Raw genomic sequence first — 117,037 nt, forward strand, 5'->3', positions numbered from 1 at the left:
GCTCAGCGTTCCAGCGGGGGCCTTGCCTTGGCTCTGGGTCACAGGACAATGGGCGGGAGCGGGAGGCTTTATTTAAAGGCCTCCGTAGACTGATACCAGACTAAGCACAATGCTGACTACAGTGATGCGCTGCCTGATTTCCAGAGTTGATTTATTGAGTCTATAGCTTCTCTACAGCTGGGCTGCAAATATAATCCTAGAATGCACTTATTTCTGAACACTAGAAAGCCATTTACCGCAGTGACTGGCACACACACGAGGGTTTCCTGCCAGAAACACACAATTGAAAGTAAACGTAACACAGTCGTTTATTTATTTCTGTACTGTCGTTGTAAGTCACAGATGGCAGGAACTACTGCTTGTAATACTGCACTGATGCTAAATACCCAGGCAGGGCAGAATTCAATTTGTATTTTTTTCATAATTTTGATGGAGAATATCAATGTTTATTTTTAAGCCTGTTCTCTATTTTTATCCATTTAAATTTCCACAGTTACACAAAATTATGGTTTTAGGCTATTTTATTTGGATCTATTTACATTTTCACAGCTGCAGGAAGTCTGAAGGGTCAAACAATCATTATTTATTGACAGAAGACACTGAGATATACAAAGTTAAAACTTTACAACCGTTAAAACACAAATTGTCCGCATCACATGTCAAAATGTACAAAGTAAATATTTTTAAATTAAACTTAAGTTCTCAGGCAGCATTTTCATTCACTTTATCCATCTGTAAATTTTGATTATTATCAATGGATATTTTTTTTTCATTGATTTGTATGTGTTTGGCGAAATTGACATTTACTGATAATCTAATCCTGCCAACCCTATATATATCTTTGAAAAGATAAATAACGCATTAATGTTCAATTAGTGCTTTTCAGGTAGTTGGCTTGGGGAAAACAGATTAGTCTTATTTGCCTGTATGCGTGTCCTATCCTAAAACAAGATTACAATTCCCAGCATTCAAACACTGGATATGTTATCCCCTAGCCGTGCCCCACACCCTGGCCAGCGCTCCCAACTTTCAGGGCTGCGCTGTTCAGCTGCAGACCCCCGGTAGAGCACATTCTCCACCAGAATATGGCATCACTCAGGATTAACTCAATACCCTGCCTTGTGTTGAAAATTCTACACTGGTGTGTGGCTCTTGGTGTCAGCCCTGCAGCACAGAAGGAAGGGAAAGGTGCTGTGGAAGTGCAAAGTGTTATTTACAGTGACAGAAACTTTGTGGACTTAAATTAGTAACGTTACTACTTTTGTCAGGAGCATCGTGTTTGGCAGGCTCGATGCCAGGGCTCCAGTCCCAGTAACAGCTGTCTCCCCAGTACATTGATTTATGAATCTTTATTTTACAGACAGCTTGAAAAGAACTCCAGCAGCATTTACTGCACACACACACACACACACACACACACCATTCCCCACAATTATCATGGAGGGATCCAAGTCTGAAAATGAAAGGGAATCTGTCTGCAAGGAATAAAACATAGAATGGGGATGGGAATCAGGAACGATTCTTCAAAAGCTGGCTGGCCTTGTAGGACATGGCCAATTATCATCCTTAGAGAGACACGGTGGGTGAGGTAATATCTTGAGAGACAAGCTCTCGCCAACAGAAATTGATCCAATAAAAGATATTACCTCACCCACCTTGTCTCTTTAATATCCTAGGACTGCCATGGCTACAACACTGCAAACAGTTATCATCCTTAGCACTTACACAGCAGGTGGGGCACCACATAGACAGTTCTAGGGCTGAAACTTTCCTCTGTGTTGTTGTGAAGCCCAATGCACCACTCCAGACCCCAAAGCAAGGTCTTAGGACATGAGAACCAGAAAGTGAAACTGACAGATCTAGTTTAATTATCCAAGCTGAGTGAAACAAAACAAAAAAAGGAAACAACCAGCTTCTCTGGTGAAATACACCCTTCTATCAGTAGAAACTCTAGTAGCTACCCATAGCAGCAGGTGCTGCTTTTCCTCTGCAGTGCTACAGTTTAGTTTTCATTTCTCTTTTGCCATTTTGTTTGGGGTTGGCAACTACTGTTGCCCCATTCTGGGCAACCCAACCCACACTGCGAGCAGAGCAGCTGCAGAGTGGTCCGTCATGGAAAGAGAAGATTGCTCAGTATACAAATGGCCTTGTCTGCACTAACAACCAACTGTACTACAGCCATGGATTAACACAGGTTAGTTGAAGACGTTAGTTTGAAAGTACTAATAGTACTTTGATGCCCCCTACTCTGTACATAAATGAATTTATTTTGAAGAATGCAAATAGAGCCTTTGTTAGTTTGTTTAAGGAATAAGTTGTGTAATTAATCAGTGTCCACCTTGACCCCAAAATGCAACTGTAGACACCATCATGACACTGTAAAAACAATGTAAACCCCAGGCCATTATCCAGAATAGTCTCCGAATCTACTTTATAACAACAAAACAGGCACAGTGCTATCTGTACAGGAACAAAGACAAGTTGAGAGAAATCTTTCTCCATCATCCATACATGCATCTACAATAATAACATTGAAGCAAGCTCTATCTCCACCTTTGGCATTTGGCAACTTTTCAGCTTAAGCTTTTGAGGAACCTGCCCTATGACTCGTTTGTTTTATTTGTCACGAGATGAACTTTTTTTGGATGAAAAAGCTAAGGACTTGAAAATACAGCACCTACCTTTACCTGCCCTTTACCTCATCGAATCAGAAGATTCCCTCACTGCTTTCCCCCTCCAGCCCCACTCCTCTTCCATCTGTCCCACCTTGCTGCAAAACCAGTGGATCAGGGCAACTGGTGCTTTTCACAGTAGCCCTGTGAGACTTAGTGTCAGTCCCTTAGCAGTTCTTCTCCGAGGGTTTCTTGGTGCCTTGAAGGAGCAGAGCCGAAGCAGAAGCTCTTTTCTGATGCCTCCACTTGGCCCGTCGATTTTTAAACCAAACCTAGACATTTAATAAAAGAAATGCAACATTTATCTCTAGCTTCCATGAAACGGCCCAGCCCTGAAAGCAATTGGCATTTACAACTTTGGATTTTACAGCATGACGGGAAGTGCTAGGATTTGGCAGTACGTTCTACTCTGGTTATGAAGGCTGCTCCCGCACAGGTAACTCAGGACAAGAGCCACCTGAGGACTCCCTCCCTGGAGTTCATGTTCAGTTACTTTCAAGGTGGGCAGGTGAGCCAGAAATCCCAATGGTAAACAAAAGTGTTCTGCAGAACATGAAAATGTTTGAAAGCAGGGCAGTGACTGCAGAGTTAAGCGGTGTGCGCGTGTGAGAGCGTGCGCAAGAGTGCCTGTGAGTGTGTCAGGCCATAAAAACAATGTGTGAGTGTTCTTCTGCACACATCCATTGTGTACTGGCCTTATCCTATGGCTTACGGAATTTACAATGTGTTTTTTCAATTGCACTTTGAGGTGCTACATCTGCAGCCCCCTGAGGGGGCATAAAAACGGCTCCTGAACTAGATTCCTCTTTATTTTTTTTAGTAAACGGGCAAAAATTGTTTTGATCTCTGTAGTGTGGAAGAATCTCACCTCTACTCTCTCCTCCTTCAAGTGGATGCGGTTGGCCAGATGCTCTCTGGTGATGACATCTGGGTACTGGTTCTGGTTGAAAAGGGCCTCCAGGGCCTGTAGCTGATCTTCAGTGAAGATGGTCCGGTGCCGGCGGGTCCGCCTTTGGATCTGATGGAAGGTCTGCAGCTCATTCTGGCTCCCACAAAGATTCTTACATGCCCTGGCAGTGGGATGAATTAGCCTCATGGGCCAGGGGAACCTGGTGTCTAATAAAAGGAGAGTTAGAATTTACCAGTTTGATTACAGAACCAAAACAAACTAAGCGCTCTCTGAAGAAAAGCCTGCCCCCCTTCAATTCCACGTAGGCCGAAGTTGGGGCTGCTATGGAGGCAGCATACTCAGACTCTGCTTGAGCTCCTCTGGGTGATTCATGATGAATCAGCATTGACTGGCTTTGGACAGAGCCACGTTCAGCCCCCTTGGATGAAATGAAAGCGTGGCTGCCATGATGTGAGGCCTGGGGTAGGAGACAGCGATTGACTGGAATTCTCTAGGTTCCAGGAGAGGCATAGAGTGGAAGAGCAGAAGGGACCACCAGATCATTTAGTCTGACCACCTGTATTTCACAGGCCACCAATACCTCCCAGCACCTGCACACTAAACCCAACCACTTGGAGGAAGGTATTCCAGCCCTCAGGATACTAGACGACTGTGTGCCACAGGCAGAGAACAGGAGGGACTGAGGTGCACCAGTGCCTGAGGCCTCTGCAATGGCAAGGAAATGAGATGCTCCCAGATGTCCTAGCAAGCAACCTGCACCCACACGCTGCAGAGGAAAGTGAAAAACTCCCAGTGCCCTCGCCAATCTGACCTGGGAGAAAATTCCTTCCCGAGCCCACATGTGACAATCAATTAGACCCTGAGCATGTGAGCAAGAACCAGCCAGCCGAGCACCCGAGAGACAGAATGCTTGGTGCCACCTCAGAGCCCTGGCCAGCCCCTTCCAGTGTCTCCTCTCCAGCTCTGGGACTGTCCCAGATGCTTCAGAGGAAGGAGACAAAAAGAAGAAAGAGGAAAAAGACAAAAAGGATCCGAGGATTCCACTCGGGAAGGGTGAAGGAATTCTGGCTATGTTCTCCTGGTTTACTGCCCAGCTGCAGTATTGCCACCACAAGCATTAAAATGGCACGAGTCAGGCTCCTCAAAACCATGAGATTGGATTAAAAGCTACAAGATGGTTTAATATAATAAATCTGGGGTTCTTTTTGTTTGTGTTGTGGTTTGTTAGCCTTCAGGATGCACTGGGACCACATTTTCAAGCTTTTCTCTGCAATCAGGGGGGCTAGAAACAAACTTTTCTTTTTCAAATGAAAGGTGAGATTTTCACTGAACCTCCTAATTTCAGGAGCTGGGGCTTTAAGAAAAACACCCGAAGTCATGAGAGTCAGCAGCACTCCAGTAGGGTCCCAAGCTCCATTATAGCAGATCCACCCCTGCCCTCGCCATCACACAACTCAAGGGTATATCCAAAAAATCTAACAAGATTTAACGGGAAGTCTCTCTCTTTCCCACAGAATTCAGGAGGATTGTAGAGTGCTCGGAAGCAGCAGATATCTGCATCGATTAACTCTGCAGAACTCGAGTGGTATCAAAGGGGAAGGGGGAGTTCCAGGAAGGGTCAGGAAAGAACACCTTCCAACCTGAGCTGGGTTTAACACTGCCACTATGGGTTCCCATTAGGACTCGGACAGCAATCTCAGCACATACACCAGTGTCTGAGCGCTGCTGGTCAAAAGCAGGCAGGGGAGGCAGTTCCTGACCTGTTTTTCAGAGGTCTGCAGAAACTTCCCTGTGAGGCAGATGAAAAGGAAAGCAACAGGAGAAAAGGGAGCTAGCCCCCAGAAAACAGTGACGCTGTCAGCTTTGCTTCCCCACTGTGAAATGTTACCAGCTTCTATGGCTGATGCAGGGCAGTGCCTTCATTGCCAGGGGCTTCGGGTCTTTACCCCCAGAGAGCCTCATTGGAGTTTGTAATGGCTAAGGGCCCTCTACTGCGAGGTACTGAGCACTCTCAGCTTTCACGGAGGTCACGGGGAGCTGAGGGTGCTCAGAGCCCTTCAGCCAGCAGTTGAGATGTCACAGGATTGGGTCCATGGTCACAGAAGGGTAAAGGAAAGAGACATCAGACTGGACAGCCAATGTTTGCCTTTGTGGTCATGATGGATTGTGGGACTGGCTAGGTTACAGCAAGAATCCACAGGTGGTTTTGCGGTCCCTGGTAGGAAAAGACTGTGCCAAGTAATGCAGATTACACTAGCTTTTCACATCAGGACACTCATGTTGTGGTCTCAAGTGAAACGGCTTTGGTAGTCTCCGTGCAATGGTCCATGGAGACTTCTCCGTAGCACAAACCAAACTCAGAATGTTATATGAAATTCAGTGTAAGTTCTCCCATGCTCACATTCAAAGTAATGGCACGAAACTGACAGTCATGGAGAGTAATGAGGAAAAAATGCCTTTTCCTTTGGTTTGAGCTTGTATTTGCCATCAGGTCTGCAAGTCCCATTTTGGAGGATGCTTACCAGTAAAAACCAGTTTAAACCCAAATGTGGGAGACTTCATCATAACTACTTGTAACTAAGAAATCTCTGCATGTTCTTTTTTCTTTACTGTGCCAGGAATTATACAACAGCTGTTCCAGAACTAACTGATATAGAAATATAACTTTTTTTTACATATAATGAAACGAAAATGTTATCACTTAAGTCACTCCCATAATAATGAACCAAATCCTGCATACTTTACTGAAGATTTACTCACTGGCCATAGCTTTTAGCCCAGTAAAGTGTTTAGTTCTTATACCATGTTCTTCATCTTCAAAGTGCTTTACAAATGATAACTAGTCATTTTAAAACTATGGTTACTCTGTAAAAATATAAACAATAAATTATTGCTAATAATCTAATGTCTTAAATGTATATAGCACCTTTTGTCCCAAAGCATTTGACACACTTAAACTGAGATACAAATTCCATACATGAACCACTTCATCCGCCCTGAAATGCAGCCACTCTTGGAGTGAACGACACCAAATAGGCCCTGATTCGTCTAAGCACTTAAGCGTACTTAACTTTAAACACATGCTTAAACGCACATCAGTCCTGTACAAACCACAGGCTCAAGGAGCAATATCCAGCTGTAGCAGGGATGTCGTTTGGCAGAATATAGTTACCTGAATTAGATCAACATCTCTACTGTTGCAACAAATGCCATAGGTTCATTGACGACTATCAGAATTCAGGGCCTTCCTTCTTTATCTTAGAGAGCAGCAGCCCAGTGCCACGTTTAAACAGTGTTGGGACGTTGATACAATACTGCCTCGGAAAGAAGTGTGCCAGCTACTGAATCACCTACATTATATGTTGCAACACCCGCGCTGTTCCTTGGAGCCCTGCATCTGAGAACTGACCCTTCCCAACTTTGCTGAGGTTGAGGGCTAACAAAATCCCTGTGCATGATGACAGGGCTGCAGGCCACAATGCAGCAATGTCACTATAGTCCCAGGTTTTGCTACTTAACAGTGTTGGTGCTCTCGTGAGTGCCAGCTGCAATGCCCCCCCCCCCCCGCCCCGCCACCTATGGGATCCACACAATGACTCATAAAACAGGAGAATACTTACCTAGCCAGTTTGAAGAATCCTGCAGGGAACGGGTGCTTGCATGAGAACAGCAACAGCAGCTGCACCCAACAGCTTCCAGTTCTTCTTCTTCCTCCTCCTCCTCCTGCAGAGAGCCAGCAGCGATGGCCTCCAGCCCACACAGCCCCTTGGGCTCACAGTCCAAGATCCCCTGGAGACAGAAGGGGACCAGAACCTGGGGACTTCTCTCTGTTGGGCTGGAGAGAATGTTCTCAATGGTGAACGAGCATTGCTTCTTGAGGCTTCTTCTGCTGAGCTCTGTGTCCAATGGGGCTTCTGAAGACATCCTGTTCCCGGAACTGTAGTTGTGGCACTTGGCAGCTCACATTCAGCAGCTGAAAACAGTGGGACTGGCTCTCTGGGAGAGACCAAACTGTGGCTCCCCAGCGAAAAGACGGCTTACACTTGGATGCTTTTTAAACCAGACCAGTGATGCCAGACAGAATTATTGTTTTGTCTTCTCCTGGGATTTTTATTTTATATATATACACATACATGCCTTTTCCCCCCCTTCTAAGCTAGCTGCTTTACAACTGAGGCCACCCTAAGTAAATATATATATATAATCCCTTTGGAAAGAAAACCGTAAACCCCCCTGCGAATAAAATAAATTCTAACTAATCTTGCCAGCTTTGTGAGGGGTTAGTGTGGATCTAAGATTTAGCTAATCCTACAGAAATGACTCCGGAAGGAAATCTGATTTCTCCATCTCGAGTGTAGATTTGAAGGTGGGTATGATCTCCATTGTGTTGGAGCCTCCGATCCAAGGCAGGGGGAGAATAGCTGTTCTCCAGCCCAGAAATGGACCAGAGGATTAACTCCTTAAAAGAAGCAAATTATCCCTTTCTCTGGCCAAATGAAAGCTTGCCCATCAAAAGGGAACTGTCATATCATACAATATGAGCGAGGGAGGGGAGCTGAGCTTGGGGGGGGAAATCATTTTTAGCAGCAGTGCAGCCCTTTGCTAGGTGAGGACTCCCCGTGACTGCTGATTTATTTTCTGCTCAGACCACAGGGAAATTGTATTTTTCCCCACTGTCCAAGTAATAACAATACTAAAGATACTTTGTATGTATCTCGTATGCTTCATAGGAGGATCTCTAAGTGCTTTATAAAAATTAATTAGGCTCACAACACTCCTGTGAGGGAGGCAAGTGGTATGTAAAGGGCTCAATCACCCACCATTGAGGTGCAGCCACCTATGAGGTGGAACGTGTCTGCTTTATCCCAGGGCATAGCCACACCACATTCGAGTTGAGAAGAAGTGAAGATGAATACTGAACTGCAGGGAGAATTTAGGGAGCTAGGCACTCCAGTCACTCAAGTTGGGTCATGACACCAGAGTTAACATTCCATTCTTACAAAATCTGCCATGGGAGCTTTAATGACCAGGATGTAGTCAGAGCCTTATGTCCAGTATTGTCAACCATGAGCATTCAAAAATCACGTCACAGTCCCCCAAATCATGAGATTTTACAAGTATTATGTTTTGGGTTCTTTTTTTATTTGCCTTCTTGTTTTTGAGCCGTTGGGGGGAAGGTGTCACATTTTTAAGCTTTTCTCTGCAGCCTTGAGGGCTAGAAATTTTGCTTTATTAAATGAAAGCTGGGATTCTTACATGATAACTTGGCTCCAAGAACTGACGCTTTAAGAAAAATGTCAACTATCACAAGACTTGCAATACAATCATAAGAATCGGCAACAGTGTCTCATCTAAAAATAACACTGTCTGTAGCACTGTGCCTCCCAGACCATGCCAAGGCATTGGGTGAATAATAGCTAAGAGAGAAGAGTGCTACTTAATTAATTGTTTCTTGAAGGTCTCCCATCTAGGTACCATTGCAGCTTGTCCCATTTAGCTCATCAAAACTAATGGGATCAAGGCATAAGATATGGCCACAGACAATGAGCCACTCGTAGTTCTTTCCCAAAGTCTCGCTACTTTTTTCAGTATCACCTGTTACACGTCAAGTGTTCTCTTTTCAGATGCTTCTGGCCCTACAGCTTGACACACGAGACCAGGGATGGGATCCTGCCTTCATTTGGCCTTTTCACATCCTGGAGTCTGTTGCAATTGGTCATGGATGGTGTCACTCTCTTCACACATCTGGAATTCGATTTGCTGCTCCATTCTGTCACATCAGCATTGGGGAGGGGATCCGGAGACTTAGTATTCTGTCAATGGTGTCAGATTAGGTCGACCCAGAGGGGTTAAGGCCCCTCTGTGGTGTGTGGTTGGCATGGGGCCTCATCACCAAACTAGGATGAGCCAAAGGGACTGGGGAACCTCAGTGTCATGTCAATGGTGCTGGAATCGTGGTACCAGATTAGGTTAACCCAGAGGTCAACTTAGTTACAGGACAGTGCTGGAACTGTTGCTGCACAGCAGATGAAGCAGATGACAGATAGAATGGTTTTATTCTGTTTTTTCTAATAGGAAACATGAATAAGCTGGGAGAGAGAGAGAGAGAGAGAGAGAGAGAGAGAGAAAGTTAAAGGTGCTTATCCAGTATAGGTACTTGATGTCATCAGGAGGACACCTCAGGTGGCCAGTCTGAAATCTGTCTTCTCCCATACAGATTTTTTGGCTTTCAGGAAGTGAAGTGGTTAACAAAGTCAGTCTCTTTTATCCAATTAGGAAGTTGTCCATTGGGCTGGTCACTTTCAAAAAGCTGATGTGGACCAATCAGGACGCAATTCATTCTTCTTACAAAAATCTGAAATGGCCCAACAGAACATAAGTCACGATCCATAAGTCATCTTCTCACCATCCAACAAGAAAACAGGGAACCTCTTCAGATTTTTTATTTTATTGTAATTATTTTACTTTTAATTTTATGTATTTATTTATTTTTGGTAGTTGCTTACTATTCCTCAGAGTGTTTATCCCTGGAAAAATCCATAATCCTAAAGTGCAAAACATCTTGACCACAGCAGTTTGCAGACATTTTTTAAGAGTGACACCACAGACCTTAAACCCTCTCAGATCAGGTTATGGTCAACAGCCTGTCTTCACAAGATGTTTTCCATGGTCATCTTCTGGATGTTGTCCTTTGGTCAGTGTTGCATATTTCTCTTTGCCTTTCAAGTTGCAGTTTCTCTCAGCATTTTAAAGGGACAATTTACAAACGTCCGTTTTAAGGTTCACAAGGTCATGTATGCAAACCCCTTAACAATCCTTTGCAAAAGTCCACTTTAAATTCTTTTTGTCATTATGCAGCAATATAAAGTCACTTAAGAAATTGTTTTCTCCATCAGGATGAAACAGCTGTATATATCTTCCACTTTCCGTTTTCTGAGTCAGTGATGCTAGTAGGATCTGTATATGAACTGTTGAGCTGTGTCTATGTAATTATACTAATCAAGCAGTTAGCCAGGCCTCTCTGATCATTAGCTCTATAACCAAGTTCCTGTGTAACTCATTACTTGGTTTCAGTGTCTCTTTATTACTGCCTTTTCCAGTACAGGTATATTTCACCTGACGTATAATAAATAAAAGTACACTTGATCACAAATATTCTCACTGCTTCACTCTCTCATTATTTCCTTCAAGTAAATATTAGCATAACCTCCTTTCTTCTCCTAACAGGACTCCCCATGGGAAAAATAGCACCTTGCACAAGGTTTGATTAACATTTTGATCAATTTCCTTTTACATACAACTTTGATCCACCAAAACAAAACTTGTATAAAGGCCAGTTCCTTATATTTTTTCAGGCAATGCTATATGACGTCTTCCTATTGAGTACCAATATTTCAGTTCACTGACTCAAAGCAAATTGGGTAAAGGAGAACTCCACGTCTCAGATGTATTAAGGGTGGTTAATATGTTCTCTCCTGGCTGTCCTGAGACACATTTATGTGAAGGGCTGAAGAAATCCTCCCCTCACTCCTTAGATTCTCTTTTTCTCCTGTGTGGGGTGAATACATTTTCACTTACGAACACCTGAATTTCTGGGTAATTCTGTATAACAGTAATTCACATTTCTGGGGCCATATTTGTTAAAGTGCACTTACATGACTGGCATCAACTTTTCGTTTTGAAATATTTTAAAGTCTCCTGAAGTGCAGGAAAGCGTTAGTGAGAGTGAGCAGCATATTGGTGCGGGGTCCATTCCTGCAGACGGAAAAGGCAGAGCAGAGCGTGCAGTACACAAACCGTTGAAAGATGGCGCCAAATGCAGACGGAAGCACAGGGATCGCTGGGATGCGAAGCAATGCATCACGGGGCATTGGGACATGACCCAGGATGCCCCGCGACCCCCTCCGCCTTCCCACAACTCTTAGCGGCAGAAGAGGGAGAGATGCTCTGTGGGATAGCTGCCCAGAGTGTACTGCTCCGACGACCGTTGCAAGTGCTACAAGTGTGAACACACAATTGAGCAGGCAGCTAACAGTGTGAACACACAACAGCGGTTTCCCTTTAGCGCTCTTTGAGCGGCGCTGTAACTGCCAGCACTGTAACTCTGCCAGTGTAGACATACCCTCAGAGTGAGTTTGTACTGAATGGAGGGTTCTCCAGGAAAGAGAAGCCCACTAGCACTACCCTGGGAAATCTCTCCATGTTTGAGCCTCTTTGAGAGCCACTCCATCCACATACTTCTCTACTCTCTCTACTACCTGTCTGTCTCCTTTCTCTCATCTAGCACCGACTTTCTCTCTGAGGCCTGGTCCCCACTAAGCCCCCACTTCGGACTAAGGTACGCAAATTCAGCTACGTTAATAACGTAGCTGAATTCGAAGTACCTTAGTCCGAACTTACCGCGGGTCCAGACGCGGCAGGCAGGCTCCCCCGTCGATGCCGCGTACTCCTCTTGCCGAGCTGGAGTACCGGCGTCGACGGCGAGCACTTCCGGGATCGATCCGGGATCGATTTATCGCGTCTAAACCAGACGCGATAAATCGATCCCAGAACATCGATTGCCTGCCGCCGGACCCTCCGGTAAGTGTAGACGTACCCGTAGTCTCCTCACTATCTTATCGCTGACAGAGTGAAAACCTTCTCCTCTTCCGCTCCTGATATCTGAGGAAGCCTCCCTATATCTTTCTGCCAATTGAGCCTCCCTTTCTTTTCAAATCTCACTAGAAAACACAGATCTTTTGTCTCAGGCATATAAGTATCTTTGCTCCTTTTCCTTTCTTTACCTCTTAATATCCTTCTCCCTCTGCTACTCTGTATTGGAATCATGTATTAGAAGAACTCTGTTCTATAATTCTGTAAATATACTGGGATTGGAGTGAGGGGAGAATTTCATTGTGCCCTTCTGACTTGGTTGGGTTTGTAATCAACAGAAATGATCAGGGGTATGGAACAGCTTCCAACTGAGGAGAGATTAAAAAGACAGGGACCGTCCAGCTTGGAAAAAGGGCGACAAAGGGCAGATATGATAGAGCTCTAGAAAATCATGACGGATGTGGAGAAAGTGAATAGGGCAGTGTTATTTACCCCTTCACATAACACAAGAACCAGGGGTCACCCAATGAAATTAACAGGCAGCAGGTTTAAAATAAACATAAGGAAGTACTTCTTCACACAACACACAGTCAACCTGTGGAACTCATTGCCAGGGGATGTTGTGAAGGCCAAAACTATAACTGGATTCAAAAAAGAATTAGTTCAGTTCAGGTCCATCAATAGCTATTAGCCAAGATGGCCAGGGATGCAACCCCATGCTCTGGGTGTCCCTAAGCCTCTGACTTCTAGATGCTGGCACTGGACGACAGGTAGGGTGACCAGACAGCAAATGTGAAAAATCGGGGTGGGGGTGGGGGGTAAGAGGAGCCTATATAAGAAAAAGACCCAAAAATCAGGACTGTCCCTATAAAATCAGGACATCTGGTCACCCTAACGACAGGGGATGGATCATTTGATAATTGCCCTGTTCTGTTCATTCCCTCTGAAGCACCTGGCACTGGCCACTGTCAAAAGACAAGATACTGGGCTAGATGGACCATTGGTCTGACCCAATATGGCTGTTCTTATATTCTTACCTACTTTACACAGGATGCAAGGCAGTGGAGAATCAGGCCCACTATACGGGAGTTTATTTATTATTAGAAGTTCCCTTATACAAAACACTGAAGCATAGAACAAACATCAGGAGAATCTTGCCCAGATACTGCTCTCAGATGCACGGATGTCAATCCAGACTAAAGGCACTGAAACTGGTGTAAGTGTGAGCAGAATCTTACCCTGTGTGGTTTTCGCTGTAATAATCATGCACCCTGAAACGGATTAATTCCTATTTCCCGTCTGTAACAAAGGGCTTCTTTCCCCAGCTTCCCCTTGCCGTCCCTGCCTTTCCACCACACAGACACACGCATTTAGCCTATTAGTATCTCTGCTGATTGCTTTCTTTCATTCCCCCCATACCTTTCACTTCAGAAAATGGACTGGTAATACTTCTTTTATCAAAGAATTATGGGATTTAGCACGCAGATCTTACAAAGAGACTTTCGATAGCGGCTGGTAATCAAATCCCAATCGGCAGACACTTCTTTGCACCCTGTTACCGGCAGGGAATAAAAGGAAGGGATTATTGATGTTGTGTTTACTGAGCCTCTCCAGAGATAAGATCTCAGGGCTATTTCATAGGAGAAAAGAAAAGGAAAATAAAACAAGAAAAAAAATAGACAAGGGGGAACAATGTAGATCTAGATAAAAAGAAAAGAAACGGGCTCTTATCGCTTTCTTATTGGTTAAGGAGATTCGAAAGCCATTATAGAGGATTAACAAAAAGGTTAATCTGCTTTAGCCGTTCATTTGTCAAAAGTGAATTTATAGGTTTTAAAAATCCCTCCTATGGGGAAACTAGAGAAAAATGCCCCCTTCCCTCCCCTGCCTTCTGTCGACAGCACAAGGGCTGTTTGAGCCAGATTCACACAGCACGGACACCACCAGACCCTGGGCCTGATTCTGCCCTGCCTTGCACCTCGTGTAGCCATTTACACCTGTGGGAAGTGGACGTACAATGCCACCACTAGCACACCCGTGAGCAGAGAGTTCTGACTTGGTACTGTTCCTCCCCCACTTTGCACAGGTGTAGTAGCTACACAAGGTTCAGGGCAGTAGAGAATCAGGCACGTAGGGCCTGAGTCTCCACTCACTTATCCTGGGTTTACTCTGGGGTAACACCAGTGAAATTAGGGCACTTGCACTAGTATAAAACAGGTATCCGAGGGAGCTGATGTCTGCAGTCGTTGGAATTGTGCTTCCATGTTAATTTGTAAAGCAGGACAGTGAATACTGTATAACAAATGTAGCTGCAAGCTGCAGACTGGGATTTGTCTGTGGCCATCCCAGGAAGTAGCAGTCACTACCAGTTACAGCAAGATGCCATTTTCCACACAATCGTCCCAGTTGGTCAGATTAAGAGCTGAGCTATCCCAACCAGCACCTACAGTCAATGGAACTACACCGATTTTCACCAGTGGTGGATCTGGCCCATTCTCTTTACCTGAATGTCGGGGGGAAAGCAGGCCAGCCAATGCAGCGAGGTCTTCAGTAGCTCACAAAGAGCACTGGTCCACGAACTCCTGGATGACCTTCTAGGGCTCAAAGGTATCAGCTTCAAGGATCTTGTTTCCCAGAAAGCACGCTTGTTTTGTCAGGCTGGGAACTTGGCGAGCATAGGAATACTGCAGAGTTAAAAAGCACTTCTCAATGGGAGGAGAGGAGGGTCATTTGTCAGCATCCGTCTAGGGAGGCAGGCTGATAGAGGCATCTAAAGAAATGGGCCTTTCAGGGAACAGTAAGTCTTAGGGAAAATGTGTCCAGTCTGCTGTATTGTTTTTAAGGCATATTTTCTCTGAAATGCTTGTGTTCTAAATAAATACTTTGCTTTAAGGAGGACCGTCTGGTCACTGTATTAACCACTGGCATTGTTCTAGGAGGGGACAGAACCGCAGGGTGTGAGCCTAAGTCACACCTGCTGAGGTAATCATGGCTAGTACCATGGGACTGCAACCCCAGGCTCAGTCTGAGGGTGGAGAATTGCATGATTCCACCCAGAGCCAGGTGGTGGCCAAAGGCTTGAGATCTGGGAGGTGGTGCACTCGATGAGACCAGGAGGGATCAGCAATGCCGTTCACCCAGGAACTGTGACAAGGACAGGATGGAGGCATGTGCCCGGCACGTCTACCACCTCCCGTGGGAACGCTGGAGGCTGGAAGGGGAGAGGAGGTAAGCTCTTGCCATGGAGAAAGAGATTTGTATCACACAACCTCCTGCAGCTGGGTCTTCACTGAGTGGGGGTTGACCGCACAGTGGGAAGAGTGGAAGGGGCCGGAGACAGAGGATCCACTGGTATCTGAGGAGGGTGCAGTCAGAGCCTTTTCCAGCAATGGAGGCATGATAGGTAAGACAACTCTGAGAGGAATGGGAGGTGCTCTGCAGCCTTCTCCAACAGCTGGACACAGACCCTGCCTATTTGCTGGCCGGGAGCAGGAATTTCTTCCTCCTGGCTGCTATGGGGAAACCTTGCCTTCCCCTGTGACTGACACAGCACCTACAAAACTTTCCTGTTGGCTTTGCAATCTGTGGGAATAGGGGCCCCGCACTCAGAAGGGAAGGGAGAGCTTTGAAAAACATGACACACATCTCCCTGGTTCCGTGTCATTGGTTACTGACCTTGTCTCTGTGAATGACACTTCCCTGCTAACTGCTCAGCCATCTTGGCACAGACCTCACCAATGTGTCAGCCAGGAGCAGAGATTTTGCTTGGCCTGCTCAACCATCTCAGCATGGATTGTGGTACCCTGGGACCCTACAGATCACGGTGGGAACTTGCCCACCATCAATGTCACTATTGTGTTTCATTCTGTCCTCTCTGGAAGAACCTAAAGATCTTAAAAGTTCTCACATCACGGACTTTTCCAGGCCACATGGCAGATGTCCATCAACTTCTTGTGATGATCAATTAAGGTCTGGAACACCAAATAATAGTACCCCGTCCTGTTAAAGTATTTTTGTGCCTGACAGGGAGGACAGAATGGGAAAACTAGTTCCTTTAGTGACTCCACCGCCATATGGGAAACCCAACTATTTAAATACATTAGTGATCTCAGGAATATTGGCCACCTTGATCAGTAATCCCTGCAAAAGATCCTCCAGGTCCCACAACACCACCCGTTTTGATGGATTTCTCATCACCAAACTGGTTCCCAACTGAGCAGCAGAAATCTGAGGTGGCAGCTTCCATAGGCTTTTCCATGTTAAGGGGTATTGTCTGGATCTCGGCTTGGTGACTGTTGTCAATTACTATTTATTTTCTTATGGTGTGCTGTTGTGTGTGAGAGAGAAGGCACAGTATGGCATTACTCTCTACTTCTTGCATTTTGAGATGGGTAGTATTTGCCCCAGGGCAACCCTAGACTAGCTGCCAGCAACTGGCGCCCTAGGTGAACCATGCAATCGGCGCCCCCCGCCCCCAAACCCCCAGGGCAGATCTAGGCTGAGGTTTTTGGTAAACTGGGAAACATTTTGTCCCTTTTTTTCTTTTAATGTTTTGTAAGCGTTTTTTTTAAACAGAGGCTTAATTATTCGGTTTGTCTGTCCATCCGTCCAACCAATGTTTCTGAGATCAGATAAAATAGAGACACGAAATTTTCAGAATAGATTTGTACACGACAGCTAGATGATATTTCAGTCCAATTTCAAATAAAAATGCATTAAAAATGTTAATTATAAATTTTATTATTACAAATCCAAAATCATCCATTATGCTATCCTGCTTTAACAGCCATAACCACAACATCCAATATAGAAATAAGAAAACTCTTCAATGAACTTTAACCTGTATTTACAAAACACTCCAAATAAAAAACACTCTGTGCTCTTAAAACATGACTTTTCTTTAAGTTTTGAAAATTCAGTCACTAGTTCTTTTAGATCCAGTTTTCCAGCTATTTCATGCTCTATTGACATTGTGGCAAGTCCAACAAGTGTCTCTTGTACCATTGTTGAACGCAGATATGTTTTTATCAATTTTAACTTGGAGAGGCTACGTTCCCCATTAGCTACGGAAACTGCCAAAGTTAAAAGAATGCGTAAACTATACAAATGTTTGGAAAACTGTCTGTGAGTTTATTTTCACAAACAAACTTCAGTACTTCTTCAGGAGTGGAATGTTTCTTAAGTCGTCTTGAAAAAGCCTGAAGCTCACTACACAAATCTGTAGCATCAATGTCTTTTGAATTTTCATGAGTCAACGCCAACTCCAGTTTTATGCAAAATTCTCTTATCTGTTTTGCTATTTTCTTTTGCAAGCTGTGGATATCATATAGAAAGCCAAATACTGACTCTAGCTGCTGCATCTGTTGAAATCTTTCCTCAACCGAGTGAATAGCAGTATCAAGGGCTGCGAAGTAGAAATTCACTTCGAACCTTTGTTTTGGGTTCTGAATGGGTGTGTCTTGTCCTTCATATGAAAACTGCTGTTTCTTTTGCCAAATGCAAACCGGCTCTGATTCAAATTCTGTCGGAAATCGATTTCTCCAGCAAGCTCGAGAGAATCTACCAGTGTTCTTTCGAACCCTTCATTACTTCTGAATGCCTCCAGAATATTTTTAGTTTGCTGCAGTTTTTGAATAGCAGAATGTATGTTCAGGTTCGTTTCCTGAAGCTGCTTACTAGTGAGGTTAATCTCGAAAAAGATATTATACCGCAAAAATGAGTGAAATCACAAATTTAAACTTTGAAAGGCCATTTGCAAGAGCTTCTGCATTTGAACGTGCCATATTGCCAGATGATCCAGTATAGGTAGTATCATCAGAAATTTCAATTAGGGCATCATAAATGTTTCCAAGTTCATAGCAAAGAGGCTTCAAAGCATCAATGCGACTCTCCCATCTTGTCTGACTAAGTGGTTTCACAGTTAGAGAATTCACATGGCGAGTCAGAATCTCCCAATGGTGTGTTGAGCCTGAGAAAAATACATAAACACATTGCACCTGGTCAAAGAAACTGCTTGCCTCCGAACAGCATCATTGACAACCAAATTCAGAGAATGCGCACTGCAAGGAAAGAAAAAGGCCCTAGGATTGATTTCCATCATTCTCCTTTACCCTTCATATTACTCCCATTATCATAGCCTTGGCCATGTAAGTTTTCAACAGATAATGACATTGTTTCAAGCTCTTGTAGAAGAGTTTCAGTCATAACTGCTCCAGTTGTCTCCTTCATTGGTACGAAACCCAAAAAATGTTCCTTTATGAGCACTTCAACATTATCTTCATCTGCAGACTTTTCCATATCCACAAAACGAATGATCGTCATTTGTTCAACATGACTCACATCTGGTGTACAGTCCAGTATTATTGAAAAGTATTTTGCAGAATGGGCAGCTTCTACAATTTTCTTTTTAATGGCATTTGCTGCTCTTTCACCACCCCGCTGCGCTCTTGGTCCTTAAGAAAAAGGCTCACACTCGACATGCAATGATAGCACAAACTCCCGCAAACAACCCGCTGGGAAATATTTCTGGTGCCCGCACAATATTAAAAGCTTTGTGAAAGTATCTCAGCCTACAGGCTCCTCCCTACTGCAAAGCACCGTAATTTTACCTGCACTGACTTATATCAGGATCCCTGTCTTTTTCCCATTAAGGGACTGTCTAGACTAGGATAAAATGTGGTTTTTTTTAAATCCATGTTAACCAATGTGCTTTAAAATCCTAGTCCGGATAGAGCAAGTTGTGTTTTCACATGTGTTAAAACCCCAAACCGGGTAAGTGGTGTTCAGACACAGCTTGCCCCCCTCCACATTTTAAAGCCCATTAGGTAACATGTTTTTTTTCCAATTCTCCTAATTCAGCGGTTGTCAACCTTTTTTCATTTGCGGACCCCTAAGAAATTTCAAATGGAGGTGCGGACCCCTTGGAAACCTGAGGCATAGTCCGTGGGCCCCCGGGGACCACAGGTTGAAAACCACTGCCCGAGTGCAGCCAGGCCCCCCAACCACACAGCAGATGTCAGGGGAGCCCAGGAAGGAACAGGCATGACGGGGACCACAGCCAAGCAGTGCAAAGAGGAGCAGAAACAGGGTCCCAGCCGCGGAGCTGCGCCCACGGAATTCTCCAGCGGTGGCTGCAGCAGGTGGGAGCCGAGCCGAGCTGGGTGAGGGGTGCAGGCTCTGATCTGGGGCAGGAGGGGGTGCAGACATCTGGGCTCTGGGAGGGAGTTAGCAACTCAGCACTTATATAAGAGAAAGGAGCTGCAGTGATTTCATATAGACATAGAAACTGATAGAAGACACTTTTACATATTCAAAATGTGAGATGCGGCGTTTGAGGGAGGGAGTGTCTGTACAATATTTCCCCGCATTCAGTCTCCTGGCTGGAGCAGTAACGTAGCCCTGCAACACTTGTATACGATAGAGAGGAGCTGCGGTGTCTAAGCTTTGACAGTCTAAGGGCTTGTCTATACTTACCGTGCTGGTTCGGCGGCAGGCAATCGAACTTCTGGGTTCGATTTATCGCGTCTTGTCTGGACGCGATAAATCGAACCCAGAAGTGCTCGCCGTCGACTCCGGTAATCCTGCTCGGCGCAAGGAGTACGCGGAGTCGACGGGGGAGCCTGCCTGCCGCGTCTGGACCGCGGTAAGTTCGAACTAAGGTACGTCGACTTCAGCTACGTTATTCACGTAGCTGAAGTTGCGTACCTTAGTTCGAATTGGGGGGTTAGTGTAGACCAAGCCTAAGGCTAGGTCTACACTACCCGCCTGAATCGGCAGGTAGAAATCGACCTCTCGGGGATCGAATGATCGCGTCTCGTCGGGACGCGACAATCGATCCCCGAATCGACGCTCTTACTCCACCAGTGGAGGTGGGAGTAAGCGCCGTCGATGGGAAGCCGCGGAGGTCAATTTTGCCATCGTCCTTACAGCGGGGTAAGTCGGCTGCGATACATCGAATTCAGCTACGCTATTCGCGTAGCTGAATTTGCGTATCTTAAATCGACCCCCCCCCTGTAGTGAAGACGTAGCCTAAGAATTGGGCTGCCTGTGCCCTTAAGACCCCAGCCCCAGGAACCCGCCCTCTGCTCCGGGGCTGACATGCAGCGTCCTGTGAGCACAACGAAACCAGCCTCTGCCCCCCCCCCACACCCCTAGATCTGCGAGCACAGCGGGTGGCTCATCCCACGGGGTCACTGTTCCCCCCTCTCCCCCTCCCTAAACGGGAGTTTTGTCCCCGCACAGGGTCTGGCAGCGTCTCCCTCCCCCCACCCCCCCGGGGCTTAACCCCGGCTACCACCCCCCACCCCCGATTTTCCGCCTTCAGCCCCTCTTCTGCCGCTACCTACATAGCTTGATCCCCCCCCCCGCCAGTAAATTTCTGCCCCCTGCTCAGACCCTGACAGCCCCCCCTCTGCGATCCCCCCCCCCCCCCCTGCTTTTAAACCCCTCCACAGAGCAGGCAGCAAGTGGTAAGTAGAAGTGAGGGCAGAGGCAACAGCGAAGGTTACTGGGCATGCGCAGTGCGGGTGCGCATGCGCAGTGCCCCCGGAGTCGGGCATTGGGAGCGGGAGCTGGTTGTGCGGACCCCCTGTGGCACTAGATGGGGCTGGCGCGCCCGCTGGGCAGAGGCTTCCCGTGACGGCCGCAGCCAGGCGGCCCGGCCCAGTCTGCGCCCGACTCTATGGTGGCCGCCCCAGCTGAGCGCGGCCCCGGCGCGGAGCTGCCAAGCCCACGTGCTGCGCTCGATCCCCGGGGCAGCCTGGCTCGCTTCCCGGCCGCCCTCCCCGGGCCGCTCCGTGAGCCATGGGCTCGGCGCAGGAGGCCCAGGCCTGCCTCGCCTTCTACCGGGGGCTCGGGCGGAGGGAGCCGCTGCAGGATCTCTGCCGGGCCGTGCTCGCCTTCCTGGAGAAGCTGGAGCAGTTCGCAGGGTGAGTGCTGGGCGCCCCCTTCGGGCCCCGGCCGGCCCCGGCTGCAGGAGGCCAGCTCCTGGGGGGACCCGTGGGGCAGGTAACCCCCTCCTGCCACGGGGGGCATTGGAGAGCATCTCCCCCGCATGGTGCTGACGCTCCCGGGAGGTGGCCGGGGGCAGAAGCCGGGACGGGGCCTGCGCCCCTTGCCGGCGGTCCCGCCCTGGTCCCTGCCCCTCTCCGCTCTGCACCCGGGCGCCCTGCCCGCTCCCTTCTGTGCCCCCCAGCGCTTGGGCTTCTGCCCAGGTTGCACAGCGAAGGTGGGGCCGGGGGCTCTCCTGTCGCCGGGCAATGACCTGTGACAGTTTGGCCCCCGGTGACTGGTTCATGGCAGCTTAAAGAGACACTCAATTGAAAACCAAACTCATGTGATAAGAAGCTGGGGTGTTACCTGCTTTACTAACACAGCGTGGGTGAGTCTGTCTTGACATTCCGCTTGTTGTCCCCTTTGACGCGCTGTCCCCACTCCGTGCAGTGCTGGCAGCGGGGACCAGGAAGGGTCAGTGGAATCGGTCTCACTTTGGATTAGTGTCGCTCTGGCTGTCAGGTTTCATTGCTCCCGTGTTTGGGCTGCACACTGAGCGGGCGTCTATTTCCTTGAGAAAAAGGGATTTCAGTGGATTGTTTTCATGGTGGGAAAGTTTCTACCAGGTTTAACTTCAAGGCCAAATGTAACTTCCCTTTAAGGATCAAAAGTGTTCGTTCTGTAACCATTCTTCAGGGTTAATTGTTTGTATTACTGTAGTGTTTGGGTGGTGGAGGCATGCCCCTGGACCCCCTTTTGCTAGGCACTGACAAACATAGAACAGAAAAACAGTGTCTGCCTCAAGGAGCTGCCAGTTCAACACTTCTCCTTGTTTTTAGGAGCTGGGTAAATGTGGGTTAAACACTAGCGTTCCTGAAAGTGAGGGCCTGGCTAGAACTGAGCAGCGCGGGTGGGTGTTGTGCGAGGCTGAGTACAAAGTTCACTTCTCTTCTGACCTACAGCACAGTCAGGCGATTCCAGTTTTGGACTCTCTGCCACTGCGTTTCAATCCTGAGCCTCCGCACCCCCTGCATTTCACCACCACTGCCAGCACACCTCTGCACTGACTTGCTGGGCCCTAGCCTCTCGTTTTGACCCGCAGCCCCCTTGTCTCCTCACTGCACAGACTTCCTGTCCATGTGTGTGGGGGATGTGAACAGGCAGTCGTTAGTTTGAAACCAAATTCGTTGCACGTAGCGTTTTAATCAGACTTGTACCCAGGCCAGGTCTTCAGAGGTGTAAAAACTACCTGCACTAACCCGCTGTGTGACAGCTGAGACAGAGAGCTGCAAATGACAGTAATGCAAGGACTGAAAGCAAGTCAAGGAATATTCAGTGTGCAGGCAACTAAAAGGGACACATGGATGTCTTGGCTAAACTAGTTCTGTAGGGAGAGAGGGTAATTCTTTCAATCAGTTTTACTCCTCTTTCACTTTCCCTCTCTCCCACCTCCAACTAAGCATTGTTATCCCTGATTCTGACTGGCGAGCGTAGAGCCAGCAGCACCCAGCTAAAGTCCTGCATTTGGGCCATAGACACCGCCTTACGCAAAGCAAAACGATGCTAGTTTTCAGCCTGCAACTGCTCATTTCCACTGTGGCACGTCATTCTGTTTCAGATATTGACCTGTTTCTAACGCAGACTTCCAGCCTGCAAGTGGGTCCGCAGATTCCTGCCGAAATCAGTCTTGCTGTAGGGTGCTGCCCATCTGTGGATCCAAGCCCAGGATAAGGGGGTACTTTATGAGGGGAGTCACTCTCCTCTCCCCCATGAGGTTCCTTGCTGTGTTCATGCTGGAGATGCGGCTTGGTTTATATATTTGTATCTTTGGTTATATGGGGAGTTTGGTTGATTTTTGCTTTACAAGGCTGGTGCGATAAAGCAGAATTAAATTTAACTAATTCTCTTCTATTCAGTGACATTGGGCCCTGACCCTTTTCCAGTGCTGGATTTACATTACACAGGGCCAGTCTGATCTTATTCTACCTCCCTTCTTCTGCTTCTTATCTAGAGATTTTGCAGAATTATTTTATTTTTACCAACCTTGGCCCCAGCCTTTATATACGTGTTAGTATCTTTTAAAGCAGATGGTGGAACACCAGATGGCTTTGGTGAGGAAACAAGTGAAGAACCTATAAATCACTAGTCACTTATGAAAATCTAGACCGATAGGTTTAAATGAATAAATAGAATTTAAACATGCGCGCTATACATACTATCGGGATGGGTGCTAAGCAAAAGCCAGGCAGTTTTCCCTGTCCCGCTCCGTGACTACTGACCATAGCTGCAGTCTGAACTCTTTCCCTCTCTCAGTTGGAGGTGTTTGGAACAAGTCAGCGTTAACATGACAATCCCGTGTTTAATTTTTCCAGGGGTTCTGTGAAGAGGTGTAAAGATAAAAATCTGGAGGAGGCTCTTCTGCTCTTTCAGGAGCTGAGCAAGGGGTTATGGGAGCTAGACGATGCCGACGTGCTTCCCTTAGTGCGCTGCGTGCTTGCTTTCCAATTGGAGACGACCAGCAGTTCCAGCTCCTTCCATAAGCTTGAGCAGGTAAATCGTGTTATATAGCGGCCGCTCCATTCATCTGGGGGGTCAGGCTGCAATGCTATGCCACGGTTTGCTCTACAACAGTCACTTCCATTGTTTGCAGGGGCGTCTGCAAAATAATAAACACTCAGTGCCTCTACAGCACCTGTTATCCATGACTCAGAAGGGGTGGCCACACTGCAGTTAGACACCCCGGGGCTAGCCCATGCAGCTGACTCGGGCTGGGCTGCCGGGCTGTTTAACTGCAGTGTAGAAGTTGGGGTTTAGGCTGCAGCCTGAGCTCTGGGACCCTCCTACCTTGCAGGATCCCAGAGCCTGGGCTCCAGCCCAAACGTGTACACCGCAATTAAACAGCCCGGGAGCCTGAGTCAGCTGGCATGGGCTAGCCATGGATTTTTAATTGGAGTGTAGACGTAGCTGTAAAGTCAGGGATGCTCACAAGAGCGTTAGGTAGACAGGTGTTATGATCCCCATTTTTCAGCTGAGGAAACAGAACTATAGCAATGTTAAGTGACTTACCCAAGGTCCCACAGCAAGTCAGAGCTAGGAATAGACGCCTGGGCTCCTGCCACTCAGAACTGAGACTGAGACCTGCCTGGACCATTCACTTACGGGGTGATCTTGTGCCTTAGTCTACACAAAGAACCTTACTGCAAACTAGATGTTGAATCTTAACTGAGTTTCCCTGGGAGTAAAGGTTTCAGCTTGTGCCTTCCTTCTAGGAAAACCAAGAATAAAAACAGAGGCTTGGCCCTTTGCTTAGCTACCTACACTTGACTTTTGTACTAGGGCTCTAGGAACATAGACCACATTGGCTCCTGGACACCTCTCTCCCCATTCACAACTGCACTGGCCACCCCACCTTCCCATTCACGACTGTGCAGACTACCCCACCTTCCATTTGCAATCAAAGAACATTTGGTGGCAACTCCTACAGCTGTTGCTATGTGGAAAGTGAATAGTAGGGAAAGTATTTCATTTGTTTTTAACTTAGTAATGTCATTTAATCACAGGTGATTGAGCTCAGTGCTTTAATTACCGGGTGAAATTCTCTGGCCTGTGTTACATAAGAGCTCAGACTAGATAATCATCATGATGCCTGTCTGGCCTTCAAAATCTGGGAGTTTAGCAGCTAGACATAAGGAGGAGAGCCAGCAAGTGGAGAATCACCGTTCTGTCCGGTCTCTTTCATTATGGAGACAAGGTGGGAGAGGTACACCTCTACCCTGATATAACGCGACCTGATATAACATGAATTCGCGCTGTACACTCCAGCGGATCAAAGCAAGTTCAATATAACACGGTGTGGCAGAGCTCTGACTTTGTCCCCGTGGGTCCTGCGCTTCTAGGTGGTATATGCTAGCCTCAGTGGCTCTCTGTGACCCTCCACGTAGCCCTTCTCTCTCTAGGGCCAGGGTTACAGTCTACTGAGCCCTTTTCATCATAAGCCAGCAAGGAGGTTGGTGAGAGAATTCCCACAGTCTCTGTTGTCCCTAGGGCTTGTTTTAGAACAGTTATACTCCTGTCCTGACTTCCCCTCCCAGGAGGTGTTCCTGTAGTGGTGGGTTGGGGGGAACCCAGGCCCGCCCTCTACTCCGGGTTCTGGCCCAGGGACCCTAATGGTAGCAGCTGTTGGCAGCCAACCTTTCACTGCCAGAGTTGCTACGTTTCCCTGGGCCACTTCCCCACAGCTCTCCTGCTTCTCCCTTCTTCACTCTTACCTTAGGGCTCCCTTATCAATAACTTGAGGGTGTCTTCATTAACCAATCCTTCAGCCACACTTCCTCTCCCCTGGCTCTCCTCTGCATGACTGGAGTGAGCCCTTTTTATAGCATCAGCGGGGCCTTAATTAGAGTCAGGTGGTCACATTAGCTTAATGGCCTCACCTGACTCTTTGCGGGTTAATTGGAGTCAGATGTTCTCATTAGCCTGGAGCAGCCCCTGCTCTGGTCAGTCAGGGAACAGAAAACTGTTAATCCAGTGGCCAGTATATCTGCCTTCTGCTGTACCCAGCTGGCCTGGGTCTATCACAGCGGTTTCACCTATAACTCAGTAAGATTTTTTGGCTCCCGAGGACAGCATTGTATCAGGGTAGAGGTGTAATATCTTTTACTGGACCCACTTCGGATGGTGAAAGAGAGAAGCTTTTGAGCTATACCGACCTCTTCTTCAGCTCTTTCATTATGTAAGAGAATAAATACATATTAAAAAAAAGGCAGAACAGAGGCTATGGCTACATGGCCCTGTAGTCTGGAGAGGCGAATTGCAGTGCGCACCATAGTGCGATGCTGTAAGTGCCCCCTGTGGATGCTGCGGACACAGACTAAAAGGTACCTGGTTCGCATTAACGTAGTCCTCTTTGAAGGACTTCGGTGTGCGCGCTGCCATGTGCCTATCCGTAGTCCAATCTGCAGGGCCGTGTAGACAAACCCAGAGAGGGGCCTGAACTAAAATCCCAGGTCCCAGTGCTCCTGAGCTCTGGGGAAGTTTAGAGCTCTAGCCAAATGTTGTAACTTGTGCCCTTGACTGAAAATAAACACTAACGCGGATTTTAGCTATTTAATAGAAAACCCTGCTGACATTAGACAGACTGTTAGCGTTAACTTTCCATATCTGGCACAGTGCTTGACAACATGAACGCGTTTATTAAATGGATTCTTTTTCTGAAATTCCTACCTTTTTGTTGTTGTGCATTTTTAGACGTTCACAGCTAGTTTTAATCACACATCATTTACTCAAGAGGCTGTACTTGTCTCTTTGGGAAAGGTCTGTTGTGTCTAAATCCTAATTCTGGGTTCAATAGCATATTATCTACCTAATTGAGAGCACACAGAGTATGTCTACACTGCAGCTGGGAGCCAGCCAGGTACTAGCTAGCTCACTAAAAATATCCAGGTGGATGCTGTGGCTCTGCTGGAGACTCGGGATAGCCACCTGGTCTCCGGTCCAGGGCGTTAGGTGGCCCAGCCCGCCGCCAGAGCCACAATGTCCACACTGCTATTTTTAGCGAGCTCGCTCCAGCTGAGCTAGCGTGAGTCCATCCAGGTAGGCTGGGAGGCTCTCTGCCAGCTGCAGTGTAGACAGACCCATCTTGGTCTGGGTATTTGTGCACGATCCTGGAACACCTGGACCATTCGAGGTTTCCTTTCCCCCCAGATTGTTACGAAGTTGTCGGAAGGTAAAGAATCCCTGGTTGCTGAGGAAGTGAATAAGTTAATGAGCAGCCTGACCGAGTACAAACAGGTGAGAGGAACTCAGTTCTCTTTAGAGCAGCACAGAAGACAAAGGGAGGCCCTGATCCCGCATCAGGATCCATCAGCTTGGACCCCTAGGCCTGTGCGGAGTCCTGTTGACGTCAGCGGGTCTGAGCTAGTAGATAGCATTGCAGGATTAGAGCCTTAGTGCAAAGGGCAGCATTGGATCTGGGGATGGCGATATGGCAGGAAAGGCCCAGTTCAGGCTGACTAGGACCCCTGTATTTACTCCCATAGTATTTTAAAGCTCCTGTACAATGAGACCGTGTTAGCACATTCCACGGTACCTGGCCTGGAGGTGCTTTTTGTTCCCTGTCCGAGGATTGCGGGTTCACCAGATCTTTGTGTGTAAATAAAAACAGCCTTCGGTACAGTCAGACTCCTGCTCTCTGGCTGGCGGTGTTTCAGCCCAATGCTGGGTTGGTGGTCCCCTAGGTAGTGAATTGTAACATGGCAAGTCTTTGTGATCTGTACCACGCCAAAGAGAACTTGGCAGGAAGAAGAGGCAGATTCTAAAGGAGGAAGCTGTTTACAAACAACCCCCTGTTCATCATCAGCGCAGGGGAGAAAGCAGAGAGTCTGACAGTTCAGGGAGTTGACTGAAGTGTATTAGTTTGTTCCCTTAGGGGTGAGTATGTCAGCTCTGCTCCCGCAGAACACCCAGCCGCACTGGCCCGGGACCGCAGAGACAAACGGAGGGTCTCAGCCCTGCCCCGCTGATCTGTCTGGCCCACTGGCTGTGCTGCCCTGGGTAGGGGAAACTGCGCTGTGGTTTGGGGGGAAGGCTTGAGTCTAAGTTCAGCTGGCAGACGCTTTGCTCGGGTTCTAATTACCCCTCAGACCTCTCCTAGCACACACTGCGTCCCTCTAGCAGCGATTCTGCGGCAGCTGTGCCCTCCATGAGTGTTAAACGTGCCTGCGCTTCCTTCTCCCTGCAGGTGCTGTCTCCAGGAGACCTCCAGACAGGTCAGTCTCAAAGACTCCCCTTGCCCCCTTTGAAAGCCGTGACACTAACCCCCAGAACCACACGAATCCAAATATCCACAATGGAGGCCTCGGTGGTTAATAAGAGACTGAGCTGAGACCATCCTGACGCTCCTCATGAGCTGAGCTACCGATTCATGGGGCCCACCTCAGACGAGTCCCTGAATCTCTTTGTCCGCTACTCAGTCTGACTGGGGAACGAGCCGAGCAGAAGTGTCGCTGATGTCCTGGCCCTTCTCCCACGCCAAAAGCCAGGTGCTGTCTGTGGACTGAGCTTCTCTGGGCAAATCCCCAGCATGGTCAGGAGCAGGATCGGGGCGTGAAGACACGCACTCTGTGCAGCCTTCTGCAAGTCGTGTCACTTCGGTGCCTCAGTTTCCCCACGCATACAGTAGGGAGCCTTATATTCACCTCTCTCCCCAGGGTGGGGGGAATGAATTAGCGAACACGCAGTTGATGATGAAAAGTGGTATGAGCACTAGGAATCACCAGCTCCAGATAACCATCCAAGAATGGAGAGATCAGACCCTTCGTTTGCTGTGTCCTTTCCCGGTCTCTTTTCATGAGTTAACAACACCGGCCGGGGAAGAGTCATCTCTGAATCTCCGCTCATGAGAGTTAGCAGGGATATTCACCCCTGCAGGGAGGGATTCAACTCAAACGTACGGCCTCAAAGCCTGGGACCCAAACCAACTGGCAGGGGGTTCCCCAGCCCTGCATAAGAGCAGGGCCCCCTTTTGGAGCGTGGGCGTCTGGATCAGTTTCTTTGATCATAACTCGCTGCAGTGTGCACGTAGATGCTGATGGCCACCTCTTGAGGTGTTTAACCCAGCATCTCGGGCTGCAGTGCCTGGCATCTGATGCACTGTGTGCCCCTCTCCCCCCTATCCACAGTTTCCATATTCATAGAGGAAAGCAGCCTAGGCCGACACCACTGGAGACTCAGCCTAGCCCCACTGCTGCTGCGTGTAGCTGCCACGTTGAATTTGGTGCTGCAGGACCCAACGGCCAGGAGCGGGGAGTGGAGCTACATCACGGTCAAGGTAAGATCCACATCGCTTGGGGGTTATAGTCTCCTCTGGATGCCTGTAACATGCTGAAACTCCCATGAGCACTAGGGGAAGAGAAGGGGTTAAAAAACCCAAACATTCATTGGAATTTGGTGTCCTCCCCCGTAAGACAGCAGGACTTAGGGGTTGGAAGAAAAAGTTCCCCCTATGTTGGGGGGGGGGGGGGGAAGAGGCGCATTGTCGAACTGTTAAGAAAAAGATCTAGCAGGTGACAGAGGGTTGCGCTTTATCCTTTTTCTTCCTCAGACCTGCCTGCAGCTTTTCCAGGCGATGTCAAAGGAAGTGTCGCCTCTGGTGTGGAGCGAAGCCGAGAACAGTGAAATCCTGCAGAGCATTTTGGGATCTCTGCTGCAAGTCGTCATGGGGCAGGTGATTATAGTCCAGGCAGCTACCCAACCATGGCCCAGATGAGACAGCAGCCAAGCTACTGCAGAGAGTTTGAGCCTACGTGAAGCCAGGCCAGCCTGGATCTGAGGGGAGAAGTTGTCCCCGGTTAGCGAAATAAGGATAATGCTTTACCTGTTCAAAGCACTTTCCAAACGTTATCTAATTTCACCTCTCAACACTCCTGCCAGGGAGGCAAGTTTTATTATCCCCACTTTACGGTTTCCTGGGGGAAACTGAGGCAGAAAACATAAGGCCAACATTTTCAAATATAGGCACCTACACAAAAGTTGCCTGCTACGGAGAGGTGCTGAGTATTCACAGCTCCCGTGAGGTTAGTGGAGGGGGAACAATAACTGCACTAAAGTGAAGCCACGATAGAATGCAGTGATAGTGCCATGCTAGGTGACAGCTGCTGGTAATAGGTGTCTCCGCCTTTTCCAGCTGGAGACGTACCCACGCGTACATCTGTACATGTGTAATACACGTGTTTCAGTATGTCCACGTACACTGCCGCGTAAGTGTGAATGCAGTGGAGCGGGGGCAGTTGTGATGAGAGGGATCCAGTCCATCCTATGTGCTGCAAAAGTGCAGCATAGCCCCCAGTGGCTTTGTAAGTGCCTTTTGTTTGCAGGGAGAAGGGAGGGCAGTAAGTGATGTTTAAATGGCTTTGTAAAGACAAGCTTTTTAAAAGGCGAGTTTCCTTTTCCCTGGTGACTTCAGACAGCTAACAAGGACGCCCGCCTGCTGGCCGGCACTGCCGTGAGCATGTTGGTGAACACTGCTGCTGAGCCAGAGAGAGGGGCCAGAGCCGTGCTGACTCTTTTCCAGCTAGTCGACCAAGGTGCGTGCTTGATCTTCAGTAACGATCCTTGTTAGCACTAGATCTCAAGGTGCTTTCCAAAGGTGGGGAAGTGACCTGCCCAAGGTGACAGAGTCAGTGGCTGAGCTAGGAACAGATCACAATTCCCTAGAGGCCATTCTGCCTTCCCAGGTGAAGGAAGGGGAGGAAGTCTCCAGCAAAGCCTAGATATGGGGCTCTTGGACCATGGGGCAAGGCGGCACAGTAGGTTACATGCACTGACCTTTTATTTCTGCAGATTGAGCCCCTCCCACTCTGGAGCAGGCAGCGTACACTGGATTTGGCAGGTTCAGCATGATTGGGAGAGTCTGCTCAGGGAAGGCCCTGTGTTGTATGGGCCATATTTCTGTGCTGTCTGCTCACGCTGTGCCTGGCTCTGACCTGTGCTACAATTAATACTAATGGGTGTGAAGGACTAAAGTTAACCTGAGAAACAAAAGGCTGATTTGCGGTTTGAAAGTCAGTGTCTGGATAAGTCTTTGCTCTGTCCTAACTTGGTGATTTTCCCTAGGGCCAGGAGAGCTGAGATTTGGGGAACTCAAGGTGGAGACGTCTGTCCTGAGTTCAGACTGCTTAGCGAGACTGGTGCTTACTAGGGGTTTATTAACTTGCTGCAAGAAGGAGATCCTGAGCTGCCAGCTGGACAGCTTCCCACCCCAGGTAGGAGAGCTCTAAGTTAGAACGAGATTCTGTTGGGGAATGCAGAGGACAAGCAAACTGGGCTTTGGGCGAAGGGTTTAGAAAAACCTTTCACCTGTTGCTGGGTGTTGGCTCAGCAAGTACTTGGGGTGGCTTTAGATACTGGGGGGGAGGGGGAGGTGCACGCTAATTCATTGCTGAGCAAGCCAGTTCCATTTACTTGGATCTAGCTGCACCAACCTGCACCAGCAGCGAGTTTAGCCCTGACAGTTGGCAAAGGTCTTACACTCCCGCCAGGCATTGTGTTTAAATGTAGTTGTTGCCAGGGGGCCTTTGTTTCCCTGATCAGTATGGATAGATTTGTTTCCCCAGGAGAATCTTGGAAGTCAAGCCGTGCTGTGAGTAACCCCTTCAGTAGCGGATATAGGCATGAACACACCACGGGGTAATCAAGAGAAGAAGAATGCTAGGAGTCTGTTAGCAGCACCGTGACTGTTGCTATTGCTGGTTCACCTGCTGTGGCCAGGGCCTTAGCTGGATGGAGGGGGAACGTTCTATGTAATTAGTCAATCCGCTGCTGCCATATCAGCTGTAAGAAGGCAAAGTTCAGAGGCTCAAGAGCCAAAGAGTAAAACTGCACGTGAACAGATCGGTGTTTCTTGGTGTCATGGCAAAGAGCTTTGCAGGAGGAGTCCAAGAGAGAACTGAACCTGCCCAGCTAGGGGGCATGTGGGGAAACCTCCGTGGATTTCAGCGGAGACCGCCCTGGCTAAAGGCTGTCTGACTCAGCGTATTTACACAGTGCCCATTGCTGTAGCAGCTCGGCCTGGCTCTGGTGATGGAAGCTTCCTCGCTTGAGACCGCTGCAGCTCCCCAGCTGCCATGGGGGAGCAGGGGGACCCCCGCAGCTCTCCACCATCCCACAGCTGCCCAGCCCCTTCCCATTTTATCATGGATAATTTTAGTAAAAGTCAGGGACAGGTCACAGGCTTCCTTGAATTTTTCTTTATTACCCGTGACCTGTCCCTGACTTTTACTAAAAATATCCGTGACACAAATCTTAGCCTTAATTATGACCTAGTAGGTCCTCTTTGAAGTTCTGGTGTCTAGGAATCTCTTCTGTCAATCAGCAAGAAAAGCCCAACACCACAAATACAGGGGTAGCTCAGCGGACAGCTATTGCTTAACACTGGTGTATGCTCTGCAGGCTTGTCTCTTGCTGGATGTGCTGTTTCCAGCTGTCTGGGCTGTGAGTGAAGGGCAGAAGGATTATCATTACTACCGTTTCCAAGGTAATAAAGATCTGCCCCCCCCCCCCCCCCCGAATATACACCAAGAGGGTTTTAAAGGTTTGCCACCCACTGCAGCAGGAACCTCCAAACCCCCATAGCTTTTAGACATACTGTATGGGAAGGGGAATTTCTAAGAGTGACTCGGCTGCTTGAGGAGATCTAGGGCACCTTGGGGTGGGGAGGGGAGGGGAACCACCAGCAGTGATCTTTCCCTCATTTCTGAAATTAAAGCCCAATCAAATCCAGCCTGGGCCCCTTAGTACCATCGTACTGTAACGCACACGCTTGCCTTAATCTTGCTTTGAGCCCCTGCTGCGTAAGGTACATTCACAGAGAAATCTCAGGGGAAATGGTGTTCGGAGAGGCAGGCGTTTGCCCACTACCTGGTTGCCCACTCCAGCTGGGAAGAGCTGTGGGAGGTTTTGCTGTTTTGCCTGCTGGAAGAACTCTATACTAGTCTGTTCTGTGCTTTCAGTTTTCTCCCTCTGGCTGCAACGTATCCTGGAGTGTCTGCCCGAGATCTGGAAAGTCAAGGAGAGCCGCATGCTGGCTGAGAACGCTGAACTGCTCCACAGACTGAGCCAGTTCATCTGGAACAATGCAGAAAGCCCGGTAACGCACCCAGCCTGGGGGGGCATAGCTCCTACAGGCCACACCCTCTTCCAGGGCAGCCAGAAAATATCCAGAAATCTTCCCTTCTTCCCCCCTCATCATCCCCGTCTTTCACTTGAAGAGAAGTGCACAGTGCAGCCTGGCCGGATTTTAGTCTGTCCCTACCTCATTTCACATGCACTGGGAGCAGAATACACCGCACAGTAACTAGGCAGGGTTGCTAAGATACGACTGACCTTGCATTATAGGGCTGGGCGCATTGGCATTGCCTTTTCCTCCTGGCTGACGCGACGTTCGGTCAGTGCTGGCGCTTTGCGAGGAGAGCCCAGCTGTCTTGCAGCTTGGCAGAGCCAGACTCCAACAGCCATGTTCCCACTGAGCAGTCCCGTACTGAGCAAGCCATCTCGTCAGGTTCATAAAGACAGCTTTCCATTGGCAAATGCCATTAAGGAGCCCTAACGGGGACACCGTGGGGCCGATTTTACGAAGCCCCATCAGGCTGCTGTGTTGGGTCCCCTGCCCCCATTGCTGGTGGCAAAAATGGGACTACTTAATATTGGTTATCATTTGCCACAGGACAGGCAATCCCTAGTGACAGATAAAGGAGGGTGGAGGATGTTATAAAGCCCCTCTAACAATTTCCGCCCGTGAGACATGATGGAGAATCTCTTCTTAGTTTGCGTTTCTTTTCTGGTTGTTCAGGTGGAAGGGGCGACAGAGTTCATACATAGCTCCTTTCAACATCTCTTGGAGATCTACCGCCTGGAGTGCCATCGCTTCGAGGACCTGGAGAGACCCCTCTATGAACAGTTCCTGCAGAGAATCATCACAATGCCCTGGCAGGTCAAAGCCAGATATTTCCCCCTGTGCGCCATTCTCCCCTACGTGGGCACAGAGAAAGTAAGGAAACCTGGTGGGGACATGCAGTGTCCAAGACACTTACCGCGTGGGTGGGATGAGCGAGTGCTGCCCACAGAGGGACAGGTATTGCGTGTGCCAGGCACAGCTAAGAGAGGAATGGAGGGCGTGATGCAGATGCCAAAACATCCCACAAAGGGCTAGATAAAAACCAGACACACCAGAACTTGTACTGGCCTGCGAGTCCTCAGTCACTGCTTGAAGAAAGGAGGGGCACATTGGTACACACTATGGGTTGAGGATCTGCATAGAGAGCTTGTGCTTGGATAACTTGGGTCTCCCTGCGGCCTCCATCAAAAAAATCAGAAAGATTGATAGTGTGTGCACCTTGCACCCTAGGGGATGGGATGCAGGTCGCTCTGCCATGGGTCATAGGCCCTATCCTGCTAATAGAGAATCTCTTCTGGTTCAAGTGGTAGCAGCCTGTGTTTTTGTTACTTCCCCTGTGGGACCTCGTATATCCAGCTCTCTTATGCATTGGCAGAAAAGAAATGGTTGGATCTCTGCCTAACTGTGGCCCCCATCGCCCCCAAGATCCACCACAAGGAGGTGCTCAAGGGCATGAGCCACTGCCCCTCCTACCAACCACCCTGCCTTTCTGGATGCCAAGACCCGTCAATGCAGAGATCACAGCAGCATTTTCCTGCCCCATTGTGGTCTCACTAGAGATGGGGACAGAATATTTTGCTACGATTGTCTTTGGGTTACTGGGGGTCTTCTGTTTTGAACCCAGTACTGCTGTTAGGGTGTTCCCAGTCTCTCTGACCCGGTAACCGGGAGCCCCAGGTTAGCTCTTTAGCTGTTGCACAGAGAATAGCCAGCTCATGAAAGAGGACAGAAACAATACATCAAATGCCTTTTACCACCGGGTCACTGATTTGAATGCAGCCTTAGTCAAAAGCACTGATCACTGTGGTATCTCAGCATTGCTTAGTGCCACCAGTGACCAGAAATTACCACCTGTGTTGGGATCCACCTCTCCTTGGTGGGGAAGGCAGCTGGTCCTCCACTATCATAATACAGCCTTTGTTTTAGCTACTAATAAGATGAGCAAGGCTTGTTTCCTTGGTGCGTTAGGAGAGTTCAGGGGCTGTCTGAAGCAAACAAGGACCGTAAAGTTATTTGGGGTTTTCTAGGTTCTGGATACCTACAAGGATCTTCCCCAGCACCTTCTGAACTGCCTTTCCACTAACCACCTGTGCCCAGCTGCATCAGACGTGTATAAAACCATTTTGCAACAGCAGCGCAAGCACTGGATTGCGGGAGAGGAACCTGCCACAGAGGAGGAGCTGGCTCAGAAGTGGGCACTGCACTGGCTGCCCACCTTGGCCAGTGCTTTGACCTCTCCCATCTCCTTCCTTCAGAGCAACGCTTCCAACTACCTTCTTGTCTGGACTTTGCGGCTCTTCCCCGCCTCTTACACTTTGCTTGCTGAGAGCTGCAGTGGTGGGGACTCTGCCCACCTTCGGGCGTGGGTCGCCCTGCTGAACGGCCGCAAGATCATCACCGGGGCCTTGCCCCTGGATGGGGAGACTTTGGAAAGGCTCTGCTGCTGCTTGCACTCCAGGGAGGAGAACATTCGCCTAGCAGCTCTGGGTCTCCTGTGTTGCAGCCCCAGGACCAACCAGGCCCTGTCAGAGGTGGAGGTCCGTCTACTGAAGGAGTTCTTGCCACTGAACCTGAACTGCGACTCGTCCTCTTTCCGGCAGCTGCTCCAGGCTGCAGTGAAGAAGGCTCTGGTCAGGCTGAGGGACAGCGCCCTTTCTCAGCTGCGCAGCAAGATGCAGAGCAAAGCTACTGAGCGCTCCGCCAGCACGGATCCAGAAGGAGCACTTGCACAAGCAGTAGGTGAGTGAGCCGTTCCTGACATCTCACTCCAAGCCTCTGGTCCCCATAGGCTCCCATCGCTGCTTAACTTTTCCTCTCTGCTCACCTCAGCGGCCTCCAGCATTAGGTTTTCACACATAAAGCTGCCACCTGGCACTACCCTTTTGTGGCCCACTTGAGCTGGGATGCGTGTAGGGAGCTCTGGTGGGTCGTGCAACTGGGCCTGGACAGTGGGGGTGGGGCAACTTGGACCTTTAATGGAAGTTTTATTCTGCCTTCTGGCACCAGGCCTTGTGATTCCACAGTATCTGCCAGGACTGCTCTCTTCCGAGCTCCAGTCCTGCTACTGCCGAGCCGACCAGCGGGCGTGTAACTCAGCGATACCAACTCTTGTGAACTGATCATGAATTTCACAATCTTTGGTGTTTTTTCTTAAAGCCTCAGCTCCTGGAGTCATGTGACTGTGAGACTCAGCTTTTATTTATTTTTTCTAGCCTCCCTGGTTGTGAAGAAAAGCTGGGAAATGTGACCCCTTAAAGGCTCAGAAAGCAGATGGCAAATAAATTGATTGGGGGGAGGGAGATTATAATCATTTTGTTACTCTCATAAATTTGGGGGGCTTGACGCCTGATGTTAGACTGTTTGGCACTGGCAGTACAGGTAATGAGGCTGGGCCAACATCAGTGGGTCAAACATTTGGGTTCAGTTGGGATAAACACCCTGAAATTTGGACGCTTCTCCACATTTCAAGAGTCTGAAAAACTGGAAAGCTTACAGAGGAGAGGCAGCGAGGCCTAGTGGGTTAATCCCGGACTTGAGAGACCTGGGTTTTATTCCTGGTTCTGCCATAGGCCTCATGAGCAAGTCACTTCATCGCTCCGTGCCTCAATTTCCCCATCTGTAAAAATGGGGAGAACAATACTGACCTTCCTGTGTAACGTGCTTCGAGAAGTGCTATGTAAGAGAGAGATGTTGGTCGTATTGCAACAGCCTGGGGCGATAGGACATTTTGGCATTCCTGGCCCAAAACCAAACTGTGTCTGAACATGTCAGCATGTCCAGTAATAAAGTTCCTTTCTACAAGTGGTCTAGGCTGGGGGGTACTTTCTCTGAACATAGCAAAACAGAGTGTGAACCAACGTGAAACTCATGAGTGGGTTTTCCATTACCCAGGCTGAGCAAAGCGTCACCATTAAGAGCGAAAAGTGGATTTTCAAGTAAAAAAAAATCCTCCGTGGAGTTAATCTGAAGCCGATAAACTGGCTGAGGCGTATGTCGGTGCTTTCTGTGGGACAGAAATCAAAGCCACCCGCTGGGTGTTACAGGGCTGGCACAGCTGACAGCTTTTCCTTTAGCCGCAGTGGCCGGGGCCTGTGCTTTTGGAGCAGGTGGATCCAAGTCCTAGTCCCTCTGTTGTCACAAAGTACCAGTTGACCATTAGATGCTGAGAAGCCCCTCGGGAGCCATGCACTTTCCCACCTTCTAGTCAATCTAGTGCACCCTCGTGCTCCAAAGGGCTCGCCCTGCCCTCCCTCTGTGCTGCTCACACGTAACCAGAGGTGCTTTGTCCCCCCCATGCAGGTTTTGTGGAGTGGCTGCTGCAGTTAAGCATTTCCTTTCTGACCCCCGGGTCAAACTACCAGAGGAAGAAGACGGCCCTGCTGCTCCTGGCCGCGGTGCTGGAGACCTGCACCGACACCTGGAGCCCCGCCAGGAAGAAGGGGCAGCCTCCACGTGGGTAACAGCAGGCCCCCCCTGAACGGCATGAGCTCCGAGTAGATTCCTCAGCTGGTCTACTTCTGACCCCCGTCAGCAGGGCGGCCACCTTTAAATGCCCTCACGGAATGGCCTCTCCATGTCATGGGAGGTTGTAGTGATTGGGGGGCGTGTGTATCAAATCCAGAAAAATATCCTGCAGCCTTTTACAAACAAACTCCTTCTACGTGCTTTGGCCCTCAACTCTGGGGGCCGCTGATGAGCAGATGGGAGTCTAGGTCCCTGGAGGGGTTCGGGTGGGAAAAAAAAAAAAAAAAAAAAGAATCAAGAGCCTCTGACATTATATGAGGAATGTTGGGGACTCTGCATTGACCTGCCTATGATTAGGGCCCTACCAAATTCACGGTCTACTTTGGTCAATTTCACAGTCATAGGATTTTTAAAATCACGAGTTCCATGATTTCAGCTATTTAAATCTGAAATTTCACAGTGCTGTAATTGTAGGGGTCCTGACCCAAAAAGGAGTTGGGGGTGGGTCACAAGGTTATTGTAGGGGCGGTTGCGGTACTGCTACCCGTACTTCTGCACTGCGGCTGGCAGAGGTGTTGCCTTCAGAGCTGGGCAGCTGGAGAGCAGCGGCTGCTGGCCGGGAGCCCAGCTCTGAAGGCAGAGCCGCTGCCAGCAGCAGCGCAGAAGTAAGGATGGCAGCTATGGGATTGCCACCCTTACTTCTAGGCTGCTGCCTGCAGAGCTGGGCCCTTAGCAGCCGCTGCCACTCTCCGGCCACCCGGCTTGAAGGCAGCAGTGCAGAAGTAAGGGGGACAATACCATACCATGCTATCCGTACTCTCTGCTGCTGGTGGGGCGCTGCCTTCAGCGCTGGACGCCTGGCCAACAGCTGCCGCTCTCCAGCCCCCCAACTCTGAAGGCAACAGTGCAGAAGGGTGGCAATACCGCAACCTCCCTAAAATAATCTTGTGACACTCCTGCAACTCCCTTTAGGGTCAGGACCCCCAGTTTGAGAAACGCTGGTTTCCCCCGTGAAATCTGTATAGTGTAGGATAAAAGCACACAAAAGACCAGATTTCATGGTCTGTGACGCGTTTTTCATGGCCGTGAATTTGCTAGGGCCCTACCTATGATAAGCTCCCATGTGTGTGAGATGACACAAGGCTCAGTGGAATCAAATCTTTACCCACCCAAGGGCTCATTTGATAGAAACTAGTTTGCAGCCCCCAGCCCAGTTAACTTTAACTTGCACTTCCAGCACTGACAGCGCATTGTTGCAGCCATACACTGTGTAGCAGAAGCTGTGTTGGGTACTCTGCTGTCCCGCATTCCCTAGCACAGGGGAGCCCTTTCGATGGAGGTCAGCCCTGACAACACTTACTGCCTACATCTCACCGACCTGCCTTTCTGTCACCACAGAGAACATGGCGGCATTGTTGAGCTGGGCCAGGCAGAAGGGCTGCTGGGACTTTTTCTCTAGAAGCAACTTGTTGGCAGTGCTGAGCTGCTTGCAAGACAGCACGAATGAGGTAAGCAGCCCTCTGTCCCCAACACTGCCACAGCTCGATGTTGTGGACAGCTGGAATTAGTAACAGAAGCTGCGTGGCTTGAGCAGCAGGAGTGGCCCGTTGACCTGAACGGAAGCAGGGGACCCTATCAAGATTGGGCAGGGACAGCGCTGGGGACGCTGTCCCCCTCTGTAAAGAGCCAGATCTGGCTGCCAGCTTTCCTGGCGCATGCTGCTGCCGGGAGCCTGTGTTCTTGGGCTCTGTCGGAACCCCCGTAGCCTCCCACCACCACATCAGTACAGAATAGCCAAGTAACAACGGGTGCCCCTTTTGCTTCCAAAATTAGAGGTCTGAATGGGCTCTATTGGCTCGGGATTCCAAAGCATCCTGCTCCCCAAAGCCTCTCTGCTTCCTCACCTGTGTCCTGCCATAACCTTCCCCTCTCTCCACCCTCCTCTCTTGGCAGGTCCGAGAGCTGGCATCAGAGCTGCTCATCCGCTACTTCCCACCGGCTTTCCCAGAACCCATTGCTGTGGCTCTGTTTGAGCGTGCCCAGGAGGCGGTGAGCAGCCCCAGAGTGCAGGAGGCAGAAGCCGGAGCGGTGTTGATGAAAACCATCCTCCAGAAGTACTGACTGGCTTGTCGCTCTCGTTTACTCTAGAAAGGACTTAGACAGGGGACATGTGGGAAGGAGACCAGGAGAACCGGTAGTGTGTACATAATCCTGTCTGTCCACACACACGGCTCACCATGACTTGCTTAGCTGACTCCCGATTCCAACCAGTTTGATATCACTTACATGGCACTCAAATGTCTTTCCAGTTACTCTGATCTCAGACTCTGACAGGGCATCAACATCCACCCGCTTGTTTAATCCTCTCCCTCTGTGATCCCAGAGGACAGATCCTCATGCCAGATATTGTCTGAAGTGTCTGTTTAACTGAACGGAAGCAGAGGATCCTATCAAGATTGGGCAGGGACAGCGCTGGGGACGCAAGCCTCCCACCACCACATCAGTACAGAATAGCAAAGTAACAACCCTTAGGGTTAGTCTGAAGTGGGGAGGTTTAGGTTGGATATTAGGAAAAACGTTTTCACTAGGAGGGTGGTGAAGCACTGGAATGGGTTACCGAGGGAGGTGGTGGAATCTCCTTCCTTAGAGGTTTTTAAGGTCAGGCTTGACAAAGCCCTGGCTGGGATGATTTAGTTGGGAATTGGTCCTGCTTTGAGCAGGGGGTTGGACTAGATGACCTCCTGAGGTCCCTTCCAACCCTGATATTCTATGATTCCCACCTGAAATAGAACTACTTGATTTTGCTCTCTCAGCACTTCAGCATACCCCCCTCTCCCTGACCAAATAGATTTCTCCTGCTTCCTTTGGGAACAATACTGACATCTGCCTTAGCATTAAGGATGTAGCATTAAAAACAAAACAAGAAGTAGCTATGAAGCGAGACTATTCATATTTCTTACTATTCAGAGGGGTTATTTATAATTCACCTCAGCAGGACTGGAGGCCAGACAGCAGCGGCCCGTGATCTGAAGTAACCTTACAAAGTTTGAAGGCGCTGGTGCGTTACAGTGTTAGGACACAAGGCCTCCAGCCCTTGGCAATGAGGATTGTCACTATGGCGATTAGGCGAGGGCTCCCTCTGAGCTTTGTCAATGGTGTTAGCATCTGCCTCCTCCTCCTCCAGGTCAGACGGCAGCACCTTGAAGAGACTATTCCCCGAGGGAAAAGCGGCGCCAACTCTGCAGCACCGAGGCCTGTGCTTTGCTCAGTATCTTCTCCGCATGTTGCAAGCTCACTACGCCATGGCTTGTCAAGACCTGCTGCAGGCAGCGAGCACTAACCCAATGCATGGTGCGTCCCCAGGCATCATGGGGAAGGAGACATCAGAGCTCCCATGCCCCTTCTCTCCCCTGCAGTCCTGTCGGACTACAGCTGTGTGTCATGTGATGGATCAGGTCTGTGATTCAGCAAATCATGCAGCCAGTAACTGGCCTGAGCACAGCACAACTAACTCCACTCCCAGATACGACAAAGAGATTCCCTGTGGCCTTGGGCAAGTCGCTTCACCTCTCTGCCCATGTCCCCAGCTGGGCTTGGGGCAGCCCTAGCTATGTCACACAGGCCTAGTGATGATTGGCGAGCGTTTTGAGACGTGCGTTGGAGATGAAACAAGCTGTGTATTTATGGGCTGGGACAAAGGGGTCGAGCTTGCTGTGGAATGGAGAGCTGAGGTGTTGGCTACTTGTCCGTGGCACTCTTTCCAGCTGCTCTGGCTAAATTTCCAAGCGGCTATTGACTTTTCCCTGGCCTCAGATCCCCCACAGCACAATATTCTTTCACTTCTTGTCCCAAACATCAGCCCCATTTCTGCATGCTGTTAAACAGCTCCTGTCGGAGTTATGTCTCTTACCTATCTGGTACGCCACGTCTCCGGGAAGGGATCTCGACTTTATCCCTGGCCCTCTGTCGGTACTGTGCGGATATCATCTAGGGACAGCGGTTCTTTGCCACAGGCTGCCTCTAGCTCTCACTCAACTTCAGTGACCCAGCTCATTCGGGGGATTGTATGGGAAGGGAACATGCAAGCGTCCGGCCCTGTGATAACGAGTGTTATCTGTGTAGGAGTGATGGCGGCGCTGCGGCGGTGTCTGCTCGAGGTACCGGAGGGGGCAGCCTCGATGCTGAAGGGAGAGCACGTGCAGAGCTGGCAGGAGCTCCTCAGCCATTTGGTGACCTTGCTGGGAGACATCAGCACCTTCCTCCTGGGGGTGCTCCAGAGCAGGCAGGGGCCTAACGCCAACCAGCCAGGTGAGGAAGGGTTCCCAGCCAGCCCACCCCACGGTGTCGTGCCCTTTCAGCTACGCCTGCCTTAAGTGCCAAGAGCTCTTCAAGTGTGGATTGCAGAGAGCCGGCTGGTCACAGGTGGTCTCCTTTCCACCTGCCTCTGCAGCCCTTCAGGCTCTTCTTTCCAAAGAGCCGGTCTGCGAAAACCACCTGCTTCCTCTTGTTTCCACCTAACTGCCTCTAAAAGAGGCTGCTGCGCCATAGGAGGAGGAAAGGGGACTGGAGTGGCCAAGGAGAGGAGGAATGCCCAGGGCAGGATGACACAAGGTAGGGTGCCCAGCAGGAGAAGGGGCTCAGGTAGCCAGACAATGGCTAGGGCAGCAAGGGTTAAGGCAACCAAGTGACAGTGGAGAAGGGGCCCAGGTGGCAGAGAAGAATGAGCAGGAGGAGAGAAGAGCAGGCCAGGGGGTTGGGGAAAAGTGAAATAAAGGGCAGAAGGAGACAACAATTGACTTTAAGGAGGAACACGGCACTTTAAAGACAACAAAAACCTGAACACACAACTGCAGTTACAACAGGGATGTCGTACAGTCACAACGGGAAAGCAGGGAGGGTCCACAGGATCATGGTTTGGAAGGGTGGGGTCCACACCACCACCTCTTTTTAGCTACTGGCTACAGTATGGAAGTTTTACACACACACTCTCTCCCTCTCTCTCCTCCCACAAATCAGAAGATCATGGATTTGATCCTTCTCTCAGACTTAAGCAAGACCTCAGGTGACCATCTACCTTTGTAAGGCCATTTCCATTCTCCTTTCCTCTGGATTTCATACCCATAGCAGGCTCTGCTCTACCTCCCCATCCATTACCTACGCTGTGGCTAAAATAAATCTGCCTTCTGCTTGTCTTTTTGCAGCTGCTGCTCCTTCATTTGCAGACATGGTAAATGCTATTGGCTCCCTTATCATGCTGGGGAAAGGCCTGGAGCAGCAGGATGGGGAGGACTCCATCCTGCTGTCCGAGGAGCACAACCTTATCCTGACCTGCTGCTGGGTCTCAGTGAAGGTAAGGAGCTTCCGTAAGCAGCCTGAAGGGAGCTGAGACCCTGCCCGCAGAGTTCTGTCATCAAGAGGCTTGGGACAGGGGAGGCAGCCAGGACAGGGGACACCTTTGGTTTGGGAAGCAGGGGAAGTATGCAAGGTACATATTCCTCTCCTGCATCCTCTCTGGCACTCTAGCTGAGAAGTGAACTGGGTCCTCTGCCAAAGAAAACCCAGGCAACTAAGGTGTTTTTGTTTTTTTTAAAGAATTCCCTTTACAGCTTGCCCTAACCCCAGTGCTGGAATTCCCCCTTTTCACACTCAGGGCAAACGAAAAGGGCCCTTTTCCCGGGCCTCAATCTGATTTCCTCTGTCAGATAAATAACAGGCCCAAACTCCTTTACCCCAGGGTTAAACACAAGCCAAGACCAACTCCCGGTTGGTGTGGACAGATCCGACTCACCTGGTTTCCTCACTATGGCTCGCTAGGAGTTACTGCCTCAATGTCATTGCTGCCTCCTCCTTTTAAATAGTTGACTGGTTTCCTGGGACCCTAATGGGCTCCAGCTGCTTCAGGCCCCGCCCCATTCCCCTCGCCTCTCTGCACCAAACCCTGAGTCTTCCTGATGCCGCTCCTGTACTGCTAGTCCCAGGCACCAGCTGGGGAATGGATCCCTTCCTATATAGTCTTGCAATAGGATGGCTTTTTAAATGAGGGCAGTTCTTCCAAGCATTTCCTGCTGTTGGCTAGTAAGAGCACCATGGAGCCTTTGGAACAATGTGCCAGCTGTCTGTTTGGTGTCTCTATCACTAGGGGCTTCTGTGTAATTCTCTAGAATCTCTGGCCCAGATCCACAGTGCTGTTTAGGCACCTAACTCCCATTGACTTCACTGAAAGGGGGGAGCCTAAATACCTCTGATGATCTAGGCCTAGATGAAGATACTTAACGAATGATAACAACTCTGCTGCTGAGTCATATTGTCACAGGGAACACGGCAGGACAGAAGCTCTTGGCTGCAGCAGTACTGCCCCTGTTCCAGGAGAATTTTGCTCTTAGTGATGATTTGACTCGGTGGATCAGCCAATTCCTACACTGCTCACTGAGGGTTTTGAGTGCCAGGCTCAGCTAGGAAATTATTTTTGCATGTTTGGAAAGGCAGGAGAGAGTTTTGCACCGTTCTGCGTTGCACTTGGCTGCCAGACCAGTAAAGAATTGTAAACAGCTTGAAGGAGCATTAATTAGAGCCATGTTTCTTAGCCACCTTGCTCTCCTCCTTCAAGGCCCTCCTGAACATTCACTTCTGTTAGCACCTTCTGCTACCTGTCCTCTCCTGCTTGCTTGTGCCACGCCTCAGCGTTACAAAATCAGATGGTTTTGTTCTAGCCATCCCCCCACCTCCTTTATCTGTACATTGTTTAACTCAACTTCTCAGGGCAGGGACCTGGGCTTCTTACATTAGTCTGCAAAGCACTAGTCTTAGCTATTGCCCTTTAGAAATAATAAACGACAACCTGATTGATTTGCCTTGGCGTTAAAATGCCTCCCAGAACTTGCAGGGTCCTTGCATGATAGAGACTTGCTGCTCTCTGCCTGTCTGGTTTGGGAAGCTCGTTGATTCCTGGGTACTCTCAAACATCAGTGATCAAGGTGATGGGATAATCAGGGACCTGCTCTTGCTCCCACTGAAATCAGTGGGAGTTTTTACCATTTCAATGACAGCAGGCTCAAACCTGGCTCAGACTGATCCTTGCCGGAGACTGCATAGGTAAAAATTCCCCACCTTACTGAAGCATTGACTGGGGTGGGGCAGGAGTGAGGGGAGGGGAGGGCAAAGCAAAAGACCAGCTGGAGGGGACTTTTCAGTTTGTGCCAGTGGAAACCCGGGCTGAGGCATGTCTGCCAGGCGCCATGTGCTCTCAGCAATTTAAAGCACTCTGGAACATAATGATGCTCTTAGCCAGCAATGCACCAAATCCCTCACTAGCGCCAAGGAGAAGAGGCCACGTCAATTCAGCGAGGTCGTGATCTCACGCCTAATTTGGTTTGTTTCTTTGGCCCCGCAGGAAATAGGGCTGCTCTTGGGAGGCCTAGTGGAGAAGATTCTCCCTCTGGCACCACGGGCAGGGCCTGAGCCACTCCTGCCACTCACTGTGTTCAAGATGGCGGCTAGAGTGTTTCAGGAAGTGCTGCTGAAGTGCCGGCACTGGGTAAGAACAGCGTCCGGCCCGGATGGATAGGCTGTGCCACACCCTCCGTCCCATCTCAGGCCTGACAGGGGAGTCTCCCTCCCTTCTGAATGGCCCAGGGCTCATGTCACTGTCCCTTGGGGGCAGCAAGGTCTGTCGTTTAAGGGCCATTCGTCAGGTCCCTGGGTCAGATTCTGCTGTTACACCCCGTGACGCTGGAACAACTCCACTGACTTTCATGGGGCTACTGGGGACTTACAGCAGCGCAAAGGAAAGCTCCAGCTGGTCCATTACTCAGCAGATGTTTTCCCTCCTGAGTGTGGGTCCCCACCAGTACTTCTCCATTTAACCCTTACAAGGGCCAACTCCTGGCCAAGGAGATGGCAGGGCTCCATTTGGAGCCAGTCATTACTGCTTTGGACAGTGGCAATGACCACAGAACAGCGTCCGACATCCCCTCTCTTCTTCTTCTTCCTGACCTACCTTCCTTGTGTCCCAGCAGTGAACCTGGATCCCTTTGGGTGGATGCAACTGGCCATGTCACTGCTTCTTGGATAGCGCTATGGGCTCTGTCACTCAGCCTCTGGGCTAGTGCAGGGGCTAGACAATGTGTGGTAACCCCAGTGGGGGTTTGATGTATCACGTGAGACAAGAGTGGCTCGACTGTCCCTTTTGAACCCACACAGCGGAGAGTGGAGGTTCATAATTAGCTTCACCCACAAAATCCACTTCTCTGCTCCACAAAAATCTTCCGTTTTAATGTTTTATCGTGTAGGCCAGGAGCTTTGGCTTAAGCATGGGACTATGAGTCAGGAGCTCCCGATTGCTAATCCTGGCGCTGACACTTAACTGCTGCAGCTTTGACCAAGTCATTACATTTATCTGCTTCTGCTTCCCCATCTGTGAAAAGAGGCGAGTGTCTCCCTCATGGGGCTGCGGTGGGGGTTGATTAGAGAGCAGATGGAAAGCCCTTTGAACCTGCAGAGCCCTGAGTATTCTTCTGTCTTAGGGAGCAGTTGAAGGTTGCAGCATGGGATTCACCAAATTTTGCAGTGCTTTGCTGAACCATCCTCATGCAGAACTGCAGGCAGTGCCAAGAACGATGCTAGCACAGGTATTGCAACCATTTCTTGCTCTAGGCAGCGGGGGGAGAAGGTCATTCAGTTAAAGGTAACTGTTACTTATATTACCGAGGTACCCGAAGACCTCAGTCAGGATCAGGGCACCAGTACGTGTTCAAACACAGGAGAAAACAGCCCCCTTCTGTAAGGGGATACAGACTAATTAACTTTAATCAATTCAGAGTTCTGATTGGCAAATCATTGACCTCTGACCCCTCACTCATGTATTGTTCTGAGCACACACCCATGTGTGTTGTTTTTAGAGAGGTTTAGAACAGTTGTAAATTTAAGGACCAAAGATCATTGCTGTATTCCCCCAAATCCCTTGCTGGGGCCTTGTACACCCCAAAGGTCTGAGCATCCCTATCACTCCACTGAACCCCTCTTCCCAAACCAGCCGACAGCCGAGGACTAAGCAGAACGCCCCTTGGATCCAGCTCTCCCCTCTCGGCTGTTCAGTCCACATGTACCAACCCTGTACAGTAACTCCTCACTTAAGGTTGTTGTTTATGTTCTTCAAAAATGCGACTTTAAGCGAAATGATGTTAAGCGAATCTAATTTCCCCATAAGAATTAATGTAATGGGGGGGTTAGGTTCCAAGGAAATTTTTTTCACCAGACAAAAAGACTATATTTTACACACACACACACAAAGTTTTAAACAAACAATTTAATACTGGTACACAGTGATGATGATTGTGAAGCTTGGTTGAGGTGGAGGAGTCAGAGGGTGGGATATTTCCCTTACTGCTAAATGATGAACTAGCAATTGGCTGAGCCCTCAAGGGTTAACTCTCTCGCTCTGCAAGGCAGCAGGAATGGAGGGAGATAGCACATTTCCCCTTTAAGTACACGGCCTTGTTAATTAGATCAGCTTGCTGAGACTGCAGCTGCTACAAGCTCCCGCCCTCCTGAGCCCTGGTGTGTCCCCCCTGCTCTATGGAAGATGGGGTTAGTGGGGTGCAGGAGCAGAGGGGAGGGGGACACCCTGACATTAGCCCCCCTCTTCCTTCCCTCCCCCCCGCACAGCAAGCAGGAGTCTCGGGGAGCAGCTCCAAGGCAGAGGGCAGGAGCAGCACATGGCAGTGGGGGGAGGGACAACTGCAATTGCTAACCTGCTGGGCAGCTGCTGCGTAGGGAACTTAGGGGAGTGGGGAGCTGATGGGGGGGCTGCCGGTCCACCCTGGTTCCAAGCCCCCACCAGCGAGCTGCAACGGGCTGCTCTTCCTGCAAGCAGTAGGCAAAGCAGGCAGCTGCCAAACGAGGTTAGAAGGGAGCATTACACAACTTTAAACGAGCATGTTCCCTAATTGATTAGCAAGGTAACAACGTTAACCGGGACGACTTTAAGTGAGGAGCTACTGTATCACGCCCAGCACTTATTATAGAACAAACATGGGCGTTGGATGTTTACCAGCGGTGTGAGCGCACAGGCCCGGGAGCTAAGAGCTCCTAAACTGCAATCCCAGTCTGACCACCACAAGGTGTAATCTCAGCCACATACAGCTTCCTGGGCTGGTTTTGTTTCTCAGGGTTTGGAATTGTTAAGTGGCCCCAGGAGCAGCTCCATTACCCGCAGGGCAGCCGGCTTCCCCATGCTCTTCCTGTGTATCGTCGGTGGGGAGGATCCCTCCAAGGCACGCCCTCTGCTAGCACAGTGCATCCAGACTTCACTGGCCTTGGCCAACACGCCTCTCCCACAGAACTGGGACCAGACGCTGGACCTCCCTCAGGTAAGAGGCCTGAGCGCCGAGCAGTTCAGCTCCCACATTAGTGGATGATATTCAGCAGACGAGATCTGCCTCTTGGTTAGCCAGGCAGGCTGCCTCCTGAATCCCGGCCAGTGGTGCTGCTGAGCGAGCACCCTGCCCTCCGAACGCGGCTGGGGTCACCGTGCTGCCTGCAGCGCCGTCTCTCAGAGGAGACCAAACCCACAAGCAAACTACTTGTGCCCACTCCAGGAGTCCTGCTGGTTTTCACTATTGTAGAGCTGTTTGCCGCAGCGTCACACTCACTTACCTTCCCTGGCCGATCCAACTGAGGAAGACGGCTTTCTTTTCGCTGCCCCGAACGATTGCCTAGTGTTTGCTGTGTCCCCGCCCCCCCAGAAGTGACCCATGTGCATTCTGTGTAGTACGTCAAGCTCCTCTGCAATGAAAGCTGCTCTGAGTGGGAAATAACTGCGACACTTCTGGGGGGGTACCCAGGGCTGCAAGGCACCTCGCTACCACCTGCCCTTAGCGTGAGGAAGCCATATCTGTGAGGGGTCAGTTCACAAACTCCACCAGCCACAGGCAACACAAGCACTCCCCCCCTTAGCCCACGCAGGCTTCATGGTCCCTCTCCACGTAAGGAATAGGCACATGCAGCCCCTGAGCCCTCCAGGCTTCCCCCGGAAGAGTCCAGCCCAAAGTCTCTCTTCTCATCAGAGCCAGACCAGCTGTGATCCTTCGTTCATACGACAAGCCAACTGGCAGTTTGACCCCTCAGTGAAGGATACCTGGGCATACCATTGTATCCCCGGACATACCATTGTATCCCCAGATATAGTTCCAGCCATCCATTGTCATCACTTGTAAACAGGGAACCTCCTGCTGCTTGTTTTTTTCCTGCAGAGACTCTCCCATGGAGATTTCACAATCTCTTGATTAGCACTGCGGTCAGTCTGTAAACAGACAGCTGTTGTGAAGTATACAGTACTCAATTTACATATAGCCGGACAGGTGGAGAAGCAGCTCCCACCTGAAGAGAAAAACACACACACACACCCTTACATATTATCCGTACAAACACGTCACAGTGATTAGGATGATCAGCGTGACACAGGCTTTCACTAGAGACCTTACCAGACACCCTTTGATGAACGATTCTGTGGAGACCAGACCCAGGGCACTGCCTTCTGCCAGTGGGCACCAAGATGTCCCTTGGCCCCCACGGTGCTCTTTGTTGTGTGTTCTCTGCAGGTCTCCGCCTTGCACGTGCTGCAGACACTGGTGCGTGGCTCCGGCCTAGGAACGGCGCTGCTGCAGTATGTCACGCCTATGATGGCTCTGCTTCTGAAGGCACTAGGCTCGTCTAGCTGGGCCATGAGAAACGCAGCCATCCAGCTCTTCAGTGAGTAGCAGCTGCTTATTCCTAGCAGTGCCGTGGGGTGCACAAACGGGTGTCCTTCCATCCGTCAACCTCCATAGGAGCAAGGCCATTGCTCTGCTCCGTGTCCAGCCCTGAGTGCCCTCGGAATGGAACAGGAAGCAAGACGAGCATGTCAGAAGTGCTGCTGTGAATAACAGCGGTGGGGAGGAGGGAGGAGACAGTGTTGTACGGTTTGCAAAACGTGTCCTCCGGTCTATGGTGAGTCTTAGGCTAATTCCTATATCTGTTAGAGTCCCAGATTAGGCCAGCGCTGGGCTACTTCAGGAATGCTCCGCTTACCAGGTCTGCTAGCCGCTTCCTTTGCTATTTAGGGTAGCTGTTCCCTAAAGGGTCTAAGAAGAATGTTTTATACAGAATCCCACCCCCACAAAGCATTTTCCAAACTGCGCTCAAGGGATGGCCTCAAGCAAAACCCCAGGTCTGACCTTTGGGGCAGTCCCAGTCAGGATCTAAATTCTGACTTGTCTCCATCTCTCCCATTACACACAGCGTCAATGAAATGCAGCCATCTCTGGGGTGGAGGGTGGCTCAGCATAAGAGCGAGTGGAGTGGGAGATGCTGGACAAGGGCCCGAGGCAAACCCCAGCAAACAGGCCACAGCATCTTTAATGCCCTGCAGAGCAGGGAGGACCTGCTTTTCGGAGTCTCTTTTGAGAGCGCCCCCCGTCGAGTAAATTGCATGGGACTCCATCTCCCTGCCTGGGAAGGTCGAATGACTGAGCCAGCTCTGCTAGGATTTGAGGCAGGCTCCAAGGAGAGACGTCAGGAAGTCTCCGTGCTCAAACCACTAATATGTTTCCTCTGCCTAAACACGGCTCTGGTGGACTTGCTGTTCATGCTGAAGCGCAGGGCAGAGTACATGGGTAGCTGGTTCATCCCTGCCATGTGTCAATGGCCGTGGTTCCTGATGCCCTTCCCCCGCTTATTTTCTTTCAGGCGCCCTCACAGCTCGGGTGCTGGGTCCGAAGCGGAGCCGGGACGATAGCTGCGCTCAGGACGGGGTGAGCCCTCAGGCGTTCTTCAGCCGCTACCCGCAGCTGAGGGAGATCCTGCTGGGAGAGCTGCACTCAGCTCTGGAGACGGCAGGAGAGCCGGAGGGAGGGAGGTTTCACCTCTGCCCCTCGCTCCACGCCATCCTCACGCTCTTGGCAAAACTCCAACCCGGGGCAGATGGACTGAGCAGGTAGAGAAAATGGGGAGGCGGCCACCCCATGGGCAGGTGGCAGGGTGCAGGCTGGGGGTCCACGCAGGGGCACTGCTACCTATGGCCTGCGTGAGGCTGACAGCCTGCCAGAGCCAACGGCATCAGCCGCCTTCTGCGGAGGGGGAGGGTCCCGGCCCTCATCTGGGTCACTCGCGTCCTGGCAGAGGATGGGCTGCGCGATGGCGGGACACTGCAGTGACACTGCTGGTCCTGAGGGCTCAGAGGCCCCGTGGAGCTGACGTGCAGAGCCGAGACATGCTCTCGAGCGGTCGTCGTCCTTGTCTAGCCCTTTCCGTTCAGCTCCGTTTAGCAGGGACGTAGACCAGCAGCAGGATAATCTTTGCTTTGTTTCCCGCTCTGCACTGCTCGCGCTGCAGCGTCTCCACTTGCTTCCTGGAGCCCTTGCTTCAGCTTGCAGGAAACCCCATCTACGCTGTGCGAGTCATGGCAGCCAAGGCCCTGGTCCCTGTTGTCCCTACAGCTGAATACGGGAAGATCCTGCTGCGACTGGCTGGGGACTTAGCTAAGCAAGGCGGTGTCCTATCCCACAACACACTGCATGGGCATCTGCTGCAGATACGGGCTCTGCTGGCTTATGCTGCGGACTCGAACTGGTGAGTGGGTTTCTAAGTGCCGTTCCCTTACTCCCTTTCTGTTTTCACGGCAGCAAGGCATGACCTCAGAGCCAGACTCCAAAGCCAGGGGCATAGTGTGAGCAGCCTGGCAAGGAATGCCGAGGCAAACGCTGAAATTAACCTAGGAATGTTGCTTCCCAGCTGAGTGGCAGAGCAGCGGCTCCATCACAGACTCACCAGCTGACTCACTTCCTGTGCTTGTGGCAATCCTGCCTTTTGTGGAATGGCTCCATTTGCTATCGAAGGGGCAAGAAATAAGGACAGACCATACTGCATGGAGCCCTGCTGGCTGCTTCATGGAGTGCCAGGGACCATGCAGAAGGACGTACACTGACCTCATGTTCTGTTTGGTTGCAGGGGTGGGGGAAAGGTTCCATCACACACCCTAGAAACAGGAGGAAAGAGCCCAATGACGCCATTATAAGACAGGATACAGGGTGGTCTAATAGCGACTGACCTTCCCAGCCTTTATCAATGCAGTACCCTGTCCCCTTCCAAGAAACAGAATTGTAATGCATGGCTCTGCAGAGGGAACTGGGCCAGCACCTTTCAAAGAGACAAGCTAACGCTCCTGCATCCAAGGTGGCTAGTAACAGCTAACCCATAACTATTGTTACTGGTACCTCGCTAAGTAAACTCTGACGTTTCCTTTCAGTTTGTCACCAGATGCCATGCTGTCTGTGGCTCACCAGATGGAAGGCCAGTTCTGGTTGGTCACCCCTGCACAGCAGTGCCCTCTGATTCGCTCAGCCTACCTCCAAGTCATCTCCCTGTTGGTGGGGAGCTGCACCCAGGGTTTTGCAAAGCGTTTTCGAGAGGTTGTGAGCAGTGAACTGGACAGCCTCGGGCCAGGGCAGAAGGCCAGATCTTCTGAGCTCCAGGTATTTGCCTCTCCTGAGGATGTGTTCATTGTGGCTCACTGGGGCCTCAAACAGCTCAAGGAGAAGGAATATGCAGCAGGAAGATGCTACCAGTCAAGCTGCAAACACAATGGACCATTATAAACTCTCTGCTGGGTCTGGAGGACAGGATAGGGATGAGGAGCAGTCATTCTCACGGTGGGATCCTTTGAGGCTTAACCAGTTGGTGTTTGTAAAGTGCTTGGAGCAGGAGAGGAATGCTCTCGGATTTAAAAAGTCTCTGGTGCTCTTACAAAAATGGTGAATGGCCTTTAACCTCGAGCATCTCTGCTGAAGGGGAAAATGTAGGTTAAATTTAGTTCTCCAGCTATTTCACTTTTATTCAATGTGCTAGCAGTGGGCATGTAGTGTCGGGCACACATCCAAACTTGGCCCACATCAAGGGGATCTTGTCCCTGTCTGGAAAGCAAAGCCTTTCATGGAGCAGCATATAAGCAGCTGTTCTGGTTTTCTTGCAGGTGGGCTCCGCTGTGTTCCATCAAGTTATCACCCACTTCCTCTGCAAGGAGGCAGCAAGCCTGGCTGGGGCTGAGAGAGTTGGTGCCGTTTGCTTGCTCCTCCAAGGGGCAGATATTGATATACAATCAGCCATCCTGACGTGGGTGATTGAAGGGGAGGAAGAAAGAAGCAAGGACTTAGAGAAGAGTCTCCAGCTGACGTTACTGGTAAGGCAAGGCTCCATAGAGATTTTAAATCAGAGCGAACGCTCAGGAGCTGTCCAGTCCTAACACCCCCACATTGTGAAACAGATCGTGCCTTTCTGAGCTCTCATTCGGATGAGCTTGGCTAGTTAGGTGTTCCCAGAAATCACTGTGCTGAGGCCATTCACTTACCGTATGCCTTTCCCCGCGCATCCTAATGGAAGTTTGAACCCAAGTCTCTAGAGGTGAGTGGCTAGAGCGTTTAATCCACCACACTTCCACAGCTGCAGTTTAGCTTTCGAAGTGTCATTGCTCATCCCAAATTGAAAGGACTTTTTCCCGAGAGGGACAAAGATTCCTTATTTCTCTGGGAACTTTCCCTTTCTTCATCAGGAGAACCTAACGTCAGTGCTACAAGGTCGGAGGGACAAAGAGTTCTTGAAGTTATACCTGGAGGCTTTGGTGCATCTGTGCCGCAATCCTTCATCCCACGCCCAGGATGTTCTCCATCAACTCTTGGGTCCTGCAGCAGCATGTGTGGATGTCCTGCTATCTATGGTGGAAACCGAGTCTCCTGGCCCAGACCTCCTCTTCCAGGCACTCTCTGTGATTAGCTTGCTCTTTGTCCTGGGGTAAGTAGAGTCTTATTCTCCTGTACCCTCCCTCTAATTCGCTGATGGGCCATAGACGTCAATAAGAGTTTTGCCCTGGGTTTGGTAGGAGCAGCACTGAGCCCTACAACAGCCGACACTTCTTTGGCATTGCCTATATAATATATTCAGGTTGGTGCTTCGGTCCTGGCTTTTTTCCTCTTGCTCTTACGTGGTTGGCATTGAATTTTATTGGCGGCATGTGCCCTTCCACGACACTGATTTAACTGGCGCTGCATTCAAGCTCTGCCCTGCGTGGTAGGTGGTCTGATACCAATTTACTCCACTCCCCGAGAAAGCGTGGAGACAGATCACTTGCAGCTGAACAGGAGCTGTAGTTACATGCCTGCAGTGACACGTAGAAACGTAGGGGTGCCAGTTACAGAGGTGTCGGTGCAGGAGATAATTGTCCAGTAGGCTGTGTGTCCAAGGAGCCCTGGGGCAGGTACCACCCTAAAATACTGGCAGCTACGGTAATCCTTTTGTGCCTGGTGTAGCATTTGAACTCAAGTGGCCCTGCTTCTCGCGACGCCCAGACCCTGTGCTTGAACGGATGGAGAATAATAGGATGTAACTGCTGTGAAAGGGACAGAACCAGAGGTGCTACTGCTTCTCCCCCGTGTTCTGCAGAGACCCATGACCCTTCGCTGCAGGCCCTGGTATACTTTAGTGCATCTTGATTTCGTTTTTGCATTGGACATCAACAAATGCGCCAATGTCAAAGGATTTATGGCAGCTTCACTAATCTGGTGCAGTGACATGGGTCTGGCTTATTGGTACAGAAACTTCCTGAAAAGGGAGAATTCTGTGTTGGGGCAGTCAGCTGAGTGCCCGTGTCTGATGAAGCCAGAAGGAATGACCTGACTTTGATATTCCTTCTCTCTCACTCGTCCTGTGACAGTTCCAAGCTTCGGGATTATCCCCTGCTTGAGCGATGGTGTGTGATGCTGGAAAGATGCAGCAGATCCATTTCTTCGGAGGTGCTGAGACTGGCGGCAGCAAGGTCTCTCAAGCTGGCAGGAGCAGACGTGGTTCAGAGTGCCTTGGAAGCCTCCTGCCCATCCCTGCTGTCGGTGGCTGTGCGGTATGTAGCTGACACTTAAGTTGAGGCCAGAAGGGACCCAGCAGATCATCTCATCAGACCTCTCACACCTCATATCACAGGCCACCACCACCGCCTCCCGCACACTGATCCCAACCACTGAAATGAGACCAAAGTATTCCAGCCCTCAGGGGACTAGAGTATTATGTGCCACAGGCAGAGAGTAGGAGGGGTTGCAGTGCACCAGTGCCTGAGGCCCCCCCCAACAGCAGGAAATGATTCAATGAGATACACCCATGTAATCCTGGTAACTGACCCACACCCATCCGCTGCAGAAGAAGGCGAAAACTCTGCCAACCCAGAATACCCTGGAGGGGAAAATCTCTACCTGACCCTTGCAAGAGGCCAGCTGAAACCCTGAAGCATGAGCTTTTAGGTCCGTACGACGTACACCAGAAATGGGCCTCAGGGCTGCTGAGCCTTAACCCCTACCAGCACAAGCGACCCCGTCATACAGTCACACTAAAAAAATGGATCCAGCTCTCTCTTGAAGCTAATTGTTTGCCCCCACAACGCCTATGGGAAGGCTGTTCCAGAACCTCATCCCTCTGATGGTTAGAAACCTTCTTCTAATTTCCAGCCTGAATTTGTTCATGGCCAGTTTATATCCATTTGTTCTTGTGCCAGCATTGTCCTGTAGCTTAAATAGCTCTTCACCCTCCCTGCTATTTACCCCCTCATGTATGTGGGGGTAAATATCATCCATCCTTATTCTCTTTTTGTTTATATAACTAAAAAACCTCATATTATTTATTTTTTCATTTCCTGGTAAGAGCTAATTCAGCTTGACTTTGAGCAACACTTGTGGCATGAAAGTCAGGTTTCTTCATGGTCATTGACAATACACATTTCCAGTACTGCTCCAGCATCCAAAATCCCAGTTTCTGGCCCTAAAGGTTAATAACTTGCCTATTGAATAGAAAACTTGCACTAGGAAAACCGCATTGAAGAATATTAAAGGGGACATTGCCAAGTTACAAGTCACATTTTTAAAAACAAGATGCTGTTACCTGTGCTGCTGCTGCTGCTGCTAACACCTGAAAGCCTCAGCTCCTTTTCGCTATAAGTACTGTTTATTTACTCTGCATTTCACTCAGCCTGGACAATGAAAATGAACTCATCAGTTTCATTTTCTGGCCCTCATGCAGGATAACTCAACTCTGCAATATTCCAGTTGCAGACACAACATAGGAATCTTTAAATTTAAACAAAAGACTTGTAAGCTGGAGTTTAAATAAAAATACTGGAAACGTTTCTGTTGACCTAAGAGTTTGTAAAACTATTTTTTTAAACAAAATGTAAATGTTGGGTCCAGCTCTCCCCAACAGTGTCCTCATGAAAAGCCTCAATATAATATTGGATGGGGCACTTTGCACTGATGAACAGAGACAGGTTGACTGTGACAAGGTTATGGAGTACTTGAGGATATTGTATGTCACTTTACAAAAGAGAAAAGAGAGAATCTTTGTTAAACATTACCAGGATGTAGCTAGTTTCCATCTGACCATTCTGCTGGTATATTTCCCCCTTTCCCCTAGCCTCCATCTATTAGCTTTGTCTCTTTCAACTGTAAGCTCATGGGGGCAGGGCCTTTCATGTATGTAACACCTGACACATTGCAAGCACTACCAGAAACAAGTAATGATGATATTGACCATCCAAGTTTCCTGTTAGTTACAACCTGTGTAAGATTATCCCCTGGCATTGTAGTTGGATAGCTTAGAAATGCTCCGGATAGCACCATATGCTACTAAAATGAAGTCTGCTTTCTTTTTCCACTCAGTGTGATGGACATGGGCATTTACCTGCTACAAGATGAGGATCAGGAAGTACGGCGTGAAGCCTCTGTCTTCGCCAGCCTTGTTCAGCACGTGTCGGGAGCGCAGCCTAAAGATAGTTGTGTCTTCATCCAGGGTAACAGAGGGCTGGTGTGCCTGCTGCATGTCCTGCTGGAAAAGTTCTGGGGCTGCCAAGAAACCTTTGAGTTTTTGCTACGGCACCTCCCCACACTGGATCTCAGCAACATCTTGACAGAACTGGAGGCCAACAAGTGAGCAGCTAAGATTCTAAAGTGGTGTTAAGGAGACATATACCAGAAATATTTCAGTACCCATCTTCAGCTGTGGCCAAGGGGAGGGCACACTGCAACTCCAGAAGGGATACAAAGATTGCTTTGAGGCTCCCACATCCCACTTTGCACTGGTCCAATATCCCAGTGTATATTAAAGCAGCTGCCTGGCAATAGCCCCAAGGGGCCGGGAGGAGAGCTAGGGATTGTTGTGGCGTAGGAAGATCTGGCCACTCCTAGTTTTCTCCCGGCCATGTCCTCCCAACACTAGCTGCAGACACTAGAAATGGCTTAAGAGTGTCTATGGTTGTTTCATGCCACAGGAGTATACCAATACACTAGAGAGATCCCGCCATGGCTGGTTATGCCAGCAGTGTATTGCAAAGCAGCCACAGTGCAGACTAGGATTGGGAAACCTGTCTTCAGGAACAAAGGCAAATCACAAGAATTCGGTTGCCTCTTAGGAGGGAGCCCAAGTGACCAGCTTGTAAAGGGACAGCTCAGACATGCAAACAGTGATCCCCGTGTGCCAGCAAAGGGCAAGGAGGGGATGCTCAGTCTCCTCGTAGGAGTGAAAAGAGCAAATGCAGCCTGGCTTTGTCTCTGCTTCCAGAGGAAGCCGCTCCAGGTGGTATTCCAGAATAAAAGCCATAGGGACGCCTTGTTTTTATAAGGGCAGATTAAAAACTAGGCCCTGCAAAGAAATGATCTGTTTAGGGGTTTCTTTGTTTTTGTTTTTTAAATAAAAATGTCCAGACTGGATGCAAGTGAGGCTGAAAATAGAGGGCAGGGCCTAGTGAGTTCTGTCTCCATCTCTGCCACAGTCTCACTGTGCCACCTGGGGCAGGTAACTTAGTCCACCTACGTTTGAAAATCCTGGCCTAAACTTAAGCATCTAAATCTCTATTCAAGCACCTAAAGAAGTGGCCTGATTTTTTATTTATTTATTTTGGAGGTTCTGAGCACCCATAGCTCCCATTGACTTCACTGGTGGTTGCGTGTGCTCAGCACCTCTCAAAATCAGGCCACTTACGTAGGTGCCTTGCTTTAGGCACTCAAGTTTGAAAATCAGGCCTTTAATCTCTCTGCTTCTCCCTCTGTACAGTGGAGATGACACTTCAGTCTCTCCCAGGGGGGTTGTGTGGATTAAGGAGTTAATGGGGGTACAGTGCTGTAAAACTGTGCTCTATAGATGGGAAACATTATTGTTGCCAGCATCCCAAGGGAACTGTCCCCCACAGAGGGAGGCCTTGGGCCTTTCAATCTGTAAACACCAAATATGTGAAATCCCATCCTTTCTAGTCACCAATGCAGAAAGCCCCGTTTGCTCATGCAACACCCATCACTGTGCTATCACAGCTGGTACGTAGCGTGACATTGTGCAGAGGTGTTTGGAGGAACAGATCAGTGAATGAGACAAAACGTGGGGTTTATCGTTTGACTTGGCTTCCCTTTCAGAGCCGTCAGTCTGTATAAAGAGGACGAACCCAATGTTTTTGCAGAGCCAGCTGTCTTATCCCGACTGCTGCTCCCCTTCCTCCTTCAGCTGCTGGACAGGGTGCCCGCCTCTACTCAGCTTTGTGACTTCACTCAATGCTGGCTGAAAGCCACCGGACCCAGCATCTTACACAACCTGCAGCACTGCAAGCACTGGTGGAGCCAAGGTACGTAGCTGCACTGGCATCGCATCTAATCCCTTCCCAGTGTCGGCCTTAAAACCAAAGCAAAGCTGGTTGCATATATGACACTTGTTCATAAAGCACAAATTTGTTTATATGTAGGACCTGCACTAATTGCCGATCTCTTTAACTAACTATGTGGTGCTAGAATAATTGCTTTAAATAAAGTAAAATGGAAGAAGCAGCACATTACTTCCTGCCATATTGCAACTTCAGAGCTACGTTAAACTTGGGGTTTAAGTGACTTCATAGTATTCTTTACATTTTTTCAATGTTGTTCTCAGTCAGGTTAATACAATTCACCTGGACTCTAGCCCACGATCCACATGCAGAGAAACCTGCTACATTTAGGTTTGTTGTTCCAATGTTTTCCCCCCACAAACCAGCCTCCCTTCAAACAGCAGCAAGATTGAGATGAACAAAACGAAGAGTGCAAAGGAAAAGCCAGGGAACAGCCACTATGTTCCATAATTGTCCCTTTGCAGGGTCTGTGCCATTGACTGACAACCCTAACTTGTTTTCTGTATCTTGGCCAAATACACCACACAGTTCAACCAGCTCCTAGTAGCGTATCACGAATAGCGCTTAGAGGTGAAACTGGAGAATGAGAAACATCTTGGAGGTTTTGGATAACTGGAAATTGCATCCAGAAACCCCCTGATGTTACCTGCATAATAAACTATTTGCCCTTGGCAAGGGAAACTGCAGTAGAGTCTCTGTACTAGAGCTGTCATGCTGGGGAGGGGCTGGCCGTGCTCCATGCAGCAAAGGTAAGCTGAGGCAAACGCCCAGTGGAGCTGCCTGGCATTTATGTAAATGAAGAAAACTAAATAACTAACAGAGCTTAGCACAGGCTTAAGCACAAGCCCATGTCTGGGCCATATGCGGACAGGCCAAGTCAGGTGTTCTTGGAATTCACCTGTGCCAGGAACAGAAAAAAGCCAGCAGTCCCTGGTGGGTATTCATGGCTCTGCACCGTCATGCTGCTGCTGGGAGTGCATGTCAAGGCGGCACTGAGGGCGGCATTGGTTTTTCAGTGACAGCTCAACTCCTGCTGCAGCAGCGTGGTGCTTTATCTGCACTCTGGCGTACATGGGAATTTGGCTCATGGAGAGGATGGGACAGTGAGAACAGGAATATTTGCCCTCTCGTCTGTCTCTATACATTACTTTTGATGGCCACTGATCCTATACACACCCTAACCCTATTAATGCCTTGTTCTGCTCCCTTTTAGAGGCCATTGCACCTTTGCATATGAAAGCTCTGGGGTGTGCAAAGGTGCATGCTGCTGTCACAGCGCTACTGGTGAAGGCTACACTTCTGGCCCACGCTCTGGATGGCCTGGAAAGGACCCACATCAGTGCTTCAGAGATCCACTGCACTTCCCAGGAGCTGAGAAGTGAGCTTGTGCTGGTCCAGGAACTGCTGGCCCAGCATGGAATGGCCCCCACCTTCAGTTTAGACTATGGGATCACAGATACAAGGTTCTCAGTAAGAGCTGTCTGATCATCCTGGGTGGCAGAACTGTGTTGTACTGAGTTACCATGAGCCATTAGCCAAGGGGCAGAGTGTGCTCTCTTCACACTGTGCTTTAGATGTCTGTTCTGAGACACTGCTGGATCTCTGTGCTCACCTTCCTGATTTCTCCTCTGCTGGGAGCCATCCAGAACTGGTAGGTTATTGATGTAACTCAGGTGCTCCCCATTCACCAGCCAGGAAAGGGAAGTGGTACACTGTCCTACTACCCGGGATCCAGGCCCCTTTCCCCCTCAGGTTAGCTTGGTTCCTCAGACTTATTTTATCAACCACACATTCTCTGGATCAGGCCAGGAGGTGACAGCTTCCAGTTCTTCATTCAGAGGGCAGCTTTACAAATTACATTACTACCAACATAAAATACCAGTGATGGTCTTAGCCCATGTTTCTGCTCCTCTCTACCTGAAAGGCATGGGCTCCTTGGTATGCCCAATATTCTCAGGTCAAGACAGCCTTCCCTGTAATGAGGAGGGTTGGATGCACTACTCCCCGAAGGACCAGAGAGAACACGTCTCGAAGGACAGAGGTCACATCTCAAACTCCGATCCCCCTGCTCACCTGCTCTTATTTCACTGTTTTTTATCCAGGTTTGTGGCTCCTGTTATAAGGAGTCAATAAACATGCTTTTGGCTGAATAAAGTGTCGCTTGGACTTTATCGCTAATAAAGAGTCCTACTTGAGTGTTGCTATTACTCAGTGCTATAAAGCAATCTGGGTGTCTGATTGAAAGGCTTTTCAAATGGAAAATACAGTTAGCAAATGCCCTCTGATTCCTCAACTGTTAGTCTCTGACTCTCAAAGCTTAGTTGCTGCTTCACTTATGGTCTAACTCTAGTCCAAACTGCTGGTGCAACAACAATCCCATACCAACAGAGCCTTCCATCTCATCTCTGTTGAGCACGTGCCTCACTGATTCAGCCTCTGTCCCAGAGTTCCTGTCCTCAGAGTACAGAAGGGACCCTTCACATGTCACTCTCCAGTATGATGTAGTGAGAGGGTGGGGAATATGCACAGGAGCTGATCCCAGCTGAGAGCAGATCACACACACACAGTCAGGGCTGCTACAACTTTCCTTCGCTCCCCTCGTTGTAGGAACTAAAGTCCCAGGCTGACTGACTCTCTGTCTATCACCGATACTTCAATGAAACATCTAAAGCCTCGTTAGGGAAGTGAACTCAGCTGTGCTAATCACTCCTACAGGACTTAAAATACACAAAGCAACGGCCATGGCAGAAAAGTGTTATTTTCAAAATGTTTTGGAAATAACATTTTTAAAGCCTGACATTCAGATTAAGAGCCTGACATTTTAGTTTTAGGCCATTTCAAACGAGAATTAAGATACAGAACTTAAAGGAACCTCCTGGGTCGTCAAGTCCAGTCTCCTGCTGTCACAGGTAACCCCATCACTTCACTTCCCAACTCCTTTACCTGTTTATAAAGGGTCCAATGTGCCCACAATTCCATTCATAAAATACAAGCCCAGTCATAAACTGATCAAGCCCCATCTTAAAACTAGTTAGATTGTTTGCCCCCCCCCCCCCATATGCCTATTGGGAGGCCACTCCAGAACTTCGCACTTCTGATGGTTAGAAACCTTTGTCTCATTGCCAGCCTAAGTTTATTCATGGCCAGCTTATACCCATTTGTTCTTGTGCCAACATTGCTCTCTACCTTAAATAGCTCTTCACCGTCCCTGGTGTTTACCCTCCTCATGTATTTATTCCTGAAATTCAATGTTGATAAATGCAAAGTAATGCACATTGGAAAACATAATCCCAACTATACATATAAAATGATGGGGTCTAAATTAGCTGTTACCACTCAAGAAAGCGATCTTGGAGTCATTGTGGATAGTTCTCTGAAAACATCCACCCAATGTGCAGAGGCAGTCAAAAAAGCTAACAAAATTTGGGAATCATTAAGAAAGGGATAGATAAGACAGAAAATATCATATTGCCTCTATATAAATCCATGATACGCCTACATCTTGAATACTGCGTACAGATGTGGTCGCCCCATCTCAAAAAATATATATTGGAATTGGAAAAGGTTCAGAAAAGGGCAACAAAAATGATTAGGGGTATGGAACAGCTGCCATATGAGGAAAGGTTAATAAGACTGGGACTTTTCAGCTTGGAAAAGAGATGACTAAGGGGGGATATAATTGAGGTCTATAAAATCATGACTGGTGAGGAGAAAGTAAATAAGGAAGTGTTATTTACTCCTCATAACACAAGAACTAGGGGTCACCAAATGAAATTAATAGGCAGCAGATTTAAAACAAAAGTATTTTTTCACATAACTCACAGTCAACCTGTGGAACTCCTCTCCAGAGGATGTTGTGAAGGCCAAGACTATAACAGGGTTCAAAAAAGAACTAGATAAATTCATGGAGGATAGGTGCATCAATGGCTATTAGCCAGGATGGGCAGGGATGGTGTCCCTAGCCTCTGCCAGAAGCTGGGAATGGGCCACAGGGGATGGATCACTTGATGATTACCTGTTCTGTTCATTCCCTCCAGAGCACCTAGTATTGGCCATTTTCAGAAGACAGGATACTGGGCTAGATGGATCTTTGGTCTGACCCAGTATGGATGTTCTTATAGGGAGCAATCATATCCCCTTTCAGCATTCACTTTCCTACGCTGAACAAAACAAGCTCTTTTAGTCTCCTCACCGACATTCAGCTCTCCAGTCCCCTGATCTTTCTAGTGGCCCTTCTCTGCACCTGCTCCAGTTTGAATTCAGCTTCCCTGAACATGGGTGATCAGAATTATGCATAGTATTCCAGGTGAGGTCTTTCCAGTGCCTGGCACAATGGCATTAATACATCCTATCTCTTCTGGAAATACCTCACTTGCTACACATTAGGACCACATATGCCATTTTTATGCCCAGAGCAGTGGCGTAGCCAGGATGGGACATTTGGGTGGGCCCCAACTTCAGGTGGGTGGGCAATGACAGGGGGGCTGGAGGGCAGGAGGGATCGGTGAGCCCGCCCTCCCCCTCCAGCCGGCCTTGGGGGCAATGGATGCTCTGACCAGGGACCCTGAGGGCCCTGGCACACACCCAGCTCTGGGAGGAGACGCCGCTCTCCAGCGCACAAGGCACCCCTCCCCATCCCACTGCCCCACACCGGGCCCGGCTGCCAGAGGCAGCAGGCTTACCTTTTTACCTCCTCTGCCACCGCCACTCGCCCGCCCTCCTCCCAGTGGCAGATTAGCCACTGGGCCAACAGGGCCATGCCCAGGGGCCTCAGCCAATTGAGGGGCCCTGGAAAAATGGGCACCCCCACCTGCTCCACTCCAGCTGGGAAGCGGGGCCGGGACGCGGGGGCTTGCACGCAGGCAGAGTGGGACAAGCCCCCACTCCCCAACCCCGCTCCCTGGGTGGAGTGGGGCAGAGCCAAGCCGGAGTTGGGCCTGGATGCTAAGTGGGTGGGCCCTGGCCCCCCCAGGCCTAAGCCCTGGCCCACAGTACATTTGATGGCTCATAGTCAACCTGTAATCAACCAGCACACCCAGGGCTTTCTCCTTCTCTGTTGTTTCCGACTGATGAGCCCCCATCTTGTAGCAGAAATTCTTACCCGCCCCTGTGTGCACGGCCCGACCTCACACTTTGTACCATTAAATTTCATCCCACGTCTATCGCTCCAGTCCTCTAGGTCATCCGAGTCTTCCTGTATAATATTCTGATCATCCTCTGCAGTGGCGATGCTGCCCAGCTCTGTGTGGTCAGCAAAGTTCATTAGCACACACCTATTTTTTGAGCCAAAGCCATGGCTGAAAATATTAAATATCGGTCGCAGGCCAATCCCTGAAAGGCTCGAACACTTGCAGGAGTTCCCCCTGACCTCATAATCTCTGCTCCATCACAGGTACACCCCCCTCCCCACTCCATTCACCACCGACTGGCATGTGCCTGGGCTCTGACACCCGCCCTTACCCACCAGGGCTCCCTTCCTGCTGCTCGTGCGGCTCCCCGATTTCCCTCCCCCAGCTTCTGCCGCATTAAGGGCTGGCTCCAGCACCCGCACCATCCCCAGGAAACACGGCCCCTGGTCGGGGGGAGCGGGGCAGAGGAGCAGTGAGCGGCCCGGGAAGAAAGACCCGGCCGGGGAAGGGGAGCCGGCGGCAGCGGGCTGCTGGGCGAGGAAACCAGAGAGCCCCCGGGCCGGGGCCGGGGCCGGTCACTGCCCCTCCGGCTGGGCAGGGGGCTAAGGCCGCGCTCGGGCTGGGCGGCGGGACCGGGAGCGAGCCCCAGCGACGGGGCAGGGCCCGGCCGGGATCCCGGAGCCAAGCCGGGGCGTGGCCACGGCGGCCCCGCGTGTCACGGGATACGTGGCAACCCCCCGCTTCCTGCCGAGCTGGGCCCGGGGCGGCCGCCGCCTCCCCCGGCTCCCGCTTCCGGCCGCCGGCATGCGAGCGCCGCAGGCAGGTAGGTGCCGCCCCGCGGCCGGGCCGGGCCCCGCGGGCTCGCCCCAGCCTAGCCGCCGGCCGCGCCTGCGGCCCCGAGGCGCAGCCCCTGCGCAGGAAGCCGCTCCCGGCGTGCAATGGGCCTGCGCTGCGCCCCATCTTCAGAGGTGCGGGGCCACCCCAGCGAGGGGACCGCCCCCAGCGCGCGCTGCCCCGCAGTTCGTTAGCCGGCGGAACTCACCCCCACTGGATACTGGTGCGGGAAAGAGCTCAGTAGGGCCCAGCACAGTTAAGGGTTTAGACCAGCAATAAAAGCATCTGGAGTTTCAGGCACCAGGAGAAAAAACATAAGGGAGCTAAACGCTAGTGCTTCGGGGCATCAGCCAGGCACTAGGAATTAAGGATTAGGAAGAAATTTCCCCTATCAGGGGGTTATTGCGTAATTGTGCATTTGAGGGGTGCTTTTACACCTTCTTCTGCAGCATCGGTGCTGGCCCCTGCACAGGGACGGGATGCTGGGCTAGATGGACCATGTGTCAGGAAGTGTCCTAGTGGGTCAAAGTTCCCAGCGTTGAGGTGATGACCCTCCTGTCTCTCTCTCTCTCTGACATGGGTGCCTTTGAAGGCCTGATCCCTGCCCCAAGGAGCATATGCTACAAATCTGACAAAACAATAGAGAGCTGCAGAGCTGGCTGGATGCAGCTTGTAATTCTCCAGCTCAAAGTAACAGGTGGCACTTTCAGTACAAAGGTCCGGCCTTCAGGGACAGCTGATGCCCATGTGAGCTACTGCTTGCTGATCCCAGCAAGCTGTAGTCCTTGTGGGCTATACTTCCATGGAGAACAGGATGGGGAGTCAGGAGTCCAGGGTTCTAGTCCTCGGCTTGCTCTGGGACACCAGTTGCTTCACCTTCCTTTGCCTCAGTTTCCCTGCATTTAATGTGGTAATTAATGATATTTACCTTCCTTCATAAAGCCCTGTGAGATTCTATATGGTTATATAGGGTAGCTGCTTAATAGGAGGGATTTCGTGCTTTTAAGATGCAGACTCCATGATGGGCCTTGCTGGATGAAGCTGCTGTGTTGCGGGCTGGGACCGGTGCTCCGCCAGGCCTCACTTTGGCCTTAAAGGCCAGTGTGGCGGCAGGCAGCTCAGTTGGACGCAGATCCTGTGCACCTCTCAGGCTGTGGCAGTTTGTCAGTGAGGCCCTTGGTTAGGCAAAGTTCAGCCACCGCTGTTTGTGAGGCGCCCAGCTGGATCTGTGGCTAAAGCCAGGTTATCTAATCGTAGGGTAATCTTATTTACGTGCTTAAATCACCTGAACTTAAAGCTGCAGAGGGTCCTATGGGTATTGATGGTTGAAACATAATTATCAACCAATTGATTGCTCCCAAAAACCCCAAACTTGGATGGAGTCACGATCCACCTTGTACAATATCCTCTTCTACCACCTGGGCTCAGTAGGAGCCTCATCCATGCACTACAGTTAAGCGGGATCTCACGGTAAATAGTGCCATAATGGTGACTTGTAATTGAATCGCAGGGGCAACATGACCACAGCCAAGCCAAAAAGACTCAAGTTTTCCGAAGAAGAGAAGTTCCTCATCCTTGAAGAATTCAGCCTGCGCAAGGACATCCTGATCCCCAAGAGCGGGCGCTACAGGAACATGATGGACCGTCAGCGAGCGTGGGAAGAGATCACTGCTGCCGTCAACTCCCTCAGCCCGCTCGTGCAGCGCACGCCTGACGAAATCCGCAAGAAGTGGCATAACATGGTCATTGACGCCCGCAAGGAGCTGACCACAGTGAAACACCCCTTGTTGAGGCAGCGGCCCCAGGAGAGGCTCTTCCACAACATCTTTGCTCTCTTCAATAAGACAGGGCCGGAGCTGGCAGAACCGTTGCTTCTGGGCGCTGGGTTCAGAACAAAGCCATCCAGCGGCCTGGCTGGAACCTCAGTGCCTCTCTGCGCAGCGGAGGGGATGCGGGAGTCTTCGTCAGACTTATTCCTCCACAGCCAGAATGATGGGCTTCAGCTGAGCCAGGGGAACAAACTGCTCTGCAAAACGGAAGTCCTTTTGGACGCAGACAAAGAAATGGCACCAGGGACTGGCTGTCCAGGAAAGAGCTTCATCCGTGCGCCAGGGGACCCGCAGCCCAGCGATTTGTGCTTGGGTGGATCTCAAGAGAGTGTGGAAAAGAGACTGTTGGGCCCCAGTAAGGATCCTCCGCTGACTTGTGCGCCCGTAGCTGAGACACACCCTGTGCCAATTCCCAGGACGACCTCGCCACCGAGCCGTGGACCTGAGGTGCCTGCTCCTGGCAGGACTCCGGTGCCTCTGAACTGCTCCCCAGACTTTGCACTGGCCTATAAGATCAAGTGCCCTTTGAGCCCTGTATTCGAATGGCCTTGCCTAGGGGTCATCTCAAGCCCAGTCACACAAAGCAGCAGGACTGACAGCCCCAGCTCCGAAGGCATCCACACAGCAATGGATGATAATGGTGAGACAGCCACGCCCGCTAGCCAGGCCACACAGTGCCCGGCTCCTCCTCCTCCTTCCCAGCAGTATTTTAATTGGTGCGTGAAAGGAAGAGGCTATTAGTTACTAGCAGCAGCCTGGCAAACGGGCCCAATCCTGCCTCCCGTTACGCCACATATAGCTGTAGATGCTACATGCAGTTCAGCAGAGCTACTCTGGATACTTACCCGTGTCACCAAGAGCAGAACTCAGCCTATTCTGAGCCGGAGCCATGTGAGCTCTGCCAGTATCTCTCAGCCCTGACCAGTCACTGCCCTGCTCCTGTCTGGAGTACAAGTTTCCATCAGTGACAGGTCACCTGGTGGGTGGGAAGAGGCACCAATCTCATTTCACATGTGACCTGAGTCAGGATTTGTACTTGGTCTTACCCTGGTGATAGAGCTGCCTGTGCCGCTTTGCCCTCTGTTATGGAGTGTCATTAATAGGCACCACCCCTTCCTAAGCAGGCCATGCTTGCCATGAGAGGAGCATGTTGCTATCAAGCGACCATTTATAATAGATTTTAAGATGCCCAGAATTCCCAAGAATGGACCTTTCCTCCCAGCCCATTGCCAAGTGCTTGGGCCAAACACGTCTCCCCGGAGAATGGCTCTGAGTCAGTGAGCAGTGCCCCCAGGGGTGTGTTTGTGTCTCCAGTCCGTCAGGGAGCATTTTTCCTACTACCACTATTAAGATGCCTTTGCAGAAATACAGCCCTGTTCTCCCCTGCTCCAGCTGTGATAACAGTCAAGTGACAAATACTATTTCCATCCCAGTGCCCAGAGTTGTAAACAGCTTAGAACTGGGGTTCTCAAACTTCATTGCGCTGCAACCCCCTTCTGACAACAAAAATTACTACACGACCCCAGGAGGAGGGAGTGAAGTCTGAGCCCACACGAGCCACACACCCCAGATGGGAGGGCCAAAGCCCAAGCCCCATCGCCCCAGGTGGGGGGGGAGGGGGAAGCAAAGCCCAAGCCAAAGGGCTTCAGCCCCAGGCTGAGGTCCTGTAACCTGAACCACACTGCCCAGGGCTGAAGCTCTTGGGCTTTGGCCCCGGGCAGTGGGGCTCGGGCTTCGACCCCAGACCCCAGCACGTCTAAGCCAGCCCTGGTGACCCCGGCCCACATTGGAGTCCTGACCCACAGTTTGAGAACTGCTGGCTTAGAACCATCTTGGTTCCTTACTATTGTAGCTAGAGACGAAATGCGGGTCAGCTGGAACAGGTCAAATCCAGCGAGAAGGGACACCTTGCTTTTAAGCAGTGGTTCTCAAACTTTTGTATTGGTGACCCCTTTCACACAGCAAGTCTCTGAGTACAACCCCCCCCTTATAAATTAAAAACACATGTTTTAATATTTAATGCTATTATAAATGCTGGAGGTGAAGCAGGGTTTGGGGGTGGAGGCTGACAGCTCACGACCCCCCACATCATAACCTTACAGCCCCGAGGGGTCATGACCCTCAGTTTGAGACCCGCTGCTTTTAAGAGAGTAGATGTACAATTTGAGGCTGGGGAGAAGTTCCCTGTGTCTGTTTTTAGTGTTGCTAAACTGTCCTGAAGCTCCGGATCATGCGTAGAATCGTGCCACAGATCTGCCCCGTATTCCCACTCATTCTCCAATGAATCACATTTCACCCCACTCTGCTGTCTGTGTGACCATGCTCCTTCCTGAAGACAGAATGGACATTGGCGTTAAGGCATCACTCGCTCCCTTCAGCCCACTGCAGTGAGGGCGTCTCCAGCTCTGCTTCTGTCCAGCTTGCCAAACAGGCTGCTTAGAACTTCAGCATAAGTTGGCAGTGGCCTGCCCCAGCCAGTGTTAACAACCTCCGCATGGCACTATGGTTAAACCTGACAGAAGGGGCAGGGCTTACCCCCCTGGGAAGAGCAGCTGCAGATCTCCCATTGCCATTAAGACAGCCCCACCCTCCACCTTACGTATGCTCGGGCAGCTTGAAAGAACCTTCATCTGCTCTCGGGGCAGGGTCACACCCTGAGCACACAAGCCCATGCTGACTTTGCTTGCTGTTCATCCCCCTGGGATTGCATGGGAGGCTGTCCCATGGCCTGGCTCACTGGCAGCACTAAGTGAAATTAGTCGTAAGGTGCCAGTACAGCTTTAAATGCCCGTTTGTAGCACCAGGCACTACAGGCCTCACCACTATTTGATGCTTGGCACGACTAGTGGTTCTAGGACATCAGAGCTACCACACGTCTCATATCTAGGTAAATTATGTGGGTAACAGGAGGGGAGTACCAAGGTGGGGGGGGGGAGGAAAAGAGGCCAGAGGTAACCAGGGAAAGACGAGAGAAGATAGGAGAGAGAGACACAGGGGTGTTAGATCAGAAAGGGCATCTCTGTAGAGCTGCTTCCTGTAGCCTGGACGAGCTTTCCTGGATGCAGACAGAGCAGCATTAGGTCACTGGTCCTGGCAGAACTGGGGCATGACCCTTATTTTGAGGAGGTTGGATCCTGCTGTTTGTGGCGGGTGCGACGTTGCCCCACAGGGGCTGGTTTCTGGGATGAACCGCCGTTTCTGTATTCTCTTGACTCCGTTTGCTTTAACCATTTGGGGGGTTGTTGTTTGGTTTGTTCAGCAAGCGCATCTGTGACCGAAGATTCGCTGCCCAGCCAGAGGGGTTGTGTCGGGCCAGCCAAGGAGCTTTGGGAGAAGCACAGCCGGCTGCACACCGAGATCCTGGAGCTGCAGAAAGAGACCTTGCAGCTGCAGAAGGAAAAGATCGTGCTGGAGAAAGAGAAACTCTTACTGGAAATTGTCAAACTGCGGCGAGAGCTGGACACATGACCAGCTGCCGGGGAATGATCTGCCCCCAGTCTGTGGAGCTCAGAGCCCAGTTCAGACCCGAGTTCCCTGGAGCTTCATGTGCTTGAGTGAAAAAAGAATTGAGCAGGAGAGGACTGAGCTGGTGCTGAACCTCACAGACGTGAATGGCAGGGACTCTGTTTCCTGTGCAGAAAAGACCAGAGAAAGCACTCCACTGATGCTCTTAACCTGCAGTGAGAGCCACACCCAGGACATCGGGGGGCACCCGTTGTGGCTTTGGTGGCATAGCGTAAAACTCGCATAGGTTTGGGAGAGCCACAGCACCAAGGAAATAACTCTGCGTGGGCCTACACGGGGCCCCTCCCACAGCAGGGTGCCAGAGCAGTCCATGGGCCGGGGAAGAGGGGCCGGGCCGTATCTGTGTATGGAACAGCAGCACAGTGCGTCACCCCGGGCTTCACCTGCTGCATCGCGCGTTGCAGAGAAGACTGAACATGTAGCCGCGCCATTGCTTCCTGCCCCTGCGGGGCCTTCCCCCTTTAGCCACTAAGCCACGAGCAGGGAATTTAAACCAGTATCTTCTTTTTTCCACCTTGATATAAACTCACTAAGTAGAGAAGCAGCATAGCAGCTCCCTCCCTTTCCAAGCCAGGATCCAGCCCTGTACTACAGTGTAAGGAGCTATGGGGCAAAGCCAAAGGGTCTTTCCCAGGGCAAACTCCTGGTGAAGAGAGCGGGAGTTTTACCTGAGTAAGAACTTAGGATTTGGCCTTTAATGATTAAGTATTAAGTTAAAATAAACAAGTGAACCCAGCCAGACTCATTCCCTGCTGGCACTGCCTGGTTTTCTGCTCTCCTCTCATTGCCAGAGGCAACAAGAACCAGAGCGCACACAGGGGTCTGCTTGCTTTGTCCTCCCCTTCTGAGGATTGTCTATCTCATGCCTAAGCTGGATAGTCTAAGTTTCTCCCAAATATCTTAGGGGGCACACCTACTCCTAGCCATTTCCTCGTCCTGTCCAGCCGGGCCACCGTTCAGGAACGGCCTTGTTTGTATACAACTTTCTTAGTGTTAATTTTAGTGCTTGGGAAATTGCCTTGCTATTGACCCTGGCTAGAGCCAGACAAGACCCCAGCAGACACTACAAGCTTCCCACACAATTCTGCCAAAGAATCTCCAGTGTGACCTGGATCAGCCTTGCCATGACAGTCCTGGTCCATCACTTCTGCTAGTCCAAAGCATGTGGTGGTTTTGGGATGCAAGCAAAAGCCCACAGAGAACTAGGTCAGAGTGATTAGATTGATCAGAGATGACCTCTTTTCAGCTGGGAACCGAGGCATCCAGAAGTGAACGGTCACTGCACTAGTCTACTGCAAGCATCATCTTCCTGCATTACCATCTTATTTCTAGCCCTTTCTTTGGTGGGGATCCTTGCGTGGGGAGGAAGTGAGTCTCCTGGGGAATTCCTCCCTCCCAGAGGCCCACCTGCTGACGTATTCTGAGGGCTGCCTGAGTCAAGACCTCAGGATTTGGCTGGAGGAGCAGTGCAGCCAGCATGCTCCACCCTGGGAGAGGAAATTGGGAGTGAGCATTGTGTTGGTTGGATGAACCCAGAGCAGCGTTGATGGGGGTTGCTCTGATGCAGCTCTTGCCCAAGGGAGTGGTGGGGAGAGTATTTTAAATGCTGGGGATGGATAAGGTTCCATTGAGTTTGGTTGCATTCTGCTCCCTGGACATTCGGAAGCCCGACAACGCCTGTCGCATTTGAGGTTTTTAGCAAGCTCAGCTAGTGCTCTGACGAGCAGCTGTACCAGTAACTGGCGTGGATGCCGAGCCAAATAAACTTGAGCTCTTCAGAAAGAAAAAACCTGTGAGATGTCTGGTGTGGGTTAGGTCAGGTTATTGCCCATCACTGTGTGAAACAAAGCAGGACATTAAAAAGCTGATGTGGGATCTGGGAGCCAGAAGGTGGTGACACCTGTCAGATTGCACCACACTAGCTTGTCTTGTGGGGACAAGTATAACAAGCGTACAGACTGGCTGTCTCTCTTGGGGGAACGTGGGTGTCCATAGGGAACATAATACATTTGAAAGGTAACCGAATGCTTCAGGTGGCGTTCAGATTGGCATCTTCTGCTCACAGGAAATAACCCAGTTTGAATGGGTAGCTGCCGCTTGATTTCACTTCCCTTTCTTACCCGTGAACCCCAATGAAATGATTGCCGTGACAAGCAAACGCAGTATCCTGGGGTTCCATGCCTATTCCTCTGCCAGTGACTCCCAACTCGTAACTGCCAAATTAACCTTGATCCTGCAGCCAAGCTGGGCTCTTTCCTTCGTAGGCATCATCCCTAGTGACCCTGACCCCAGCGTACAACGGAGGCGGCATGGCTCAGGGTTACATTCGGCAGCTTGAAATACTAAAGTGGTTGAACTAAATAAGTTTGAAAATTGGCGACTTCTCACATGGCACAAGTGAGGACCAGGCATTTCCTTGCTGGAAGTTAGGATCCTGATGGGTGCTCTCTGAGCGCTAACACAGGAACCTTGAGCAAGCCAGCTAACCTCAGCATCTCCATTTCCTCACCTGCAAACTGAGGCTAATAGAATCACTAAAGAAAGGATTTGAAATCATACTTCACTGTCGAGATCCACAGAAGTATTATTTTCCTAAGTCAGACTTGCACTGAGGATCTCCTCCAGTGTTAGCATCCCCAAGCAAAAGACCAACTGCACAAAGCAAATTCATTTTGCGATACTCTAAACATTTTTTAGTTTCATGTAGTATAGTTGCGGAAACTAGGGGTGACAGAGCATGTATCTCCTTTGCCCTGCTGAGGGCACTAGATGTCACTGCCAGGCTGTTTTTGAAGGCATCATTTGATGGCAATACAGCACTAGTGGGAGAGAGCAGAAGAAGCAGAGCAGTGGTTCTCCACAGATCTGTAGGTGGCAATATTGATGCATGGTTTATGAATCTATCCTTTTGGCACCACGGACAGTCTCCAGCTGTTTGCTCTAATCTTCATGCACAAATGGACAACACCCGTTCCCCCTGAGGCAGTGCCTTAAATATTTGGGAGTAAAGGGCTCCACTGACAAACTACTACAAATGATAGAACTAGATTCATTAAAACACCAGTCCTTCCTCCATGTCCCCTTGGAATTCAGAGGCCCAGCTGGTCAGTGAATTAGGGATTTCATAGGCACCGCAGACCTTTCATGCCTGCCTCAGTTCACACAAACATCAGACCCTCTCCGCCCCGTCCATTACATGCCTGGAGTTCCACTTTTATTTCCGCTGTACATGCTTAAAGCAGCAGCTGTGGAAGCCTTTTTATGCAGGTTCATGAAATGGATCCCATGTCACTTCACACCTTTGTCCTTGTCACCATGTCTGTGGCCCGCTCAGCTGCCAGCGTTGCATGTTTGCTTCTGGGAAGGCAGAGCATGGAGTCCAGGGTTAAGCACTAGGTGCAGTCCTCTGCAGTGAGTGGGAGGGATTCTCAAGCACCCTGCTCCTCTTGCAGTGTGTAAGGTACCAAGGGATGATGGGTAGAGAAGGGGACATGAGGATCAATGCACTGAAGTACACAGTTCCTGTCAGGCTAATGTGCTTAGCTACCTGCTCCCTCATAGACCTTACTCTGAGTTCTTAGCAGGAATCTCTGCATAAGCAGCACTCCCCGGGCATGACTTAGGCAATGCAGACAGCCATGGCTGTTCTCTAGAGTCTGGTAAGAACCAGCTGGGCATAGTTAAGGGTCTGTGGGGAGCCTGCAAGTGCCAACCAAACAGCTGTACTTCCTGCCTGATCAAACCCTGCTGACTGTTAGTTTCCTCTCTTTGATGGGCCCTGTGGGTACGTAATGTGAGCTGCCTGTTTGGGAAGACAGACCTATCTGGGGAGAGGGTTAGATTGCCTGCTGGTGGGGGTGGGGGTGAGGGTGAATGCCCCTCCAAGTTCTTAGCACTTGCTCAAAGCTCCATAGGCCCAGGAGCTGGGGGGTCATGGCCTGACCACTTTTAAGCAGTGATCCCATACTAACGTATATGGTGCTGCCCGAGCAGTCTGGCGCGTACAGGCGGAGGGACAGCCAGGCCAAATTTCAGAGCGTGGTGATATGATCTCGTGCATGAGGTCACACCACCAAGCCAAGTTGGCCTGGCCACTCCTCTACACAGAGAATTGGCTGGGCCAAATGGTGCTGTGACCTAGCACACGGATTCTCTTTCTGTACCGCAGGGGAGCCTGGCGAGAACTCGACTCCTGTCCTGGCAGCACCAGCTCACGTGCTGTGTGGGTAGGAGAGAGGGAGGCTCCCTGGCCAAGGAAGACCCAGGAGCCCTGGGGGGAGCAGGGAATGAGTGAGGACAGGAATGGGGTGCCTGCTGTCCAGAAGTAAAGGGACTGGAGTTTGCTTCCCCCTCCCCTGAAATACCTGAATTGGCACTACTGGTTCAGAATCTGGATCTGACCATCCCCGGAGTTCAGATCAGCCCATAGTACACAGAGGGCTCAGCCAGAACCTTTGGAGCCAGATTTGCTTTCTTACGAATTTTCCACCATTCAGGGCTTTTGGCTCAGAGCCACATTTAATCATGTCTGTGCTGAGCGAGGAGCAATGGCCGTGCAAAGCACTCCTTGTGTATGCCACCAGGGCACCGTGAAAAACACGCCAGCTCTTTGCAGGCAGCGATTAGCCTGTGTGTGAACAGCCCTCAGAGCTGAGCCATATTGTCCACTCACCAAACAGCTGGGACCAGTCAGACTTACTAAGCCAACCCAGAACTGGGGGAGGTAAATGAGCATTCAAAGCCTCTGGCCTAGTTAATTCACAGCCTAATCCTGGCACAGGTTATTCATACCAAAGAAATGCTTTAGACAAGCAGAATGAGAGCATCAGACAGGAGGGAAAGAAACTCTCATGCACAAGTTCTCTCTCTAAGGTATATTACCTTTGACAAGTGATTGATAGAACCCATCCTGCTGGATTTCTAGGTCAGCTTTTCAAAGCAGAAATTACTCACTTGGTTTTAGGTAGTTGTTACAAGACAAGATGACCCACATAGCCTGCTTTGGACCTGCTCTTTTAGCCAGCCCGTGCTAGTGGAGGGGAGCAATCAATTTACGCTACAAGGTGTGGGTGTGTAAACAGGGGTGCTAAAGTCATCCTGGGTGTAAGTCGGGGGTGGGGTGTCAATGGCACTGCAGCCGGGCTGCATTTAGCCCAGTGGGGTTTGGGCAAGGAAAAGCATTTAGGAAAAATGAAAGGATCTTAGAAGGAATTTTGGCAGCTCCAGGGAGATGCTTTGTCAGTAGCACAAGGCAGCTGGGAGAAAACACCACATTCTTAGCAAACACACAGCAGGCGCTAAGGAGACTTACCAGCTCAGAAAGGCAGCGACCAGTGCAAAATGGCTCCAGTAGGGCTGCAGCTGCTTGGCTCTGCCCTATTTAAGGCCTGCTGGGAAAGGGGGCAACCCTAGAGTGGAGAGAGGAAGAAGGGGACAGGCTGCCCCAAAGGGAGGGGCTCGAGGTTGCTATGGCAGAGCTTGTACATCCTAGCAGCGATGGTGTTAAGTCACAAGCACTTCCCAGCCAAACATCAATGGTTTAAGCCCCGAGCGGGAGAACAAGGATTTTCTGACTTGGAGTTGCCGGCTGCAGGGACCCCGATGGACGCAGGACACAGGCTGCAGCAAGTGCAAGCATGAGACCTAGGCATGTTATGTAGGCGTCTCTTTAAGGCCTGATTCTGTGCGGGCCTAAGCCCCTCAGGTTAAGCCAATAGGAGCTGAGTGCCCTTGGTGAACGGGTTGGGCCCGCTCCTGCTAGCCCCAGTCCGTGAGTCTCAGGCTCCTCATACACGTCAGACTCCCGGTCACGGAGAAGCCTTGCTCCAGCCCGCCGGAGGACCGGTTGCTTTAGCAGCCTGTGGAGTTCACGGCGCTGCTCATCAAACAGGGTCATTCACTGAGACAGGGGCAGCCCCGGGCAGGGAGCGAGCTGCCATTTGTAAATGCTAGCGAGGTGCCGGGCTAAGTCTGGCTTGAGTGTCTCTAAACCCCCCTCTTAAAGGCCCTGTATCCCTTCTCAGCCTGCCACCTGGGAGGGGTCTGTGCCGTAGCTAATGCCCTCCCCCCGGGTCCGTAGCACAGCCAAAGCATTGGGGCATGATCGTTTCGCAGCCACACAATGTGTGTGCTGGTTGCCGAGCACTGTTACTCTCTCGGGTGCTTCCCCTCTGCGGGCTGCAGAAAGCCCTGGGGATGAGATGGTCCTTTGGGGTAGAGTCACTGTCAGCTCCCGGCTGCTCTGCTCCCTGGTGGGCCCAGCCTTCCCATGCGTTGCCCGGGGTGAGTTAAGTGCCGAAAGAAGGGATTCTCAGAAGCCAGCGAAGCGAGGGTACGTCTGCACGGCCCTGGGAGGTGTGATTGCAGCAGGCATAGCCCTCCCCAAGCCAGCCTGCACCAACCTAGCTTGAGTAACCCCAGCAGCGCAGCACGGGCTCGCCGCTCACGTCTACTCAGGGTCCTGGGCGGAGTTGGTCGCGAAAGGCGCTGCGAGCCCACGCTGCCACAGCTACGCTGCTAATGTCACTTGAGCTAGCGGTGATCGAGCGGGATCAAAGCTAGCTCAGGGGCTGCACTCACACACCCGTCACAGCGTTGGGGGAGCCACCTACGTTAGGCAGTAGGACATGCTGCAGCGAGGGGCAGGGCTTAAACCCAGCTCCTCCAAGCCTGACGGATGGGCTAGAAGAAGGCACCTATCTCTGCTTTTTTTCTCAACTGCGTACCCTCTCCTGGAGCGAGGCGCCTAAGCCAGGGGCACCCTGTTTCAGGGAAAATAGGAGCCACACACATCTGCCCCATCATAGCCAATAGCCCAGTACATGCAGCTGGGATTCAAACCACTGCTCTGCCTGATTTGGAGCAGGGACTAGAAGCCATGTCCCTAAGCAGCAGGCAATTGGCTACTCTCTCAAACTCTCCTGCGGGAGCTGGACGTTGTATAACTAGTTAGATATTTATTGAGCCAGAGGCTAGGGCATTCCCCTGGAGCATGGGAAGTCAGGCTCAAGCCCTGCTCCAAAGTGCAGAGTGGAGATTCAAACCTGCAGCTTTTACAGCCCCAGGGCGAACTCCTACAGCCCCAGGGCGAGCCCTAACCCTTACAGGCAACACCCACCCCCTCGCTCTATCTTCCCAGCCTGCTTGTGCTCGGCTGTCTTGTGCCAGTTAGCCATGCTTTGAGGGACCATCATGTACTGGGGGTGCTGAGCTGGTTGGGGGCTTTACATGCTATTGCAGTACCAGCGACAGTTACGGAGCTGGACCAAATGACCGGACAGGCGGTTGCTTCTAAGCTCTGTGATTCTGGGGAACCTGAGGCGCAGAAAAGTGGAAGCCAACATTTTCAAACTTAAATACGCACCCCTCGGCACAAAAATTCATGTAGAGCAAGGGTCTGATTTTTGCATTTGGATGTAAGGGCCTACAGCTGTGCACCCACAGCTGAAAACATTGGCCGTAGCGCACTGGCTTTCTGGAACCACCGTGTATGAATAATGTTACTCTTAACGAACTGAGCTGTGTTCACAGGCCCGGCTGTGTTGACATTTTCATTTTTATCTGGGAACATGGCAGTGTTTAAACGGTCTGGAATGCTGGCTTGGCCGGGGGGTGGGACTGGGAGGGGGCCGCAGGGCTAGAAGCCAAGCTCCAGCCTGTGTGACTGTGCCATCAGAGGGATGTTGGGAGTATTTCATCGCCTCCTCTCCCACCAGGTTTGGTGAGCCCTCGTCTCCGTCACACGGCCCGCTTCTGAGGGAACTGCTTTTGGTTGGGGAGTAAATATTTCCTGCTGGACCCAGAAGCAAAAACCTGCCCTGCTCCATAGCAGCATCAATCTGCATCTCGCTGTGACGTCTCGCCTGACACGGCAACTTTGCGCAAGCAGCTATGCGCCCCTGTGCAAAGCTACCATCCCGGGTGAGAGAACCACTAATGGGGGAAACCCTAAAAGGGACAGCAGCTGGGACTGGGTCTGCATTTGGACCTCACACGATCACCAATCCCCAACAAATGTCACGTTCCTGGTCCGTCCCTAGGAGGGGCCTTCGCTGCCTGGAAATCAAACACGCTTCTCCAATGCAGCTTCCTTGTGCCAAGGTCTCCCTTCACACTGGGCCTCTCTCGGACATCCCCCTCCCTCACTGTTCCCTCTGTTAGGAGTCATCTCTCTCTTTCTCCCTTCAGCAGTGCCCTCCGCCACCCATCTCTCCCCGTCTGACATCCCCCCGGGTCTGAGCTGGGTGGAGCTGCGGTACACAAGGGCCTAACCCAGCTCTCTCCTACGGCTAAGTATAGGGGCCAGCTGTAGGACAATGGCCCTGAGAACTGGCCTGTCCCCTGCCCCTGTTCAGTGCTGCTAATCCCAGCCATCGCTGCTGTCAGAGCCGATCAGACACTGAGCCAAAGACTAGGGTGATCGTATGTCCCGTTTTGGCCAGGACTGTCCCTTTTTTAAGGCTCAGTTGGCAAGAGCAAACAGGACAAATGCACAGTTTTGCCTAAAAAGTGGGGTGTGACCCTGAGCAGGGCCTGGAGGAACATATGGGGGGGGGGAGAAGAGGGGACAAGCGGCAACGCCAGCCCTGTGCGGGAGGGAGGGCTTGGGAGAGTAGCTTGGGCCGGGCCAGCCCAGCACAGGCGGCAGCAGGGGGCCTCGGGCTGACCCCGCAGGGGCAGGCAATGGGGGGGGGGCAGCTTATGCCGGTCTCACACATGGGGGAGATGGGGGGGTCTTGGGCCAGCCCTATGGGCAGGAAGCAGGGAGGGGTAGGGGGAGCCCGAGACAAAGCAATGGTGAAGGTTAAGCTGGGTTCAAGGGGCGCTGCTGACATCCCTTTCTCCCATGGGCCATTTCAGGGCAACAAAGCATTATGCTGAGCTGGCCAAAGCAGGTGGGCTCCACGTACTGTTTGAGTGGCACACAGAGTTCGGAGAGCAGGGCGCTCTGGGCAGTCATTGCACAGATACCCCTAGGGGCAGGTGGTTTTCTTACTGCACATGCACTCGGAAGGAACAGGACTACAACTCAGAGCTCCCTGGCCCCTGGAAAAAGAGATTTCTGACAGGGGGAAAACAGCTTGAGAGCTTTCACCACCCAGGCTCTCGCAGAAAGACGGGTCGGTATGTTTCTTCCCCCCCTTTCCTGAAGGCCTAGGACTGTGCTTCTCGTGGGCTGCAGAAGCATACTAACTTTTTGGCTTAGACTTTAACCCCCCTATACGGGAGCAGAGGCCCTAAACAGCATAGCCAGAGGGCTGTGCTCCGGGCTCAGACAGGAGCAGCGTCTCTTCTCGCCCCAAGGGAGCACTAGAGAGGTACAGCCTGCTACACCATACATGATCCCAGGATCAAAGTCATCCAACAGAAGAGTCACATTAGGACTGTCTGGATGCCAGTATGGATGAAGAAGAGATTGGATTACAAGAGAATGTTGCTCAGAAAGAGCTGTAACGGGTCTGGGTAGTAATTGGTTCCACACACTTTGATCGTACTGGAGGGTAAATCCATTTGGGGATGAAGTAATACACAGATTAAATGTGCTTTGGAAACGGCCATCCCCTAATGACTCATTTTCTGATACTAGGAGATTTTCAAGACCTTGACAATCTGAATGGACTGTATAAAAATGCCCTTTTAAGAGCAACAGCTGTTGCAAAAAAGATAATGCTACATAATGGAGCTTGATTGTCACAGATGGGTGCCAAGGCAAAGCAAACAGGCCAATTTAGAAAAACATTTGTGATAAGCCAGGAGTTATATACATCCTGTCTATATACAGAACACTGCCATCACGGCAATATTACCTAGAAAAGGTGTAACACAGCTATATTTATGGCAAAGCATTTGTGTTGTCCGTATATAAAATGTGCAGCTCTCACCCCCATCCTTCCCCTTTAACGAGAAATTAAAGCAGGGGGTGGGGGATATTTAACCAATGTTGCATTTAAGGTGGTTGGGGGGGGGTTATATTACACACTTCAGTTACAGTAATTCAATTATAATGTAACAAACATACCTTGTATCTATCTCCACTCCCTTTGAAATCATCATCTCAAAGCAACATTGGAGAAATACAATGCATTATCGAAAGGCATCACTGTCACTTGGTGATCTAGGGGGTAAGTGTCATTCAAATTAGATTAATCAAAACCTTATGGGTGTTGAGTTTAATTCAGGCAGAAACCATTACTAGAGGCAATTTATTGGACTAGGCAGACCTATGCTCTGCTCTAGCGGTAGAACGCTGTGGAATAAATGAGGTTACAGATTGAGTGGATTACTTATGTTTTAGAAACAAGTCAAGAACTTGTGAGGAACCAGCTAAGTGACTAGTTAGATGGTCTCTAAGAAAACCACATAATGGAATAGTTGGGTCATGGGAGTAAACTGCCATTTGCCTTACATCCAACGTTAACCCGAATTCACACACACTATTTTCCTAACTCGGAGCCCTCTAGGATCTGTACCATCTTCAGTCATATGATCCACCTTTATCCTAGAAAGAAAAGGGATTATAATGGTCAAGAATATTAATCTTGTGAAATGTATCCAACCATGAACCTTAGGTTTTTTACTGTCTTTATTCAAAGTAACTCAAGTACATATTTTTTGTACAACAGCGGACCTGGCATAGGATATGGCTGTGGATACATGAAGTGATAAGGTTCAGAACAATTACTACAATATTAAAAACTGGAAAAAGCCATGCTTATTTCACTCCAGAATTGTGTTCATTTAAAAAGACATGGAAACAACACTATGAATTCCAAATGCCAGTTCTCTGGTACATACAGAGATGGTGACATGCTCTTGTGCTATATGGATCTCGGTGGAGCTTAGAGCAACAGGAAAAGCCAGTAGAAGAACAAGGAGTCTATTGGTCAGTGCTTTAAAAAAAATATTATATTTGGTAGAGATTGTTTATAAGGCAGGAGGTTGGATCATAATCTTCCCTTTGGCCTGAACATCTATAGCTGGGGATTTCAAAGGAGCTAAGTGAGTTAGGAGCCCAACTCCCACTGAAAGTCAAGAGGAGACTGGTGTCTAATGCCCTTAGGCCCCATTGGAAAAAAATTCTGCCTATGAATAACATCCATGAAGGCGCAGTTTCTGTCATGTCAGGGCACGGAAGCGGGGGAAAGCGGCTTGATAGTTGGACCATATGACTGAGCTCCTATGAAGGACCCATGAAGGAGCTGACTGGCAGGTTGGAGCACGTACATATGTGCTGTCTAGGTGGGTTTGTTTTGTTTTACCTGAGATTTGAACCTGACTTCACAAGAATGGATTTGACCAGCATACACAACTCCATTAGAAAAAGGAGAACATGGCCCCTGAATTGGACACGGACAAAATGACAGAGGAGGATATAGGAGCCATCAACTCAAATGGACCAGAAGATGCTGAAGAGATAACATCAGTGGACAGACAAAGGTAACATTGCCATCAGATAACGGTCTCACTGCCACAAATAGCAAGGCAAAGCCAAGGCACACATTGTTAACGCAGGAACCACTGATCCTTGCATAATATTCCACTGCAATAGTGTTATTTCTGTTACACCAAAAAACCAGTGGAGATCTGGTCATTTTATCGGATGTGGAACGGATGCAGTGAAGGGACAGCAAAGGAGTAGACACAGGGCCTGTTCCAAAGCCCCCTGAAGCCTTGATAATGACTTCAGTAAGCACAGGGTGGGCCCTGTAGAGTCCAATCCTGTGATATTAATAAGAGTTACGGGTGCTCAGCATCACACAGAATCAGGTCCTTATTGTGCTCCTCAGCCAAGCCAGAGGTTGTAAAAGGCCAACTGTGTTTCTATGGATACACTAAGGTGCAGCTAACAAATTTGTTTAATAAATGAATTCTCTCTGAATAATGGTCAGTCTTCCGGCTTTTCAGATTGTCTGGCCTCTTCCCATCTGGGAGATGTTTTATTTTTCAATTAATAACTTATGTTAAATGTAATTTGCAAAAAGCCACCTTTTGGTCTTAAGTTCTTTTGGAAGGAGCAAGCACAGCATGTCCTGGGGAATAACGGTGCCATGGGAGCCCACAGAGCGGAGGGAACCACGTCAGGAAGAGGCCCAAGGAAGCACGGTGTAGAAGGGGGAAGTCACCTGTGGTCTGACCTGGGAGAGTAGCCTCAGGATTCTGTATGTCATCATGTGATCACATACAACCTAGGAACCAAAAATATCCTAGACTGTTTTTCCAGACATTAAGCCAAGGCAGTTCTCAGTTGTAGTTATTCCAAAGTCCCCAGGGCTCTGGGACATGATGATCCACCATCAAAAAAGCAGCAACTGGAATACTCTATTAACCATTTGCCTCTTGTTTTTAAAGTCCTCAGACTAGGGGGTGGCGATTCCAAGGGCTTCAGAAAACTCAAGACCAAAGTGCACTTAGGTCTAACCTTATTCAATAAATAGAAAGCTTGAAGGTCCTAAACCGTGTGATACTGTCAGCTGAAAAATGGGGTGCAAGCAGGGGGTGTGGCTGAGATATTTTACTGGGAGATAGAGAGCGCGAGAGAGCTCATATATATTTAGATATATTATATCACTCATGTTAAAGCATTACAAATAAGTAGAGAAAAAAAAAACCCTCATGCTATTTTCTGGACTTCTCCCAAGACAGAAGTGCAGATTTGTCACTGCCTTTACTCTGATCTTGAGGAGATTAAATGACATGTAATACACCATCCTGTTTGAATCACTCAAGTATCAAGAGAAAAGCAACACAATCAACTTTAAAAGCTCGGAAGCACAGAGAAGAAAAGTTGCATCTTTTAAGACAATCTTAAACATTCTTATTTCCTTCACACATTCCTCTCAAAAAACAGTCGAAGGACTTTGGTTTTTTTGGAAACAGTTCCACAGCTAACTGGGACATCATTTCCCATGTCATCCCAAATAACCATGACATCACTTCCTCGCTCAGATTTGGCCTCATTCCAATGTTTGTCCATCATTAACTTTGGTGCTGGGGTTCTAGCAAATTTCTTCTCTTTTTAAAAAAAAAAATATGTTTTTTTAAATAGGGTTATTGCAATTTTCTTCTTTTCTTTTGTTGTTAAAATCTGCAAAATAATGGGACACACAGAAAAAGAGTGGTCTTCCATTCTAGCTGTAGTGCTGGAGGTAGGTAGCAAGGTTTCAGCAATATAAAGTTCAAAAGAACAAAGACAGTCTTGTGCTTTCAAACAACACATAGGTATGTGGCCAAAAATATAAATGTCATAGGAAGTGAGAGTTTCTAATGAAAGTGATACGAGGTAAAAAGTGTAGCAAGGACTTCATTCAGAGGCGGTCTACCCTTCACTTCTTCTGCCAGTTTTCTAGTGATAGCCAGAAAAGGCTGGGTCATCAGCTTCAATCGGTCACTCTCCCCTTCTCCTTGAAAGTTCACGACCCAGGTTGACAGAAGGTTACACAAAGATGAGCGACAGCGGAGGACACATACAGTTCTCATGCCGAGACTCCTGGATCCACGAGCCCTGGCACCCAGCGATGGAGGTGGCAGTCCAGAATGTCCTGAAATTGGAAGCACAGCCCAGGAGCAGGACTGGGTTAATCTTCCATCTTGCAGAATCCACCACAGCTCCAGGAGCAAGGGTGGCCCGTGAGTGGAGCTCCCAGCATTGCCAACCCCAGGTGTTCGAAAATCATGAGCCAGGCCCCCCGCCCCTCAAAAAAATCACTGGCTTAAAAATAAGAAGCTTGTAAAAATTAATAAGTTTACAGTTCTTTTTATTTGCCTTCTGATTTTCGAGCACGTCACATTTTCAAGCTTTTCTCTGCAAAAATGAAGGTCAGAAGCGTATTTTTCTGGGTGAAAGCCAAGGGTCTCGTGTGATCACGTGACTCCAGGTTTTGAGGAAACCACCAGATAGCATAAAACTCATGATTAAACCACTAGAGCTGGCAACACTGATTCCCACACAGCACAACTTGGCCAGAACAGCCGCTGGGATTCCAGCTATTGAAACCCTGGGGCGCTGAGCGGCATGGACAGGCTCCAGGGGCACAAGCTGCATTCAGCCCTACTTGGCCGGGGCAGCGCTGCCTCAGTTCTGTGTAGGGAAGGGAAGTCAAAAAGGGAAGGTCTATGAAGACTCTCCCACCCCATGCCCTGGGCTGTTGAGAGCAGCACTGTCCTCGCATGCTGCTCAGTCTAGGTCATTGTCCCCCTCTTCAAATGCCCCATTGGCTCCCTGCTGCTCTCCAGGTCCAGCTTAGCTTCTTGTCCTAGTCTCCCAGGTCCTGTATAGCGTTGCCCTGCCTCCAGAGGATCCCTCCTCACTTCACAAGCCTTCCCTCTGCCTATGCATCCCACCTCCTGCCAGCGGCCCGTCCTTTGTACGTGGCTTGGGCACACACCGCTGGAAACGTAGCCCTGGCAGGAGAAGCTGGGGCATGCAGGGAGCACATGCCATCCCTTTGCCAGGACAGTGCAGCTGGCCACTCTGCAAGGAGTCTAATGCTGCCCAAACCCAGTGGGCAGGACTGGGGCAGGCACAGGACACAGGGGATGTGTCTGCTCGCTCTCCCCAAAGGTGCTTTGCGATTCTGGCACCAGGCTTGGGGGCTTCCCGGCCAGACACAAAGTGGGGCAGGAAATAAACCAAATAAGGACAAAATCCTTCCTCAGCAACACGGACAGTCCCTTGGGCTAAGCTGGCTGGGTAACAGCCCTGATCATCACTCCTCAGCCACTTACCTGGCTCCCTCCAGCCCATCCCCCTCGCATCGGGCCCCGCTGGCCACAGCGTCCGGCCGGCACTCCACGCAGACCCGCCTCTCTCTCACCAGCTGGCTGCTCCACATGTGCAGGCGGCAGGCGGCTCCCACCTGCTTCAGGCGGAAGTAGACGCAGTAACTGGAAAGGGAGAGGGAGAGAATTAGCCAGGATGCCATCCCCCCTCTGCAATGGGTTTCTGCTCCCGCAGGGGCGGGGGTGGCCTGTGGTGAGAAAAGAGGCTTGCGTTTGCTGGGGAAATGCTCCATTGGCCTAGAGACAGGCCCAGTGCATACTTTCCTAGCGCTAGCTGACCTCCCTGAAATCCCCCGACTTTAAACCACCAGCTGCTTGAATAACCCGACCAGGATCAGTACTCCATGGGCACAGACTCCAAGAGGCACTCACACAAATCCTCCACTAGCAACGGCTTGAGGCTAAAAGCAACCTGGTAGCAGCCTTGCCACTGAATGAGAAATCCCGAGGCAGGATGGTCACCCAAATCCTGCTGCCACCTCTGAACCTCACCACGTCCCTGCCAAAGGATCTCCAGTTCAACCCTAGAAGAATCACACCTGCCCGCCTCTCCCATTGCTAAGGGGAGTGGATCCTGGCTGCTGCCCGAGCGAAGACAACTGGATTCTAGAGAGGTTCTGCCCTGGGGTTGTATCTGGCATGAGCTTCCCCAGTCAGACTTCCCACAGTCATGCCTAGGATGCCGAATTACCAGAAGGAGATGCCGAAATTGCCAGCTCCCCTCTGCTGGCAATGAGATGGCACTGCAATGGGGCACGGCCAACTCATTGCCGCTTTCAGTGCCATGCGGGAGGAGGGTACAGGTACAGGTACAGCCACCAGTTGCTGACCAGTTGCTCTAAACTTGTGCCCCAGGCCAAAGCAACCCCTGAACTGGGGGAAAACATAAATGTTGCCTAAAGCCCCTACAAGGCTGAGTTTCCTTATGTAAAATGGGTCTAGAGAGATGCCCTAGTTTAGCTACTGTCTCTATAAGTAACTGCTTCAGCAGAGAGCTGCTTAGGGGCAGGTGGTGGAGGGGGACAACTATTAGAGATTCATCCCTCCCCGTGGGATTCATAATCCAAGACCTCTTATTTGGGTTCCATCTGCTTTTGTGGTTTCCTGTTTACTCACGAATCCCAGGCAGAGCTCTCCAAGGCTGCCACGCTGCTGGCCGACCCAGTAGCCAGGCACACGCCCACCTTCTGCAGCACCTGCATCCCAAGGAGGGAGGGGTGGGTTCTACCTGCAGCCTGCCCCCTTCAGACTCCTCATCCACACAGCTCGCTCCAGCTGCTGCCTTTGGAGATGCAGTTTGGGGTTTGTCTTTACTGCACGTCTCATAACTCCCAAGCAAGGTTCAGAGGGGGAACGTGCCCCTTCAGGCTGGGCAGACACCGGATTCCTGGTTTGAGGGAGGGAAAGGGGAGTATAGGCCAGTCTTTGCCCCACGAGAATGGTCTCAGCGGGCCGAGGAGGGGACGGGGGGGATGACAAAGGTTCTGTTCAGGGGACGAGACAGAGCCCGCATGGGACCTGGATGCTGCTCATCCCTCATTCCCCAATGGCGCGTCAAGGCAGAAGTCCGATCCCCTGCCCTGGGCAGGCAGCAGGATGAGTTTTGCTCTTGATGCTATCATGGCAGTCAATAATGCTGAGCATTGTCCAGAGAAGGTTCCAGGCAGGAAGAGAGAGATGTCAGCCTCCCAGCGCACTCCACGTGGCAAGGGAAACAGGGGCCACTGTTCCCAAGACACATACTGCGTTGTGCCTGGGTCTCTGTCTCCGAGGGTACGTCGACACAGCCGCTGTAGTGTGAACACGTACCACGGCAACGGGAGGGGTTCTTCTGTCCCTGTAGTAAATCCACCTCCCCGAGAGGGAGTAGCTCAGTTGATGGAATCATTCTTCCATCGGCTTAATTACATCACAAGAGCGTGAACTTTTTCACAGCCTCGAGTGATGTAGTTAAGCCGACCTAATTGTCCAGTGTTGACCAGCCCAGGATAAGTGGTGAGAGATGGATGGGAGAACTGGACACACCCACAAACAGTAGAGGGGTTTCTGGACGAGGCCGGACACCAAAGCCGGAGGAGGAGCACGGAGATCAAGGTCTGAGGAGCACAGACAAGCTGATGCTGAACAGGAGACTCAGGGCGCCCTTGCAGTCAGGGCTACACGGGTAGATGCTGCCAGGACAAGCCATAGAACATGGGCAGGATGGGCTGAAAATCAGATGGCTTCTTTTCACACCAGTCCCAGAGATGGAGCCAGTGAGGGAAGAAGGCAGCATGCAACCTGGGCGGTCCCTCTGCCCAAGAAACTGGGTATGCGTGCTGGGGACAGCAGGGAGCCAATAGGTTATGAATCCCAAATGTACCCCAGGTATTTTAAATGTAGCAGATGAAAAATGCTCCCAGCTGGCCACCTCCCCTCCCCACCTACCTGGCCCAGCAGCCATTTGCAGGAAGAACAGGCTGCCTGCTGCAGGGCCACAGGGAAGAGGCAGCCTAGCATGCAGGAGAGTTAGGAGCACTGGCTGAGAGGTCGGCCAGCCCCACTGACTTTCCCACTCCCCCTGCAAGCAGGAAATCATCCCAGTCGCCCCCGAGGAGCGAGCGGGGGACACATTCTGATCAGCAGGGCTTCCCTCAACCAGTCAGGTGACCCCACCGCCACGCTGCACAGCAAGAGGAACCTCCACAACATGCTCTTGTCCAGACGGGCCCCTGCTGCGGATTTCTTCTTCCCTGGAAGGACGATGACCCCAGGTAGAGACAAGCTAGAAGCTGCTCCAGGTGCCCCTTGCAGGCCGGCTCCCTGGCACTGCCAGTGTTGAGGAGGAGGGGAAGAAGGGATGCAGGCAGAGAGGCTACCCACTGCAAAGCAAAGCTGCCTGCACCAATGGGGAGATCAGGGCCTGCGCTTTCCCAAAGGCAGGGGGAGGGGAAGCTCTGATCTGAAGCAATCCCCTTAAGTCAGCCAGTGCATTCTGGTTGCTTTACAGCTGTCAGCTTGCCAAGCCTCCTCCTCCTCCAAGGGGCCTTCGGGGTTCTGTTCCCCCCTCCCCCCCACACACACTTCTGTTTGAAGAGGTGATTAAGGCTCAAATAAACTCAGCTGCTGGGGATGGCCAGGAAAGGAACATAAGGCAGACAAGCAACCGCAGCCAGTCGAGGGGCAGAACGATGGCAAACGTTTCTGACATCTCTCTCCGCGCAGAGTGGCAGCCCAGGCACCCATGTACACAGAGCTGCTGGATTTCTGGGTGTCAGCACCCGGAGTGTTCTCCCTGCACACCCTCCCTTCACAGCACACCAGCTGCCACGGCTGCAAAGAAAGTGCCATGAGATTCTGCGGGTAAAAATATCGGAGACGTGCACACCTGCGAGGAGGTGCAAGCGACAGCTGCCGTTGCCTAGGCCTGGCTGGAACAGGAAAGCAGCCGCCGTGCCCTGCGCGGATTCCCACTTTCTGCTCCAGCTGAAGGTTTCAAACACTCATCCAAGGGAATTTCAGGAAGGATACCGTGCAGCAACGCAGCTCCCACGGCGGGGACGGCGCCATGGAGGACAGCAAGGTGGTTTTCACTGCATGAGGGTTGGGAAACTGCTCCCCAAAATGATCGTTTTGAATGCAACCGTCTTCCCCCAAATTTCACAGGAGCTTTGTTGTGAGGGTGTTTTTGCACATTTAAACCACTTCTGACATCAATCAAAATGCAAACGCCTCTGTTCTCTTGGGCTTGGACACGTGGCTCTCAGAGTGACCTGCGGGGTGCGAACAATTCCGTTCTGGGAGCTCCCGCTGGGGTGAAACCAAAGAGAAACAGAACGCCTTTAAGAAGTATTGGAATGGCAACTGCTCCAGTGAGCGATAAGGTAGCACAGATTGGGTGCGACAACCGCTGCAGCCGTTGTGTGACGGGAGCGGAGGCCAAGGGTGGAGGTGCAGAGGGTTCTGCTGTATTCCAGCCCCGTTGCTCCAAGCTACAGCTTTGATTGCATCCCTTAATTAGCCCAAAGGCGCTACTTGGCACGGAGCTGTGAGAACTCGGCAGCCAGACAGTCAGTGGAACAGCAGCAGGAGGCCGTGGCATTACCACACCGGGCCCTGGGGCTACTATGCCGCTCCAAGAAATGCCCCAACTCCCTTCCAAGCCATGCCCCAGCCACTACCACACTTCCCCCTTACGAACTCCTAAGCCCTTCCTTGCGGCTGGAGCAGGCAGCCACCCATAAGGCCTCTGCGCCTCCTCCTTATGGGCCGGCTTCCTAGGACGGCACACAAGCACGTGTGCTGATTGCCACTCAGGATACATCTACATGCAGCTGGGAGCACGCTTCCCAGCCCAGGTAGACACACGCTAGCTCAGCTCGAGCTATAGCTGGGAGGAGCATGGGCAAGCAGGGACTCGGATTAGCTGCCTGAATACATGCCAAGGGGGTGCGGGTGGGTTTGTATTTGGACAGCTAGACCAAGCCACTGGCCACGCTTCCCTTGGCTACGCTGCTCACTAGCTGGACCACAGCTAGTGCGTCTGCCCATCCATGCTGGGAAGCATGCTCCCAGGACCAGGGAGTGGGTCAGCCCTCGTGGCAATAACCTCAGTAAAGACACAGCTCTGCCCACCTATTCTTCCTCGTATTGGTCTCACGCTTTCCTCCATTTCCATACTTCTGACCAAGATGCGCCGGAGTTTGTGGCTGGAGAGCTGGGGGCTTGTTCTAACCTTCAGGAGGAGGCTGGAAGAAGACCTGGCCGTGAGAGTAGAAAGGGGGTGGACCAGGGCTGCTTAGCATGGGAAAGAAGAGGCCGGACAGGATGAAAAAAAAAAGCAGAGATGGGAATTTGAATGCCCAGGATTGAGGGGCGAACGACTCCAAACAGCCTGATACACAAAGGTCATGTGTTTCTCGTTTCAGGCTGGCAGCCTCCTCTGTAGGTGCAGACCCGCCCCATTCCCCACACCCAGCAGCCGGCAGGATGCAGAGGTGGCAGAACGCACTTCTGTTCTCATTCCCTCATCCACACAGCCATCTCCTCCTCCAGGCAGCGCTAAAACCCTTCCGAGCACCTCGCCAATCGGATCCGTGCAAGCTGTGCTGAGCCCCGCCTCATGTAACGATCCCAGCCCTCTGCCCCTCACCCTGCACACGCTTCACAAACCCAACTCGCCCGAGCGCAGCGCTGCTTGTGACAAGGGGATTTACAGCCCGGGGGCTAGTTAATCAGCTACCCTGGGGCTTATCAGTTACAAGGGGGGAGGCTTACAGCTAACTAGGAAAATCCTAGACAAATAAAAGAGAGGGAAAAAGCCCATTAAGATAATCTGGCCCATCTCGCTTCCAATTGAAGATACAGTCTCCCAAGACAGAGCACATCAGACAATAAACTGACTACACTAGCTCTAAAGAGGAACTCAATCATTTTGCTTAAAGGGATTCACCTGCAAATCCATCAGGGTGCATCTGTCAGTAGTTGAGCAGTTTGAAACCACTCTCTGGGCCAGATGTTCAACTGGCATAAGTCAGCATAGCTTGACTGAAGCAAGACCAATTGACACCAGCTGGCAATCTGGGCTGATGTCCCCCCTTGCAGTCTCTGTGGAGATGGAGCATGAAGTCAGCCCCTTGAGCCAGTCTGCACTGGAGCTGGTTTGAACGCAGGGGTCCCAGGGCCGCCTCGCCCCTGCACTCCAGATGTCAGGTCTCGGTTGTTTGTGACACTCCGCTCTAGCCCCAAGATTGTTTTCCATAGGTCATGGCATGCTCAGCATGGACACGCTCAGAAGCCTAGCATGCAAATGATGCATTTCAGACCCACCTTGTGTAACACGGCCCCCAAGGCAGCAGTTCAGCGTTTCCTAATTAACAGCAGATGTGCTTTTGGGAACAAACATTGGTAACAATGATTTTTCATCAGCATGATGGGTTTGTGGACTGTGCTTCTCACCCACGCCTTTAAGAGGCTTTCCGAAGGGGCATTTGCAGCTCCCGTGCTGCGACAGTACTAGACGGCTGCCTACATCCATTGGCCAACACCACTGAGAATGTTGAGATACACAAATAAGTCTCACTGGTTCAATCGTTTTTTCCCCTATGTGTGTGATCTCTGTACTTCTGGAAGTAAAGGAGGATCGCGTTAATCAGAACCAAGCATAAGACCCGATCCTGCAATCTGTTCCATGCGGGCGGAACAAAGCAACATCACAGCAGCAGGTACTAGCTGGCTTCTCCCACACGACTCCGCCCAGGCACTTCCACCCCGATGGGACACCCACTACTACAGTTCTCTCCTCTCCCTGCCAGTCCGTTGCAGTTTGCAGATGAGCAAATCATACAGAGCAAATAAATTAACCGGACAAATTGAATCCCTTCTCCTCCTGGAACATTTACAAGCAGGTCACGGTCTAGTCGAGATCCGAAATGATTTGACCAATGTTTGCACAGCTTGTTTTAGCTCTCTGGATCGACCGTGAACACTCCTCTGTGACTGGTCGCTATTTGCTCTTTAGTTTCGATTGGTCAGCCAGATCACATGGCAGAGTTTCCATGCGCGGACTGAAGAGGCGACTACCAGTGCAAACTCTAGCACTTGCGTATTTAAAGCGCGGTTTCCGGATAGACTCGCATCGAAGCCCGGTAGCAGCACCGTGCACTCAATGCCACGGCTGATGGGATTGCGTGATCAGCAGAAATGCCCACAAGGACACGTGGGGGAGTCACGGGCTCGCCTGCTTCCAAACACGGGTGGTTCCGGATATGCTGGCAATTCTATAGCTTTATCAAATGTGCCACAAGCTACTGTCAGAATTTAACACCCCCCAGGAGAACCTGCAAGGTAGCTGTGGCAGCAAGACTAGAGGGGAGGGGCAAGCAAGCTTGGTAGGGACTGTGCGGAAAGTCCCTAGCAGCCCGTAGTACGGCAGAGCCCCAGTGAGGCCGAAGGGACAGGGCTTTCTTCAGTGCTGGGACGGGATTCCTGAGACGACAGCACAGAGCCCCTCAGAGAGAGTCTCCCTGTTGAGTTAGCAGCACAGGCTGCAGCAGCTGCCAGGGGGCTGGGTGAGGAGAAGCGGAGCTGAAGAGCAACACTCGGTGGGGAGCAGGGTCTTGTCCAGCCTCGTTCTTAACTTGACCTGGCTCTCCCAGCAGCTGCCTTTCCACCCCTCTGCTGCTGGCAATCAGAACGCAACTGAAAATTAACCTACGCTAGGAAACGTCCCAGAAGGGCCAGTCCCACCCTGGCAGGGAAAGGGACTTGATGGCCAACACGTCTTTCCACCGCTCTCAGAGAACTCCTGTGAGCTGATTTCTTTAGCCAGGAGGCAAGTCGGCCTGATGCCCTTCCATTGCCCAGTATTACCCTTGCCCTAAGACCAGATCAAAGGAGAGTCCAGGAAGCTACGAGGGTCACAGCCCAACGGGCCTGGGGGTGCCTTGGTGCAGGAACACGTCTGCATGGACTCCCAACAGGCTGCACAAGTTCTCCTGAGCGTGCAGCGTCCTGTACCCAGCACACACTAATCCACAGTCCTTCAAAGGAGGAACAATTCAGGTCACCAGGAGATGGCCACAAAGCCAGTCCTCGCGCTCCTGGGGTCCCAAGCCAGGACACAGCACAGTCATACCATACATGGGGCAGCTGACACCACCCACTTCGGTGCCATGGGAGGGGTGGGACCCCCTCAGGCCAAACCTGGCTGGCCGCCAACGTTTCTGCAGCAAGGGCACCCCATGAAGAAATGTCTAAGAGCGAACAGGAAGAACTTATCTTCCCCTGGCTGTGAGCTTCTTCCAGCGCAGCTGCCCCAACGCCTGTGAACAGGCCTGTATGGGGTCCCTGCATTGGGATAAACCTTGGTGGGGTTGAGTCTATCACCTCCAAACAGACTCTGCTTCAGGCCCATCTCTCCTGAGACCTAAACACTCACGAACTTCGGGGAGGTTCAGATCCAGAACTGGCCCCTTTCTACATACCAGGCTGATCCCAAACTCTGGCTATAAACACCCCGAACCTTTGGCTGGTTCACATTCTAGATCCAGACCTGGAGACGTGGGCCTGTCTCTAATGAACAAACAATTGCAGCTGAGTTTTGCAGGGTCTTTCATGCAAAAAGACTTCCTGATGCATCACAAAAAAGATCCCAGTGGCAGATGAGGCCTCAGATCTTCTCCCACCTGCTAAGAAACTTCCCCAATCATCCCCCAGGGGCTCCCCATTCCCACTCAGCCGTTCTCCCCCTCCCCCATAAAACCCTTCCCAATTCTTTCCAGCTTTCCTCCTACCCTGGCCAGCCATTCCCCCATTTCGGAATCCCAGATCTGTCTCCTGGGCTGGCACCAGAGAGAACTTCCCTGGCAGAGGGCAGGACGCCTCGCTGCAGCTCTGCAACAGAGGGGGCCGAGAACACAGTCATTGGACCGGAGGCGATTTGTAAATAAGGAGGGGTTTTGTTCCATGTGCTGTTTCCAGCCCTGAGGGCTCAGCGCCATTCAAAAAGGACCCGCTAGTTTGCTTTTATTCATTCATTCCAGACAGCCTCTTCTCTCCTGACCAAGGGAGAAAGGGGACCTGAGCAGGGCCCCAGCTATGAAGAGCTCTGTCAGGAGTATAATCTGAGCTCTGCTGGGCTATTGTTATAACTGGGCTTTTCTTAGGTCCCCAGCGAGGCAGTGTGAACTGACCACAGCAGTGGGAGCCAGGGACACTAGATTTCTGCTCCCAGCGCAGACGCTGTCTCCCGTTGAGTCTTGGTGAACTCGCTTAGCAGTGCCTCGGTTTCCCGATCTGGATGAGGATAACAGGGGGCTGGGAAGATTAACTAACATTTGTGCAGTGCTTTGCAGACACGAACGTCGCAGAATTACAAGCACAACGTACTATTATTAACCCCCCTGGCTGAACCCTCAATGCCAGCAAAATGTCTCGGTGTTAATAAGAACTCTTATCTAGCACTCTACACAGGAGCATCTTTAGCCCAATTTTACAGGTGGGGAACTCAGGCAGAGAGCAGAAGTGACTCGAAGGTCACACAGCAGCCCAGTGGCAGAGCTGGGGGTAGGACACAGGTCTCCCGAGTCCTAATCTGGAGATCTTGCCACTAGCCACAGCACCTCCCTATTATTAATGGAGAACAGGAAACAGAACAAGTTATGCCGCGAGCAGCGTCTCTGAAAAGGAGCGGAGGAGCTGCCAGGACGAGGATGCCAAGAGCATACGCATATGGCAGCCGCCCCGGTATGGAAGGGAGCTGGACGGTGCTCCCAAAGGTTCGGAAGGGAAGAACGAAGGCTTTAGAAGCACACGCCTGTGGTCTATGCCTGTCTTCAGGGATCCAGGATGTAGATAGGTTAGATGAGCTGTCCTAGCCCTGCTGCATAGAATCTCAGAAACGTAGGGTGGAAGGGACCTTGAGAGGTCAGCTAGTCCATGGCCCTCTGCTGAGGCAGGACCAAAGAAACATAGATCATCCCCTCCAGGTGTTTGTCTAACCTGTTCTGAAAAACCTCCAGTGTCAGGGAGTCCACAACCTCCTTAGGTAACCTGCTCCAGTACGGACGTTTTTCCTAACATCCAACCTAAATCTCCCTTGCTGCAGATTAAGCCCATTACTGCTTGTCCTACCCGACGTGGCTATGAAGAGCAAACGATCCCCGTCCCCTTTATAAACAGTCTTTACATATCTGAAGACTTCACTCCACTTTTCTCGAGACTAAACATTCCCCAGGTTTTGTAACCTCCCCTCGTAGATCAGGATTATTTTTTTTGCTCTACTCTGGACTCTCAGTAGAAACAGGGATGGAGGTTTGAGCAATCTCCATCACCAACATACCTAAAGTGAGGCTTCCACAGTCATCATCTTTAGCTGCTTAAATACGTGGCCTAGTTTTCAGAGATACCGAGGACTTTTGACTCTCATGGACTTCCCTGGAGGCTGTTGGGAGTTCAGAGCCTTTGACAAACAGGCTACTAATGGAGCTGTGCAAGGCCCCAATTTAGCAAAGCAGTTAAGTACATGGCACCGAAATAGAAAGGACTTTGGCATGTGCTGAGGTGCACCATTGGTCTGGGGCCCAAATATGAATCTAGGAGCCTCACTTGAGGCACGGAGAAGGAGAAAGAATCGCCCCTCTTCTCCAACCTGACTGTGTGCAATGTCTCTGAAGACACCCCTCAGCAGAGAGCGCCGTCCCTTTTAACGGCAGGAGAATTCATGCAGCTCTAGTTCCCTCCCCAAACTCGGCCCAGCTAATGACCATGCTGGAATCACAGAAGTTAGACACCTATTAGCTCATCTGTCCATCTCTCAGGGGCCGATGCAGGATTGGTGCTTATGACACATTTAGCAGTGCTTGTCCAGTGTGGTTTTAAATGTGTCCGAGAAGAGCCAAGATACAATGCTGATTTCCCTGCAGAGTATTTGGGGAGGATTTCAGGATCGGTCACTGTCTTCTCCTCTCCATACAGGAGGGCGGCGTTTATTCTGCAGTTCTTACTTAAGAGTCAGGCTGAGCCAAGTCAGCAGCGCTTGTCACAGAAAATCACCCTGAGAAGGGGACAGTGTGCTCCGTGATGTGCCTCACCTACCTTGGCTGCTTCTCCTTCACCAGCATGTGAGGTCTTCTCCAGGGGTCCTTAAAGTCCCTTTTAAAGGAATCTGGCAAAATCTTAGCCACCTCTGTCAAAAGAGCACAGGGGGTGGGGACCGGAGGGATGCAGAAGGTTAGAAAACAATGCTCGGCAGAGGGGTTCAATCACAGAGACAGAGCTAAGAGGGCACAGAAAGCGAATTATTAGGAGCATGGCCTGCTTGGTGCCTGCTCCCAGGCTCTGGGAAAGTGGGGGACCCAGACCAGCAGGGAAGGGAATAACGTTCATTGCAATTAGTGATATTAATGCGAATACGGGGCACGATTCAAAGCTCACTCATGTCAATGGGAGTCTTTCCACAGACTTCCTTGACTGAATTTAGGTCAGGCCCATTTTTGTTACTGTTAACAACTTACACTGTATGGCAAATCTCAAAGCACGTTACAAAGTGGCCAAGTATCATTAACCCCGTTCTACAGATGGGGAAACTGAGGCACATGGAGAATTCAAGTCTGGCCCAATGTCACACAGCTAATCAGTGGCAGAGTCAGGGCATGAACCCATCTCTCCTGACTCCAACACCCCTGCTCTAACCACTAATTCACATGCCACAGCCCTAGTTTAAAGACAAATTCTCAACAGACCAGCCAAAAGGAACTGGTCTCAAAGATGGGAATTCCAAACAGAGGGGGGGAAATGGATGCTGTTCAAACATGTATCCATTTACCCCTGGTGTATTTTGCATGGTGCTGAAGCAAAGGCTGGATGGTCTCCAACAGAGGTCACCTTTGCCACATTCCTGCATGTGGGATATCATGATTACTCCCATGTCAATATACGGCAATACGATACAAACACAGGATCACCGTGGATACAACAGAGCCTCTGCCTACCTGCAGCTGGAGGTGCAGGCTCTCAGCTTTGTGCCCACAGATGAACTGGGGTGGAAAACATGAATGCAAAATTTGCAGATGCACTAGTGTTTGGCCCGATTTGGGCCAGTTTAGCCTAGAATCTTAATCTTTAAATGTGACCCACAAATTCTTTAGAGAAAGTGAAATCTGGAAAGAGACAAAGGGAGGGATTGTAGAAGGTTTTAATAACAATCAGGATTTTCTTGCTGAAATCGGGTGTTATCTTGAGAGGAACAATAGTCCAGTGGCTAGAGCACTAGCATAGGACTCAGGAGACACAGGGTCGATTCCCTGCTCCTCCACAGGCTCTCCTTGTGACCCGGGGCAGGAGCAAGGCACTTAGTCTCTGCCTCCGTTCCCCATCCCTAACAGCACAGCCCTGCCTCCCAGGGGGATTGTGAGGATAGGTACATTAAAGCTTGTGAAATGCTCAGATGTGGACCATAAAAGTACATACAATAAGACATCTTCAGCTTTTTAAAGTGCAACACAGGAAAACTATCCACACAGGGCAAGTTTCTCATGATAGTTTAACTTCAATCTCACTGTGGGTAGCAACACGTCATGAGAACCTGTTGACACCATGTAGGGCTTTATACCTCAGTTACCTGTCTACGCTACAATTGCCGCCCTAGTCAGGGAACCTGGTTACTGCACAGTTTCAATTAGAAGTGTAGAGGGAAGCGGTCTATAGCGGAGGCAGTTTTGCCTAGTGGATAGAGCACTGGGACTCAGGCAAACTGGGCTATATTCCCCATTATGCCACTGACCTTCTTGGTGACCAGAGGAAAGTCACTCCACCGCTCTGTGCCTCAGTTTCTCCATCTATAAAATGGGGATAATGTACTGACCTCCTTTGTAAAGTACTTTGAGACCTACTGATGCAAAGTGCTATAGAAGAGCTAGATATTATTAATTACTACTAACGTCTTTTTAATCCAGTTAGAAGGAACACAATTAAGGGTCCATCCACACTGCAAATTGGAACAACTGTAACCATGTTGGGGAACTAATCTGCTGTGTTGTTGTTGTTGTTGTCGTCAAGTGTCATGACTGATCTGTAATTCAGATGGTAGGTGAGCTATAGCCTATGGTTTTCCAGTTCTGTTTTAACCCAAGTTTGCCACGTTCAATGGCCAGGCAAGCTGCGTTTAACCTGGTGCTAACAGAGACCATTTTTTGCCGCATGTTAAAAACAGCGCCCTCTTGCAGCTAAAACTCTTTGCCGTCCCTTCATCTTCCAGCTCCATCGCAGGGACAGCGCTGGGATCGCACAGGGCAAAGCAGCTCCCGTCACATCCGAGCTGTGCTGAACATCACAATGGGTCGTGGGAGGGTTTGTACACGTGCAGACGGGCGCAGAGACCTTTCCCCACACGCTTCGCTTTACCTTTAGCCGTATCACAGGCTGGGTTCTCCCCAAAGCACCCTCTCCGCTGCTTGAGGTCCGGACAGGGGGTCCCTCCATTTCGGGGTGGGACAGCGACTTGCCGAGTCCGGTCTTGGCTACCGACCCCACACAGGGAGCTGCACTCGCTCCAAGGGCCCCAGGGCCGCACCACGCAGTGGATGGCTGCTAGATAATGAGATAAAAAGGCGGGGAGGCAGGGGGAGGGGACGGAGAATGAGAGACAGATGGAGGGAACGAAAGCGAGAGGTATGAAATAGGAACAGATTGAACCAGAGAAAAAGAATGAGTGACAGGAAGAGAACATGAGAGGGGGAATGAAGGAGTGTGAGAAAGAGGAACAAAGAGGGAGGACGAGAGATCAGTAAGGCAATAAAAGCAGACACCAAACATTTCCCATTCCCCGTCTAACAGAGAGTAAGAGCCCGACCTTCTTAGCAGCACCCTTGATGACCAGCTCATTTCTGAGTCAGACAGCAGTGTACAGAGACAGAGCAACGAAAACCCTGCGGATTTAGAGGAGGCCAAACAGGCCAGGAACCCAGTCGATCAATAAAGCCTCCTGTCTCCATTGGCAAAACATTCTAACTTTCCTTCCTTCTGACTCAGTGCATCCATCTCTCTGCATCTCTCCCACTCCCTCTGACTGTTCCCACCGCGCTCGGCCCTCCTGCCTAGACTTCCCATCGGGTCCCACATGGCGGGTAACCTTTGCCAGCAGAGCCCGCCTCTGTAGAGTGCCCAGCTGTGTGAAATGGAAACTCGGGAAATGTTCGCCTCTTAGCGGGGCCTTGCAGGGCAGCTCAGTCCCAGGGCTGGTCAGTTCACGCTATTCAGCGGGCGGGCATGTGACCTGCCAGCAGTACCAAGGGTGGCAGGCGACGGCAGGAGAACCAGAAATCCTGAGATAGTCACACACAATGCAGCAAGGCCCAGGGGGCAGTCAGCAGTAAATACAAGGTCTACTCCCAGATGGGAATGGATGTACTATATCTACACAGCCCCTACAGCACAGGAGCCTCCTAAAATTCAGATCTATCATGCAATTGGGAGGAGGGAAAGGTTTAAAATACAGTGCTACCAGCTCTCATGATTTTACCCTCAAGTCTCATATCTGGGGCTTTTCTGAAAGCCCCAGCACCTGGAGTCCTGTGATCACATGAGAATAGCAACTTTCATTTAAAAAAAAAATTTAAAAAGGAGACACAACATCTAATCCTCATGGCTGCGAAGAAAAGCTTGAACATGTGACCCTGGCAGGATACAATGCCAGAAGGCAAATAAAAAGAACCCAAAAGCTGTTATTTCTAATAATCTCATGGGGGGGGGGGGGGGGAAGAGGCTGACTCATGGCTTTGAATGCTTGGGGTTAGTGACACTGATTTTAGGAAGAGAGAATAGGCCTAACTCAGCACTGCATTACTCTAGTTTTCCCTGTGAATGCAGCTGAAATATACTGGTGTAAAACTATGGTGGTGAATCAAGCCCTATATTTGTTGTTGTTTATTGCATTAAAAACTGCGCCAGATTCTCTACGGGCATAAGTGGGCACAGCGCCATGCTCCGCTGATTCCAGTTCAGTTGTGCCCATTTACCCCAGCAGAGAATTGGTCTCCCAATCTGCAGAAACATTGAATTAAGCAAGTGTGGTGCATTTGGATGGTTCCAGACAACATGCAGCACGAAACTGGTATGCAGCAGATGAACAATAGACAAACTAGGGTTCATGTTATTAAATGCATCTCATGCAAACTGTCAAACACTCATGATAGTGCTGAAGCAGACATTCAATGACAACTGTATCATCTCAAATGTAAATGAGGATAATGTCTCAAACGATAATTGAATGAAATGCTAGTTACAACATTAAACATTGAAGAAGAGATGGAATGGTTATGGGTAGGCCTCCAAGAGTTCTGTGGTTCAGTCAATCTCTTGTGTTAGAAAACAGTCAGGCACACAGAATGTTGCAAAAAGTAATCTGGATGTATGTACAAATGTGACAACAAACAGGTAACTCAAGTCACCCAGATTCCCTCTGATTGTAACAAGATGCAAGGAGACCAGAACATATCCCCAATCCAGAAGTACTAGTTCATATTAACTCTAATCCTAGAGATTCATCCATTTGTGCCAAACCAAGATAAAGGCAGGTGCATACAGCCCATAATCAGACGTTAGGAAGAGCAAGAATCCACCCTCTCTGTCCCCCTCCCTGTCCTTTCTCTGACATTTTCAGCCTATTTGCTGAAGCCTTGAAGTGTAATTTTGAAACATGCTCTCCCTTTGGAGTCAGCTCTCTGTTTAATACTCGATGATGCTCATTTTAAGCCATTAATAGCAAATAGCAATCTCACTTGTAAAACACTTCCGACAGTCTGAGACTTGGTCTTTATTCGGCTCGCTTGGACATGGGAATTACTTGTGCCTACTCATGAAGTCTTGAATCTCAATTCCAACTAACCAGCAATTAACTGCAAATTAAATCACACACAAGTGAGTTTAAACCTTTAAAAACCCTTTAAGATGAAAGAGCCATTGTCTGACCTTTGAATCTTGTCAATCAAAAACATAAATTAACAATTAAAGAATGGCTAAGACCATCTGATTCTATATCAGGTTATCACGAGTATCAAGGCTGGTGATATCATGTTAGCAAGGGTGTATTTCTAATATACACACACATCTGCAAGAGAATGGTTAGATACATAAGTGTCCCTTTGCAATTATAAACACTCAACTTGCACCCACTTTCCATGAGAACTGTGCACTCTAATTGGGCATCCGATTTCACATACGTCTTCACACATGCAGTTGTATGCACGCATTTGTCCAAGTCAGGCCCTACCAATGCAACTTCATTAAATGATTATTATTGAACATTTATACCATGGGACTGTCTAGAGGCCAAAGCGGTCAGAGTCGCATCGTGCTAGGTGCTGTACAAACATATAAAATGACCGTCCTGAGCAAACATGGATATTACTTTGGTTCCTCTGGAGCCTTGAGATGGACAGGCGCAAAAACACCCATTAGGTGAACTTTGAAATGGGAGTAGCAACCCCCCCCACACACCTTGATTTGGTATCATTTTACTTATCAAAACAGGTGGCCCCCAATGGCAAATAAAAGCCCAGGTGCTTAGATACCTGACTTATCTGCAGGTTAAAGGGGTTCCTAACAACCTTTACAGCTTGGACAGAAATCGGAGGAGAACAATTTAACGTATGGTCTCTACCAGTAATAAGGGAGGGCTCTTAGGAATTGACTTGTGGTGAACGGCCTATGCTGCCATGACTGCTTAGAGAGGGCACGGTGTCCTATGGGGAGCAGTGGTGGAGCCAGCCGGGCGGGGGGGGGGGGGGGACACGATGGTGCCACCTTCAATTATACCCACTGGCCTGCTAATTTTACACGTTACCATACCTGTGTATTATCACCAAACACACACAGTAGTGCAGCAACTATTCACTGGGTGCCTCCTCCTCCGCCCCCACTGAGATGGCACCAGCCACCTGCCCTGCACCACAACTCTAATCCTGGCCTGGCGCAGAGAGGAGGCCCCTGGGGGGAGGGGAAGGGGGGAGAAGAGAGAAGGCTGGAGAGTGAGTCTGCCCCACACCTGGAAGCAGCAGCAGCTCCTGTCCTGCAGGACCGAGTCCGGCTCCCTGCTCTGGGCGTTGCAAGCTGGTGCATGGGGTCGCAGTACCATTCAGGTTTGGCCAGGATGGATGGAGGGGTGGCTGAGCCAAACTTGAGTGAGTGACATTACAACATGACCACGCCACCTGACCCCGCGTGTCATGTCACAATGCCCAGAGCAGGGAGCCAGGCCCTGACATCGCTTGGCTGTTGTAACTGCTGAAAAACCACCTCTCCTGGCTTCATTTCCAACTGGATCTCTTTGGGAGCCTTTCCCTTCCAAAAGGAAAGGGGATGCACTCACTGGGGCCTGCAATGGAATTACTGTATTGTGTTCCAGTCGGACCTACAGACCCCAGGACCCGGTTAGGCCAGTCAACCCTACCCACCCGCCCAGTCAACAGAACCCATTCCTGATTCTTCTCAAATGCGGAGATGCAGAGGAAGAGTTGCAGAGTCAGAGAGAGAGAGAGAGTCCAACACCCTAGGAGTTCATTGCTGACTTGCACCAAGCAGGGCTGGCGTCATGGTGACCGGACAACTCGCTACTTCCCCCAGCACATTGATCAGAGACTCTCCAGCTCCTCCTCCAAAGGAGGGGTCCACCACAAACAAACTTCCTTTCAAAGGGATGCTGTGGACTTAGACCCCCGTCTTGCAATGGGGTTCTCTAGCATCTTAAGCCTGTACGGTGCCCCAATGACTTCACTGGGGGGCCACGCAAGCAGAGGGGTCTCTCCTGAGACGGGAGGCCCCCAGCCTTAGGAGCGTTTCCAGGAGCTCTCCCTCTCCGCCAAGGGGACGGTTTCCCTGAAACCAGCGGAGCCCAAGCTCAGCGGCTCACAGCTGAACTCGCCAAACCTTTTGACAGCGAATCTGTTTCTAACCCAACAAGGTGCGGTTACATTGTTCACAGTTTCCTGACCCTTTTATTCTTGGGCAGAGGCCATTGCTCTGTAATCCAGCTGAGTTGTGACTGGGCTAATCTCCGTGGAGAATAGGGAGGGCTTATTGGCACTGTTTTCTCCCATGAGCACGGTGACTGACATGCCCGGCATGGGCACTTGCTCTGCCCCCAAACAGCTTTGCATGCGTGTGGGGGGGGGCCCCCCTTTGCAGTGAGGGGAGGGGGAGTTGTGCATCACTGCAAAACGCTGCATTAAACCGTTCACCTCTGCAGGCCTCTGCTTAAATCCCCCAGACTGACGGGCCAAGCCTCCAGGCAGATCATATTCCCTGCCCAAGGCCTGGCACAGTTCTGGTCTCTGCTCAGCAGACTAATGGGACTGCGACAGAAGAGGGACCACTGCAGGGCACAAATGAGGTGCGAGACGCCCACCACCAACCATATTTATTCCATCACACCTGCCCACGCCGGGTCAGATCACACGCCTGGCGCACCAGCCATCACACAGGGTCGCTCTGAAACACCCACAGCGCCAGGACCAGCTGGGCTTCACCGCTGTTCCCTCTGCTCCCATTCTGGTGAACCCAAGGAGCAGATTTCAGAGTAGCAGCCGTGTTAGTCTGTATCCGCAAAAAGAACAGGAGTACTTGTGGCACCTTAGAGACTAACACATTTATTAGAGCATAAGCTTTCGTGGGCTACAGCCCACTTCTTCGGATGCTTAGCAAGGAGCAGAGAAGGACTTGACTGACAGGGTAAGTTCCTTGGGGGGGTATAAGGGAAGAAATCAGCAGCGGCTCTTTACTTCCAGTGGGGGATGAACTAAAGTCTCCCCTCCACCCCGACACTTCTATCCAGCGAACCACAAATGTAGCTTCCCTCACAGGAACTCAGCCCGCAAATCCTTCCCGCCGTCACCCAGACTTGGACACACTGGTCAAAACACTGCGCAGGCTGAGGATCATACAGCTCCTGTGGGCTTCATTGGGGGCCAGAGGGAGGGAATCACACCCCATCTTTCTAATATTTACCCCCCTTGTTAATATCTAAACCCCCCTCAGAATACAGGTGGCATAGGAATGGACACATCAGTCTGTGTTTGCACCTAACTTGATGCATTTGGAATCAAAAGCAACTGTAGCAAACTACTCGCCACAGTTCCCCTGCACGTCGAGCGCATTTCTGCCTTCTCTCCCACTGTTCCCCTTGGGGGGAGGGGAGAGACAGCGTTTGCCCAGACTGCCTGTTCCACACTTGACAACGTCCGTGTCAACACAGGAACCATGTGTGAGAACCCAGCTGCTATCCCACTGAATGCCATTCACCAGCTCTGCAGACCAGGGATGGGCTGGGGAGGGGAGGAGCGGACAGGAGGGTGAGTCTTGGGAAAGAAGGCAGGTTGTGGGGAGGAGGATTTCCACAGTTGAGTGGGGCAGGCTGGAATATCGGGTTTCAGCAGAGGGACCCACAAGTAGCAGGCAGCGTTGGTGGGGGATTATTCTGAACCCCGGCCAGGCTCCCTGGATACCCAGAAGCATTCCACACTGCATGAAAGGTGAACTCCCTTGAGTAGCTCTTCAATATGAGGCCAAGCCTATGCCTCACTGCTACCCATAGCCTCAGTCTTGATCTCACACACACAGACCCAGAGGGGAGCGGCTAGCGGAAGTTCCCTTGACTTATTCTAGCTATGGGCCCTACCATCATCTGTGCCTTTGTCACTCCAGGCAACCCCACATCGGATTGTGAGGTCACATCCACCGCCACCCTCCAGAGATTCCAACTCCCAGCCCGGCCACCTGGAGAAGTTGCAGCACCTGCCTGCTGCAGCCCTTTATGTGGCCATGGGAGTGGAGTGCCCAAGGAGGAGAAGCAGCACACACACGGTTCATCATAAACCTGCAGATTGCAACCAGGAGCTTCTGGCTTGGGGCCTATTCTTGCCTTTTGAACTCTCTGGAACATCCTGGGCCTTTTCATGGTGCCCGGACCTGACTTATTCCCAGCATTTGTTATCTCATTGTGGATCAGCTGCCTTCCATGCCAACCAAACAGCACCAGGCTGTCGCCTCGTGGGAAGCGCATGGCTGACTGCCACAAAGCACAGCATGAAGGACACATTAGGGTTCAAATGCTCATGGCCCAAGAAGGCAGCAATGTGGATGTGGCCAGGGTGGGGTTTTTAAAACTTGCTTGGAACATGAAACACGTGAGTCGGCTGGAGCCCTCGGCCTGGGGCTGTCAGCCTCCTGGTCAATCTGTCGCGTTGGAACATCTAATTGGTGGCTCCTTAGACATTAGACATTCCCCAACCACAGGGCCTGCCTGCCTCCAGGAGACCTTCTACCATCTTTGGTCCCACCCAAGCCAACTGCAAAGTGAGCTCAGGCTCTTTATACAGCTGTGAAACAGAGACAGAGAAGAAGCATCAAGAGCGAGTGATGTCACAGAGGGAAGAACAGACAGAAAGAGAACTTCTAATTGCTAGCAGCTCTTCAGACCTGCAGCGCAAGTTTCACTCCGTGTTTGTTCTCATTTCCACACTGGGGAGATGAGGGTCCCCCTCCCCAGCGGCTGGCACATTGCAGACATCAGTTCTTGCCTACAGGCACTGCTCCAGGGCAAGAAATCCTCGCTCAGCTCTCGCTATGCAAGGGGGCTTGGGAGAAAGGAAGGGGTAGGGGACGTTCTCATTGCAGTCATTTAGGAGGTTCTCTTATTCATTGATGCTAGAGCTTTCCACTTCCTAGTTCATTCTTCAGTTAAGCTAAGGAGATTGCAGCAAGTGTCCTGACGTTCGTGTACCATGGAGTAGCGTGCCAGTGTGTCTGCACCGCCAAGAAAGATCTGTAGGAGCCCGTCTCAGAGCCTGGGTCTACTGACTTGGGCTTGCACTACGGGGCTAAAAAGAACAGTGTAGACTCAGGCTAGAGCCTGGGCTCTGAAACCCAGCGAGGGGGGAAGTTCTCAGACCCCAGGTTCCAGTTTATTTTGGCAGATGGAAGGACGGGGGAGGAGGGGGAGAAGTATTCAGTAGAGCAATGCTTTGATTAATGGAATTCAATGTGGTTTGCTGCAGAATTAAAACAGAACTCCAAACACAACGTCACCTCTGAGTTTAAGAAAACAATACATCTCTAATCCCCAAATAAAACCTTTCATTTAGTAAACTGTTTAGATTTAGAACTATTTGCCTATAAATATTTACATTTAATAATTGGGCCACGCTATTTGCAGCACATACACCCAATTTCATCCTTTCCTCCAGTTTGTTTTTTTTAACCCTTTTGAATACTTCCTGATGCTCTGAAATGTATTCTGAGACTGGTTTTTGTTTTCTTCCCATTTTCGTGGGTCAGATCGTTAACCCGTTATCCGCTAACAGCTTGAAATGTGTACTTGGTGGGACTGAGATTCAGATGTGCATGCACTTTATTAATCTAGAAGATACACACAATAAACACACAGCCTTATTTCAACAGACAGACTAATGTATTGTCGTAATACATAGATCTCACGCAATGGATTGTATTTTCCTAATAAAAACAAAGTTATTTGTTATATATTTAAATGATACAAAAGTAAGGTGGAAATCAGAAAAAAAAAAAAACACAAATACTACTTTTTGTAATACCCGGGATTTTTTCAGTAAAAATCAATCAGTTTAAACTGAAAAAGAAGGGGCTTAGGGATATTCCAAAGAGCAAAGTAAAAATCATGCATGGAAGAATTGCTCCTAGTCATTACACATGCAAATGCAGAACCGTGCACTAGCAACTCCATATAGAAAGTGATTTAAGAACCCGTCCAGTACATCAAAGGCAAAAAGGTAAAGACGAGATGCCAATTTAGTGGATTTCAATGTACACCTCTACCCCGATATAACGCGACCCGATATAACACGAATTCGGATACAACGTGGTAACGCAGTGCTCTGGGGGATGGGGGGGCTGCGCACTCCGGTGGATCAAAGCACGTTCGATAGAACGCAGTTTCACCTATAACGCGGTAAGATTTTTTGGCTCCCGAGGACAGCGTTATATCGAGGTAGAGGTGTACTCTGCGTAATCCATTGTGAATCCCCACAGCATTAGGAGCGGTGTCCTCTCTGTAAACTCCAGGGCTCTGGGAGACCTATGAAAAGAAACATCTGCGTATGGGTGCAGCCAAACCCTCAACATCTGGACTCTAGACCTGTGCCAACAACAAGAAGTTGCTGTCATTTAAGGAAAGGTCACTCACAGAGACCAAACAACAAGCATTCCAAGCACCGAAAGGCCCCAGCAAGCAGCTGTCTTGGTTTGGCAAAGACGACGTTATGGTTTCATGCAGGAACCATCCTACCCAAATGACGTCTGGAACTGCTAAAGAGAGGAGGAACAAAGAAAGGAGGATCAGGCCAAGGAACTGGATGGAGCTGTTCTGGATGTATACTGTCAGAGTAGGAACACAATCCTCCTGTAACAGGTGCTATCCATGGCTACAGGCTACCGCTGGGCATGTTAGCCAACCTGGGACACAGCACCCAAAACACTACAGCAGTTCCCAAATGAAGACAACTTGCTGGATGGAGTAAACTTGTGCTGGTCAATATCCTCCAAGTGCCTGGGGGCTTCATATTAGACCGGATAAAGACAAGACCAAAATGTGTGAACAGCATTGACAGGTTCTCCCATCCCTGCCTTCTGCAGGGCTGCTGGCACCTTCTTCTGAGGCAGCTGGTCAGTGACTGGACTGGGTGGGTCGCTGGTCTGTTCCGATCTGGCAAGTCCCACGTTCCTGTTTGCTTCAGATAAACCCCCAGAAGTTTGGTGCTTCTCCCAATCTCTGTAGTGTCCTGACAAAAGGCTCTCTTGTAAGATTTCCAGGACTTCATTGTCCTGATCAAGAGTCTCAGAGTCCTGGGTTTTCTGGCCAAAAGCAGGAAAACCAGAGGCAGCCACAGAAATGACTGGGGGGTGGGGGGAGGGAAGAAGAGGAATGAGAGAGAGAGAGAGAGAGAGAGAGAGAGATGTACAAACCCCAGCATTGCTAGGAAACAGCAGATGAGGTATCCATAGGAATCAATGGTAGATGGGCCAAGCTAGCCCAGCCCACTGGCTCTGTGGGAACAGGGCAGCACTCTATGGCCCAGCTGACTGTTCTCCTGTCCGGCCCAGAAAGGAAACAAAGCAGATGAGACAAAGTATTTCGGAGCTCCCTGCTGCCTTTGTTCACATGTGACAACCTGTGGCATGGGCCTTGGCTAACTGGCTCAGAGATGGTGCCCTGTCATTTCAAAGCTAGGAGCTGTCTCCCTCCCAAGGCGCCCCAGCTCTTGGCATTTCAGCCTCCTGCACAGGACCCGTTGTCTCGCTCTCCTGAGGTCACCCTACGCTGGCACAAACTCACAGGAGAGGGTTCGACTGACTGAACTTCTACGCAGAAGGGAAAGAAATAGAAATAAAGGGGAAGCGCAAAGCGATTTAGCAAACGCCAAGGAAATGCTCCCCCAGACGGCCCCTCTTCAATTTCTCCTTCTTGCTCCCCTTTTGTTTTCCCCTCGTCTCTCTTTTAGAGCCTCTTCCCTGTGTCTCTTTCCCTTTCTCTGCGTCACTAGGATGGGAGCATCACTGCGCTCAATGCAAGGGGAGAACGCTACAGCAGTGGCCAAGGTGCGTCCCGACTTCCTCCAGCAGCGACTCGGCTAGACAAGGAGCACCCGCCGGCCTCCCGCTAGCCCCACTGGCTCTTCGCTTTGCTGGCTCAGCAAGGCTGGGAAGGTATCAGGAGTGGCTGGCTGTGGCCCTGTCACAGGATCTCCCATCACCAAGTCCCTGGGCGACGAGCGGTGACATGCACGGCCCCCTCCACAGGCCTATTGGCGCTTTTCCTACTCTCCACACCCGCTCTCCATGCAGTGCGCCCTCCACCAGCCGGTCACAGACACTGGGCAATTCTGCTCTTAAACACGCGGGTGTCAAGACCAATGGATTCTCCTGAAGATTGTGCCTCAGCCACCCCCAGCTTCCTCATCCAACTGCCCTTCAGCAGACACCACCAGGAGTGACCGCTGGCAGCTAGCAAGGCCTTGACACCCACAACGGAGCTCCAAAGGGCCCAGATCACTCAGACACCCACAGCAAAGCCTCAAATGACCTACAACAGCAGAGCCCTTACCCCCATGAGACGACAACACCACAGCCCCTGGGACACAAACTCTACATGGTGCTGAGGCAACAAGAGGCAAGAGATAGATTTTTTAAATAGGCAGCAATGCCCAAGGTGCATTTGAGGCTATTTGGCTCTAAGAGAGTCTCATTCAGACCAAGGAAAACCAGCAGATTCCAAGTTAAGCCTGGAAGGCTGCGCTGACATTCCAGTTTTAACACACACCATTAGCTCCCTTTCCTTCCCCTAAGCCACACACCGTGCGTTAATCCCACTGTCCTCACAGCTAGGCTGCTCACAAGACGTGCAACTCTGAGCACACGGCTCACTTGGTACTTGTAGCTATGCGGTCATACAGGTGTGTGAAACCAGGCCCAGAGCTGCAGTCCTGTACGGGACAGACACAGGAAGGCAGGACACAGTTCATATTATTGCAGGAATCTGGAAGGGATAGCTCAGTGGTTTGAGCATTGGCCTGCTAAACCCAGGGTTGTGAGTTCAGTCCTTGAGGGGGCCATTTAGGGAACTGGGGCAAAAATCAGTACTTGGTCCTGCTAGTGAAGGCAGGGGGCTGGACTCTATGACCTTTCGGGGTCCCTTTCAGCTCTCTGAGATAGATACACATTCTCTACACAGGAACGGATTGCCCTTCCCCATTCGCTGGATTGCAGACAGGGCTGTTTGAGAGCAGGAGTGGGAAATTAAACAAGGGACTCTTCTCCAATGAGATGCTGTCTCCCACCAGTCCAGGGCACTGCTGTGTGAAGACTCTGGCTGCATTACAGAACTGCTGGGTTTTTAAGATGACGTGGTCTCATCTCCTTCATTCAGATGACAGGCAGGAGGGTCCAGTGGTTGGGGTGCTAGCCAGGGACTCTGGAGACATGGAGGATTCTGCCACAGACTTGCAGAGTGACCCCGGGCAAGTCACTTCATCTCTTGGGGTCACATTTTCAAAAGCACCTCAATTACTAAATCCAATTTTCAAAAGTGATTTAGGCTCCTAGGTCACTCAGTCACTTCTGCAAGTTTTACGCTACGTGCCTCTGTAACCTGGAGATAATAGCACTTCCTACCTCACCCGGCAAGGGGAGGATAAACAGACAGTGCAGATCGTGGTGGCCATGCGAATACTTTACACAGATTCAGGTACCCCAACACTACAATGCACATGCATGCTCATCATACGTGTTACACCTATGTGACATCTATGCTAGAATGGGAATGTTAGCACCTACCGCCAAAGAGAGCTGCTGGCAGGTGCAGGCTACTCTGCTCATTCCAGGACTTCAAAAAAAAACAAAACTAAGAGTCTCTCCTGCTCTTTGGTTACAACACCAAGAAAGCCATTGGCCAGTTCAGCCATTGAAAAAGTCACAGAGAAAGACTATTGTTGGCAAGTCTCTGACAAGAGAAAATAGCTTGAACTTCAGCCCCAGATAGATCTTTTCAAACCCCCATCAATAGCCTCCCCTTGAAGTTCAGTTTAGGATCCCACTGTGCTTAATTCAATGAACACAACAAGTTCCCGCACCCCCATTAATTCATTCTCTTTTCTCCTCCCCTCTCTTTTCCTCACACAGTCTCACTGATCTCCACTCTGCTCTCACGCCAGCGTGATGCCATTGACTCTGATGGAGAATTAGTCCTGGTTTACACCAGTGTGTGAGAAGAATCAGAGCGTCTCTCTTCCTCTAACACATCTACAAGGACAGAGCGGCCGCCCAGGCCGTCACCTTCCTGGGGCTGGGTCCTGCTGCCCTTACTCCTGTGAGCAAACCAACGGGGCGCTACTTACATGAGAAAGGGCAGCAGGTCACACCCCCGGCTATGCCAGCACGTATCAAACAGGTTTAGGGCTAAGGCTCTGGTGCCTGGAATCCAGGGCGTTGGTATTTAACCATGATCTTGGCAGCCTTCAGACTGGGGAAACGGGCCTGAGACATTCTCTCTCCCCGCCCCAAATCCCTCTCAAGCCTCCTGGACACTGTGCAACATTGTCACCTGTGCTCAGGGTCCATCCGTCCTCAGGCCAACAGAACAGTGCCATCAAATGCAGCCAGAACCATCAAGGAGTGCCTCTCACTCTGCCCATAGGGAACAGAACCTCAGCCCCAGAGAGACGCCCCGCTACAGTGGGAGCTGCTCAGAGTGAGCTGGGATAGAGGGCAGTCTCCAAGTCCCAATATATTTCATTGCACCAAGTCCAGTTCCAGCTACAGTCACCCTCAGCTCGCAGAAGAGTTGTTCTGGGGCATGGATCTCACTAGGATGGGCACCCTGCACTACACAGTAAAACCCACCATGCACCTGCCATACCAGCTGCATCTCATGAACGTGCCAATCCTGGGCTTCCATTCTGTTCATTGGAATGGGTGGCCCATTGAGAACTGCCACCCCGCTGGCAGCAGAAGGGCCTAACAGGAGAAAAGTGGGGCAGGCATGAAGCCTGTTGGCATACACACACTGCGTTAGATGATGGGATCTACATCTGTCATGGGGCAAGGCGCTTATCTTTTACACTGGGTTATTCCATTGTTCGGTGTTCCCTGACTTTGGCTTCCCTTCGCTGGGGCAGCAGCTGGGGTTCTGAGCACCTGCCCTCCGGTGGAGGCATTGCAAAGGTGGCTGGCCCAGTGCCTCCCCAAGCTGCAGTTGAATGCTGCCTACCCTCCCCACCACAGGGTGGAGACAATGAAACCCAACTAAAAATAAGGCCCGCAAACTTTGTTCCTGCCCTGTATTCCAGATGGGTTTGTTTCTGGACTCCTCCTTAGTAATACTACTTTGCCCTACACCATCACCGTCCATCGAGAGATCTCAGATTGCTTTGCAAACTTTGAGCCTTACAAACATCCCTAAGTGGAGAAACGGAGGTACAGCCAGGCTTAGAACCCAGAACAGGCTTCCGCTCCCCTGTTTGATCCACTAGCACAGTGGTTTTCAGACTTTTTTTCTGGCGACCCAGTAGAAGAAAATTGTTGATGCCCGCGACCCAACAGAGCTGGGGATGAGGGGTTTGGGGCATGGGAGGGGCTCCGGGCTGGCACAGGGGGTCGGGGTGCAGGAGGGGGTCAGGGCTCTGGGCTGGGGATGCAGGCTCTGAGGTGGGGCTGGGTATGAGAGGTTTGGGGAGGCTCAGGGCTGGGGTGCGGGATTACCTTGGGCGGCTCCCAGTCAGCGGCGCAGTGCGGGTGCTAAGGCATGCTTCCTGCCTGTCCTGGCACCGCTGACCACTCTGCACCCTGGAAGCGGCCAGCAGCAAGTCTGGCTCCTAGGTGGAGGCGCGCGCAAGCAGCTCCATGCCGCTCTCACCCACAGGCACCGCCCCCCTCAGCTTCCATTGGCTGATTCCCAGCCAATGGGAGTGCAGAGCTGGTGCTTGGGGTGGGGGTAGTGCACAGAGCCCTGTGGGCCCCCCCGCCTAGGAGCCGGATCTGCTGCTGGCCGCTTCTGGGGCACAGCGCAGTGTCAGGTAGGGACTAGCCTGTCTTAGCCGGGCAGCACCACCAACGGGACTTTTAACAGCTCAGTCGGTGGTGCTGACCAGAGCCGCGGCGGCCCAGTGCCTTCCAATCCACGACCTAGTACTGGGTCGCAACCACTGCACTAGCACACATTTCCTTTTGCAGGCTTCCTACCCATAGCCTCAGATGTCCCCTCTCACCTCCGCCCACCTCGGCTCACTGCTGAACCTGACCCAGCTCCACTGGGGCAAACTTTGCCTTAGAGAAAGCAATTAAAATACCATTGTAAATTTGTAGCTTCTGCCTCGGAGTTTAGGACCCAGAGGTCACCGGAACTAGCTTGCAGTGAAGCCCAGTTAACAGCATGATTACATGTGACATAAGGTCACACAATTTAATGCTACTAAGGTACAAGGCTTTGATTAGCATCCGTCTACTTCACAGACTGTAAATTCTTCATGGCAAATATTTTGGTTTAATATTTACTATACGACGTTAGATACAACACACTGACTGTAAATAACTTATTATGCTAGATGATAGCTAACAATACCGTTTTATTAGAGACCCCTTGACCATAGTATTAAATGTTATACAACTAGAGTTACTAAACTACTGTAATTCATGTCCTGCGTGATTCACAGAACCCAATGCACTGAACACCAGCAGGACACGCAAAAAGAACCTTAGGAGAATTTCACTGAGTTTTTTTTAAACTCTTGATTACGAAGATTAAAATTCAAGGGAAAAACCAAACAAAGTGAGACATCACCTAACTGAGAGGAGGTTACTCTTGCTGAGATGTGTGAAATAAACAAAACAAACAAATAGCAGCACATGGTATAAGAACAACTACTACAGGCGAAATCCCGATTCCTTCACTCATGCGGCTATATAGTAACTATTTACATATACCTACATAGCAACAAATAGTACCTTGCACCACTAGCGTAACTGAAATCAACAGGACCATTAGCAGAGTAAGGTGTATTTTGAGTTGTAAGGGGATAAAATTCAAGCTATAAATGCATTTCCACTTTTTCCATTTTAAAACTGGATTCTTTTAATATTTCAGTTTAAAAACACAGTAGATCCTGAACAGATTAATTCTGCTTTAAACACACTATCCGGTACTGGATCCAACCAATGGCCCATCCAATATCCTGTCCTCAACTGGTGTCAGCACCAGATTCTTCAGTGGAAGAAATCCCATGATGAAATAAGCCACACACAGTCCAAGGCAGAGAGCAGTTGGTGCAAAGGAATATTCCAGTGACCCCACTGTGATGAAACCAGAACCAGCGGAGTTTGAATGCAGTCTTGGGCCTGGGAGAGCACTGCTGTATGTGCCCCGAATGTCTCTCCGGACCGTCACCCCAACAGAACCGAGACCCCAGAACTTTCAATCGCCCCCTGCCTTTCCTAACAGGCAGATTCTTCACCTGAAAAGCCTGCTGGCCTGTATCCACCACACCTCCTGCCTTGGGCCGGGCCACACCTCCCACCAGCGCCCAGGTACAGACTGTCACCACCAGGGGCACAAGACCACTCCTTAACTCCCTCTGAAAGCTGGGCCCCGTGTTCACACCTACTAGTGTCCCCGTCGGTTCTCCTCCGCAGAGCCCAAGAGACATTGCCAGGCTCGTCTCTGCCTTGGGGGGGCCGCAGACACCAAGCCGCTGCCAGGTGACTCCCCCCCCCCCCCCCCCCCGGCCCTAGGCAGGAAGAAGAGAGGAAAAACCCAGCGCAGAATCAGGGGTACAGCCGGCTCCAATGGGAGCGGAGCTACCGACTTCAGCCGGCAGCAGCATCGGCCCACAGGAAGCAGAAGCCCGGCAGAAACAGATGGCAAAAAAGTGCTGGGAAGCCCCATTGAAAAACCAGCCTCCTTAGCCCCCCCAGCAATACGCACAGCGTGGTGCTGCTAACGGGGCTGGCAGCCCAGCCCGGCTGAATCCGAACTAGCCCTTCCAGGGACCGGCCTCGCAGCTCACCAATGCGGAGCTGTTGCTCCCCCGGCTCCGGCGGAGTCACTCCGGAGTCACTCCGGATGGAGCGGCGGGGCCCGTCCCAGCCCGGCACTCACCCGCTCGCTGGCACACGCCCGGGTAATCCTCGCAGCAGTCGCCCGTCTTCTCGCAGTAAGTGTCGCAGTAGCAGGGGGCCTGGGACCCGCTGAGGTCGGCGCAGGCGTTATTCCGCCCGGGGCAGCAGCGGGGGCTCCCCCGACGGCCGCAGCCCGCCTCTGCCCCTCGCAGGTGCCCGGCCGCCAGGAGCCAGCCCCAGCAAAGCAGCCAGCAGCCCGGACTAGCGCCCGCTCCTCCCATGCTCGCCGCCCGCTTAGCGCTGCCCCGGAGCCCGCTCGCCTCCCAGTCCCAGCGGGGGAACGGCGACCACTCCCAGCCGCCGCATGTTGGCCCGGCCCGGCGCAGCCCGCTGGGGTGACAAGCCCGGCTCCTCATGGACTGCCCTTTATAGGAGCAGCGAGATCCCCCGGGTTGCACACGCCCAGTGGCCGGACATTAGGGAAAAAACTTTCTCTCCGTTCCACCTACTTTCTCCCCCACAAGCCCAGTGCGAAGGTTGCTCCCGGGTCTTAAAGCCAGCACGCGACCCGCCTTGCACAGATCTGCTTTGGCAGGAGCTCACCTCTGACTCAGTCCTCTGAGCCAGGGAGCAAAGGAATTAATAACAAAGGAAGAAGTCATTCAGTGGCTAAGGCTGGGTCGGCACTAAAACAGGTCAGCCCAGCTCCATGGTTGAGGGAGTGAAAAATCCACTGAATGCCTGGTGTAGACAGCACTTGGTCAACAGAAGAACTCTTCCCTCTATCTAGTTACTGCCTCATGGGGAGGTGGATTTCCTACATCCCCGGGAGAACCTCTCCCATCACTGTGGAAGTATCTACACTGAAGCACTACAGGTGCAGCGTTTCAAGTGTAGAGGTCACATGAGAATAAACAACTTTGGCCCAAACTTTCAAAGCTAGGTGCCTAAAATAATAAGTTCCTAAATCCATAGGTCCCCGAATAAAGTGGCCCGGTTTTCCCAGGTGTTGAGCATTTGCACCCCTCCTTGGCTTCAATCAGATTTGGAGGGCTGAGCACTTCGGAAAATCAAGCCACTTTCATTTAGGTGCCTAAATATGGAGTTAGGAGCCCATTGTTTGACACCCAAGCTTGACTGTTTTGGCCAGTAAGGATGCTTTGCTCACATTGTTTTATGGAAAATAGGACAATGAGATGATAAAGGTGGATGATAAAGGTAACTGCAGGGAGGTAATATACACTTTTGTAAGGTGTTTAATACTGCATGCTATTCTGATTAAAAAATTACTACTATGCACTATCAATCAGGCACCTATGCAATGGATTAAGACCTGGCTAACGGACTGATCTCAAAAAGTAGTTGTCAATGGGGAACCCTCATTGAATGGGGGTGTTTCTAATAGGGTTCCTCAGGGACTGGTACTAGGCCCACCACTATTCAACGTTTTAATCAATGACCTGGAAGTAAATATAAAATCACTGCAGATAACATTTGTGGATGATACACATTACCAGAATGGTAAAAAATGAGGACAGGCAGTTATACAAAGCAATCTGGGGCACTTGGTAAGCCAGGCCCATTCAGCCAAAATGTGTTTTAATACAGGCAAATGCAAAGTTCTAGATCTAGGAACAAGGAATGGCTGGCCATACCTACAGAATAGGGGATTGTATCCTGGAAGGCAGCGAATAGGACGGTCTGAATTATTCCATCCTGTAGAGAGCAGTGGTGCAAGTAAACAAGAGAGCAAAGAGCCCAACTGCACAGAAACCTCTTACCAGTAACATGGTGACTGAAAGGAGACAGTTGTTCAGAGGCTAAAGTACTGGAATGGAAGTCAGGAAATGTCGGTTTTAATCTCTGCTTTGTTCTTGCTGTGGACATGGCCTTGAGTGGGTCTCTGCCTCAGCATGCTCACCTATAAAATGGATCCAGCAATCACTCACCTGGCAAGGGTGTTGGGAGGTTTAATTGCTGTTTGTAAAGCATTGCCAGCCCTACACCTAAGAAGCACTCCAGCCCAGCAACAGACTATTATAACACACATCCCTTTTCTAGAAGATGAACCGTTTCTTCTAAACGCACTGAGCCACATACAGTCCTAGTGTCAAGGGATTGAGTTCTACTCATGTCAGAAGAGTTGATCTTGCTTGTCCCACAGCAGAATCTGGCCTCATGTGTCAATTTCACAACTTGGACACCAGTACAACTCTACTGGCTGACTCCCGCCTGACGCAGACGTGAGAGGGGAAGCAGGCTCGCTAAACTACAAGGAGCAGGACTGTTCCTGTTCTGACAGGTGCTGAATGCCAATTAGGAGCCATGACGATGGCGGTGAGGTGACTGTGCTGGGCAGTGGCAGAATGAGGCCTTCTTCTCAGTACTGCAGGCCAGGTTTTGGGGCATGCAGCAATACTCATGCCCTGGACATGCGTTTCAGCCAATCTCAAACAGAATATTGTGTGAAGATGGGAAGGAGAGTTCCAACTAGAACAATGACGGGAGCTTTTCAGTGCGGCTCTTGCCTTCTTGCTAGAAGTACAAGGAGGAGTGAGGGTATAGGCCAGGAGATGGCTGGCTCCCTTGAGCCTTTCCCCTTTGCTGGGACAGTCAGAGAAGCCAGTCAAGGGCCATTCACCATTGAGAAGCGCTCTGTGCAAGGGGCATTAAGGAACAGCGAGAAGTTACTTGTGTGTTGCAATGGGGATGGGTTCAGGCTCTGTGCCTGTATGTTCCTCCCAAGCTGCCCTGCTGTTCAGAGGGCAAGTTTCAGCTCTCAGACCCTTACATGGTTTCCTAATTGCAAGCCTGGGGGTTGAGTCAGGGCCCTCCTGCTGCTATTAAACCCTAGCAGAACAAAGATAGCTTAGGGTGGTTTAGGGACCAGCCCCAGACCTGAGATGCTTAGTGAGGTGGTGTCTGGTACTGGTACATGCATCTCTGCTCAGCGTGGCCTCTCTGCAGCTGGAAAGTCCTACGAGGCCCATTCAGCAGTTTCCTTAGTCGTATTGTTTCCACTGTGAGAGAGCACTGCCCAGGATTTCAAATGCAGCCTGGACCAGTTCCCAGCTGTTCCCAAAGCAAAGGCAGAAACCAAGTTCAGATGTGAGAAAGGCTAGGTGCTTTGAACCCTATGCCAGTTCCCCCTGTGAAGCTTGATTTGCCGACAATTTAAAACAGGCTCCCTGGTTGGCTGCCCAAGAGGTTGCAGAGAGAGGGCCAGCATCGTACAACCAAAGAAAGCACACACTGTCCTGCCGACTTGCATCGCTCAACACAAGGCCGCTCAGGTACCTGACAAGCCAAGACGCTCTCCTCCCCTTGACCAATAGGGAACCCGAGTCTGAAACTACAAAGATCAGGCAGGATTTCAAAGCCACAAAGAACTTAGGCAGTCCCCTGGATAATAGAACCCCTGTATATTTGGAGTACACGGGGCTGCAGTAGTGATAAAAATTGTCCTGCAGAGTCTTTAGTGGAGCTGATGCACTAAGATAGAAAGAACCCAGCTTTACTTTCAGATCCCCAGGGGAGTTTGCAGGGCTGGCAGTTTGGGGAAAAAAAAACATTTCTAAACAAAACAGATTCCCTGCCCCCCTCCCCTCCACGTCCATTTGTATACACTTGGCAGAGCAGAGCTTCCCTGGACTCCACCCTGTTTTACCTTACAAAGATTTGTACCCACGCCAAAACTCTTCTATGAACCGGTACACTGGAACATTTCAGACCGTGGCTCTTCGAGATGCACACAGCAGCAGAGAGACGGCTGTCTCTCTCCCGCAAACTTCTGGGGGGAATTTGCATCTCTTGGAAGAACAGG

General features: G+C 50.6%; 2 protein-coding genes and 1 pseudogene across 2 annotated transcripts; 1 reads left to right on the plus strand and 2 right to left on the minus strand.

Annotated features, from left to right (window-relative positions):
• Positions 1-2,839: 2,839 nt before the first annotated feature.
• On the minus strand, positions 2,840-7,506 carry GSC2 (goosecoid homeobox 2). Its single transcript, XM_065417585.1, has 3 exons — positions 7,203-7,506; positions 3,541-3,788; positions 2,840-2,944 (listed from the first exon to the last, which is right to left on the minus strand). Exons 1-3 carry the CDS (start codon positions 7,504-7,506, stop codon positions 2,840-2,842), a joined length of 657 nt encoding a protein of 218 aa, XP_065273657.1.
• Positions 7,507-20,976: 13,470 nt separating this feature from the next.
• On the plus strand, positions 20,977-60,151 carry LOC135890331 (tRNA (32-2'-O)-methyltransferase regulator THADA-like). The gene is made up of 31 exons (XM_065417697.1): positions 20,977-21,101; positions 23,538-23,715; positions 26,869-26,955; positions 27,905-27,932; positions 28,845-28,993; positions 29,267-29,389; positions 30,128-30,248; positions 30,778-30,926; positions 32,113-32,197; positions 32,673-32,809; positions 33,512-33,709; positions 34,864-35,575; positions 37,136-37,288; positions 38,699-38,808; positions 39,254-39,414; positions 40,485-40,651; positions 41,423-41,608; positions 42,502-42,650; positions 44,691-44,834; positions 45,823-45,927; positions 47,467-47,667; positions 48,898-49,048; positions 50,024-50,270; positions 50,669-50,905; positions 51,582-51,807; positions 52,305-52,511; positions 52,881-53,119; positions 54,039-54,221; positions 56,023-56,289; positions 57,766-57,971; positions 59,221-60,151. Exons 1-31 carry the CDS (start codon positions 20,977-20,979, stop codon positions 59,490-59,492), a joined length of 5,703 nt encoding a protein of 1,900 aa, XP_065273769.1. The 3' UTR covers positions 59,493-60,151.
• Positions 60,152-82,756: 22,605 nt separating this feature from the next.
• On the minus strand, positions 82,757-113,580 carry LOC135890568 (somatomedin-B and thrombospondin type-1 domain-containing protein-like; annotated as a pseudogene).
• Positions 113,581-117,037: the final 3,457 nt, after the last annotated feature.

The sequence above is a fragment of the Emys orbicularis genome, chromosome 16, assembly GCF_028017835.1.
Source record: "Emys orbicularis isolate rEmyOrb1 chromosome 16, rEmyOrb1.hap1, whole genome shotgun sequence".
Classification (NCBI taxonomy): domain Eukaryota; kingdom Metazoa; phylum Chordata; order Testudines; family Emydidae; genus Emys; species Emys orbicularis.

Bases quoted from the DNA above. Each gene is read 5' to 3' on its own strand.
- GSC2 (XM_065417585.1), bottom strand. From the start codon at position 7,506: ATGTCTTCAGAAGCCCCATTGGACACAGAGCTCAGCAGAAGAAGCCTC. The intron at 3,789-7,202 runs GTAAGTATTCTC...TCCTTTTATTAG, and splicing joins GGATTCTTCAAACTGGCTAG to ACACCAGGTTCCCCTGGCCC. The intron at 2,945-3,540 runs GTGAGATTCTTC...TTAAATGTCTAG, and splicing joins TGAAGGAGGAGAGAGTAGAG to GTTTGGTTTAAAAATCGACG.
- LOC135890331 (XM_065417697.1), top strand. From the start codon at position 20,977: ATGGGCTCGGCGCAGGAGGCCCAGGCCTGCCTCGCCTTCTACCGGGGG. The intron at 32,810-33,511 runs GTAACGCACCCA...CTGGTTGTTCAG, and splicing joins GGAACAATGCAGAAAGCCCG to GTGGAAGGGGCGACAGAGTT. The intron at 53,120-54,038 runs GTAAGTAGAGTC...GTCCTGTGACAG, and splicing joins AGCTTGCTCTTTGTCCTGGG to TTCCAAGCTTCGGGATTATC.